The 144,179-nt window shown below is 31.0% G+C and overlaps 12 protein-coding genes, 2 long non-coding RNA genes and 2 pseudogenes across 26 annotated transcripts in view; 5 read left to right on the forward strand and 11 right to left on the reverse strand.

Annotated features, from left to right (window-relative positions):
- The first annotated feature begins 2,263 nt into the window (after positions 1-2,263).
- Positions 2,264-6,607, forward strand: LOC114376167 (annotated as a pseudogene).
- A 6,266-nt stretch (positions 6,608-12,873) lies between these two features.
- Positions 12,874-15,368, reverse strand: LOC114373821 (protein SRG1-like). The gene is made up of 4 exons (XM_028331363.1): positions 15,039-15,368; positions 14,599-14,846; positions 14,049-14,373; positions 12,874-13,369 (listed from the first exon to the last, which is right to left on the reverse strand). The coding sequence occupies exons 1-4, from the start codon at positions 15,294-15,296 to the stop codon at positions 13,127-13,129; spliced, it is 1,074 nt and encodes a 357-aa protein (XP_028187164.1). The 5' UTR covers positions 15,297-15,368; the 3' UTR covers positions 12,874-13,126.
- A 2,983-nt stretch (positions 15,369-18,351) lies between these two features.
- Positions 18,352-23,089, reverse strand: LOC114375125. 2 transcript variants are annotated; one of them, XR_003658716.1, is made up of 4 exons: positions 22,493-23,089; positions 22,009-22,098; positions 19,819-21,227; positions 18,352-19,628 (listed from the first exon to the last, which is right to left on the reverse strand). It is a non-coding gene; the product is annotated as an uncharacterized LOC114375125 (long non-coding RNA). The 2 variants fall into 2 exon arrangements; XR_003658717.1 differs by having other exon boundaries at positions 22,022-22,098; positions 22,493-23,088.
- A 2,045-nt stretch (positions 23,090-25,134) lies between these two features.
- On the reverse strand, positions 25,135-32,821 carry LOC114377365 (nuclear pore complex protein NUP98A-like). Its single transcript, XM_028335841.1, has 12 exons — positions 32,448-32,821; positions 31,916-32,200; positions 30,990-31,652; positions 30,652-30,876; positions 29,945-30,543; positions 28,855-28,942; positions 28,689-28,749; positions 27,352-27,493; positions 27,063-27,179; positions 26,786-26,960; positions 26,323-26,388; positions 25,135-26,107 (listed from the first exon to the last, which is right to left on the reverse strand). The coding sequence occupies exons 1-12, from the start codon at positions 32,461-32,463 to the stop codon at positions 25,428-25,430; spliced, it is 3,117 nt and encodes a 1,038-aa protein (XP_028191642.1). The 5' UTR covers positions 32,464-32,821; the 3' UTR covers positions 25,135-25,427.
- Positions 32,822-36,917: 4,096 nt separating this feature from the next.
- On the reverse strand, positions 36,918-42,189 carry LOC114373637 (protein NEOXANTHIN-DEFICIENT 1). Its single transcript, XM_028331143.1, has 11 exons — positions 42,026-42,189; positions 41,728-41,797; positions 41,555-41,638; positions 40,837-40,900; positions 40,637-40,683; positions 39,435-39,489; positions 38,974-39,012; positions 38,523-38,697; positions 37,731-37,794; positions 37,580-37,636; positions 36,918-37,287 (listed from the first exon to the last, which is right to left on the reverse strand). Exons 2-11 carry the CDS (start codon positions 41,790-41,792, stop codon positions 37,023-37,025), a joined length of 915 nt encoding a protein of 304 aa, XP_028186944.1. The 5' UTR covers positions 41,793-41,797; positions 42,026-42,189; the 3' UTR covers positions 36,918-37,022.
- A 2,472-nt stretch (positions 42,190-44,661) lies between these two features.
- On the reverse strand, positions 44,662-45,291 carry LOC114374363 (annotated as a pseudogene).
- A 2,645-nt stretch (positions 45,292-47,936) lies between these two features.
- On the reverse strand, positions 47,937-52,947 carry LOC114374576 (probable sodium/metabolite cotransporter BASS1, chloroplastic). 2 transcript variants are annotated; one of them, XM_028332238.1, is made up of 7 exons: positions 52,316-52,947; positions 50,512-50,605; positions 50,400-50,433; positions 50,252-50,306; positions 49,583-49,666; positions 49,207-49,359; positions 47,937-48,223 (listed from the first exon to the last, which is right to left on the reverse strand). In XM_028332238.1, exons 1-7 carry the CDS (start codon positions 52,865-52,867, stop codon positions 48,083-48,085), a joined length of 1,113 nt encoding a protein of 370 aa, XP_028188039.1. In that variant the 5' UTR covers positions 52,868-52,947; the 3' UTR covers positions 47,937-48,082. The 2 variants fall into 2 exon arrangements, with proteins under 2 accessions (XP_028188039.1, XP_028188038.1); XM_028332237.1 differs by having other exon boundaries at positions 49,207-49,494.
- A 1,146-nt stretch (positions 52,948-54,093) lies between these two features.
- On the reverse strand, positions 54,094-57,349 carry LOC114377649 (bidirectional sugar transporter SWEET2-like). 2 transcript variants are annotated; one of them, XM_028336265.1, is made up of 7 exons: positions 57,115-57,349; positions 56,980-57,016; positions 56,680-56,896; positions 56,422-56,580; positions 56,213-56,332; positions 55,953-56,090; positions 54,094-54,707 (listed from the first exon to the last, which is right to left on the reverse strand). In XM_028336265.1, the coding sequence occupies exons 1-6, from the start codon at positions 57,173-57,175 to the stop codon at positions 55,977-55,979; spliced, it is 708 nt and encodes a 235-aa protein (XP_028192066.1). In that variant the 5' UTR covers positions 57,176-57,349; the 3' UTR covers positions 54,094-54,707; positions 55,953-55,976. The 2 variants fall into 2 exon arrangements, with proteins under 2 accessions (XP_028192066.1, XP_028192067.1); XM_028336266.1 differs by having other exon boundaries at positions 54,104-54,678.
- Positions 57,350-60,829: 3,480 nt separating this feature from the next.
- LOC114374219 lies at positions 60,830-62,258 on the reverse strand. The gene is made up of 2 exons (XR_003658530.1): positions 61,931-62,258; positions 60,830-61,032 (listed from the first exon to the last, which is right to left on the reverse strand). It is a non-coding gene; the product is annotated as an uncharacterized LOC114374219 (long non-coding RNA).
- Positions 62,259-68,785: 6,527 nt separating this feature from the next.
- LOC114373751 (trifunctional UDP-glucose 4,6-dehydratase/UDP-4-keto-6-deoxy-D-glucose 3,5-epimerase/UDP-4-keto-L-rhamnose-reductase RHM1) lies at positions 68,786-72,381 on the forward strand. 2 transcript variants are annotated; one of them, XM_028331275.1, is made up of 3 exons: positions 68,786-68,921; positions 69,816-71,390; positions 71,476-72,381. In XM_028331275.1, exons 2-3 carry the CDS (start codon positions 69,828-69,830, stop codon positions 71,920-71,922), a joined length of 2,010 nt encoding a protein of 669 aa, XP_028187076.1. In that variant the 5' UTR covers positions 68,786-68,921; positions 69,816-69,827; the 3' UTR covers positions 71,923-72,381. The 2 variants fall into 2 exon arrangements, with proteins under 2 accessions (XP_028187076.1, XP_028187075.1); XM_028331274.1 differs by having other exon boundaries at positions 68,813-68,921; positions 69,819-71,390.
- Positions 72,382-73,117: 736 nt separating this feature from the next.
- LOC114375324 (alpha,alpha-trehalose-phosphate synthase [UDP-forming] 1-like) lies at positions 73,118-94,018 on the reverse strand. 5 transcript variants are annotated; one of them, XM_028333096.1, is made up of 19 exons: positions 93,543-93,837; positions 85,058-85,217; positions 84,154-84,604; positions 83,846-83,943; positions 83,341-83,729; positions 82,488-82,602; positions 82,196-82,297; positions 80,990-81,140; positions 80,559-80,647; positions 78,671-78,719; positions 77,548-77,648; positions 76,872-77,059; positions 76,299-76,416; positions 74,921-75,088; positions 74,725-74,847; positions 74,565-74,652; positions 74,353-74,483; positions 74,151-74,249; positions 73,118-73,682 (listed from the first exon to the last, which is right to left on the reverse strand). In XM_028333096.1, the coding sequence occupies exons 3-19, from the start codon at positions 84,557-84,559 to the stop codon at positions 73,296-73,298; spliced, it is 2,802 nt and encodes a 933-aa protein (XP_028188897.1). In that variant the 5' UTR covers positions 84,560-84,604; positions 85,058-85,217; positions 93,543-93,837; the 3' UTR covers positions 73,118-73,295. The 5 variants fall into 5 exon arrangements, with proteins under 5 accessions (XP_028188897.1, XP_028188898.1, XP_028188901.1 ...); XM_028333097.1 differs by lacking the exon at positions 85,058-85,217 and adding an exon at positions 92,011-92,116; XM_028333100.1 differs by lacking the exon at positions 85,058-85,217 and having other exon boundaries at positions 73,118-73,679; positions 93,543-94,018.
- Positions 94,019-111,210: 17,192 nt separating this feature from the next.
- LOC114377671 (NADH kinase-like) lies at positions 111,211-114,777 on the forward strand. 2 transcript variants are annotated; one of them, XM_028336299.1, is made up of 5 exons: positions 111,211-111,405; positions 112,373-112,618; positions 112,759-112,839; positions 113,650-113,801; positions 113,962-114,777. In XM_028336299.1, exons 1-5 carry the CDS (start codon positions 111,331-111,333, stop codon positions 114,275-114,277), a joined length of 870 nt encoding a protein of 289 aa, XP_028192100.1. In that variant the 5' UTR covers positions 111,211-111,330; the 3' UTR covers positions 114,278-114,777. The 2 variants fall into 2 exon arrangements, with proteins under 2 accessions (XP_028192100.1, XP_028192099.1); XM_028336298.1 differs by having other exon boundaries at positions 111,213-111,405; positions 113,917-114,777.
- A 2,553-nt stretch (positions 114,778-117,330) lies between these two features.
- LOC114373666 (B-box zinc finger protein 22-like) lies at positions 117,331-121,610 on the forward strand. 3 transcript variants are annotated; one of them, XM_028331176.1, is made up of 4 exons: positions 117,331-117,405; positions 117,503-117,802; positions 119,467-119,892; positions 121,004-121,610. In XM_028331176.1, the coding sequence occupies exons 2-4, from the start codon at positions 117,620-117,622 to the stop codon at positions 121,274-121,276; spliced, it is 882 nt and encodes a 293-aa protein (XP_028186977.1). In that variant the 5' UTR covers positions 117,331-117,405; positions 117,503-117,619; the 3' UTR covers positions 121,277-121,610. The 3 variants fall into 3 exon arrangements, with proteins under 3 accessions (XP_028186977.1, XP_028186978.1, XP_028186976.1); XM_028331177.1 differs by adding an exon at positions 119,998-120,104 and having other exon boundaries at positions 117,340-117,802; positions 121,004-121,181; XM_028331175.1 differs by having other exon boundaries at positions 117,347-117,802.
- A 6,557-nt stretch (positions 121,611-128,167) lies between these two features.
- LOC114376642 (protein VTE6, chloroplastic-like) lies at positions 128,168-132,900 on the reverse strand. Of its 2 annotated transcripts, none has more exons than XR_003659005.1 (5): positions 132,371-132,900; positions 131,400-131,653; positions 130,626-130,744; positions 129,102-129,206; positions 128,168-128,675 (listed from the first exon to the last, which is right to left on the reverse strand). XR_003659005.1 is itself a non-coding variant. In XM_028334846.1 (5 exons), exons 1-5 carry the CDS (start codon positions 132,827-132,829, stop codon positions 128,583-128,585), a joined length of 1,035 nt encoding a protein of 344 aa, XP_028190647.1. In that variant the 5' UTR covers positions 132,830-132,899; the 3' UTR covers positions 128,168-128,582. The 2 variants fall into 2 exon arrangements, 1 of the variants encoding a protein (XP_028190647.1); XM_028334846.1 differs by having other exon boundaries at positions 130,621-130,744; positions 132,371-132,899.
- A 2,564-nt stretch (positions 132,901-135,464) lies between these two features.
- Positions 135,465-138,008, reverse strand: LOC114373844 (geraniol 8-hydroxylase-like). Its single transcript, XM_028331392.1, has 2 exons — positions 137,098-138,008; positions 135,465-136,127 (listed from the first exon to the last, which is right to left on the reverse strand). Exons 1-2 carry the CDS (start codon positions 137,974-137,976, stop codon positions 135,549-135,551), a joined length of 1,458 nt encoding a protein of 485 aa, XP_028187193.1. The 5' UTR covers positions 137,977-138,008; the 3' UTR covers positions 135,465-135,548.
- Positions 138,009-143,747: 5,739 nt separating this feature from the next.
- Positions 143,748-144,179, forward strand: part of LOC114373337 (anaphase-promoting complex subunit 11-like) — a gene marked incomplete at its 5' end in the record, with an annotated part of 2,282 nt that continues 1,850 nt past the window's right edge. Inside the window, one exon of the mRNA XM_028330820.1 lies at positions 143,748-143,896. Coding sequence (XP_028186621.1) covers positions 143,748-143,896 — 149 coding nt within the window. The remainder of the gene's footprint in view (positions 143,897-144,179) is intronic.

Genomic DNA, 144,179 nt, shown 5'->3' on the forward strand with positions numbered 1-144,179 from the left:
AATAGTTCCAAGATAAGTTATCTATTCTCGTTTTCTTTTTCCTTTTCTAAATTATTATGTCCTCAAAGGAAATAGTATTCAGAACTAAGAATATAGAATATTATAGAATTGGACCCGCAACTTCTAGGAACTAGTGGCTACTAAGGTGTAACAATTTCTTGAAATGGCATTTTATTTTATTTATTATTTATAATTTATAATATACTCTAGTAAGAAGACAACTACAATTTATTATTACACGTGTTTACAAAATACAAAGTGAGAAGACAACTACAAATGACTGGATCTAATTAATGTTAAGATTAATAGATTGATATTATTATAACTAGCTAGTAGTACTACTTTCAACCATTTGAGTTTTGGACGGTGACTAGGTGAGTTACCTAGCAATCAGGTAACTTGCACGTGTAAATTAGTAGTATATTCTTAACTTTTTAGAAGGAACTTGATAACATACACACATAAAAGTGTAGGAGTAATTCATTGCACAATATATGGCTTTTATTTTATTTTATTTGTGTTTGTAACTTTGTCTATATAGCTGTGTTTAATTTTGAAGTCTTGGTAAGTCATTTAAAATTCATGTAAAAATATAAGTCATTTAAAAATATTAATAACTATAAATATTTAAAGTTAATGTTGATACATGTTAGTGTACTACATCCTTAGATAAAATAGTTTTTTAACATATGAATTTAATAAATGACTATTATATCTAATGAAAAAAAATCATATTACTATTTTTAATAAAATTATAGATACTATATGAAAATATTTTACAGTAAATTAATAAAATTTCAGTTCTTAAGATAATTTTATGTATTTGAATCTAATTTAAACAAATTTCCACAAGTATTATATCAAATTTATATATGTGTAAAGCATATACAGTAGAAACAAACATTATCATGAATATATGAAATAATATTTAAATTGAAGTTGTGATAATAATTTAGTATAAAACTTAAATTGAACCAAGCACAAAAACCAATCAAATATTAAATAAGCTAATTTTCAATATAAGTAATTTGTTATTTAATCATGGCTCAATTACAATATAATAAAATGAAGAGGAAATCACAATGAAACTTTCAGTATTTTGCGCGAATTACGCAATACACCCCTTTGTTTGAAAACATTTCTTTCACACCCCCTCATATAATGATGTCAAGTTAAGTTTTAGATTTAAAAGTTAAAATCCTAAATTACTCCCGATTACATAATTGCGTAGACACCTCCTATGTTTTTCAAACGTTACGCACGATGCCCTTATTGTTTTTGATCTATGCTACCATTGTTTATGAGAACACAAACTTGACTCCATGACTCTGCCATATATTTCATCAACATTACTACTCATCTTTGTGCATAGCTCTGGTAAGTGTGTCTTGTCAATGATGAAGGGTTTCATTCTTGTTGTGCTGGCACACAAGGCTCTGTTTTTGGTTTATTCATTTTGTATGTGAGGGTTTCATTTTTTTATTTTACCGATCTGGTTTAGAAGATCTGAAGAAGAAGGAACATGAATAAGAGAAAGGAAGAAAAGAAAAATAAAAAAGGAAGGTAAAACGTTCCCACTAGCCTCCGATATACGGTGGCCTTTTTTTTTAATTTAAATTTAAAAAATATCAATTGATAAATATAATTTCTAAAGTAATTATTGTTATAAAAATTCAAATCATAAAAATAAATAAAACACAATTTTCAATGTTTAGATAATACTGTAACAGCCTTTAAAAAAGAAGATAATACTGTAACTGTAACAGCCTTTCAAATTTCAATAAATAACCTATTTTTATTCCTCAATTTATATACTACGCGTGAGGTTATTATATTATACAGTTATTATACTTTCATTTCTTTAGACAGAAAAAGACGAATAAACAAATAAATATATAAATATATAATAGAATATTTTGATTTTTGACCCACTTCATTCTCAATTGTCCTTCTCTGCGTCTTTGGATCTCTCTCTCTGCGTCTCCTCTGAGCTCAGATCCTCTGCTGTGGAGCCTTTCTGCCTCCGCTACACCCCCAATTTCTTCTCCTTCTCGCTTAGGGTTTTCATCTCCATTTCCGAAACCGGTTAACCGGTTCAATTTTTTCTGTTTTCGTGCTGAATTTTGAAGTCGCAGCTCGATCTTCGATCTGGGGTTTCGGGTGAAGTGACCGACACGGTAGGTAGCCGGTGACGTTGCTTTGTGTTGGATCTGTTCCCAGAAAAAAAAGGAAGGAGCAAAGAAAGAAAGGAAGAAAGAAGAAGATGCAGCAAGATCAGCTCAAGAAGGTTGTTTCTTTCTCCATGATTGCCCCTTTTGTCTGCAAAGTCTGTTACGGTGCTGTGAGATGACTTGGCACACGGAGGTGTTGAAAAAATTGAAACTTGGAAACTGGGGTGGCAGGAAATGGAAAATTAAAAACATAAATTTTGTTGAAAAAAATGGATTGTGATGAGGCGTTTGTTGTAAAAAAAATTTCTCTTTTTCGTTTTATTCTGGTTTCTAGATGTGAAGTAGAGGTTTTTCTTTTTTTGCGGTTGGTGGATCTTGTGTGGTTTTGGTTTGGAGGGTTCAATTTTGAATGAGCATCACTGTTGGATTGGTTTTGTTGATTAATGGTGGATCTTGTGACTGAATCTTGTTCAGTATTTATAAGAAATTTTACATCTTTTGGAGTCCATTTGAGTTTTTGTATAATTATCATTTTATTCAATGACGGAGTCTTGTTTGAAGTGAAACTTGTGGAGTAATAGTTGTCAAATTGCATTGTGTCTTGCTTTGTATATCTGAATGATTTTATTAAGTAAGTATATGTACTATGGTTTGATTTGGTTCCTTTATAAATGTTTTCCTGTTGATTCTGATTATTTTCAATTGGTGGCTATGAGTTGTATTGAGTATGAGATTTTGAGGGATTTATTAATGCGCAGGATATTAAGGAGGTAGAGTTTTTCACTGAGTACGGGGATGCCAACAGATACAAGATTCTTGAAGTGGTTGGGAAGGGTAGCTATGGAGTTGTTTGTTCTGCAATTGATACACACACTGGAGGAAAGGTTGCAATAAAGAAGATTCATGATATTTTTGAACATATCTCTGATGCCATCAGAATCCTCAGGGAAGTCAAGTTGCTAAGACTTTTAAGACACCCTGATATTGTTGAGATTAAGCGGATCGTGTTGCCGCCTTCAAAGAGGGAGTTTAAAGATATTTATGTAGTCTTTGAGCTCATGGAGTCTGATCTCCATCAGGTCATTAAAGCTAATGACGACTTGACTCGCGAACACTATCAGTTTTTTCTTTATCAGATGCTACGTGCATTGAAGTATATGCATACAGGTCTTTTACCTTTCATTTTTTGGCCTTGATATGCAGTGTTGTTACACTGTTGTGTTTTCCTAAATTTTTGCACTGAATTGCTTCTAAATGATCTTTATGTGTGGTTGCAGCTAATGTATATCACAGAGACCTTAAGCCCAAGAATATACTGGCAAATGCAAACTGCAAACTCAAAGTTTGTGACTTTGGATTGGCAAGAGTTGCATTCAGTGATGCCCCAACAACAACTTTTTGGACGGTACTTTTTTTTTTTTTAAAGTTGAGCATTTGGAAGTTGTGACTGTTTCTGTATTTTTAATATTTAATTAATTATTAGTAGCATTGGAGTTTTTCATTTTTTCTTTTGGTGCATATTGCAGGATTATGTTGCTACAAGATGGTACAGAGCCCCAGAACTATGTGGCTCCTTCTTTTCAAAGGTATAGTTTGGCTATCTATCTGCTATGGAGACATCTGTTATTTTTAGTTACAAGCTACATTGTTGACATTACTATTGAGATGTGCGTTCAAATAAATACGAATTTTCTGGACATCATCGTTGCATATCATAATCTTAGTTTAATTGGCCTTGATTCAAGGGTGATTCCCCTGTAAATTTTTATCTAAAGGAGAAAAGTCTAACTGCATTTTGTGGTTTGAGAGTATGCTAGAGCTATGGAGTTGAGTATCATGTTCATGTTGGTGTCTAGCATGAAATATAAAGGTTGAGTAATTGTTGATGATGGGAAATTTGGTTGATTTTTCCAAGAGAACTTTTTTAGGACGGCCCCACTCCTGAAACCTATGTAGGCATGTGGAGGAAATTAGACTTTGGCAGCTGCTGGGTATAGAATGGTTTGAAAGTTCACACAATTTGACGTTAGCAATATTTATTGTTTATCTTTTATTCTCCCAGAAAGGAGAAATTAGAAATGTAGTTTGCTTGCCTGACTTGTAAAGATGTTGCCGTTATTTCTGTAAGAAATGCATTGTGTTTTATAGTAAACAGTAATGCCTAGATTATAATAATTCTTGTTCAGGGAGGACTATTGATCTCTCCTGGAAGTTGATTTTATCTGTCCTTCAGGTAACCGTGTCAGTTTGTCTGTTTCTCTGAAGTGGTTTTGTTGGGATGTGTAATTACCCTTCTCTTTTAGTATTCCGATTTTGTTGCAATCTTGTTTGCAGTACACACCAGCAATTGATGTATGGAGCATTGGATGCATTTTTGCAGAGGTGTTGACAGGAAAACCACTGTTTCCTGGTAAAAGTGTCGTGCATCAATTAGATTTGATTACTGATCTTCTCGGGACACCATCACCTGAAACTATTGCAGGAGTATGGACCACTATTTCATTTTTGTTTATCTTTCACTTGATGTTATACTTGTGTGCCTGTTAATGCTGTTTCTTTCATGAAAAACTACTTTAGAAGTATTCAGGAATTAATTTCATTTGAATTTATGCAGGTTCGAAATGACAAGGCAAGGAAGTACTTGATGGAAATGCGGAAGAAATCTCCTGTGCCATTTGAACAGAAATTTCAGAATGCAGATCCATTGGCACTTCGCCTATTACAAAGGCTTTTAGCATTTGATCCAAAGGATCGACCAACTGCTCAAGAGGTATCTGTTTATTTATGATTTCACTTTCATATAGTGTCCCATTTAAGGAGTATCTAGTGAAGTATATTACAGGATCTCTGTATTGAAAGTTATAATTTTTTATTCAATATAAATCTGAAATGAAACCATTCTGCATGTTTATTGGCAGGCACTGGCTGATCCCTTCTTTAAGGGTTTGTCCAAAGTTGAGAGAGAACCTTCTTGTCAGCCAATTTCAAAATTAGAATTTGAGTTTGAGAGGAGACGAGTGACAAAAGATGATGTTAGGGAACTAATATATCGGGAAATACTGGAATATCATCCCCAGTTGCTTAAAGATTACATGAATGGAACTGAAGGCACTCACTTCCTTTACCCTAGGTTGAACCGTAATTCCTGTTTCTTTTTTTACTGATGTAACATAAATACCCATATTATGTATACATTATATGCAATGCTTATCATTTACGGAAATATGTCTCTTGCAGTGCAGTAGATCAATTCAGAAAGCACTTTGCTTATCTTGAGGAAAATCATGGTAAAAGTGGCCCAGTGATTCCTCCAGAAAGGAAGCATGTCTCCCTTCCAAGGTAAGACTAACTTGCACTAACCATGGAATGCTTTCTAATTACGATATTTAATTTCTGGCTATTAATGTTGGTTCATATGTCAAGTTTGTTGCTTTATTTTTAAGTAAATATTTTCTGATGGATTTGTTATATATATTATATATAATAATTTCCTTTTAATTTTTGAAGGTCCATTGTTCACTCTAGTACAATTCCTCCTAGTTCACAACCATCTTTTACTTCATACGAGAACAAGCAAATGGCATTAGAGGCATCAAAGGTTTCGAGATCAGTAGAATCAAATTCCAGAAGTCAATTAAGGAGCTCGCGACCTCCGCCAAGAGTGCCAGCAGGTATAAACTATATAATAAATGTGGTGCTAACCTTAACTCTTAATAAAATTAGAATTTAGAATCAAGAATAGAGTAGGACAACAAAAAAGAAACAAAAATGATTAACACTAGCTCAGGAAAGCTCATAAATCCATATGGTACGTACTATTAGCTGAATTTGATCTAGGTGCTAATGGTTTTCTTTCCTTGCCACAGCCAAAGCAGGTCGAATCACAGGGCCAGTTTTGCACTATGACAATGGGAGAACCATAAAAGACGCTTATGACCAAAGGGTCGCTTCCTCAATTCGTCTCTCCACATTGTTTCCATAGAGTGCAGCAACCCACTAACATAAAAACTACCTCAGAAACATATAAGGGTATTTCACAACAAGACAAACATCCACTCCCATCCCAGCAGTGTAGCATGCAGGGGAAGAGCGATCACTTAAATGATCCTGTTGCTTCCATTGATGCGAAACTGCTGCAGGCACAATCTCAATTTGGTGCTGTCGATGCTGCTGCAGTAGCTGTTGCTGCTCACAGGCATTCAGGGGCCTTTCAGTATGGATTGTCATAGGTTGTGAGGTTTTAGAGAGATGCATACAATAAATATGCATGCTTTATGTAATTGCCTGGGGTTGGAAGGAAGGAAGGAAGGAAGTTGATCAAATTTAAGACGGGTTTAGGTCTGGTAAGGCTTTTCCACTTTTGCATTCAGATTACCATCCTTGTAATTATATGTACATCATTTAATTGATTAATAAAAAAATGATTGTTTCTCTCCTTTTTGGTGCAAATATTTTCTGAGGAAAAAAAATTGAAATTGTAAATAAAGTTCTATCTTGACAATGTTTGGTCAATAAAATTTGACAACGGAGTTTTAATAAGTTATTGCCTTCTGCACAATCTTGTGCTGTAAACGAGATAACATGACAAATTGACAATGCATACCAGAAATTGTAAAACCATGACAAGTTATAAAGCAACTGATTTTTCAAACGCATGTTGTTTCGTAATGGTACCCTCCCGAAAATCTTGTTGTAGCATCTGATCCCATATCGAGCATAAGCCATGAATATTTAGATGTCTTCATCAACACATGGCGGAAGACTCAGCTTTCTTTACCCACTTCATTGTCTAAAACAAGTCACAAAATAATAAGAGGTGTCGTTCATGTGAGCAACTACTATTGCAGCATCAACATTGAAGTCTTATGACCAATAAAATCTTCCCCTCATGATCACTCTTGCCTTTTGATACACTTTATCTACATTGAAGGCATATTCATACACCCTTTCCTTTTACAAAGCAAAGAAAATCGGGTGATTGAGGAAATGACTTTGCTTTGAAGCCAATTTTTAGCATTCTGCAGTTAAGGTTTCATTGTTGTCTCCTTTGAGCATTATCTAAAATCTCACATTTTTGTTGACTTCTTGACAAGCGTATCAAGTTGTACAAGGAGTATTAACATGGTAAGAGTATAGATTCCACAAGGACTTTGATTGTACTTTGAGTTATATATATCTAATGTTTAAACAATTTGTGATTCAAATCGAATCTTGTTTATTGATTAACTATAAATATCACTACAAAGCAAGGAACATGAAAGGTTAAGAAAATAAATGCTCAGAGTTGTGAAATGGCGTTGTGATGAGTTAAGGAATGTGTTGGGGGCTCCGCGTACCAAAACTACTCTTTGATGTAATTATAATTGATTTTTCTTTTTTTTAACATGAATATGATTATTATAGACACCTTCTAACATACTCTAACCATGATTTCTTACATGAGAGAGCCTAAATCATCTAATATTGCTTTTAATCCCTTAAAAGTTATATTAAATAATTTGCATTATTTATATCAAAATTAATTGTCACAAAATTTATTATTTAAATTTACATGCGTGTTAAATATGCATTAGAAAATTTTAGTGTTATTTATAGCAACATTATATATTTTATAATGCATTAGCTGAGTTTATTAGAGCGCTAACAACCTAAAAGTCATAGGTTCAAGTTTTGTTTGGGTCATTAATTTTAAATTAATTTGACACAAATATTTTTCAAAAAAATAGGGTTTATGGAAGGGCAATTTTGGAAAAATGAAAAATTGCTGGTTGCACCTAGCAACACCCTATCAACAAACGTGAAGGGCAAGAGGGTTGGGTTTGTGACCTGTGTCGCAAAGCAAGCAATGAGAGCTACGATCAAACTCAGACCTGCGTCAGCCATGGTGGTGGTGGAGGCGGTGGTTTCGATGGATACAACTACGGTGGCGGTGGATATGGTGGTGGGTGGGGCGGCGAACGTTGATGCCGATGACAGACAGAGCAAGAGGTCGAGGGGCGACGACGAGAACGGAGGGTCCAAGAAGGATCACGACAGAGATGGAGAGAGAGGCCGTGATCGCGAACGCTCCTCTGATCGTCACAGGAGCGAGAGCGAGAGAGACAAAGAGAGAAAAAAATAGGATTGTGATCGATGAAGGGAGATGGGAAGCAGCTATGGGAGGTGGAGTTGGCATAATGGTCTGAGTGGTTGCCACTGCGATGGAGATCGAAGGAGGGGGCATGGGGCTTGCTGTTGGCAGAGAGGTGGGAAGCAGCCATGGGAAGCGGAGTCGATATGGGTGCTGGAGTGAGGGTAGCAAGGCGATCCAAGATGGCGTTAAGCTTGTTGTTCAAAGCGCATTGGGTGAGGCAGTTCACCGCTTCCTCTAGGCATTCAATGGTGCTCAGACACATATTAAGCTTCGACATGTTGACTGTGCCCAGGTCAGGTCGGACCAATTGATAAGGTAAGGTTTCTAATTCTACTGTTAAAAGGGATAGAGATAATATTTTTTATTGCTCATTTATATCATTTCATGGTGATTACATAGTATAAAGGAAGATACTTATAATCTCCTCTAACATAATTATAACAAACTCTTCCTAAACTCTCCCTGAACTATTATCCATATCTATCTATTATTGTTAAAAGACAAATAAAGGATAGTGAACCTAAGAGTGCACAACTCTATTGGCCCATAATAATATTCGTAACAGTATATTTCTCCAACCACGTTGTTCAACTATTCACGTAGCTATACAAAATGAACTGAGTTGTTTCTCTACATTATTTAAAAAGGTTTTGTTGGTCAAAGAATAAAAGTAAAAGTAAAATAAGGTTAAATTATATATTTAGTTAATGCAAATCTGTATTATCTCCTAAATAACAGTACACGTAGTCTACATTAATTCCGTCAGTAATTTTAGAGTAATGGTGCACTACACACATTACTCATATATAAACTAATTTAGGTCATCAATCTATATTTTCTACTGTGCACATATCACACTTATAATTAGTGGAGATATTTATTTTCTTACTAATTTTAAGAACTTCAATTGTGATGCTCTATTGTCAAGACATCTCTGTAAGACTTTCCTTCAAGTTTACGAGCATAAAAATTCTTAAAGTATTCATTTACTCAGATTCTTTTGAATTGTGCTGGTGTTTGTTTAGTGATCAAGCTTGGCCAAGGACCTATCACACCATCTTGTCTTGGACTATAGAATGTTGCAATTGAAATCCTTTCCTTCTCAGAGTTCACCGTTGCTCGGTGTTCAATACTTCGATATGTCCCACTACTAACAATCTGTCATGTAAAACATACGAACAAGAAAAATTAGAAGTAAATGTCATTTGGGATAGACCACCTAGAAAAGAAAAAGAAATCATATATAAGAATATAAGTAAAAATTTTACATAGGTCTATTGAAAGTTTAAGACACCACGAGAGGTAGTCTTGATCTAACTTTTTTTAGCTTATATTCTCTACTACAAGTGCTAAACATAATATTAAATTAAAAAACTTTTGAAAACATAAAAGTAACTTTTTTTAATACATTTAAGTCTAAAAAACAAATTTTTATGAAAAACAATTAGAAGAGTTTCTAAATTTTAAAAAATACTTCCGTCAAAAATAAATTAATAAATTTTTGGAAAGATGTCCCCGACATTAACAACAAAGGCGTTAGGCAAGGGCCTAACAGGGACCCACATGCCATTCTTCCTTATCTGCAGCGCTTTTACTTCATTGGCTTGTAAAATGATAGTGAGAGCTACTGCATCTGAATGATTTGAGTCCAATTACCTTTTCTGGTTGAGGAGATGGGGGTAATAATTCATCCTCATCATTTGTATCCCATCTTCAAATAATTCTCTTATTTCCATTTCTTCTATATTCAAAGCTTTTCTCATATGGCCAATAGTAGCCATGGCTATATTTTTCATTTTGTTAGTAAAGTTCTAGAGTGTCTCTACATCATGACAAAAAGCAATTATTGAATAAGCATGCAAAAGCTCTTTGAGATATGAAAATGTAAATATAAACACACACACGTGTCATATATATAGTGTAGTTGATGAAGTTGATAATCAATTAATCATTATCCGTAGTATCTCACACAAGCCTCCAAAGATGCAACAAAAACTTCAGTTAAATTAAGTGAGGCAACATAACTGGCCAGAAACAGAGAGAAAAAGAGAAAGCTCAACGAAACTAAAAAGCAGCCACATTAAAATCAACGTTTTGATATAAGCTTTGATTTTAAAAGTTGAACTCAAAATAATCTAAAGGAGAATTTAAATAAATCACAAATTAAGTAAAAATCTGGCAAGACCTATTATCTCATCTCATGCACAAGAGGGCCACATCAACAAATGCTCATTCCACTTACAATTAATAACATGAAACGTTTTAAAAACAAGTTGCTATATAAAACGTAAAATAAAGCATGTTTAGGCAATGTGGGATTCTTGTTTTTTGAAACATCTTTAAAATACAACATATATATAGAAATATAATAGAACCTGAGAGGAAGAGGGAGTTGTGGAAATAAGTGAGGCATTCTCGATTGTGTTGGAAGAGTGGTGATATGGAACAAATCACCCCAATCAAGTTTCTGATCTTCACTCACAACAAACGCCTGTCCAAATCCTTCCATATGCTCTGGAGTTTGCCAAAACTTTTTCTTCTCTGACATTGGGAGGTTGAAGAAGTCTTGACTCTCCAACTTTATTTTCTCCACAGCAAGGATGAGCTAACACCATTGTTTATCAGCTACAAAGGGGATTAACAACTAAATCAATTAGTAGGGGTGACAAATCAATCCATTTAAATGGATTGGATCAATCCAATCATTTAATTTTATGGATGATTAACGATTTATTCACTATTTTTCAAAATTTAATAAATGTATAATCAATACTCAATGGATTCAAATTAATTCAACATACCGTTTTTCATATTTGAATTTTAAATATAGTTTTAACTTTTAAGTGAATATATATATATATATATATATATATATATATATATATATATATATATATATATATATAGTACAGAATCAAACAGAAAGATGTGTTAAAATTATAAAGAAATTGAAGGATAAAGAGAGAAAAGAGATCTGGAAGAATCCCCATTAATTCTTTGCATGCAAGGAGAAGCTTGGCCAAGTCAAAACTACAAGATTCCACAGAGAGCAGGCTCTGCATGTCAATAATTGGAATCACAAGGATACTAATAGATTCTTCAGATAAGACCACAATGTCTTCATTTTGAGGCTGAATGCATCTTTGAGGAACACTAGACAAATTTTGTTTAGGCAACTCTTGAACTGATGGTACCAAAAGTAAAGTCCCTAATGGGTTGAAGAACTCTTCCATGGTCTTAATTTTCCTTAACTTAATTACTACATGTTTTACCACGTACGACTGAACTAATAAATTGCAATTCCATATTGGGTGAGACCACCTTTTTCCCACGTAGTTTACTTCCATAATTTGTTTGTTTTTTTTAAGCGAATATCTTTGCTCCATCTTGTAGTTTTGAAATAATTGATTAGATATTATCATAAATAGCAAATTTGTGCACATGATGACGGTGAGTGCGACCGGGACAGGACCTGGGCCAATTGATTCAATTCTATCCACATCTTACTCGGATAAGTAACATTTGCTTAGTTAATTATTATAAAAAAAAAATTTTAATCCAAAATTTAATGTAGTTATATTTTAATAACTTTAACATTAAAGTATATTTTATGTAAAATTCTTAAATTTATATAACATTATGGAACTTACAAATTATTTAAATAATCATGGATTTTAAATGCTTTAAGACTCTTTTAACTTGACTTTTACATTAGTTATATTTTTACTCTTAATTACTTTACAATATTCTTAATTAATTTACTATAAATGTTATAACAAATAAGATAAATTCATTCTCTCTCCTATAAGTATTTTAGAGAAGAATATTAACATACATTAATTAATTATATAACAAATAATTAATCAAGTGAAAGAGTAAGATGATGAATCCCAATAATTTTAAGAGTAATTTTGAAAAAAAATAGTATAAATTTCTAAATTTTTTAATATTATTAATTAAATTAACCTATTTTCTTAAAAAGTAAAAATTAATTTAAAAAATCTTATCTTTAGGAATGAATATAAATATATTTTATTGCATATAAAATATTACATGCAAACGAACAATTTAGTTTACTTTTAATGTTTTGATAAGTTGAAATTAAGAATTGAAACACTTTTGAAAAAGCTAACAAAATTAAGTCAATGCCAAAAAAATTAAAAACTCTTTTTTCCTCACATTAAAGTTATTTTGTTGGAGCCGTCGGCCATCCAAATAACCCTTAAATCATGGAGTCCAATACCCTCACTGTAATCTTTTTTAATTTCTTTGTTATTTGATTAATCTTTTAAAGATTTGATGTGATATATTAAATTTTAATTTAAAATTTTAAATATTTTAACTTAAATCGTTTATTATTTTGAATTTTGATCTGATGGTTGTTATTAATTATTCTTACACGAAAAAATATTTTAACATGAATTGTGATATATATACCTTGATCCGATGATTGTTATTTACAAAAATTTAATTTTTTTTTACTTTATAATAGTGCATTTAAATAAATAATTTAATATATTGAATACTCATTCAACATGCTTTATAAGAAAAATTATACTATACATTTAATCATGAATTTATTAAAAATAAATTTTCAACAAGTTATACAAACTTATTAGAAAAAAGTTTAAAAAGAGTTTAGGTGATCCCCAATTTATTTTTACATATATAGGTTCAAACAGACTCTCTAAACTCTTCTACACACTACCAATGCCCTAACATATGGAAATAACAACCAAGCAATGGCACACGAGGATACAATTAACAAAGTATAATGACACTAATTTTAATGCATGGATTGAAGTGATCTTGAACAGTGATGCTATATTCTCATGACTTCTATGTAGGCCTTTCCATCGAGTTTGCGAGAAAATAAGCCCTTGAAGTAGTCCTTTACTCCTATGCTTTTGAATCGTGGTGGTGTTTGTTCAGTGATCAAGCTTGGTGCAGGACCTACCACACCATCTGAACTTGGACTATAGAATGTTGCAAATGAAAGTCTTTCTTTTTCGCCATTTACTGTTGCCCGATGCTCAATGCTTCGGTATATACCATTAGTTATAATCTATCATGCAAAACGTGCAAAATAGTAAACATTCAAGTGAGTTACATATGATGAATTGAAATTTGGTCAAGTTTATCTCAAATTATATTTTGTTGAATTCCCTTAGTACAATCATGAATATAGTTTGACAATATTCTACATAAATATGAATAATATATACATCTAAATTTTGAAATATTAATTAAGTAAAAATTTCTTCTTCTTGGTGTACATAATTGTTTTTGTTGTACAGAACGCCCAATAATTAAGTGAGCAACCAAAAAACGCCTAATTAAGTGCTTGTGACAAAGATATTCATTATCTTATCTCCATTTCTTTCTATTTCTCACTTTTGAAGAAGATTTTCGTTTTTATTTATCTCTCATTTTAATTTTAAGATAATATTATTAAAATGTTAAATAAAGAGAGAGAGACGTAATAAATAATAATAATAATAATAATAATAATAATAATAATGTATAAATGTATAAATAATTAATGAAAAAAAGATTTAAAAAATAAAGACAAGAAAATATTTTTAATATAAATAAAATATTAATAAGTTTCTTATCTGTCTACTGTGTTCTTAAACAATAAATAAAAGGAAACAGAAAGTTGACTCGTGCAAATATATTTAATAAGAGACAAGTCTTCATAAAGCAGTTGAAAATATTAAATGCAAGATATGAATTGATATTACCTCTAATATGTCACCAACATTGACAATGAAAGCATTAATCAAGGGTTTAACCGGAACCCACAAGCCATCTTTCCTTATCTGAAGACCTTCAACTTCATTGAGTTGTAGAAGAATAGCGAGTCCAATTCCGTCTGAATGAGGAGTGAGGCCAATAACCTTCTCTGGTTCAGGGCATGGAGGGTAATAGTTCATCCTCATTAGTTGTATTCCATCTTCAAATAATTCTCTTATTTCCCTTTCTTGAATCTTCAAAGCTTTTCCCATAAGGCCTATAATAACTATGGCTAGATCTTTTATTTCCTGTGAGTAAGCCTCTAGAGTGTCTCTGCTTGACAAACAAACTCAATATATGAAATATATATATTTTTTTTTATTTGTAGGAATCAAAAATAAATATAAAAAAAATTTAAAAAAAAATATGTATTTTATTCAATCAAATGAATTAGACCGACCTCTTGATAAACTCCATAAGATATGAGTATATAGTCTATGCAAACATAAACGTACAATTAAACATAACATACAAACAAATAAGGTAGAGAGAGAGAACCTGAAAGGAAGAGGGAGTTGTGGAAATAAGTGGGGCATTCTAGAGTGTTTTGGAAGGGTGGTCATATAGTAAAGGTCTGCCCAATCAAGTTTTTGGTCTTCACTCACAACAAATGCTTGTCCAAATCCCTCCATATGCTGTGGAGTTTGCCAAAACTTTTTCTTCTCTGACATTGGAAGGTTGAAGAAATCCTGAGTCTCCAACCTTACTTTCTCCACCAAGGAAGAGTTAACTCCATGGTTAACCAGCTATAACAAGATTAAAAATTAAATTAATTGATAACTATTGGTTCAAGATCACATTATTATTTATGTGAGACAATGAGTTATAATTATTATTTTTTATATACCTCTAAAGTCTAGAATCCAGAAACCAACAGAAATTAAGACGAGTATTATACATTTAAGAATTAATTTGAATGATAAAGAAATAAAATAGACCTGGAAGAATCCCCATTCTTTGCACGCCAGGTGAAGCTTATCCAATTCTGAACTCCCAGATTCTACAGAAAGCAATCTGTGCATGTCAATAACTGGAATCTCAAGGGTACTATGATCTTCTTCAGAGATGAGCACCATGTCTTGATGTTGAGGCTGAATGTATCTTTGTGGAACAGTAGTCAAATTCTCTTTAGCCAACTCTAGCACTGATGGTACCAAAAGAGAAGTCCCTGATGGGTTCTTGTTGATCTCTTCCATAGCAACTCTTCTTTCTTCCCCTCCGAAGTCCTAACTTGCTTGTGCCACATGAAAGAGGGGAACTGATTTATAAACATTACAAAATATAGTTTCTTTTAATTCTGAATTATATTATACTATAAATATAAATAAAATAACTGTACATAGTATAGTTTTGTAATGTTTAAATAAATATAGACTAGACATCTTGAGTTAACGAGAGAAAAATATGATACTGTCAGCAGTTAGGTTGTAAAAGTTTTTTATTCTTCTTTTTTTTGTCCGTAGTGGAAAAAGTGGGTTGAAAAGGAATAAAAGGATTTAAAACTTTGTTTAGATAAAGCGTAACCAAAAAAGCAAGAAGAAATGAAATATAAGAGATAAAAATAAAATAAATATATATATATTTTGGAAAAAGTACAAATAATAAATGAAAAATAAAAAAATACTTTTAATTATTTATATAGCTAAAAAGATAACTAAAAGAAACAAATAATTTGAATAATTGTTGTTGTTGTTATTTTTAAACTTTCCAAAAAAAAAAACTAAAAAATATTAATTTACCTGTGACACCTTATACTAATTCTTCGTGAATTTGGGATACAACTTAAGTGTCTAATTTTTAAAATAAAATAAAAATGTCTATTTACCTCATAAAGATTATTATTATTATTATTATTATTATTATTATTATTATTATTATTATTATTATTATTATTATTATTATTATTATTATTATTATTGTTATTATTATTTCATTGTTTGTGACTATATCTAATTACATCATTGCTTTAACATATCAATTTGTTATAATAGTCATTATTGAAAAATATTTTAAGTAAAAGGATTAATTAAATTGATATCTTAACCTTTAAAATTCTTAGGAGATAAACTGGGACAACTTGAAGTCCTATTATTCTCAAAATAAAAATATTTTAACTATTAAAATTAAGTTTCATTTTGAAAAAAAAAAAAAGAACTAATAATATAATAATGATGAAATCTCCCAGAAAGAAAAGAGCTCATATGTCAAATTGTAAAAATATTTAATCAAAAAAAATAAAAATAAAATATTTGTTTATTAAAATCATGCACACTATTTAATCATGACTTACATGCATGTGTATTTAATTTTAAAATTTTAATATTATAAAATTAAGACGTGTATAGATTATGACTATATTCTATATATCAACCAATAATAGATTAATTTGTAGGCGATGACTATCCCAAAGCCATGGCACGATGTTGAATTTTTTTTTTTGCATTCTTTTGGATTCTTCTAGTCATTTTTTGCTAGCTAGTTAATTGAAAATTTGATGCTTAATGTCTAATAAATTGAAAGACACTGTACATGATTCCACTTAGTTTATAAAATAATTTTGGCAGAGCAATTATGCTAGAAAGTCTTGGTTAGCAGACCCACCGGCCAGTTTCAATAATTTATAGATAATCTTGAGGAATTCTGCATTATTATGACTTTTGAGCGAGTGATGCTAGCATAATTTTGTGCAGGAATTAATTGCCATATTCAACGGTGAAAGTTGAAACTTAACTGCATCAATTTGCCTTTGTACTTAGGCTACAAGTCAAATAATCGCACTTGTCGTCTTGGGTTATTCTATTTTTTTTTTCTCTTTTTTGTACTCACATGTTTTTTTTTTAGGAATTTAAAATAATGTAAGATAATTTATAATAATTCATGTATTATTTTCAACCAATTGAATTAGATTTCATTCATTCACATGTGTTATTCTTGATTCTACTTTAACACAGTGGTATATCGTATATAAATTTTGATTGATATTTCAAAATGTTTGGTTCTAATTTTGTTTTGATGCTTTAATTTGACCATTCAGTGGGAATTAAGGGACGGTGATGGTTTCCATCAAATTAACAAAAGTCAGATTACATGTCCTGGTTTCCGTTCATATATGTTGTGATAATACGATTCACGTCTTTGAAAAAAAAAATGATTTTGCAAAATATCAAATTTCGTTTAGTTCTTGGCTTCTTTTGGTTTATCATCTCTATATTTTTCAAACCTTTTTTTTTTCATCAATCTTCATTACAAAAAATTACTTACGTGACTTCTTTTGATATTGTCACATAAGTACGTAATTTTATAACGTGGCACATGGGCATGTATTTAATAAAGTCACATAAGAGTTTTTATAACTGAAAGATAAAAAAAATGAAATATTTAGACATTATACAAATCATAAAACAAAAATAAAAAAATTACAGAAACTAAAAGCAAAATTTGATAAGAGACAATCTCTCTCTCTCTCTCTCTATATATATATATATATATTCAAATTTAAAATAAAATTATAGAAATTTCTGTAATATATAAAAGACAAAAAAAAACATTTTTTTAAATATTGAAAATATTTAATGAATTGTAGTTGAAACTTACAACATTTTTTTTAAGGATGGTTGAAACATACAACATTTTAAATCTTGCATTATCATAAAAAAAATTAATCCCTCCAGTTAAATCATGAATAGTAGTTTATGATGATATAAATGAAAGTCAAACTATTAAAAATTGAATTAGAATATAATGATAATGTAAATATTTTGTAAACTGACATTTTATTGATTGTTATAATAATTATTAAAAATAAAATTAAGCACAATCAACCACATGTTGGGGTGGATGCTGGGTGGACAAACACAGTGGTAATAATATCACTACTCTAATGGAATATGTTAAATTGATTTCTTGGGTCTACAATAGTACAATGTTGGGTCTTAATTCTATACATGGGTGTCAAATTAATTATTTGTGTAACACTTTGGGGTTAGACATGATAACTGGGGGTCGGATTTTGCTTATCCCATTCTTGTCTCCGACTCTCTATTTCCCTCTTCCTTCATCCTCGAAATCCAATGGAGATGTAAATTTACTTTCCATCCCGTCCCTGATGGGGTCGGATTTTTCTCATCCTGTCCTACTTATAAAATTCTATAAAAAAAAATTTAATTTTCATAGAATGAAAAATATAATTTTAAATAACAACCATAACATATTTTTAGATTGTATATGATAACATAAAATTCAATCCAACACTAGTAAAAAATTCAATACAATAGTTTTATATTTTAATGTGTTAGATATATGTAATGATATTTTTTAAAATTAATTATTAGCAGGGTTTGGCTCAGATATTAATAATCACGTCCCAGATTCCAACCCTAATTTTGGCTATCGAGACAAATTTAAACCCGACCTCGGCTCTCATCAATTCAGATTTTCTTCATCAAAATCAGGATGAGTCCCAAATACATTCCGGTTCGGACTCCATTATCATGCCTATTTGGGATTTTCAATAAATTAGTGACAGTATTACTAGGACGAATACATGCAGGATGTTGGCTACTTTTTGAATTCTCATGATGTCTAGGTAAGACTTTCCATCAAGTTTACAAGCAAATAGGCGTGGTTGGCGTGACTGGGGAGTTAGTGAAATCGATCAGTACGGAAGGGGTTGTGGCGGGACAAGTGGTGGATATAGATTCGGAGGGCATGCCATATTTCCTTATCTGAAGCCCTTCTACTTCACTAGCTGCATCTGAATGGGAAGTGAGGCCAAAAACCTTCTCTGGTTGAGGACATGGTGGGTAATAGTTCATCCTCATAGTCTGCATACGATCTTTAAAAACTCTATCATTTCTGTTTCTTCCATCTTTAGAGCTTTTCCCATTTGTTCAACAACAACCATGGCTAGATTTTTAAGTTCCTGTGAGTAGAGTTCTAAGGTGTTCCTGAGTTACAAAGAGAAGTGACTCTAGCATGGCATGCAAGCTCTTTGAAATGAAAAAATAAAATAAAATAAACTTTTCATAAGTTGAAATTAGTCTTAGATTTTGGATTAGTAAATATAAGAGAGTTTCTAACAATTAGTTATGCTTATATTAATTTTAACTAATGCAAAAAAACTTGTTTTTAGAATTTCATTTTTTATTATTTTATATTATAAATGCTTACTTAGAAGTTTATTCAGAGAGTATCTACATATGAGGTCTGATCAGTGATTACACTTACTTAAGAAAGAGAGAGAGAGAGAAGAGAAAAAAAAAAAAAAAAAGGGAAGATAACCTGAATAAAAGAGTGAGCTTTGGAAATAAGTGGGGCATTCTCAAATGTTTTGGAAGAGTGGTCATAAAAAAAAGGTCAGCCCAATCAAGTTGATGCTCTTCACTAACAACAAATGCTTGTCCAAAACCCTCCATATGTTGTGGACTCTGCCAAAACTTTTTCTTCTCTGACATCGGAAGGTTGAAGAAATCTTGAATCTCCTACTTCACTTTCTCCACCAAGGAAGAGCTAACCCCATGGTTTATCAGCTAGAAATGGATATCAACATTTAACAGCTAGATCAATTCACAATTCAAAATTTACAAATTTAGCATGTACAAATATAGTTTCAACTCTTAAGTGATTTCTTTTATATATCTACAATTTCTAATTCCAGAATCAAACAAAAAGATGTGTTACTTCTATAAATAAATTGGGGGATAAAGAGAGAAAAGAGACCTGGAAGAATCCCCATTGTTTGCATGCAAGGTGAAGCTTGGTCAATTTAGAACTACAAGATTCCACAGAGAGCAGGCTCTGCATGTCAATAATTGGAATCACAAGGATACTATTATATTATTCAGATAAGACCACAATGTCTTCATTTTGAGGCTGAATGTATCTTTGAGGAACACTAGACAAATTCTGTTTAGCCAACTCTTGAACTGATGATACCAAAAGTGAAGTTCCTGATAGGTTCTTGATGGTCTCTTCCATGGCTAAAGTCTTCATTTTCGTCCTATGTTGTTCTCAATGTTAACAACTGACTACTCTCCTCTGCTTTCCCTCACCCTAACCTTTCCTCTCACATGAAAGATGGGAAGTGTTTTATAACAGCAATCATACATAAGCACATCATGCATCTATGGGTATTGATTTTAGACATTTCATTTTTTGTAAGATAAATGTTAGTATTTCATTCTCTATAACATTTTTGTGGGTTATGAATACATTTTTTATTATTGACTAAACCTTTTGAAACGCAAGTTGTGAAAGGTTGATATCTTAAGACTCTTAAAATAAAATAAATAATCAACTATTAAAATTGTGTTTTTATAATTTGATTAAAAATAAATTAATAATAATGATGAGATTTTCTGTAGAGAAAGGATTAATCAGATGTGACATGTTACTGATCTTAAAGTTTTAGAATAGAGATTGTGACAACTTAATAATATCTTAGGAATTAAACTCCTTTTTAGTAATGGATCTTATCCATAGGAAAGAGAAAAATACAATAAATGTCTGACACTCAGTTATTATTTTTTTCCCTTACGAGAAAACACACACCCATTATTTTATTTTTTTTCTTACTGAAAAAATTTAGTGACAGGAAACAATATGAATCCCATATCTTAGAACACTTTTTTGAGACAAATATTTAAAGAAAATAATTACTTTAACGAATTTTTTTACACATTTATTAATTCTATTTTATTATGTATGGGCTGTGATTGCTCAAAAATCATAAATTTTCTCTTCCAAAAAAAACACAAATTAAGTAATGCATAATATTTCAAAAGAATTATGTCACCATGAGCTCATAATTACATCAAAAGATTCGGAGATAAGAATGACAATTCTACTCAACCTTGTAAGTGTCTAAAAAAATATCTGCAATAGGTAGGGTAAATACTCATCTATGAGGATGGGGTTGGAACTTGACTGCAAATTTTAATGAGTATTGATAAAGGTAACAAAATGCGTTGATCATGTATGTTGAGCTAGTCCAAATTCGATTCTTTTGAACCTTGCCGGACCTATCACCCCATCATGTTTTGACGTGTGGAATGTTGCAATTGAAATCCTTTCTTTTGCAGAGTTCACTATTGATGGTCAACACTTCGGTATATTCCATTACTTATAATCTGCCATGTAAAACAATGCAATCAAAACCAAAATCAACCAGGGGTCCCGAGTTAATTAACTTGGATCAAGTTTAATTAATTTTATCTACTGATTTTGTACTTTGTAGTATGACCATAGTTTAATTCATGTGACACCAGCAGTCAGAATCAATATAAATTATATACAGTGAGATTGGTTAACGTATACCCTTATCTTAAGGTATGTTATCAAGTTACACTTAATTTAAATATATTTTAAGATAATTCAAGTTTAAACTTGTTAATATAGTTTTCAAATAAATTATATGAATGACTTGTTGATTCAAGCTAACAAAGTCTTCTTATTTATATTTAATTTTAAACAAGATTACAATTTTAAAATAATAAAGAATTACATTGCCTTAGGTAAGCTTGAATTTGGAAGCGAAAACTGAATTTTCATCTAATTGGTGACATCCAATTACTATGTCGATTGAGCAACCACAATTCAAACGTCTGATTGCTTCTGACCTAGAGTTATGTTATGTGTGTCCTTTTAACTAAATTAAAGCCATACGTACTCAACATACTCAATTATGTAGTATTATTGAAATTTTAGAAATTTTTTTAAGTCATACTCCTTTTAGTCTCAAATATAAATAACAAAAAGGCTTTTATTTTTTGTAAATATAAACAAATACTAATTACATATGTCTTATTTAATCAGATTATATCTAAAATATTCTTAATTTCATAAGGCCCAAGATTTTTTTATATTTGATATCAAATTTCAATGAAACGAAAATTTAAAAATACTAATTACATATGTCTCTGACATTGGAAGGTTGAAGAAATCCTGAATCTCCAACTTTACTTTCTCCACCAAGGAAGAGCTAACACCAGGGTTTATCAGCTACAATGGATATTAACAACTAAATCAAATCAAAATTCAAAATTTCAAATTTAACATATACATATGGACAGAACTTAAATGCAGTTTCTTTTAAGTATTTTTGGTATTGTTCTCTTGTGAGAATTAGAATTTTATTTTGATAACTCATGTTACTATTTAATTCAAACTTTTACTACGAAAACTACTTTTATATTAAATTCCAATTCTGATTAGAGAACAATACGAAAAATACTTGAGAAACTATATCTAAATTTTCTCTAATACATATATAATTTTAGCTTTTAAATGATTCGACTGATTTTTATCATGTATCTACAATTTCAAGAGTCCAGAATCAAACAGACAGTTGTGTTAGAGTTACAAAGAAATTGAAGGATAAAGAGAGAAAAGAGACCTGGAAGAATCCCCATTCTCTGCAAGCAGGGTGAAGCTTATCCAATTCTGAACTCCCAGATTCCACAGATAACAAACCTCTGCATGTCAATAACTGGAATCTCAAGGCTACTATTAGCTTCTTCAGAGATGAGAACCATGTCTTGATGTTGAGGCTGAATGTATCTTTGTGGAACATTAGACAAATTCTCTTTAGCCAACTCTTGCACTGATGATACAAAAAGTGAAGTCCCTGATAGGTTCTTAGTGATCTCTCTGTCCTATGTTTTTTTCTCAAAACAACAATTCGAGTCTTGCTCTTGTTCTCCCCACACCAATCCCAAAATGATTAAATACAGACCCAAAGTTATCTCAATTTAGCAGGATTGATACATTATGTAAAATGGCATTGGTCTGTGAGGACTTTTGGGCACTGACTTGGAAAGTTGGAATATTTTTTAGCACAATATGTTAAGGAATGGGTCTTAAATTTGACACTTGTTTGCTGTGATTAAAAAACGACACCAAATTGTCGACTCGATAGAGAAAAGTAAAATTTGTTAGACCGGATATCCACGATCACTTTGTAGATTTATTTTTCGTCAATATGTAATTTTTTCCACTCGCGTGATTGTTATGTAAATTGTTAAACATCAAGTGTATGGCTTGCGTATTTGAGCAGCATATGCCACAACATGCCTGTAAAAGTAAGTTATTAGTGGTTTGTATTTCTTCATCAATGACTTCCTTTTTTTATTGTAACAACTTAATTTTCTATCCCGAGGGGTCGAACTTAATCAGATATCTCGATTTAATCTTGGATATGCAATTACATGAAGAAATTTTTTTACTGTTGTTCATCACAAATTTATTCTGTTCCAACAAGATTATCTCCAATAAAAATACATCTGACCTAAAAAAAAAAAAACTAACTTAGTTTCCTTGTATTTTTATTTATTTTTTGGCTGAGAGTACCATCAGGGTGAAATTCATGAAGTATTTTGGATGTATTGAAGGTTTAGGTTGTCCATGGTGCCATCACTTTTATATATTCTTTATTATATTTATGAATTTGCCATCATACTTTCCGTATGGCGTACACGCCAGTGAGCCATAAAATTGACAAAATGAGACAGAAAGGGTGCGAAGCAGCAGCACGAGCGTCGCTGGATTCTCTGCTCCTGTCGTCGAAGCTAATGCAATATATTTTCTTAGACCAAAGAGACTAATGTAATATATCTTCCTGTTATCAAATGAAAAAAACAAAATAAAGAAAGAAAAGTAAATCCATAGTATATAAAAAGAAAATAGATGGAGATTGTATATACTTCTTTTTTCCGATACTCCATACCTCCTTTTTCTTAAGTACTAAATAGTGCCATAAACTTTAATTTTTTTCTTACAATTTTCTTAATAAAATTTAAGACGGATTATTTTAAAAGATTTACCACAAAAATTAAGATATTATTCGATCTCTCACTCGAGAATCTTACAGATATAAAAGTTTCTATTAGTATTTTTAAAAAAGAGAGAGATTAAATTATATTCTCTTCCTTTACAAAAATAATTATCCATTTTCTATTTTTTTTTTTTAATTATACTTCTCTCTATTAGAGATTAATATGTATTATCAGTGAAGATATACTAGAATAATGGTCAAAAATGTGGATCAGTTATCAGTAAGACTTTCTTCAAATTTAATAAGATATCTTAATTTGAGTCATAAATATGTAGTTATATAAAATATTTAAAGAGACAACTTTACTTTCCTAATCTAACTCTCAACTTGAACAAATATGAATATTTAAGATATTGTTTTATCTTCTGAAAAAATATTGTTTTATCCATTAAATTTTAAAATTGATAATATGACATTCAAAATTAATTATTGGTAATCTTGCTGGTTGTAGAAAAGAGAAAAGCATTTTTAGAATGCTTTTTCATAATTATGTATTTTTTTAGGTTAAACTATCGTATTTATTTTCGTTCAAAATGATCCTTTATTTAAAAAAATCAATTTTGTCATTTATATGTTTAAAATCAATTTTTAAAAATTTATTTTGATATCTTATCTTATTTCTATTTAAATATATCTCCAAAATGATACCTTATTTAAAAGTTCACTTTTATAGACTAAAGGTATCCTTTATGCAAAACAATTTTGCTCGAGTTAAATATTTATTGCCCAATTGATTGAATAGAATACCTGATGATATAAACTTCCTTTTTCTATCTTCGATATCCTATAGATAAAAAATAAAAATAAAAATAAAACAAATTACAGCAACACTCTTAGTACAATGGCTTTTGAACTTCATTTATAATCTTTATTTTACATTTTAACATTTCAAGTCCGATAAGATAAAACCGCTCAAAATCAGTTATTAGTAATCATGAAGAGGTAAATTAATCGTAAAAAGCCTTTATGTTAAATTCAATAGCGGAATAGCCTATGTTGGGAAATAGTTTACAAGATATTATTCCTGCTTTTTAAATACACAAAACATGTTATTTTATTTAAAATTTATTCGAAAGGTTAAATTCAATTCTGAATTCTGATATTACATTCTGCAAAAGAAATTCTAAATACTTAAGCAAACCAAACACATTTTGACTGAACTCTTAATCAACTTATTGAAATAAAAAAAATCATATCAAACATCATAATTCAAAAAAATAAAAGTTGAAATAACCGTAACAGCTATGCGAATCAAAATTTAAGTACGTAAAAAAATGATACTAGGAAACCCATATTTGAACATCCCCAACCGTAAGATCTATCAAATATCCCCAAAGCAAGATAAGAACCACATCAACAACATTGGCCCAAGCTATATCCACACAATACAGTGACAATTTACAGGAAAAAAACAAATACATTTTAAAGCAGAACATTGGTTCTGAAACTATCAAATTTACTGTGGTCTTCCACTGTATCAAAACCAGACGGACCAACCTTAGTTGTCATCATTTATCCAACTGTTTTCATCTTCTACTAGCTTGTAGATGCTGAAATGGCTGACCCTGATCTTCCACTCTCCTTTAGTGGGATCATATGATAAAAATTCAGCACCTTGGTCCTCAGCCTTTCTCTTGAGCATCTCCTTGTATTTCTCAATCTTCGGTCCTTCTGTATACTGATGGCCAGTTTTTTTGTCGAAACATTTTATGTTGAGTAGTGTCACCTCAGCAGGCTTATTCAGCCCTTGTCCAACAGGAGGTTTCTTTAAATCATCCATGTATACAATCACCTCCCGGTTGTTAAACTGAATGAGGGACTCAAGATCGAGCCGTCGCACGTCCGTCTCACCCAAGAATCTGATGCTGCCATAACCTTGCCTTCCAACCACGAAGTCCTTAACATGACTGCAGAATCCTGGTTCAGCTCTTTCCTTGGCCGCCAGTTCATGTATACGAGGCAGTGTGTAGTAATCAGATCGCCGTAGTTTTGGCATTAGTGCCTCAACATCAGCTCCATGTTCATAGACAATGGCAGCCTCACCAGCTCTGTGACCACTGAGTGTCTTGTACACGTCCGCCTTTTGTAGAGAATGATCTTCATTGCTCCCATTGGATGTTGGCTTTGTCGTTATAGGCTGAGCTTGCTCCTTGACAACACCATTTTCTACAGCACTCTCTGGAATCATTTGCAGAAATTATGGCACAGGAATTTGTGGGAGTAGTGAGGGGGCATTTTAATGACCCATCATTTATAAATTAGTTTAATCACAATGATTGGATAATAATTGCATTACCATTAACATCACAACAACCAAAGTTCAATAAATTCAAAAAAACACTATTGAAGAAGATCAATAAACTAAATACTTGAAATTCATAAGGAACACATACTCTCTTTATCTTTATCCTGTGAAGTGGTTCTATCAGGTGTTACAGATGCATCTTTCGAGATATTTCCTGAACATGGCATTTGAAAGGAAAAAAAGGGCATGTTTGTCAGCACATTTTATGGTAAAAGGTTTTTTTAATTAAAAAATATATTAAAAAAAATGAAGATAGTTAGATAACTTCATTAAGAAAAACAAAGGTTAAGAGTAGCTTTTGAATATACATACACATGTGCATGCGCATAAAGTAATTTATGGAAGTACTTCTAACTACAGTTGTAGGATTTAGACACTATTCATCCAGGTTTTCAAAAACAAATTGAATACTCTATTCCATCATAGCAAACACTGGAACACGAATCTTTGGATGGCACACATTAACCAATGTACTGAATGAATACTCTATTCCTAACACTCGAGTGGGAGTAGGATAGAACACAAAATACAATCAATATAAAAGATATTACCATTCTCATTCACTGGGATGGATCTATCCTTAAATGTTGATGGCTTCTCGGAAACCTTTCCTGGCCATTGCTCCATGGGACAAATTATCAACGCCCTTGGATTTTCCCTAGGAATGAACAGAGCATCAGCCTTGGGTGTCGTTGGAGTATCCTCATCATCACTGAAGAATGCAACCTGCAAGAGAACAAGGTAGTTAAGGCATACCATATTTAGCTCCATGAAAGATCATGTCACTAGAAACCTAGATTGATCATATATAGAGCTACAAATACTCACCTTTGGACCATCATTCTTAGAATGATATTTCCTGACAGGAAGCCTTATTCGTCTTTGAGAGAGATGCCGAGATGTCAATAAAGAGGATATTCTAACAGGAGCAGGTTTGTCTAGAGCCTGAAATGAGGTGTCATATTGAAGCCATTAGCTTTATTGAAACTCAAACTACTCAAACGTTGCTGATAGTTTGGATGGACAAAATATTAAATAATTTCTGTCTTGAGTTTAAACAAAACCAGGATAAAAATCAACAAAATCAAAAGTTAAAACCAAGAGAGAGAGCATTTACAGGCATGCTAGAGATTCCATATTGAATTGAAGGAGTGGTTCCAACTCGACCAATTGACATCTGAGGCAACGCAGGAAGTGTTCCAAATGGATTTGTATTCGGAACTGCTTGTACAGCCACTGAACTCTGGGGGGTAGAAGACCTGTCAAACAAAAAGAAATCCAAAATAATTATAAAAAAAACAATGCAATCTCCAATCTCATTAAAAAAAATACATATTAAAACAAATACACAACTCGGCCCAAATAACAATTCACGTATGATACTCCTAGAAACATATCCAAGGAGTATCCTCCAATTTTTTCTTATTGACTGATGTTTGGGGTACAGCTTCCAAACTTTCAATAGGATTAAAATTACATACAACTCTATCCTTTCCTTTGTATCCTTAAAGCTATAGTGAATAGTAGACATTTATTATAGAGCCAAGACTTCTCTCAAATAATATGCAAACTCATTTAAAAAAAGGCTAAAATGACCATTTTAGTCCTTTATCTTATTTATTTTGATCAAAATGATTATTTATCTTTTAAAAAGTTCAATTTGGTCCTCTATCTCATTTAAAAGGTTAAAACGATCCTTTATCCTTTAAAAGGTTTCACTTTGGTGTCTCATCTTATTCAAATGGTTCAAAATGGTCCTTCTACTATTTAAATATATTCAAAATGGTCCTTTATCTGAGTATTTTTTTGAAGGACAATTTTGAAACTTTTAATAAGGTACCAAAGTAAACTTTTTAAAAGATAAAGGACCATTTTGAGGCTTTTAAATAAGATAAAGGACTAAAGTGGACAAAATAAATAAGATAAAAGACTAAAATGGTTATTTAGCGTTTAAAAACAAAAAATATTAAAACAAATACACAAATCGGCTCAAATAACAATACACATATGATACTCCTAGATGCATATCCAAGGAGTATCCTCCAATTTTTTTCTTTTATTGACTGATGTTTGGGATACAGCTCCCATAATTTCAATAGGGATTAAAATTACATACAACTCTATCTTTTAGATTGTATCCTTAAAGCTATAGTAAATAGTAGACATTTATATAGAGCCAAGACGTCTATACAAGGAGTACTTGTTACTTCTCATGATTGACCACTATGATTTATGTTAAGTATTTTTTCTTAAACTCATGTCTTCGTATTTAGGTCATATATCATATCTTGAATATTTAAGAATTTCCTGTATCCATGCCACATTAATACCTGTGTCGTATTAATTATATGGGGGCTTCATGTATCAAAAGTCACAGTCCCTTGGTCACCCCCAAAAGGTAAATTGTAAAACAATTTGAACTAAATGCAAGACTTAAAAATAATTGTAACTTACACGAGTCCAAAATTATTCTGACCAAATATGCCTGGAGTGCCACCGAAGCTGCTTGCACCAACTATTTAAGACCGTATAATAAAACAGTCATTCAAAACATTAATCCTTCAACCATTGCATGAAACAAAACAAATAGTACAAGCATTATATAATATATTGAACTGACCAGGTTGTGTCTGACCAAAGTTGCTAAAGCCAAAAGCACCACTCGACTGAGCAGGTTGTGCAGGTTGAAAAGGTGTTGAAATGGATGGCTGCAGGTATAAAAGTCAAACAAAAGTATCAGAAAGTCAAAATGCAGTTCAAACTTGAGCTTTTATTATCTCACAGTGGAAATCCACTATACATGCATACATAATACAAAGGAAACTTGAAAATGGACAAAAATATGCTAAGCTTAAGCACAAATATCCCAAGGTAAATTAGTTATTTTAAAGGATCTTCATTTTTGCTCTGTAAATTCACATATCAATAGCACAAATAAATTCAAAGATGGTGCAATATGCTCCTCGTACTGAAATAAACAATGCTCTATGCCAGATCTACAGGTGTAAGTAAATCAATCAAGTTGAAATATCCTCACAACTGAAGTTTGTTTGAGAATTGCAGTATATGAAAAATTCCAACAACCAACTCTCCCAAATGCTTTGGCTGCAAGGTAGAGAGACCTTGGAATGGTTTTATATCTAACACATACCCTACAGAAAGAAAGTTTGAACCACACATGCCGAATTGTGCTGAAACTTAATTTTTATCAGAAGAATGGAGTAACTAGAGATTGAGTTCCTAAAATCTTGATCATAGAGACTTCAATACCTTATTAAGTTTTAATTCTCACAAAAGCACAAGCTGTTGGGCAGTGACACCAGTATGGTTTTATATCTAACACCAACAATATTTGATTTGCTTAGGGTTCAAATAACTTGTTTGATGTTTAAATAGTATAGTCATATTTCGTACAGCCACTAGTTGAGAGATGGTTTTACCCTTTTACTGCAATTTTATTTTTTAATGGAGCACAATCGAGTTGACAGATCTATATAGCCAACCTTCCTAATGAGATAAGGCTTTATTTTAGTTGCTGTACTACTCATCATTTATATGCAATATTTATAGAATACTTTCATAATGTTCAATAAGTTTGTAAAGTATAAAGCTCAAATATGACTCCAATTTATCTTGGCTCAAACAAATAGTGATTTAAAAGAAAAATAGATTGTATGTGAAAAACATCAAATTCAAATGAAACTACGTACCGCTGTTTGACCAAAACCTGTCAGATTATTAGAAGTGAGAGGTGCACTTGATGAGAAAATACTTCCAACAAGCCCAGAAGAAGGTGAACTGAACAGGCTTGATTGACTAAAAGAAGGTGTAGTAGTCTGTCCAAAGGGGGAGGTATTCTGCCCAAAAGCTGAACCTGTCTGTCCACCTGTAGGGGCTGCAGAACTAAATAATGGAGATGACTGTGTGTTGCCAAAAATGCTATTGCCAAATGGTGAAGATGTAGCCTGAGCAGGAGCAGTATTAAACAGGGATGGAGATTGCCCAAAGCCGGGTGTTGAAGAAGAGTTAGCTCCAAATGGAGATGGCGATGAGCCAAAAAGAGAAGGTGCTGCTGCTGACGTTGAAGAACCAAAAGCTGATGAACTGAAGGCAGGAGCAGCCGAAGTTCCAAATCCAGAAGAAAAAGGTGAACTCTTTTGCGCAAAAGGGTTAGAATTAGGTGCTGTGCTAGAGAAAGGATTGGCTGATGATTGACCAAACACTGGTGAAGGAGAAAAGGCATTTGTCTGTGTTGTAGACGAACCAAAGCCTGTCAAACCAGTTGATTGCGTAGAGGGAAGTGATCCACCTAAATTTGAATTATATAATAGATTAGGTTAAGATCATCATACCACAATGAAAGCCAGAAGAATTATCAAATTATTTATAATTTATAAAAAAAATAAAAACAAAAAACCTTTATCTCCCAATTGATAGTCCTCCCATCTTAGTTCCTCATGACTTTTGTCTTTGTAAATAGGCATGGCAGATATGGACTCCAATTTTGCAGTCTGTCCAGAGGTACCACTATCTGCTTCAGTTGTTGCTGTGTAACTAGCTACTCTACTTCCACCCCGTTGTTGACCTCCAAAACCTGACTGCCCACCAGTATTTCCAAAAGTTGATGTCGGAGTTTGGGATCCTGCAAGAAAAAATATGCAATGACTTTCAACTACATTTGCACAAGATACTCCAGTTCCTTGTATCCTGAAAATAGAATATCACAGTCAAAATTCTAATGATTCTTGAACTCACCAAACGCTGAACTCTGACCTCCAAAGGGTGAGGCTGTACTCCCAAATGGGCTGCTGTTACCAAATGCAGAAGATGATTGACCAAAAGCTTGAGGAGTGGATCCAAAACTGAATGCTGGGGTACTAGAGGCCCCAAAAGCAGGAGTACTAGTAGCCCCAAATGGACTGCTTGAAGTGCCAAAAGCAGATGTACTTGATGAACCAAACATAGGGTTACTCGAAGCCCCAAATGCTCCCCCACTACCAAATACAGGAGTACTTGACACCCCAAATGCACTCCCTGTGCTACCAAAAGCTGGAGTTGAGGTTGAACCAAATGCAGGGGCACTGGTTGCACCGAATGCAGGACTGCTTGTAGCACCAAAAGCAGGGGTGCTAGTTGCACCAAATGAGGGGGTGCTTGTAGCACCAAATGCAGGAGTGCTCGTTGCACCAAACGCAGGGGTGCTCGTTGCACCAAATGCAGGAGTGCTTGTAGCACCAAATGCTGGGTTGCTTGTCGCACCAAATGCAGGCTGAGACGATGCACCAAAAGGTGTTGAGGAACCAAATATGCTGCTTCCAAAAGCTGGTTGTGATGGCTGAGCAGCACCAAATGGAGTTGTTTGAGTAGGAGTAGATCCAAAGCCTCCAAAAGCAGGCTTCTGACCAAAAACTGAAGATCCTAGAAAGCAAGAGAATCAATTCTCAGATTTAATTACAAAACTGTCAGATAACATAATGAATAAAGGAAGACAGCGAGTCAAATGATACTACTAATAATCACTATAGATGTATAAAACTCAGGAATTCAATAAATCCGTTGTTAAGCTGTGTGATTTTCGGCATTCAAAGAGAAAAACAATGACAATCTAATGAATAAACTAGAAAAACAACTAGCAGTAAATGAAATGAAATATGGATTCCTTCAATTCCATGCATACATACCACCAAACGACGACGAGGAACTACCAAAAGCAGGAGTTGAAGATGACACAAAAGCGGGTTGTGAACTACCGAAAGCCGGTGATGACGAAGCACCGAATGGAGAAGACGGTTGAGCTGTTCCAAACACCCCCGTGGAAGTACCTCCAAATATGGAACCGCCGGTTTGCGAACCAAATGGAGCTGTACTACCAAATGGCTTAGGGGCAAAAGGATTATTGCTACTCGAATTGGTCTGTCCGAAAACCGATTGAGAGCCGAAAGGGCTCGACGACGACTGCCCAAAAGCTGTTGAGAGAGTAATTTTCATTTATTAATGCTTTGTGGAAGCATCCAATAATCAAATAAACATCGCCCTCACCCTCACACACTTAATAACAACAAAAGCAGCAAAGAATAATAGCAATACTAAACAATCATTCTCCAACTTCAACAAAGGGACCACGATACTTGAATAAATATGCAATTAGCCTAATAAGAAAGCAAATTAACGCTCGAACAGCATAATAGAACAGAAGAGGAGGCAAAAACTTACGGTTCGAACCAAACATCGTTCCTCACAGGCAAGGTAGTAAAAATCAGGATCTGAATCGCAAAATCGAATGATTCTGCGATTTTGCGACCTAGATCAGGAGCAGGATCTTATTTTCGCGAGTCGCTCGCTCTGCGAAAGAGGAAGAAAAAAGAGGCTAGGTTCGACGGCTCTGTTAGGTGAAAGAAACCCTAATTTATACGGACCCTTCTCTCTCTCTCTCTCTCTCTGTTTTGTGTCTTTCCGGCGAGGCGACGCAAAATAAGGAGGAGAGGAGGCGACTGTTGATCGGAGAAGAAGAAGCTAAGCTAAGAAGGGTTTTCCTTTTTTTTGTGTGTCGAAACGTGAGTGTTTTTGGATGAGAACGGTTTGGGCCTACACCTAAATGGGCCCAGTCTTATATAGTGTAAACGATAACAATTTTATATAAATAGAAACCACGCGTAGCTTAAAAATTCAGCTGATAAATAAACTAGGTTTTATTTTTATATTTATATAGCAAAAGCAAAGATTATTGGAGGGATGTTTTCTTTCTTTATTTACCAGTTGAGTCAGCTTTAATTTTGATATATTAATTGATAATTAATGTTTGAAAAAATAGAAGTTGATTGGTTTTATTAAGGTTATTGGAGGGATATTTTCTTTTTCTATTTTACACTTTTTGATATATTAATTAATAATTAATGTTCATTTTTAAAAACTAGAAGTTGCTCGGTTTTCGATTTGTTTTTTTTTAAGGTGACACACTATTTTTATATAAATATAAACGACGCGTAGCTTAAAAATTAAGCAGATACACAAACAAGGTTTTATTTTATATAATATAACGAAGGTTATTGGATGGATATTTTCTTTTTTTATTTATTTTCTTGTCAAGTCAGCTTTTGATACATTTAATTAATTGATGTTCACGTTGAAAAATATAAATTGTTTGGTTTTTCATTTATTTTTTTAAAAAGTGACAAAGTATTTGTTATAAATTCTTTTTTGGATCACATTAAAATAACTTAATATGATATAATTTATTCATTTTAATATAATAAAATAAGAGTTTAATATCTATGCAGTGTAAAATAATTTTAACTATTATTCAATCACAAATCATCTTTTAATTAATTTAAGATAATTATTTTAAAAATCAACAAATTTATCATATATAATGGATTATGATTAAATGATTGTATAAAACTTTTTAAAAAATGAATAATTATTTTTCCTATTTTTCTCATAAAAACTTTTTATGCATGATTTTTTTCTCATAAACTAAAGCACTTCTTTTTTAGAACTGGATAATTGTTTATCCTATTTTCTTTTATCCTCAAAATATATAATTTTATCATTATTTAATATTTTTTAAATTTTTAAAACATCATTTAGTAAAATTTTCTAATATATTTTTTAAATGAGTGAAAGTATATTTATAATCTTTTGTTTTGGGAGTTTTTCCTCTAATAATTTAGTTTTTCTAAATATGTTTTCTTTTCTTGAGGATGAAAAATTGAGTTGATTGTCTGAAACAAATGATCCTATTTTTATTTTTATTTATTTGTTAGTACATTGATTTCATGATATTCTTCTTCTAATTAGAAACAAATATCTTCATGTTCGATTTGGTTAGAGTATTGGGAGGAAGATTCTTTGTCATATTTCTCTTTGAATGTTTATACCAATATAAATTATTAATATATTCTTCAATTGAACAAGGTTTAAAGATTGATTTTTTTTATTTAGCCTACAAAATCTTGCTATATGACTTGACTTTCTACAATTGTAACATATTATTGGTTTTTTTGGAAACACTTGCATCTATTGCAAGTTTTTATTTTATTTCTTGTTTAAAGCCTTCTAGGTGAAACATTTAGGCTAACCCTAGAACCATCTTGATAAAATGAACTTACATATAATTAGGATAAATGTTGGATTGAAACAAGTTTTTAAAATTCAAAAGTTCTAAATGAATGAACAAATTAATCAATTATCTAACAGTATAATTGGTTATCTCGAAGTGCCTCTATTTTAAAATTTAATACATGATTGTTGCTTGATTTTGTTGCGATGGAAATATGATTCTTTTATGCATAATACAATAAAATTATGATTCTATTATGTTTATTCTTTTTTTAAAATCTATTTGATGAAAAAATAAATATCTAATGTGTATAAATCCATGCAATGTGGATCATTGATAAGTTAGGGAAAATCTAGATTGTTACTTTTTTGCTTTAGAGAACAATCATATTGATGATGATCTAACAAGAATAGTACCTTTGTAAAGCTCAATGCAATCTAAGTTGTATATTTAATCAATGCAATCGTAATTGTTGTTTTTTGTTAAACATAATACAAATATAGATAGATATTTTAATATGATCTCTAAAAATAATTACTTCAATTAGGTACACTATATATGTGTGTGTGTGTGTGTGTATATATATATATATATATATATATATATATATATTCAAATATGATATCTAAAGATAATTACTTTAATTAGATGCCTAAAGATAGTTATCCTTAATTAAGCTCACTACGGTCATTATGATATTCATCACGGTCGTTATCGAAATCCTGAAACTAAAGCTTAAGATGTTATGAAATGATGAGGATCCTCATGATTGACATGACCTTCCTAGTTGATCATGACCATTATCAAGTGAAAATAATATCAGATCTTCATGAAATTATGCATTTTTTAACTTTTTTACTTGATTAAATGATTATACTTCTGCAAGGTAAAAACTAATGTCCAAACATGAGTTATGTCAAGAAAATACATGAAATAGTATGAAAACTCACATAAAATATCACTCAAATTATGATTTATCAACAATGTGATAATTGACTCACAAGTGAACAATACATCATTCAATATAAAACATCAATGGTGGTTTAAGACAACTTTATCCATTGGGTTCATATTCACCATATTGCTTGAAAGATGGAGACAATCCTTGTTTTTGTGTATTACAATGGTAACATGAAATCAACTTCTGATGGATATTGTTTGAATGTTCTAATGATCCTAAATTCATTAGAATAGGTAAGGACATATCACTTGTTGCTTTAAGAAAAAACAATTACATATTCTATCTAAGATAACAAAATATTACTTGACATTCATTACTGTCAACATGTATATGTGTACATGCATCAAGCTCTTGTCAACAAATATTATATTGTCAAGCAAGTGTAATAGATACGCCTTGGCAACCCATACATAGGACCCAAAATCAACATAGTTGTCACACAACTCCTCTAACCAAGCCAGAGCTACCTCGGGTCTTGTTGAAATCGCAACATCTACTTCCTGGTTCGTCATAATGTGAAGCTTAGACCTCCACAATGCTTTAATATGCTCATTGTTAAAGGTTGTTGTGGAATGAGTGGGGAGCGTGCATGTGATAGGAAAATGTAATAGAGAAGACACATCATCAAGGATGATAGTCATCTCTCTAACTGACAGGTGGAAGAAGAATGTCTCCTCATATCATCTCTCGAGAAGGCATTTACTATGCCTTTATTCGCAGACTTATACCGCGCCTTACAAAGGCCCTTAAGGCCTGACGCATCCACGAATGCCTTCATCTACGCCTGGGTAGGGTAAGACATCATCATACCATCGTGGTTAATAGCTTAAGCTCTACTTGAGGCTTATGGATCCAAACATGGCCGGCTACATGGTTCTTTCATTTAATTGTCTTGACCAAGGTCTTACTAAAGTTCAAATTCATTACCTAGAATTAATAAATTTCTTCTTGATTAATCATTAATTCTACAAGTCTTTAATCAATGTTCATTCAACTAATACCTAAAGCATTACGTGTCCAAAATTAAAATACAATAAATATCTTATTAATTACTATAATAATCTCAGATCAAGAAAAACTATTAAGTTTCTTCCTAAGAATTTTCTATTGACGGCTTAAGGTAATGTTAACCATTATAAATTTTCAATTGAGTTAGTTTAATGATCACATTTTCATGTATATCATCTATATATGTAATTTAATAAATAAGATCTATTAATTTTTATTTAACAAAAAATATTATATATATATTGATCTATCTTAATTTTTTTTCGAAAGGTAAAACGAATGTATTTAGTAAAGTAAAACTCAGTTTTAGCACAAGTGCAGAAACCAAGCCAAAGTACAAATATCAGAGTGCAAAAACCGCAGCTTAAAATCTGAGTAAACAAAAGAAAACAGCCTATACATAAAGAATTGTATTCGTGAAATGCAGACTTCTCTTGTGGCTTCCTGCTTCAAAATATTTCTGAACTTCAAACCAATCAACAATCCAAAAAATTTCGTACCAGGAAAATGTATACAATCAAGTCATCATTATTACCCAAAACAAATGATTAAGAATAATTTGAATTAAAATTATAAATGACTTATTTTTGATTATCGTAATCTTTATTATGATAACAAATAATTTTAACCAACTCAAATAAACTACTTTATAATAGAATATGATAATATAACTCTACTGATACTTCATTATTAGAACTGGAACTGATTACATGATGGATTAAGTATTCAGCATACACACTTATCCCCTAACAAATATTGCCTATGGAACAGAACTAACTGTAGTTTCTAAAGAATTTGAGCATTGGGAAAGCACAAGGGGAGCTTCAACCTGCATCAACATTTGATTAAACTTGAGCGCTAATATGGGTTTTGATAACATCACACAAGTGCTGAAATTCTGTGCATCATTTTCGTGATCTTTAGCTACATGGCTGCTGCTTCCATAATCTTCTAATGACAGTTCAGTGTCATCATTTGTTGAAGGGAATGCTCCTGAAACCTTCAAGGGCTTCAATGCTTGCACCCTATTCAATATTTAGATTGATAAGATACTTTAGACTACTGTCAGGCTCATATGTCAAAAAACATAATATTGATTAATTTCTTTGTGCCTTTTAAGTTTAAAAGAAAGAGTAAATCGTGTATCCAAAGTAAAGGGTTTTTATACTGTCATGTAATCATAAACTATCATATATAATAAGTTTGTTGATTTTTTTATGATAATTATCTTAAAAGTCATACTAACATAATTTCTTATTCTTATTAATTGATAGTAAAAAAATTTTACACTTAAAATATATAAGATTAAATTCTAACCTGCATTCAATCTGGCAAGAGTATTTGAGGAGGTTAGGATTATACTCTGTAGCTCCACTACAAATTTGGAACAATTTGTGATCGTTAGTAATGGAAAACTGAAGACTTTGGTACCATATTGTGGACATAATGGCTTCTTGCACTAATTTACCTAAAACTTGGAAGTGACATTCTCGTTGTTGGGCCCATCCAGTGGCCAATGCCCAAAGCAGACACTGCAATCAACATGTTTGTCATCAGTAAAGCATTGTACTCTTGTAGTGTCAATTATAATTAAAGAGGGCAAACTACAGAAAAAAAAAAATAGCAACATTTATGGAGCAGAGCAATTTATTCTCTAACATGTTATTGTCAGCACAAATAACTTTATTGCAAGCGTTTTGAATAATTCTATATGCAGAATTACAGCCTGTGATGGAAATGTTTGTTGATTAGTGGTCCCAAGTTAGTATATACTTTGACTGTTCTAAAGTGAGTAAGGGTAAGTTAGTTGACAAGAAAGTCAACCACACGCATGATTTGTTAAAAAACTTCGTACCCCATTGCCCAGAGACTCTTCGTTATGCGAAGGTATGGGGGAGGGATGTTGTACGCAGCCTTACCCTTGCATATGCAAAGAGGCTGTTTCCGGATTCGAACCCATGACCAACAAGTCACCAAGGCACAACTTTACCGCTCACCAAGACACGCATGATTTGTTATTGTATTAAATTTTGTTTTTCTCATCAATGACTAAAAAATTACTTACTTTAGTCTTTAAAATGAATTGTTCACTTTAGAGGTGTCAAATCTTTGTATACTTTGGCTTTTCTAAAGTAAAGCCAAAGAAAGTAACTACATTGATAAGAAAATCAACAACTAATATACCAAACACATTTTCAAGTAATATTAATGTAGGAAACTTATGGAGGATAGTGGAATCAAATAAAAAAAATTCACTCACCAGGACTGGTGAGACTGATATTAATATTACAAGTGTCTTCTGCATCAAGACATTTGATTTTGGTTACTTGAACATTCAGGGGATCCTTTGGAGTAGAGTACTTGGCACCAATTCCAATCCGATTAAGAAATCCACTCTTTATCTCCCTCTGTTGTCTTGAGATTGCTGTAATTGTCTTTTTCAAGAATGAACAAAAATCAATATACGAATGCCCAAAATGGCCTAGACTTTCAAAATTCCCATGTTTTCTCGTTATACTGGTTATAGTACTGTATCAAGTAATAGTATTATGCACCAAGATTGTGGTCTAAAGTCTAAACTTAAGGCTTTTGATTAAATACTCATAACTCGCATACAAAATCATAACTCATAGGTTCAGTTTCCATAATTACGAGCAATATATGAAGCTAAAAGATTGAACTACAATGATGCAATAGGTCAAAGCAATAACCTTGGAAAACCTAGCCATCTGACTTGGAAGTCCCACCTCCTGAAAAAAAAATTACAGCAATGACAAATTAATACTATAATAAAATGGTACATTTTGAGGGTAAAATCTAGGGTAACAGAACACAACAATTCATTCCATTCCATTCTAACCACATGCCAAAATAATAGATGTAAGGTCCTATTACAATCACATGTATGAAAATAATTTATTTGGTAGGAAAATTTGTATTTGAATTTAAACGTATACAAAATTCTCTTATTTGGAAATAGTCACACATTGCAAGAGGGATTAGTATCTGACCGAGTGAATTAGAAGAACACCCATGATCTCTCACCGAGTAAAAAAAAATTCATCTTCCATGAGTTATTTTGCAGAAGAGATGAAACTTAATTCTCCTCTTCTAGGATAAGGTAAAACTAATTCAGCAATTTTATAAACGTTATTTATGCATTTTCTCCTACCTTTCTTCCGTGATAACAGGCCTCATCGTTGTTCACGTACACCCTCGTTGCCCATCTTTGGAAAACGAGAAAAAAAATCATTTTAAGAACATCTTTATATATCAAAAAGGAAAAAAAATATTAATGCAAAATCATTTATGGTAACTAAATTTAATTCTTCACAAGCTGCAGTGAGTTAATCTTATGCAAGCAAGAATTTGGACTAATAAATAATTCCAAAAAGAAAAATGTCATATGCTTATAAAAACCATAAAGAATAAGACACGGCTTCGAGTCTACTGAATCACCTCAACAGGTATTACGACATGATTGATGGCTAGTGGAAATATAATGTATAAATATTTTATGTACTCATGCAAGCGTCCACTTTTTATTATAAAGTATTATGAACTTTAATGTGCTATATATTATACTTTGGTTAGAGAAGTATATTAACATAGAAGAGATTCTTTATACCTTTAACTTCTTGATAATATTAAATATTTTTTTGTAATAAATTGAATATTATAATTTTTTTTATAATGAACATTCTGAACAAGGCATGAATCTTACTTACCTCACCACATAAGCTATCCATGTTTTGATTGGACCAGTAGAATTAAAACAGATATAAGAACTAATTAAAAACATGGAGGCTGAACAAGGTTTAATTAGTTCTTATATCTGTTTTAACTTTTTGTTTTAGTTCTTATAATTAAAAACTCTAGATTTTAATTTTTATACGAGCAAATTTTCACACTGTCTAAAAACTAATAATTGAAATTAAATTACAATTTTTTTTAACATTTATAAAAAAAAATATAAAAAAAAATGTTTATATAAAAACTAAAACGTAAAGTTTTTTATATAGAAACTAAAATGAAAAATTGACCTAAATATAAAAACCAAATCATCAATTAAACATGTAATCAATATAACGTGCTACTATATAGGCTTGTTTGGAGGTTATCCAACAATACAAGTCAGACCAATTTTGATTGGCCAACTAGTAGGTAGTACCAAGCATCACATGCAAAAAAACTACAACCCTACACTCTGGTAAACATATTTTGAAAAAAAAAAATTCTGACTTTGGAACTAGAACCATGCACGTTCCATTTCAGTGCTATTCAGCCTATTATTTTCCATATTTTATTAAATTATGGAAGAATGAAAAAGTTTCAGTGATATAGTCAAAGAATTATTAGTAAATGAGAACATACGCGCAGGATGTTGGGCGGTTCCATACAAGTCCTGCAATTACAACAAGCTGCTACCCATCACAAAGTTATAAGGTCAGCAACAAATTGCATCAATCAAAAACAACAATGTCTTCAAATTTTCTGGAATCCGCAATTTGCAAAAATATAATTTAAAAAAAAAACATCTGAAGCAAAAGTTGAGAGTAAAAATATAACAGAACCTCATCAAAGACACCAACTGGACTGTCCTCATAACTTGCTAGAAAGAAACCACCAAGAGTGTATCTGTATCAGAAATGACAAGTTTCAAAAATAATTTTTTTATATTACCATAGACAAAACTTAGATGTAGTTCCTTCAGTGTTTCTGGCACTAATCTTCAATCAGAATTAAAATTTCATCTCAATAAACTATGTTAACTTTTTTACAAATCTTTATCATCTACGTGAAACTCTAATTCTAATCAGTACCAAAAGTATCTACCAAACTTGTTGTAAGTTTTGTCCTATTTTAACCACCTTCCTCCCACTCTATACTCTTCAGCCTCATGAAGGGAATTCTTTCATTTTAGAACTGAAAATATTTTATTTGTAAATGAAATAGTTTGCAAATCCTATCAAAGTGATGGAACTTACAAGTCATCAAATAATACACACAAAGTAGTATAAAAAAAATTGAATTCTTGAAATAATTCCAACCAAACAATTTTCACTCATTATTTCATTTATATATGAAATGAACTGTTTCTGTTTGAAGGCAAGATAATATGGTTAAAGTAGGACACAAAAGATCACTTTCCTTTTTAACCGCACAAACTAATCTTAGGGGCAATTAATTAAAAAACTAATCGGTAATGAAATTTATTCTCCATTTTCTAGATACCCTTGTAAAGAACACCAAAAAAAGACACCCTTCTAAACCAAGTACAAGTATACTTGCCCAAAAGCTTCAACCAATTTGAATTCTTTTGGAATGTAAGCTCGAGCTTTCTCTGCCTTCACAAGATGGAGTTGATACCAGGCACTGATAAACCCAGAAACAGAACTAGTTAGCTAAATCCCCACTCTCAGTGAGCAAAAATAGTAACTAAATAGAAGATTCATTACACTTGCCTGCCTCTAAATACCCATGGAGGCTTGCCATACCCAGATGAAGCTTTTGCCTCTACAGCTTCCATAAACTCTGAAAATAATAAATTAGCAACCAAAATTGAACATAGAGGCTCAAATTTGTCAGAAACAGATTATCATTTGTGCTAATTGATTATCACAGTTTCAGTGAAAAGTGTTGATAAACTAATTATTAGATTCACAGAACCAATAACACAATATTACAAATATAAACCGTGATTCTGTTTTGCAATATCAGAGAAACTAATGAATGCATTAATATCAGGAGACCAGAGCTTACATGATTGAGTTTGGTGGCCGTAGAAATGAATGAAAGAAGCAAAAGGGAAGTTGTGGCTATGGATTTAACCCCCAACGAAGGGAGAAAGTGAAGATGGAATCAGTGGAAATTAATATGATGAGAGAAGAAGAGGTAAGGTTTGGTACAAAAACTGAAATATGCGGAAATGAATGGATAAACAACCAAAACACATCATCCTCCGTGTCCTTTTCTATGGACATAAACTTACACATGGACAACGTTTGGCGCCAACACAAGTGAAAAAAACACGTTCCCTTGACCGTGACGTGTCTTCATGGGGTAACATTTTTGTTTGTTTGTTTAGTAAAGGTGTTTTTAACTATACTACTTTAAGAAATTAATTTCTGTTGACGTAAGGATGGTTAAAGTAATTTTGATTTCTTTTTTTAAAAACTAATAATATTTGATTAAAATTATAAATTAAGGCATAATTTATAAATTGAATTTTTATATTATTAATTCGTTTTTCCACAGTAATGGATATTTTCTTTATTTTTTGAAAATGTAAGAAATAAAAAATCAGATTTACTCCCACACTCAAATAAAAATCAGATTTTAATATATATATATATATATATATATATATATTAAAATACAAGAATTTAGTCTTTTCTTACTAACTTTGTCAATGATTGTGCTCAAGTGGTAAACTCCCAAAATTTTTCATGTAAAATCTTCATTTATGCATATCAGACATGTTTTGTGAGTTTTAAACTACAAAAAAATTGCATCTTAGGCTGTCACAAATTTTGAGAGTTTGCTAGGTTAACACTTTTTATTGGCAAAGTTAGTGACAAGAGACGAGATTCATATATTTGTAAAAATGAAATGAAAAAATAACACATTTTTTTTTTTATAAAAAACACAATAAATTTAAATTTTTAATTTTGATTTTAATGTTAACCCAATTTATAATAAGTCTCTAAATATGTAGCTTGTATATTGATTTGAATTGATTATTTGTATAACAATATCACAATATTTATTTGTTTCCTTCTGGGAAGTCTCTAGCTAGGTTGCTTGTATATTGATTTGATTGGATAATTGAGAGAGTACCGCATTCATTATTGGAGCAACTTGCCAAAATGTACGACGACTAGCATTTATTTCTATTTCTTTTTGACGACTTCTTTTTTGCTTTTTCTTGACCTATAAGGCAATGATATAAATCGATGACTGGATCCACATAAAGTAATGTACCTAGATTTTTTTTTTTATCGTAGCAGCATTTTTGCGCCTCTAGTTTGCTACCAGAATCTAAGGAAGATCGAATTTGTGCCATTCATCTATGACGTAATCAATTTATTATGCATGTCATACCACTTAACAAAGAAGAACTAAGGAATTTCAACTTTACCATCATCTCTCCCACTGATTTTGCAACGCCAACACAGTATACAATTAATTAAAATTGTAAAATATATTGAATAATATAAAAATAAATATATTTTTCTAAAAAATTATTTTAATATTATGTTAAGTTTTTAATCAATTCTATTTATAAATAATGTATTTTTACATATTCAATTTTAACTTATTTTAAATAAAGTAACATTCTTTTTAAACTTTCTTAAAAACGGAGGGTTTTTTTTCACACAAACAGAGGTTGAATTATATTTTCTATTTTTCGTTTAAAATGACAAAATCTTTACAGACCTTTAATTTAAAAATTAAGAAATAATAAGATAGTAAGATAGTACAGACTTAGTCAATTAAGTTAGTTAGAGAGAGACTATTTTTATAAACTTCAATTTCAAGTTTTTTTTTTCCAAAATGTCTTTTTAGACACCAAAACTCAAGGAATTGAAAAGAAAAAGAAAATAAATAAACTATTTCACAAGTACTCTCGAAGATGCACATTAAATTATGTGCAAGAAACTAAGGAATTTCAACTTTACTATCACCTCTCATACCACTTAATTTGTGAAACTTTCACATAATTCATTTTGCTACTATTTATGCTTTTGTTTCTCAAATAAAACTGAAACTTTGTGAAACTTGCCACCACAAGAAAACATGCAATTAGTGTCGCCCAAAAGCAGACTCTAAAAGTCAAAAGCCGACTCTAAGGCCTTGGAGATGCGTCGCCTTCGCTTGGAGTTATAATTTTTTTTCCTAGTGTCGGGACTTTGGTTATTTTATTTTTAAATATTTTTCTCTCTGTCAGCTCTGTTTTTCATCTATTAAATAGATCTTATTATATCTACTCCTATCTGTTGGAAATGAATAACAAACTCACAATTTGTATTACAATTATCAATGTCATACATATAACAAATGGCAAAAACAATTATCAAAGAAACTAAGCTATTTCACCCAATTATACTTTTGACCAGGAACTTTCACTTTCACACCTATATATATATGTTTTGCAAATGATGAGTTTAGACACACGTGCAGTGAGTTTTGAATGAAATCATAAAACTATATATAAATATATAAATACAACGTAACTTTATCCTATAAATTACACACAACAATTTGGAGCTTTATACTATAATTAAGAAAAAGAAATCAAAGAGACATGCATGCATCTTTCCTTTGGTCCTATCAATATGAACCTACAGTAGCTCCTGTTATTTCCCAACTGTTACAAGAACAGAAATTTGAAACACACACAAACTAAACTGATTAGTCACACATATATACTATGCTTTCTCAAACACAACTGGGAGTACATTACCATCCAAGGCCAACAAAATCTTCCCATTCTCACGCTAACCACCAACAATGCCACTGTCAAACCTACACAAAGGACACTCATATGTAGGACACCAACCTATATAATATGTACCATTGATTGGTGTCTTGGTAATTCTAAGGTAATCATCACTGCCTGATGCAGCAATGAGCCTCCTTCCACTCTGACTATCCTTCTCAGCCAAATTCCAATTTGTGCCCTGCACACATATTGAGGCAGCTGAGAATGTCACCTTGAATTCCCTATTCACCTTCACAACATCATCTTCTTCAGCAAAAGGGGTGAAGAAAATGGGTAATCCCTCTTCTGCATCAGAATTCTCTTGACCTACATATAGAGGGCATGGATTATTGTTTCTGCTTAATAAAGTGGCGCGGCCTCCAACGTCAGCTATGGCGGGTTTGATGCAGTAATCTTTGCCAGCTCAAGAGGGTGGCCTTGTGTGTCTAGGACTGGGGTCATTATCAGATTGTGCTGATGCTGATGTTGCAATTACAAGCCACACCATAAGGCTAAGGCTTGCACCAATTGATCACATTGACATGGTTTATGTATATTATAACTAACTATAACTTCACTTGCAATATAGAAACTTTTAACAATGTGTGTTTGTTAGGAAACAAGTCCTTATCCTGCAACGCACCATGGAAGGTGGTCACCAACGTCCCAAATGCAAGAGCCACCCACCCCGGCATTTGGTGGATTACGTCTAACGGAATCATGAGCTGGCAAGCCCTCATTGGAAGATAGAGATCGTGCTGTCTGCTGTTTGCTCCTTACCTCATTCGTGCACCATTTTTGTTATGATATTCCATTATTGTCTGTTACTCCCCCATGCACCCTCGTTGTATTCATCCCTGAGCTAGCTATAAATAAGTGAAATAGCAGAAAATTAATACAAGTTACTTCTTTATCTTTCTCTCTTATGGGGGTTCCTAGCCCTCGAAGCTAGTCTGTTCTTTCCCCCCTTGTGCTTGGTTCGTAACAGTGTTGCTGTGTGTTTTGTGTTTTAGCAATGGGGAGGTATTTATAGGATATATATGGTATGAGGTAGGTGGCATTGGCAAGCATGTCTTGGAGATAGATTAGTTTTGGATTGATGAATAAAAGTCTAACATGACTTATCCAAAAGCATTGCTTGTACCGGCAAAATTTCTATCGAGGGTGAGACGACTATGGTGTTTGGAAGGTTAAAATATAATAAATGAATTGTTTTTACATTTTTTTAAGCATTTCATGATTTCTAGTTTAGGTATATATGGCAATGCTACCAAATGCAGCGTGTCGAGGGTAGGGTTTACTCTCTTTTGGTAGGAAAGTGGAAAAAAACCAAAAAATCAAATCAAATAAAAAAAATCTAAAATTATGAGTTGTGTCTTGACCAAATTAAAGTATAGAAACAACTCTCTTCTTACAAAGGTTAATTTTATAAGATTGAGTTAGATATAAATTCAAATTTTGATATGGTATCAAAACTTATCTTGAGATGATTATTATTAAAACTTATTTAGTACATTGTGGGTTATATGATGTCATATATGTAAGAATTTTTGTCATTTTTTATTTTAGTGGTAGAACTTAATTTGAGTTCTTGGATTTTACTTGTATAAACAAAAAACAATAAAATCTTTCTTTTAAGTAAGAATAGTAAGTAAGAATAGTAGTACATACAGTGGATCGAAAAGAGTTCTTGAACTCAAGAAATTCTCTTAAAAATGCTCTTAGATATGTTGTGTCACCCACTATTGGATTGTTATTGGACCATCTATAAATGTCCAGTTTTACAAACTTCATATTCCAAATATTTAATCCTCAACATAAGAAAGGTGTTAGAGATGTCACATTAACTAGTGGCATGATCAAATTAAAGTATAAGAAAAATGGAACAGCTTTGATCTTACAAACCATTTTTACATGGTTGAGTTATGTTCAAACACAATACAAACTTCATGCTTGAGATATTCAATCCTCAATGTGAGGAGTGCCAGTTAAAATCTTAATTATATCAACTAATAATATGATCAAATTAAAGTGTATTTACATGTATATATATATATATATATATATATATATATATATATATATATATAAAAGTGGAAGACAACTCTAACCTTATTAATAACTTTAATAAAAATGATAATATCTCGAGGGTCATTTATCATTTGCATATGCAGTGTTAGTTGTCAGATATGTATTTGATTGTTATGTGTTATCCATGTCACACTCCATCCATCATTGTCATCTGGCCATCGCCATAAGCCGTACATGGTACCAACCCATAGTAATCCCCTCGTCACCAATTTTCGTTGACCCGTCTCAATCGTCAATGTCAAATGGCTTGCCCCTAGCCCTCATTCAACTACACTGATCATTTAGGGACATTGTGAGTATTTACATTCTTAGACAAAAAGGATGTGTTTTCTTGTATGAATTTTTGTCTTACTCCTCTTGTTTACACGTGTCGCTATGTATCTATATATGCATGTAATGTATCCTTCATATGGATGCTTAACAACTAGAAGATGACCACAAGCACCTATATATAATGTGAGGTGACTTTTGGAATTTCGAATTCATTAGAGCAAACCCAAGTTTTAGATTCCCTATTGTTTGTTTATATTATGACTTATGAGATCTTCCTCTTTATCAGAATCTTGATGGGCGATGCAAGTAACACCGGCCTATTTGATGTGGTCACGCATCATGTATACAATTCAAAGAATAAGAGAGGAGTTCCATATAGAAAACACTCATTGATTGAAATGATAAAAGATGCAATGAAAGTATATATGTAGGTGCTCTTTATATAGAGCTCGCTTATCTCTAATCATCAAATATTAAACTTTGATGATGAGCAAATGCATCCGAAAGGTCCACTTAAAAACTAATTCATAAGAAATGGTCTACCTAGCTATATAAACACTTATCATGTTCATGAATTATCCGATGTAAGACTATTCTTAACAATGGTTGTATTATTTATCTATACATGTGTGATTCATGGATTTAACAATTCAATTTTATGTTAACATACCCGTGTTATCACTTTACAGTCACGTCAACATCTTTCTTAGTTAAAATACTGAACGTCAAATTGTTAGATGAATTAAAAGTATATAACTTTAAAACATGGAAACTAAAATCTTTGAAATTTTCAAAATCAAAATTATCACCAAAAACATAATGAAGTCTGATGATGTAAATAATAGCAACCAGTTTCATTTATTATTATAATTGTTAGTAAATTGTAGATAAAAAAATAAGAACAAAATATCAGGGTACAATTTCTAGTTATTAGCAAAGGCTCATACAAGTAGATATTTTCACTCCTTCATTTAAACAGGCACAATGCGTCTCCAAATTCCTGCAAGGATACTACCAATGATTGACTGATTCACAATTGCAAGAGCACCAGGTACTGCACTTAGGGGATCTCCAAAGTGCTTCGTAGCCAGAACAATCTGGAGAACACAGTTCTGCAAAATCCCATGGAATAACTGGTAAATTTACGTGGAATTGAACCAATGATCACAAATGAGTTGTAAAAAGCTGTTAATGTTTAGTCCCAAAAATTTGGAACAAATATGTTTTTGATTTTCTAACTTGAAAAAAAAATTATTTTAGTTCCTCAAATTTCAAAAATATATTTTTAATCTCTAGAAATAAAAAAGATGTGGATTCAAATTTCTTTTATAAAAAACTAATAAATTAATAATTAATATTGATGTTTAAAAACTTGGAGATGAAGGATGTTAACAAAATTGATGAAACGTACTACCATTTGACACATGTTCACTTCCAAATGACACATCATCATTTTAGTTAACGTGGTCGGGCTCCCAGGACTAAAACATATTTTTTGAAATATGAAAACTATATATTTTTTTTAATTTGAAAGACCAAAAACAGATTTATCCCAAATTTCAAGTACTAAAAATATAATTTATTCTATTTAAAAATTTAATTGTTTAATGAATATAATAAATATTTTTAGTAAAATTATATTTTTTATATTTTTAATCAATCTCTATAGACAGACATTTAAAAAGGACAAAATTTAACCATAATATTGTAAGTACTTTCAATACTATTTTTTAATCAAACCATTAGTTGCTTGATAATTTGAGTTTCTTACTAAAATAAATTTTTAATTTTAATTAAAAATAATATTAAAAGCACTTAAAATGCTTTAAGTAAGTTGGCTCCAGAAAAAATAACTTATAAAAGGCTAGGTTAACATTTGTGGTTGAGTAAAACTGATTTTGATAAAATTAAGAATAGAGATTCTTGGACATCGATCTCTACTCTGGTTATTGGTTAACACTTAGAGAAAAAGAGAAGAGAAAAAATTGTAAGTATAATAGCTAATACGATGTAATAATTAAGAAAAGGGAAAATAATAAGTACGAATAAGGTATTTTGAGTGATAAAGTAATTCAAAAAGGGGCACTAACTTTACCTTCATGCCAACCTGGGAGGATATGGTTCGTGACGATGACACATCTAACCTAAGCAATCTTGCAAATAGGTAACCAAAGAAAAACCCAGAAGCCTGAAGAAGGAAGGTGGCTAAAATCACTTGTCCACCAGATGCAAGGATTGCTGAAGAACTCTGGCCAATAGCATTTCCACACAAAATTGCCACAGTTATTACAGCTATGGGTGGCATCAATGGAGACACAAATTTAACAATAGGTTGGAAAAACTGGTTCAGAAATGCACCAGCCAACACAGGAACAAGCACAACCTGTTGAGAGATATTGCATGGAGAGAGGGAGTAACAATTACAACAAATCAGAAGCAGAGACAACATTAACCTGAGAAACAAAGCTTACTTGCAATGTTGAAATCAATAAGCCTGGTGCGTCCACTGCTACATATTTACCAGCAAGTTTTGCTGTCAGTAAAGGAGTCATTATCTGCAATAATGTGAGAAAAATAATATCTAAAGCACATTATTTTTGCAACTTTTAGAAGAACCAATAAAAAGAATAACATTATTAGAGACAAAAATATATATAAGCTAAGAATCATTTTTTTTTTATTGAGCTAAGAATGATTTTTGATTTAGCACTTCATGTATGGAATCTATAGATTATGCATACACTAAATTATTTTTGACAAAACAAGCAATAATATTCTATTTTAAGCCTTTCACAATACCATATGGAAGGCCAAAAGGCTGTGAAAGAGAAAAAATGTCACTGCCATAGTTCAAACCTGAGCACATGAAACCATTAAACTAATTGATTGTATTGTATCGTTGTAATGCCTCCCAGTACTGAGAAATTCTTTGGTAATTCTGGACTATCACGTGCTCCTGATCTCAACAAATTTCCACATGATAGATATTAAGTTTTTTAATTTAAGAAAAAGCAATCACTAACATTTGATTACGTGTTATTTAAAGATTAAAGATTAGTCCTGAGTATCACATTTTGTCATTAATTGCACATCAAATAGGGAATCCAAAGACAAGACTCAACTCAAAACGTGGTACCAACCATGGCAGATATGGTGCTTGCAGTTGTCATTATCACAGAAAGCGCCACATTTGCACTAGCAAAACAAAAAGCTCATCAGATCACCTAGTTTATCAAGTCAATTAAAAGCATTAATTGGAATAACAGTTCTGAGGGTCATTATATATACCGTGCAAGATAAGTTATAATGTTACTAGCTGTGCCTGCAACCAGACATAGACTATTTAAAATATAAGTGCAGAGTGGAGAGAAAATTGAGACCACAAAATTAAAATTCATACCTCCTGGACAGCACCCGAGTAATATTAAACCTGCTGCAGAATGTGATGGAAGATTTAGGAGTTTGCTTATAAGAAATCCAGATAGTGGCATCACCTGAAAATTGTCAGCAATTCACACAAACAAAACAAGGATACCTCATCAGGGCAAACTGTTAGAACTGTAGGAAAAAGGCAAACAAAATACCCATTTTGTAAAAGAAATCATTATATTGGCTTCATTTTTTTTTCAAATAACTAGATTGTGTACCCACGTATTTTAAATATGAATTTGCTATCTTTTCAATATTATTTTGAACATTTTTTAATAATATCCAGTTTTTTTTAACAATATCATACTTGAAATATTTAAACAACAATTTTTTATAATTATTTTTTTATATATTACTTTAATTTTGTACTTTTCATTTAAATAAATAATTACAATTTTTTAATAGACTTTATTTGATTATTGTTAATACATCATATATTAATTTAAATATTATTTGAGATGATATAATGTTGTTCCAACTTGATTTTAAATTCGAATTGGGTATTTACTTGAATAAGAATTAAATATGGAGAAGGAAAATTTTGTCTCTTAAAGAAACAATTTTATTATTCATAGTAATTCTATCTAATTCAAATAGTATTGCTTCTAGGAGGATGACACCTATAGGCTCTATCAAAATTGAGTTAAATCTATGTATGGTGGTGTATGTGGATACTTAACAGTGTTTGCAATTTAGCTTGATTTGATTTTTAGATAAAAATAATATGAATTAAACATAAAATTAATACATGATTTGGTTTGATATAAATATATATTAAATTATACTTTTTATTCTCCTAATTTCTTAAATTTATGATTTTGATCCCTCTAAATTTTAATTGTAGCATTTGGTCTCCCTAATCTTATTAATTGATATTTTGATCCTTCTGTTAAATTATTAACAAATAATTCTGATTAATTGAGTTATTAAATTAATTATAAATTAATCAAAATCATTAATTATTAAAAATTAAATAAAAAATTATTAATTATAATTTTTCACAATATTGTGCTTCTCCTCAAACACCTCTTTTACATTTCCTTGTCGCATGCGACTCCACCGACAATAACATCATATTAAGGTTAATAATCTTTTATTAAAGTTTTTAATAATTAATAATTTTTATTTAATTTATAATTAATTTAATATCTCTAATAATCATAATTATTAGTTAATAATTTATAGGAAGAACAAAACCATAAATTTATAAAATTATAAAATCAAATGTTACAATTAAAATTTAAAGAAACTAAAATCATGAATTTAGAAAATTATAAGAATCAAAATTATAATTTAACCTTAAGTATACCATCAAATCACAACCATCTTTTATAATTTGGTTTGCTCCAATTTTTTATTCTTTTAAATTTACTTATATAACTTTTAAAATTATTTTTAATTTCACAACTAACAAAATAAAACATAATTTAATAAGTAATAACCAAATGAGTCATAGTCAACACTTAGAAATGACATTTATATAACTACATTACAAATTTCTTATAAAAAAATTACATTACAAACTCTTTTTTTGGGGAATTACATTACAAACTATTCATAATCAATTAGTCATATACTATCAATGTTTTTTTAGAGCTTACTATCAATGTTATAAACTTATATTATATTGCCAAATTATTCAACACATAGAATCACATGCTAGTATTATCAAAAGTTTAAAATATTACTAGTTTACTACATAATACTCCATAAAATAGCATAAAGTAATAAACCATACAAATTCCAAATAACCACCACAGTGCAAGGACACTAACCGAATACTGGATGAGAAAACCAGAGAGGACTTCCTTAGGCATAGCAAGAACCCCACGAAGATCATCAAGAGTGAGAGTCATACCCATACCCAGCATGATGATGTTGAGACCCATGATGCTCAACTTGGGAGTGACCCAATTGAAGTAACTTGGTTTCATCAACCCCAAAACAGACGCAATTGTGACCCACAATGGAAATCCCGTCGAAAGGACCTCACCGGCCAGCACAAGCCATTCCCCAACACTCCTACCTTCATTTGCGCTGTACTCGTTCGAAGAAATGCCGCACCGAAGTGGAGCAACATTGGAACCGGAGACTCTTGGTGATTTTGATGCAAAAAGGTTTGGCAGTGGTTGAGGTTGAGAATTGCATCTGAGTGTGATCCTATAAGTTGATTTGATTTGAGTTGAAGTAAAGTGGTTGGGTTTGGGGGTAATGGTTTTTGGAACAGAGTTTGTTGTTGGAACAAAGTTAGTGTGTGAGTGTGATTGCACTCTGACAACTCCTCCATATACGTACATATGAGGAAAGAACGCAATTGATGATTGCATTTTCTACAATCTCTGTTTGTTCTACAACCCCCAGAGAAAGAAGACAACAGACCAGCTATGATATATGAATGAAAACTAGAAAATCAAAATGTTTTTCTTTTTTTGTCGTTAATGTTATTTAATTTTTGTTTTATCCTTTGACTTTTTTAAACATTTTTATTATGTGAATCAAGAAAAGGATAAAAAATAAACAGAGAGAGAAATAAAGATAGTTTAATAGCGTTAAATATGATATTAATTATTTTAAACTCAAATAATAGAACTGATAAGAACATGTAACTTTTGATGGGTCTTTGTAATTTAATATGTATTCAATTTTTAAATAGTTCATTTATATTTATTATTATTGTAACCGAGCCATTTCAAACATTTCATTCTTAAATATTATATTTTCATTGTAGAAAGAGTACATAAAACAATAATTTATCATGAAAAGTAATATATTATTTTTTTTAAAATTTATAATAAAATATTTTTATATAATGCTTTTTATCCTAACTTTCTGATTCATATCCTTAACTTTAATATATTAATGACTTCTGTCCTATTATTTGGTTATAAGGTATTTATTTTTACTTATGTATCTTGAATTAAAGTTGGAGACCCAATAATAATAATAATGAATTACATCTCAAATTATAGTCACCTTAGTCATGTAATAATTAATTGATAAAAAAAAACCTCTTTTAAATTATGTTTATTTAATTTTCTTTTATATGAAGGAGGGATCCACTTAATTCAAAAGTAATTCTTTTTAAAATTATTTCTCATCATCATTATTCATCTTCTTAAAATTTAATGGTTATAATAAATAATTAATCTTAACTAAATATTGAGAATCACCCTAGAGGAGATGCATCCCTCCCCTCTCTATATAAGTACAACTGAATTTCTTAATTCTTTTATGATTTTATTGTTACATAATTAAGATAAATATGATATAATAAAAAATAATGTTGATTAAATTTAGAGATATGGAGTCACTTGTAAGACTTATTTAGTAAAAATATTAACGTTGGTGAGTTGAAAAGAAAACTTAATTAAATTATAAAAAGTAATAACAAGTATGATGAAATGATAGGACAGTCATTTAATGTGTAAAAAAAATGTGTTGGGTTGGAGATGGCGTAAAATAAGTAATGAAGAACCACCTTGGCACTCAAATAGGATAGTGAAATTCATTTTTTAGCATATAGATTGGCTCTTCCTATCTACGGCATCAAATAAAGCAGCTAATGAAAAAGGGAGATAATGACTCAATATTTATTTGGTGATCAACATCAGACTATAATAAATAATATATGCCACTCAAATAATGTGTACATATTTGTCTGTAAACATCTGATGAACTTGGAAATGGCCTCACTGCAAGAGAAGCCAGCCTAGAGCACCACCAACGACTGCAGGAGAGGTGCGATGTGCCTTTCTTGAAATAGTCCCATTTCGGAGCATGGTTCACCTTCTCAAGGCTTGCATAAATATACAGACCATAGTTAATCCTGCATATTGTGTGCTGTATTCAACGTACCACAAACTGCATACCGTGTTCTCTTTAAAGAAAGTCTAGTAATAATAATGTAAAAACTGGCCATCTGTACCTACAACTACAAGTACCACGTACCAGTACTTGTACCAGATATATGGTAACTATGATATAGACAATTTCAAGTTATTCATTATCACAACTTCTGGTCTCTCTCAAAGATGCAACGGTAATTGCTCTCCTATAAATTGAATCAAACAGACAGGGTTGTTGCCAACTCCAGTTTCAGACCACATCTAGCAGCAAAAGGTCATTTCTAACTCTGATTCTGTTTTGTGCAGGAACAAGAAGTTGTCACTGTAAGAATAGTCTCAAAGATTAATGAAGTTTGCCTTTTCTTATTAGCATTAACAGATAGACATTGAGATTTTAGATGCAATGTTGATTTACAAAATTGCAGGTTTGTCCTTGCTCCATGACAACATATTTCCAGTTCAAACGTTCAATAGTAATAATTCTTTCTATAATGGATGAACCATTCCTTCTCCTTTTTTATTACATTAAATGACATTTTGTTACAAAATAGTAAATACAGCTTTCAGACAGTCAAAACCAGAAGAAGTGAAGCCACAAAGAGAAAAGTAAAGAACACACAAGTTAGTAGGTCAGCTGAAATATATGGAAACACATACAACATGGATTTTGCTTGAAGTCAACTAGCATGTTGTCTGGTAGGAAAACATCCATACAAATTAAAACTATTGTTGTATACGGCCTCTCTTCAATCACATAATTTTAACTGGATAATTCTCGCTCGCATGCAATTCAACTATAAGTTATAGATTATCAACTTAGATACCAAGCTCAAGAATACTCTTTATGTAAAAGTCACAATCAGGCCGCTGTAGAACAGATGGCCAGAAGGCCACCATCTTCAGGGGTTGCCTGTGAGATTTACCAACTACTGAACCCATCCCCACATATACACAATGGAAAAAGTTTTAACTATGTGGTTATTAATCTCTCCTTATACCTGAGGTAGGTTTTAATTAATGCTTTAAAATGGAAAGGAAATGACTGTTTTCATTTTTCTCAATTGCGACTAAACTTACTATTATGCTTAAATGATCTATTGTTCAAAAAAACTGATGTTGATGGGCAAAATTTTGAGTACATAGGTACCAGAAGAGATTGAATATCTGCAATATGAAGTTAAAGGAATTTTGATGACACTAGTAGCATGGTTTCAACTATTAGGGATCAAGGAAGAAATTAACATCACCCTCTGCTGCAAGGATTTTATCCACTAGTTTCATGAAAAGCATTTTTTCTTACCTAGTAACAAGAAGACAAAAGGAAACCACATAAATGAAACTAAAAAGATCGTGAATGGGAGGGAACCAATCATAAACTCTGATTTACTAAACACCAAAAGGAATATGCTACATCATTGCTTTTCTTATTTGGAATAAAATACTTTATCTATAAAATCCATATATTGATATAGTAGGAAAACTCTCATACATTGAGCATGAATTCTCATAAAAAATGCCCATGGCAAAGACCAGAAATCTTAACCAAATATTACATATTTGCTTTTACCTCCAGTCTTTTCAGCAGAACTGATCATGCATATGACACTATCAAAGGTTCTCTGGAGTTCACTCTAGATTTACCCTCGAAATAGAAGTATAATATCAACTGTATCAATCCCAATATGGTTCCTATCCCATTTGGCACCTACAAATCAAGCAAAGATGTCAAACTTATACTTCAAATATAAGCCAGCAAATGAACATGTCAAACTAACATGGGTATTTCAAGAATAAATACATAAAGAAAGGACTTGGAAGGAAGCTTACATAAATAAAGGCATCATCGTTGAATAATCCATAAAGTAAGAAAGAGGTGCTCATTAGGAAGGTGGAAAGTGAGAGATAAAACGGCATGAATTCAACACTCTTTGTCTGAATGACCAATTTCTGAGAAATATAGGTAATGTAAGCAAATTCACCCCACAAACAGATAATGCTCATATTATAGATGGATATGAAGGAAACAACACACTCACAATTATAAACAATGGAGAGGCAAACATTGAAATGAGAGAGGCACAGCTCAAGAATCCCACAAAGAACCGCCGCATTATAATGTCATCTATTTGCAAGCTTCCAACTAATATGATTGCAAATATGCCAAGAACTGCCAGCGATAATCCAATCATTCTCACCTATCCGATGGCAGTTTAAAATACAACATGTTAGGAACTGATCACTGAACTTTGGCCTATATCAACAAAATAAGCTTCCAATAGTATCAGAAAGTTGACCTTTTTTGCTTTCTCAGCATACATCAGGAAGATGATTATGTACACAAATTGAAAGACAGCTCCAATTGAATTAACAGTTGTAACCAACAAATTATCAGCAGATATCAGAGGTGTGCCATACCACATGCAGATCAAGCAGTTTAGAAGGGAATAAATATATGGCAACCCTGAGAACATCTCTGTTGACCCATTTCTGATAATCCTCCTAAATGTGGGTCTAGATTTCAAAACAGAACAAGAGTCACACAACGAACACAAATAAACAACAAATTCTTCAAAATCCATAATAATGAAACTTACATGGGAGACACAAACAACCCAAAAGCAAAGACATTTCCTGCAAATAAGTAAATTAATATAGTGAAATGTGATTAATTAATCAACTAAGAAAAGTGGGTCATTTTTATTTTTTTTGGTTTATCAAAGAGAAAGTACCTGCAACTCCAGCTGCATCCTTGGCAACTTTACAAATGGAAAATGCAGCAAAGAGAGCCATTTTCAAACACCAATTCCAGACACAAACAACTTTAACTAAATTAAACTTAAGTACCAAACCCTCAGTTATTCAATTTATATTATATTATCCACTTTGTAAAAAAATTTGAGATATGCCCCTGTGGTCTGTGCTTCCTCCCACCAAGTTCCCCTCTTTCTCACCCTTTATAATCAAAGTATGAAATATGAATAATGCTAACCTCATATATTATATCATATATACTGTATTTATTTATTTATTTATAAGGGGTTGTAACAAAGGAGTTCACAAATAAAATAAAATGACTTTGGAGCCACGAAAAAGAAACCAATTAGCATTTGGGATTTGAGTACGTCCACATATTAGAGTGTAAGTTGTTGAATTTTATGAGAGCGTGCGTGTTTTTGGAACACAGCTGAGCTGTTAGGATTAGGACGAAGGGCACCCTCGTCAATGTACTCTCCTTCGAACTGAATTGACATTTTTTTTAAAAAATATGAATTTTTATTTTATTTGATTTTAGTGTTTTTATAAATTTAAAATTAATAAACTATTTTTTATAAATGATCTATCTATCTACTATGAGACAAGAAACGTGCCACATATCAATTTTTTTTTGCAACTTTTTCTCTTTCTTCCTTTACATATTTTTCTTTTTATATTTTTCCTTTCTTTTTCTTTATGTTTTTGTTCATAAATTTTTTTTATAAATATAAAAATTAATATTCATTTCTGTATAATAACTATATTAATATTTTTTTAAAATTATATTTATAACTAATTATTAAATATACTTTATTATTCAATTACAAATTTCTATATAGTTATTTTTTATTATTTTAAAATTATTTTTTATGCCAATAAATATATTCTTTCTTATGTCACCAATTATATATTTCCAAATATGATATAATACATTTTAAAAAATCCTCTCATTTTTTTACATATTTCCTTTATGCTTCCATTTATGTTTTTCCTTTCTTTTTTCTTATTATGTTTCTTTCTTTCTTTTATTTTTTTTATGTTTTTCTTCATTTTTTTTCTAATGGAAAAGTATAAAACATAGTTTGTGAATTTTTTTAACTATTACTATAACCTTTCTTAATTATTTAAAATACATTACACTGACATTTTTTTTTATTTACCTAAGAAACACATACATTGGGTCATTGGGGGTTGCTATAAACGTTAGAAATATAAGGTATTACGTATAGTTTCAAGAAATTATAGAAGATGTTCATGCTATTTTTTATTTTAAAAAATATAAAATATTTTTTTAATATTAAAAAGTGGTAAGATGAAGAGATAACTTTAATATTATCGGTGTGTCTACAATATGTTAGAGTTGTCACTAAAGATTCATCCAGAAGACTATCGTATAAGCCTAAATTACAAACAAGTTTATTTAGTGGTAGCTATTTTAGTTAGCCCGTGGTACCAAATTGAGGAAGGTTGTCACTAAGTTTGAGATTTCAGTAATGTAAGACAAATTCAATCTGTGTAATTTGTGCTCATGAGAGGGATGAGAGTCATGTATAAGGGATAATGATAACATATAAACATTTTTTTTTCTTCATAAAAAAGGTTATTTCGGAGCAAGCTTCCACAAATCCTTGATTCTAAATGTATTCTTTGACATGGTAATTAAAATGTGACACTAATTAAAAATAAAATTCTAAATTACTCCAAGTGCGGACCAAAGGGTTGCGTTTACGCTTTTCCATCAAATTCATTTAAAGAGTTAACACGTAATTTCGGGATATGGTTGCTTCCACCACTAAATTAGTAAATTTCTCAAGAGAGGATAGACCATAGACGCACATAAAGCATAGTTTTTGGGTGAATCTTAGACATCTTCAGCTGAAAGTTAGAAACTAATCAATCTATTTAAAATGATATTTAGGAATCAAATTTTTAACCACGTACGTAAAAAAACATTATTATCTATGTAGCACATAATGTTGATATTTCATCACTTAATTGATGGGGCTTTCAAATGCAAAGATAGACTAATATAACTGGCTGTCCAGATTTACAGTTTGAAAAGAACAAGCAAATCAGAACTTTGGACCCAGCAATATAGTATATAAATAATTTGGGACTTTGCTTTATGTTTGGGACCGTAGTTTTCAAGGAATCATCATGGAAACATAATTCCAGGTAAGTGGAGACCACCATGATGTGTGCTTCAAATTTTTAGAAGCTATGGAGAAGGGACATAGAACATGAATCCTATATAAGTGGAATTTCAGTTGATGTAATATGGTTTTAATTATTACCAGATCTTGTTGCGAAATTATGACGGGAGGAAACTTAAAAATAAGTAAAAATAAATAAACATGATAATTTTATAATTGTCACCAGTTGTATTTAATAGGAGAAAATTGGTGATACACCCCTAATTTTAAAAAATTAAGCAAGGGATTGGAGTCAAAATGGCACCCACTTTTGGGTTTTTATCACATTTCTCATTAGTTTATGAGTATCCTAGAACATAAACCTGCAGGAAAATTTAGAATTCATTCCTCATATAACTTCTAAGAGATAAGATAGCACAAAATATTTAAAAAGAAAGTCCATACCAATCCAAAAAGAAAAGATATAGATAAACTTTAATGTTATAAAGTTTTTTGTTTTGCCTATCTGCACAATGAAAAAAAAGAGGCAAATTTAAAATCACCTTATACTATCAAGCGCACTTGAACTACATAAGCATTAAGTGTGCAGTAAGGTAATATAAAATACATAAGGATCAATCTTTAATGAAGCTCAAACGTGTACTAACTTGGAAATCACGCTTGACCAAATGCTATTTGCAATAACAATCTCCCAAGTGGACATTGATCTTGGAAATCAATTATTTAAACAGAAGAACTTATATGAAAAATATGATCTGAAATGCTTTTACCTTTAACAATGCAATTTGATCTTTTGGAATGAATTTCTTGGTTAGTGGCCGGAGATCTTTAGTGTTTGATCAAAAATGCTTTTACCTTTAACAATGCAATTTGTTGTGAATGTATGCATATATTCCTCGTACATGATTACATTTTATTCAATACATTTTGTGTTGATTGGTTCACAGCTGTCATGAATAGATTCAAATATTCAATAAGTTCATTGTTAACTAACTCACTAAATCAAGGTCAGTTAAGTTTTATAGTTTAAGGAAGCGATGAAATTTCACCTTTCTTTTGTTTCCTTCAGTCATTTGAGCTACAAATAGTACAGAATTACACTCAAAAAGAAAATGCTGGTCAGGGCTTCTAGAAATAGAAATCCTACTAGAGGACAATAATGAAAGTCAGATGGACAAATTATCTAGTTTTTAAAACAAACCATAACTTTCCATTTCTTTTTTCTGCATTCTCTTTAACTTCTATTTATCTTAATCTTGAATTTTTTTATTGTACACATGCAGTAATTGGGACAGGCTTTGCATTGAACATGCTCTTCAACATTGATCCTCTTAGCATTACAGCAATATGGGGTAGTTTACCATATTCCATTTATATCATGAAAAAACTATGTGGTTGTCATTGAATGTTATATTAGGGTACTATCTATATAAAAACATCATTGTCACAATATTATAAATGTCACAGTATTAAGGAGATCAAATGAAAGGACAAAGACCCCCAGAAAGAAAGAGTAAAAAAGCATAAAACAACAATCAAAGCCATATCCCTACTGTTATTCTTAACACAACAAACTCACAGGAAGGAAACGAATACTAATGTCTAAGGAACTTGGCAACATGCTCTAATGCCTAACAAGATAGGGATCAATGTCATTGGCTCATTGCAACATAATTGGACAAGGAATTGATGCAGATGATTCCCTCCTATTCCTAAAATGAGCTCCAGAGGCATCTTTTTCTACAAGAGACAAACCAATAATCACCAAAACCATACACATATGTCACGATCAAGGAAGTAGGAACAACATATATAAACACAAATAAGAACAGTAGCAATACATAATCAAAAGTAGGCTTTTAGAACCTCTCTAAATTAAATTAAAACTCCTGCTATTTATTGGAATATGAGGCGCAGTACCAAAATCACAATATTTCAATTTAGTTAAAGAGATTTATATAATAACTTCCAGTATTAAACGTTTTTCTTTTTTAGATCACATTTGCCAGTACACAGTTTAACAAAAGAGACTTTGCTGCTTGAATTCTTTCAAAAGAAGCCATTCAAAAAATTTGTTGCAAGATGATGACCAATTACATGTGTCCAAAGTAGGACTTCATAGTTCTCTAACACAAAGAAAGGATAAATATTCATCTGATGTTAAGAAATAACATGCTCACTCAACCTTTACTCAAGACCATTACACTAATGTAGAGACTAAATCCTATTTGTATGCATGCTGAACTACTGTGGTATGTGACAAACAAGTTGACTTGATCAATGTATTTAGACAAATCATCTTCATCTATCTTGGTTCCAAGAGAAATTCGTCTTTTGTTTTCAAAGGCTAATGATATGATTGAACTGTGTAAAAAAAAGAAGAAAAAAAAAAGAGAATTTTGAAACTGAACATGCTGGGAAATATGATATTTAACTGCATTTTACCTTTTAGATTATTTTGATCACTTCATTCTATTCTAAGGAATTATCAACTATTGCTCCCATATGTAGCCATGAATTACTTCGATAAATTCTTAATCAAAGAAACTGTCAAAGTAGTTCTGTTATGAAGCAGCTCATAGACAGCACAGACCAAGACAAGGAATTATCAGACAAAGAGAGCACCAGGCCACAATACCTGAAGGATTTCATAACTAACTCTGACAAGGGTTGCTGAGCTAGGGAATATCCTGTCTGCTATAGAGGCATCTTTCTGTTAGGATAATCCCACAATCCGTTAGTGCTAGCATCTGCAGAAGAAATAGCATTTCATTGCCTATAAATAACGAACTCATGTAATGCAAATTCATGCAGAAATAAAATCTCATTCTCTCTTATCTTCTCTTTCTGGAGGAGTCCTGGGCCTCGAATACCAGTCCATAACAAGTTCATTGCTACATACAGAAGAATAGTGGACAAAAAAATTCACTAGAGACAGGGTGGCCTAGTTGTGGGAACCAGAAGAGTGATTCACGCACACTTTTGAACCTAAAATATTATGTGCACATTGCACTGCCAACTTTCTTAATTGTTTTCTCTTTACGAATCAATAAAAATGGGTTTTATCTTTCTATTTCAGGAATTGTTATTCTCACCCCACAATTGCTATACTCACCCACCCATGTGGGTGACTTTTTCATTATTCCAAAAATGGCCTTCCCAGAAAATTATGCTTTTGTTGCACAACATATACAATGGAATCTTGGTTCGATTACACTATTTTTTTTCACCCCCAAAGTACACAATAAAATCCTGATTTCATTATGTTATCCAGAATGGAATGATGATTTCATCCTATTATACACAAAGAGAATTTGATTTTGTTGTGTGTGCGCTTTTTTTAATTTAATTTTTAAAAGATATTTGACAACAAAATATCTAATGTTCGATATTGTAATTACTATCATGTGAACAGTTAATGCTTATAGATCGTTGATATTGTAGGACAAATATGGATTGTTGTTTTTCCTACTTCATAGAACAGCCATATTAATAATAGTTTAACCATATATTTTTTCGATGCAATCTAAATTATATATTTATTCGGTGTAGTCTTAATCAAACATAATAAATATTTTTTTAATTCTAAGAAAAACACAACCAAAACAGGATTTCCCTGTTTTTTTTTTTAATATTGAATCTCTTCATTAATTGAAATCTCATTTAAGATAATAGAATTGAAATTTTAACTTGGTTCATCTGTTCATGTTGAAAGCACAACATTGTTGGTTTACTAGAAAAGAACCCACAACTAATATTTAATTATAAGTTTTCTACAAATAAAAAATTATTTATTGTTGGAATTGATGTAGAAAATATATTTTCAATAAAAGAACGCAGATCAAAATATATTTAGACTCGAAGCAAATTTTTACCATCAATAGATAAATTTACCAAATGTTAGTAAAAGGAAAAACATCCATTTCAACATATAAACCAAAACTTGAAAAAACTCATTATATGATTTACGCAACTCAAACTTAGTTCGAAGGGATTCTCCAAGTTATCTATCAATACTCTGTCCATATATAGATATGTGGCTTATGTGAGATTTTAACATGGCTCTTTTATGCTCAACTTTAAATGTCACTTGTGTTTGAAATATGTTCTTTTCTATAATTTATATTTCTAAATTTAATAGAACATTGGTTGATTAATATCTTGACTCGAATATTTATTTTGTTGTAAGAGTTTAATATTTATGTATTGACAATATAAAATAATTTTACATGTTCATTCAATCACAGATTATTATTTAAATTATTTTAAGATAATTATTTTCAAAGTTAACAAACTTACCATATATGGTAGATTGTAATTAAATAATTATGTAAAAAAATTTATACTATGTATATAACCGTTTTTCTCTTGTTGTAAAGTGTATTTGAACAGTTGTTAGGATGAACTTTAAGAGGTTAAAATATATTTTCAAAATTAAATGGGTAAAATATTATATAGGATATAGTTGATATTTATTTTATTATTTGTTAACTCATTGACAAATGCATCAATTCGTCTAAGTAGTATTTTAAAACGGTAAGATCGAGTATCATTTCTGCAAAATTTTTGTTTGTACTCAAACTATTGTATATCCAATTTGTGTGCAATTAATGAATGAATTTAAGGAATGCGAATTGAGTCATTTTGTTTGTAAATTAGACAATTATGTGATTTTAAACTAAGACTGAGAGAAGAAAACAAATACTGAGAATGACGAAGAAATATGAATGCATGAGTATTATGTTGGGGGCTTCCTATCGAGACTTCTCTTGACGTAAATTAATTAATTTATCTCTATTTAATAGTACTTTAGTTATCACGATTAAAGTACTCTAACCGTGATTCCTCACATGAGATAGCCTAATTTCCTTAGTTTCCTTCTTAATCCCTCAAGAACTAAACTAGTTGAATTGCATGATTAATAAAGATATACAATTCAGCTAAACCACCTCACATTATCCCTAGCGATGAAGCATTTTAGATGTTCTTCCTAGTTCTAAGGATTAACCACATTTTCCAATGCTTAAACTCTAACATAGCATATAAATTGATGATCAAACCAAATACATGGAAATAAACACAGAAAGAGACAATGAAACTAGTAATAATATTAAATAGATAGTGAAAGTCTTTACATTAAGAGAGTTTAGTGGGAAGCTCCCCAACAATGGGTTGTTTAGCCCTTCATGATTATGAAGGGCTTAACTATACAAAAAAGGTGTAAAAGATGAAGGGACAAGGAATGAAGATGAATCAGTGGAAAATGATTGACTCTCAATGGTTGTCTTCTTCTTCTAACTCAAGCTCTAGGGCTTTCTTCTTCTTCGCCCATTCGCATGACTTCAAATTCTCTAAGCTGCTTCTTTGCACTAAGCGAAAACCTTTCCGCTAAGTGCGAATCTTTAAGTTTCAACTTCTCTTTCTATCCCTTATTTGTATTTCTACAAAATAAATTAACCATCATAATAGTATGAATTGGCAGTTTAAGGTACCTACTGCACAAAAATTTAGAAAATGCCTAAATTCCAATGTTTCACACAAAAAGAAAGAATAAAAAAAAATATTATTAATTCTTATATGTTTTAATTACATAATCTACTTATGCACATCAGTTATCATTGTTATTATTATAAATAATGAGATGTTAATACCTAAATAGATAGTATATATCTAATTATTAGCATTAATTATGATATATAAATATATTCTTTTACGAGGAAATCAATCAATAAAAAATAAATAAAATTTATATTATTTCCCTTTTATCCTCTTTATTGCTTTGATTAGAGAAATTAGAGTAGCCTATAATTTACTTTGTATCAATAGTAGTATAACTTATAATTTATTGAATTCATGATGAATGAAATCATTATAATGTTTATGTGTGGATAAAGTATAAACCAATATATAAAATGATATGAGTTCCCTTACCGTAAAAAGAAAAAAGAGAGTAAGTTTTCTCTTCATTTTCTTGATAATCTCTTCACTTTATAAATATGTGTCTTGATACCCATGAAAGCAAATCATTGAGACAATTGCTTAATTTCTATGAATAATAATAAAAAATCCTATTCTTATTATAGCGGCACACACATACACACGTGTGTGTTAGTAATACAATTCTCTATTAGGGCCTTAAAACTTTACTAGTGCCCTTTAATTGTTTTTTAAAATATATAATAGAATTATTGTTTATAAAACATAATTAAATCAATTGAATATTCCTTTTAGTTTTACTTCTACTCAGTTATAGTTTTAAATTATATTCAAACAGAACACTCAGTTTGGAAATATTTCTAATAAAAAACTGTGCAAATTATAATTGTTGAACGAAATAGAACAAGTTGAACGAATTTGAACCACAAATTGTACCTAATCACTTACTGGGAAGTTGTCTTTCCACAGATGATAGGCCTGTTTCCAAATTCCATTAAGGCAGTAACTCTATTTTAGGGAAAAAGTCTGCATCAGTCTTAATTGCAGCCAGAGGCCCACAGCTTGCACACTTCTTTTTTTTATAGTTAAGAGTACCTCCTATTGAGTGTGGGATCTTATCTCTTCTAATTATCTAAACATAAGAGTGAAAGGTAGATCTCTCAAGTCTCAACTAGGTTTGTTCCATTTGAATCCTAACTTATTTTTAAGAGGAAAGAATTTTTACCACTCACGATAACCTGAATTAGTCACAGACTCATAGCTTGCTTCCAACTCATTGTGTGTGACTGTTTTTTTTAATCCTTTAAAATATTAAATTTTATTTAAAGAACTGATATTTTTTTAACAAATTACAATGATTAGATAATTTTGATGTAAAGTTACAAGATTCAATTTGGAGAAGGTAACTTCTGGAAAAAAAAAAACTTTGGAGAAGGTAAAATACGTACTAAACATACACTTCATAATGATCAGTATCGAATCATAGGATAAAAGTATTGGTTAATAAGTATTTATAGTCCCTTAAGAATAATTGACAACTTTCAATCTTTTAATAATTTTCTCATAGCGTTCATAGTTTTTATAAATTTTTATTTTATTTTTAGTCTCTTATTTATTTTATATTAGAGACCATTTTGAGCAATAAAAAAATTAAAAATGAACAATTATTTTTAGAGAAACTAAAAATGTTGATAAAAATTAATATAAAACTAAAAATTAGTTTTTAAGACTAAATATTGAAATCTGAAAAAGTTAAGAGACTACAAATTTAATTAATCCTAAAAAAATATCAGCAATTGTAATATATACTTTTTAAAAAATATTTTATTTTAGTTATTTTTTAAAAATAGTATTAAAGATTAATATAAACCAGAAAAACTTTTTTTTTTACTTTTACTTATTTAAAAATTTACCTTAAATGCTTAAAATTTTTATGCTATAAAGTTAATAAATACTTTTAACATTGACAATGTGTCTTGCAAATATAATTCTTTATTTATAATTTATAATTATATCTCATGAATTCACTAATTGAATTGACTCGACATCACGTTGTATTGTCATTGCTAAATGCTAATTCAACAATTATACAAAAATAATAAGGATAAAAAAAGTGATACATAAATAATATCTGATGGAGTAGGTACAATAGTCACCATAATTATATTTATATTGTTCAGTTCATCCAATGAGCATTCCTCCATCTGTCGGTGGGCCAATGAGATGCTGCCAGAGCAACGTTTCACATGCTCTTCATATCATTATTCCATCGCATTCCTTTACTATGAATTACTACTTAAAATCTAATCTAATTTTATATTAAAAATCTTAATATATACAATACACATTTTCTTACATCAAATCTGTATAATACACATTAGAAATTGAGATTCTTACTATTTTTTTCACTCTAATTTACAATTTCAATGTTATCTCTTGCCTCCTTTGGTGTCAGTTTCAAATTACCTGATAACTAACCAAGACACTTGTTTTTAAATCATTTCAATTTATTTTTCTTTTATATATTTTATCTATCTATTTGATATTCTTGACCATGCACATGCTAAAATATTAGTAACAAAGAAAATGAAATATCTCAAAATTTTTCATAAAAAAATAGAGGTTAGATAGAACATGAGAGGAATTATAAAAAGTAATGGATAGTTTTAGTGGTAGTTCGAGAACAATTGGAGGGTAAAAAGTCTAGACATAATATGGAGATAAAAAAGAAGTATTCACTTATATTCTCTTCTGTCTTCGTTTTTTATTACATGTGGTTTAAGCTTGTAGTGTAAGTACTAAGACATATTATAAATTTTTTGAATTTCAAAGAAAATAATAGGTAATTTTTTAATTAATAACTCATTTAATTTTTTGATATACTACTCCACTAAGTATTAATTAATGGTAGTCTTAAAAAAATATTTATGCAATATTGATTTTATAAAACAACATATATTTTGGAATAATTTTTTTTAAATGTCATAAATCTGGAAAGGAATGAGAATATTGTTATAAATTTTATCATGTGCATTTCATAGGATAAGTATTTAATTTTATTTAATCAAAATTTATAATAACCAAATGTTTCTAATATTAAAATTATATTTTATATTCATAATAAACAATTTAAATTGTAATTTTTAAAACTATTGATAAGCATTTTGATAAATTTGTAATAAAAATATTTCTAATATTTACATTATATTTTATATTTATAATAAACAATTTAAATTGTAATTTTTTAAAACTATTGATAAGCTTTTTGATACAACTATTGAAATTTAATTTACTTTGTGTTTGTCAAGGTCGATTTTGGGGTGCAGCGATAACCATTTTGTTCTAAAGTAATTTGGTGGAATTGATTTGGGTGAAGGTTAGTCCCACATTTAAAAATATTATATTTGATAAAAGTAAAAATACTCATTTACATTTGTGACCTTCTTTTGTCCTTTTTATCAATAAATTTGATCCCACGTTTAATAAAAAAAAACAGATATTAATACAAATATATCAGTAAAGATGAGTAAGTTTGAAAATACTATTTTTGATAAAAGTAAAAATGTGCATTTACTACTACTATAAAAAAGTATTAAAAAATGTAAAACAATTAACTCAAACCTTGAAAAGGACATATATCAATGCAAACTTAAATGTTGAACTTAATGTATAAGAAAAATCTTATGAATTTAAAAATTAGACACATTTATATTCCTTAGCTTTTTTCTAACAACCAGTCACATAGTCAAAGGGAGATCGTCAGCTAATTCCTTAAAATTAAAATCGATGGAGAACTATTTGCAATTAATTATCAATAAATTTTTGAATTTTTTTTTTCCAAACAAAAGAAATTATGGTGCCACGATTATAACAAACTGGTGCCACAATCATGTGATAAATCACATGGGAATTTAATTAAAAAATTAAATGAAGAATGGGTCCCACGTAAATTTGGGAGGGTATTTTCGCCACTTGAAATGATCCTCTGGCTCCCCTTAACTGTCTCAGACTCGTAGTTGATCAAATATTCATACATAAAAACCGCGTCTATATATATATATATATATAGAAAGTGTGTAGAGTCCAAATCTAAATCTGGGAACCACCATTTTCCATTTCTTCTGTGTCTGAAAAACCTTTCTTTCTTGTCTTCGTCTTTTCTCCCTCTTCTCTGCTTCACCGCTTGCCAATTCGTAAGTTGTTCTCTCCACTCATACTCATTCCTCTGTTTTTCTTTGTTTCTATCTGTTGTTGTGGATGATGATCTGGGTGCTACCCCATTTGGTGTTTCTTAATTTTGATGTGGAAAGTTTTGAAATTTGGACTAATGGGTGGTTTTTGTGATCTGGGTGTTGCTCCTTTTTGTTGAATCTGTGATGATTGTGTGGATATTTTTGTTTGGTGATTGTGTTGTGTCGTGATCCTCGTGATCGTTTCAGCGGAAGCTTGTGATATAATCAGATCTGTGCTGGATTTGTGATTCTGAAGCTACGGTAATTGATTCTGTGCAAAATTCATTGCATTTCGTAGTGTTTGTGTGGAATCTGAGTCATCGTTTTTATTTTTTTTCATTTATCTCTTTCTAAACATTATTTATGTATTTGTTTGTTTGCTTGTGTTTTCTAACTAATGTAGATATTCCTTTGTTTGTTTTTCCTGGATGTTGATGTAATCACTGCAGAATGATATATCATGGATTGGTTTTTACAGTTTTCATCTTAACTAACTGGATCAAGAAAATATGTAGCTATAGTTTGTGGATCATTTACCTGCAGATGGACAATTTCCTCATGATTTATTTAATCGTGCACACAAAGCAGGGAGGTTTCAAATTATCACCTCCTGCAGTGCTGCACCCTATCCCAATCCTCTGTCATAGTTGCTTGATTTCCTCATATTATACTTATGAACTTCTTATGCGGAAGTTGGCTTTCCTTTAATATAGTAATGGACTTTTCTGTGTATGATAAGATGACAATTGTTGTAGTATGCTATGTTGTTTTATTTTGATTTTTTATTTTATTTTTTTGGTGAATGTGTTGTGATTCTGATTTGTATATTGGGACTTTCCTTTATTTTTATTGTAGAAGGCTCTTGACATGGCTACGCATACGCCAAAAAATATCCTCATTACTGGAGCTGCTGGATTCATCGCATCTCATGTTGCGAACCGGCTTATTCGGAATTATCCCCAGTACAAAATTGTTGTTCTTGACAAGCTTGATTACTGTTCAAATCTGAAGAATCTCATTCCTTCAAAATCATCTCCTAACTTCAAGTTTGTGAAGGGGGATATTGGAAGTGCTGATCTTGTCAACTACCTTCTCATCACTGAGTCCATTGACACAATAATGCACTTTGCTGCTCAAACCCATGTTGACAACTCCTTTGGCAACAGCTTTGAGTTCACCAAGAACAACATTTATGGTACTCATGTCCTATTAGAAGCCTGCAAGGTAACTGGCCAGATCAAGAGGTTCATCCATGTGAGCACTGATGAGGTCTACGGAGAGACAGATGAAGATGCTGTTGTTGGAAACCATGAGGCTTCTCAGTTACTCCCCACGAATCCATACTCTGCAACAAAAGCTGGGGCAGAAATGCTTGTCATGGCATATGGCAGGTCGTATGGGTTACCTGTGATCACGACTCGTGGGAACAATGTTTATGGGCCCAATCAGTTCCCTGAGAAGTTAATTCCAAAGTTCATTCTCCTGGCTATGCAAGGCAAGCCTCTTCCAATCCACGGGGATGGTTCTAATGTGAGGAGTTATTTGTATTGTGAAGATGTTGCAGAAGCTTTTGAACTTATCCTTCACAAGGGAGAGGTCGGGCATGTTTACAATATTGGTACTAAGAAGGAAAGGAGGGTTATTGATGTTGCCAAAGATATGTGCAGGCTTTTTAAGATGGACCCAGAGACTAGTATAAAATTTGTGGAGAACAGACCATTTAATGACCAGAGATACTTTCTTGATGATGAAAAGCTTAAGATCTTGGGTTGGTCTGAGAGGACCACTTGGGAAGAGGGCTTGAAGAAAACCATGGACTGGTATATCAACAATCCTGATTGGTGGGGTGATGTCAGTGGTGCATTGCTTCCTCATCCAAGGATGCTGATGATGCCTGGTGGATTGGAGAGACATTTTGATGGATCTGATGAAGAAAAACCTGCATCATATGTCTCAACTAATACTCGAATGGTGGTTCCAACATCCAAGAATGTTAACTCCTCTCAGAAACCTGCTCTCAAGTTCTTGATCTATGGCAGAACAGGTTGGATTGGGGGTTTGCTGGGGAAGTTGTGTGAAAAGCAAGGAATTCCCTATGAATATGGAAAAGGACGCCTGGAGGACCGATCATCACTTGTGGCTGATATTCAGAATGTGAAGCCAACACACATTTTTAATGCAGCTGGAGTAACTGGCAGACCCAATGTCGATTGGTGTGAATCTCATAAGACGGAAACCATTCGCACCAACGTTGCTGGGACTTTAACATTGGCTGATGTCAGCAGAGAGCATGGACTCTTGATGATAAATTATGCTACTGGGTGCATATTTGAGTATGATGCAGCTCATCCAGAGGGTTCTGGCATTGGCTTTAAGGAGGAAGACAGACCCAACTTCTTTGGTTCTTTCTATTCCAAAACTAAGGCTATGGTAAGCTTACTTACATGCTATTGCTTTATTCCCTTCCATTATGATTATAATTATATCTTATAATTTGGATGTTAATTTTTATCAGGTTGAGGAGCTCTTAAAAGAATATGACAATGTGTGCACCCTCAGGGTTCGCATGCCAATTTCATCTGACTTGAGCAATCCACGCAATTTCATCACCAAGATTTCTCGTTATAACAAAGTGGTCAACATTCCAAACAGCATGACCATTTTGGATGAACTTCTGCCTATTTCAATTGAGATGGCAAAGCGAAACTTGAGGGGCATCTGGAACTTCACAAATCCTGGGGCCGTGAGCCACAATGAGATTCTTGAGATGTACAGGGATTACATCGATCCAAGCTTCAAGTGGGCTAACTTCAATCTTGAAGAGCAAGCCAAGGTGATAATTGCTGCACGGAGCAACAACGAGATGGATGCATCCAAACTGAAGAACGAGTTCCCTGAGCTTCTTTCCATCAAGGAATCACTGATCAAGTATGTCTTTGAGCCAAACAAGAAAACTGCTTAAATATATTAAAGCGGTTTCATGTTTTAGACATCACAGATTATGCATTTTTGTTGCGGGCTACATAGATCACTCATTATTTCATTGTTATTTTGTTGGGTTTTGATAAGAACCATACTACAAAAGCTAGCCATGTAGTTCTTGTTCTCTTAGCTATAAGCGATTCCTGTTTCAGCATATTTCCATTATATTACCGTGTTTAGAGGGTGACAAGTATTATAACTGGGCCAGATATGGTTCCTAAGTTAACATTTCTGTAGCTTTATTCTAGTTTGTAGTGTCCTTTGTTAAGAGCAGCCTTAGATAGGGTTTTGTTACCTAAAAGCTTTTGCATCCTGGAAGACATGTATTCTTTTATTGCTCATATATTATATCCTTTTTGTGGGGTATGCAGTTATGCATGTATCGTATTTGCATTGTATATTATGCAGTGAAATGGATACTACTGAAATATTCATTTAATTTCCTTTTGTTAGAGTACAAAAATATTGTTGTATAGCTCTTGACGTGGAAAATGCTAAGTATTTGGATTGGGAATGAAACAAAGTAAAATTAATACACGACAAGGTCTTGGGAAGAGAAATAGACAAAGACACGAGCAAGTAGGATAATGTCATGATTAAGGACTTTGTGCCTAGTTACGTGACATCTGAAAAATCTGAGGTGGTGGTGGTACATTATTATCATTTAACAAGTTTAATTATCTTAACAATCGTATGATATTAAATTTATCAAAAGATGTGATAATGTATTATTAAACATTAATGTAAAACTTATACAGATATTAAATTAAAATTAAATTCCGAATGAATTGGATAATGATAAGATGGAGGATTTGAAAAAAAATATTTAATGTAGTTATTACTTTAATGATATAACCTAAAAAATGGATAATATACTTTGTTATGCATATTTAGATAAAATTTTCTTAAATATATGATATTTATTTCTAATAGTAATCAAATTAAATTTTATAAAAATTATTATTTTTAGTTGAAATAGAATTAATAACAATACAAGTTAATCTTTTAATGGTAATTGAATTAATTATAATACTAATTTTCGTTTTAATAATTAATTATGATACTATAAAGAATAACTTACATCATAATAATTGCAGTACAAAAATAAAAAACTTACATCATAATTAACTCGATTACTGATTGATGTTAAAAAGAATAAGTTATATCATAACTAATTTAAAAAAAAATATTTTTACGATAATTAATTTGATTATTATATCGTCTAAAAAGGTTAGGATGTGAAGTTATGATTATGGGGTACCCCCGTAGAATAAAAGCAAATCGTGTACAAGAGAGTAAATTTGGCAAGTTGCAATGTTGGCAATATAGGGAATTTCTGAAGCTGGGTAAGTCTCAGACATTGGCTAGTTCCTTGAGAAATGCAACAACTTCATCTGGTGATCCAAGCGTATACCGAGCATTGGTCTGTGTTCGTCCAACGGCACACGAGAAGTAATTCTCCTTCTTCAGGTCAAGGACATTCCAAGATATCTTTTCGGGAGCCAGCCGACGTGGCCCGCGGCAGACATGATTGTTTCTTTTCTTCTCATTATTTGACACAGGGCGTTGTCCCTTTTTTTGGGATGACGACTTTGCTGCTCCATTTCTACTTGCTGGGTTCTTCAATGACGATACCCTCTCAACTGGAAACTTTACTCCTTCTGTTCCCTTGCTTCTTTGAAGACCCACACCTATTGAAGGTAGCTCTGGCTCAAAAAAGGCGTATATATCTTCATCCTGCTGCAACTGTTAGTGTTAAATTCAAGAACCAAACATAGCAATAGCAACAGAGATCAAGAATACTCCTTCAAAAACATCTACACTATAAGCATCACTGATTCTTAATGTTATCTCAAGTGTAGCCTAATTAGCAAATTGGCGGCAAGTGTAAAATACTCTATGCTTTCGTACTTCAGGAAAGGTTTGAATTTTAACCCAGAATTTTCACTAAATTTTAGAGCTTCCACTTTTTCCATTTTATCACAAGTTTTGTGCAGTATAGAGCATTATTAAGGCTTACTGAGGTAAAAGTTAAATCATATGCTAACTAGTCTTGCTTGCTATGGAAACAAATTACAATTGACAATTGTCGCATATGAAAGCATGCTCAAAAGAACATCAAAGCAAACACAACTTCTCATTAGACCAACAAGATAATAAAAGTAATTCACAAAACAGCAACAAATATCAAATGAAGATTTAATTCACCTTTGTCAGAAAATGTCCTATACACAGAACGTAATCAATTGGTGTTGTCATGAATTTACTGTGGACTATCTCACCTAGAATGCGGTCAATAGCTGCTCCCTGATTAAATTAAATAAAAGATAAGTGTATATATTTCAAATCACTATGAAAATTTTCAGGTGAAAACAGAACTGAGAAAAATCAACTATTAACAAGACATTACCTTTGTAACATTAGCAGCTCGCACCTCAACAGATCGGCTCCCTTGAACAACGTCAACAGATGCATTAGAAATTGGACCTGTCCAGAGATGCTGCAGCATGTCCCTCGCTTGCAATCTTCCAAACTCAGCATCTATATCATGGTGACAGGATCAGTAACTGGAAAGACAGCAGGCAAAACAAAAAATAGTCTCCCTAAACACAAATCAAGCACCTGCATGTCTGTAACTCCATACAAGTGAAGCTTCCCTTTCTTCAAAATATGATCGAGGTGTTCTGTCAGTGAAGTAATCAAAAACATGCTGCAAGCATAGGATCATCAATGTAAGTCAATATTGTGAAGGAGAAAAGCAATAAAAACATCAAATAAGCACCTTCACACTGTCAACCCATTCCATATTCAGTTGCTCTGGCATTGTTGTCATCCATTCTCCCTTTGAAGGGTTTAAAAACATCCCATTCTCTGCTGCCAGCCAGATGTCATATTCTTTGAAGTTCTGTAATAGCGATAAGTTAAAATTGGATCAAGTAGTTCAAAAAGAAGGAAGTAATAAATGTACCAAGAATTACTTCATCTAGAACTGCTCTACCACTTCCACTAAGCACAACAACTGTGGTCTTTGGGTCACTGCATAATTCTGCCAAGGGCAGTTTCAGTTCTGGATGCACAGTGAGTTCCCTTTCTTTAAACCGATCACCTTCTCTCTCAACTGGTTCAGTTAAAGTTCCATTGAAACCCTGCAGTGTGTATCACCAATGTGAAGGGAAAATGTTAAAAATTATGACAAATGATAGAGTTCATGATTTAATATTAGTGAAACATTGAAAAATAATAAATAATAAAATATATTGAAGTATTTGAATGGAAAAGTTTTTATTTAGGGGTTTTTAAAATAATGGAAACACAACTTTGGCATTAGATTCATTACTCTGATGAAGTCTAAAAATATCTTGCATAAACACACTTAACATGACACTCAATATTTTGATAATATAGATCCCATGGTCAACCAGTCTTTCAGAAACACACTTAATATGGCATTCATTCATCTCTTAATTTCTCTTGATTCCCCAACTACTTTTACATCTTAAAATGGTGTTGTATTTGTTCACAACTTCTTGTACTGAGATACTACAACCATTATCTTCACTCATTAGGCATCTTGTTCATCTTCTACAAACAACCACATTGTGCCAAGTCTATTACGAATTTTTAGACAATAAGAATTGGGCAGGTCAAGAAAAAAAAAATTGTCAGGTTCTTGCAAATTTCCTTATTAGACTCTCCTGAGATAAAACTGTTCCATGTCTGATAACTTTTGTCATCTTCAAGCTAAATTTATCCACATTTTACAACGGAGTTATTTTTTTATCAGTGTTATCAATGGTGGATGGAATAATATGGTGGAAGGCCAAAATTGCGCCATATAAACACGACATTGCAGCCTATGGTACCACCTTTCACAAATAGCCTATGGCAGTTGGCAAAAAATCTGCCACACCATTCCGCCATGCCCTGTCATTTAACATGGTTTTTTTATAATATGTGGTCATTTTATTAAATACTTTGAGTTTGCTTTGGTTCAAAAGACAGAGGAAGAACATGCAGTTTGTTTGATTTCAGGAGAAAATGGCTTAATTTACTAATAATGTTTCCCCTTTTCAACGGATGACTCATTCCAGTAAGTAATACACTTCAGATATAGTCTCCATTACAACCTTCCTAGTTTTCATCTAAGAACTAAGTCTGTTTCACTTTCAACATACCTGTCATCTAAGACCATTTATAAAACAAATTAGTGTTTTTCTGTCTTTCTAAAGTAGCTAGGCCTAGTAGGGGAACATTCAGACAAGTACTAAAATACTTGGAGAAGAGATAAAGGTTTAAAAGGGTTCCTTAAAGATTAGTATTCAAAGAAGTTATAAGCTTCATGATAAGACAGCATACCAAAATAAGCAACCGATTATTTGACTGCAAATAACGTTCAACTGCAGTCTCTGTTGGGAGCCGTGGTGGAACTTGTTTTGTCCTTATCTGTGCCTCGACAACAGTATCATTTAGTTCACTGCACATATGAAAAGATAAGAATCTATATTAAAAATACAAGCAGAAGATCTACTTCTTAAGAACACGTTTTGGTTCATAATCATAATCAGGTATCTACATGTCTTTCTACTATTCCTAAAATTACAGCATCACAAGTAAATAACCATCATATTTGAGTATAATTCTATCTACATGGTTTTATAGATTTCCCACAACCAACATAAGTCTTAAGATACAATCAAAATGATGAATATAATTAATTAGTCAAATCAAGCAAAAAACTTCCAGTAATGTTTAAAAAAAAGAAAGAAAAACAACTCCAGGATGGTTCAGAGACACAAGACAAAATTTTGAATCAGTATATATGAAATAAACAGGCTGTAATAAGATACATCACCTTCAGTATAAATCACAAAGTTGAAAGTTCTAATGTATAAGACCAGATATCAGGAATATTACTATGTAAATGTATACCTTACAAAAGTTTCTGCCCATTCCTGAGCAGTGTGAGTTTTTACATGTTCATAGTTATGCTTATGTCTCTTCTCTCGTTCTGCCGATGGCATATTCAGAGCCTTGGCAATTGCAGTAGCAACTTCTGTGATGTTCCAAGGGTTGACCAGAATAGCCCCAGCACCAAGTGACTGTGCAGCACCAGCAAACTACAAGAAGAATCCCAAATGTTAGATCAAGAGGATACTTGTCTATTTAAAACAATTGAGAATCATCCAGCTGAATATAGATATCTAGTTAAAAGGAAGAAATATGCAAAAACTACATTGAACAAATCATAGGCATTGAGAGCCTTCTATAAAAAAGAACTCTATAATCTTGACAAGAATAAAGAGATGAAACATTGTATCTAATTTGTCCAAATTACTTCAAATGGCTAAAAGTTTAAGATAAGTGCAGAGAATACTAATAAGTATATAAGACCAGATTTTGGGAATACTAATATGTTTATAAGGAGGGTGGGTTGTTTCAGGCAACAGATTCATGAACTTTTGTACGATGATAACCTGACAGACTGTAGGAGGAAAGTTCCAACTACTACCTGTTGAATCTTTTCTTTCTTAATTATTCAAAATTTACAAAGCCTGAATTGAGAAATTAAAAGTAGACAGATACACTATGAAGTTTCAGTAATTACTTCGCTGAGAATGAGAACCCCTTTCTTTTTATCTTGGCAGGCCACAAATTCATAACTTACAAGATTCATTCCATCCCTCAAAGATGTGACAAGTGCTACATCTGAGTAAGAAACAGGGAGAATGTACACACTATTAGCAGAAAGTTTACAATAAAATAAATGAATATCATCAACAAACAAACTTAATCCTTCAACAACAATTGAGAATACAGGGAAATATGTAATAAATTGGGGTTTAATAAACTTAGGGCGGTGCTCAAGACTTATTTGGTATACTTTCATCTTTTCTCAATATATATTGTCCTAAAATATAATATTTTAAACCTATCTTCATTTCACACAATGTTGAAAAAGCTTTTATATTTATCTACAGGGTGTATACACAAAAAAAATTAAAAAATACTAGCGGCCAGTGAAAGCGGTCAAAGCATATTTTTGGTTGTAAATGTGGTGTATGTGTGACTTGAGTTTTTTAAGAAAGATAGCTTCCATTTTGTTATATTTCTCTTTGATGGTTATTTCCATAAACAACTTTTCCACAGTCAGCAAACAGGGCACAAAACACCAGAAATTACTGAAATTTTATAAATTTTACAAAACGAAATGAGCACAACTATACGTCATTAAGTGAAGAGAAAACAACACAACTCAGAAAAGAACATGATTAATTAAAAAATGCATTCAGGCTGTGATCAAGCAAGTAGAATATTAGAGATGCTTCACATAGGAGATAAAATTTTAAAAGACATGTACAAGCCATGATATAAGTGCTAGTGCAACCATTAGCAAATGAAGCATCATAAAGCAGTTTCTAACACTTCATACAGCATACATGTAGGGGGGAAAAGACAGAAAAATGTAAATAACATTTGCAATGAAGAGCTTAAGAGGAAAGGTGACATCCTATATATGACATTAAGAATCATGTCCAAAAGAACACTGAAACAAGCACACTCCATTTTAGATAAATAAGTATGCATTTACAAGCACAAGCTGACTATTCACACATGCATGAAGCTATCTTTGCACATGCTGACTATTGATTAATGGCAAGTTGACATCAGAAGCTACTCCCTGGACTTCGTTAAAAAGGAAAGGAAATCTAAAAGCACAAAAAGTGTACCCGTAACAGCATACAAAGCACATAGTGCATGAAAATCAAGAGAGCGATCCTGCAATCATAGCAAACTCATTAAGCTGTAGTATTTTAATGTGATTAATAATTAATAAAGGATGCAGGTTGATCATCAGATAAGCATAAAATATGTCAAATTTTATTTACATTTGATGTCATGACTTTCTAATATTCAAAGCACATAGCTATGAATTCGGGTGTAAATGAATTGAGTTATTCTTGGACTATTTTTGACTTGGTAAATGCTAAATCAAACTTATTTGTTTAACTAAAAAACACAAGTAAAATTGAAATTCAAGCTTAACATTAAAAGTTCTCTCACTCTCTCTCTCTCTCTCTCTCTCTCTCTCTCTCTATATATATATATATATATATATATATTCAACAACAAAAACTGTAATTTTAGATAATAAGTTATTTATTGTGTTACTCGGTAAATTGTATTTCTATCTAGAGTATTGTAATTTTATTTATTACTATCTACTACTTATCTAACTCTAGTATTGAAAGAGTCTTTTACTCTCTTATCTTCTAGTCTGGCATAAAAATGTCTACTAAATATAGAACTAATAAACTTTTAAAACATTAGAGGAGATGTTCATTGTCAAATAAAGGAAAAGAAAATAACCAAAAACCAAAAACAAACTAAACAAGTGAAACTCAAACTTCATATCTGTAAACAAGTCAAGCCTAATCTTTAGATTTGGCTCTTATAATGGCAAGAGACAAGCTTGAGCAAGTGCTCAACTTGCATCAACTTGTTACACCCTTTTCTATGAATTAAACCTCTATCCTTGGTCCTTGTTAGCTTCATACATCAACTGTGTAAAGTCCACAATATAAACAGGGAAGAAAAATTTAATTTAATTGAATTCAAATTTTATTCAATAAAGAGAAAAAGACAACTTTGCAATCAGTCCTGTTGTCAATAGCTGATTATTAATCCATTTGAATCAATTTCTCATGTTTTACAGTTAAAAATTAGACACCACATTAAATGAAAGTACATATACACCATATTCATATCTAAAAGATACCATTATCCTAATTTATAAAGGTATGGTTGCGAGTATAGAAACCAAGAGAATATGATACAAGTCACTGTGTCTGAAGAATTTTAGGATAAAAACAAAAAACAACTAAAAGTATATTTACACACACAAAATTAGTGTAAAAATACGTTAATATGCTTCATATACTAAGAACAAATATGCAACAAACTTAAATGCTTTAAAGGAGTTAAAAAATGTTTGCCTGGTTACCATGATCAACCAAAATAATATTAAAAAGAGCACCCATGGAGGGTTTCTGGTACAAATCTACAGATACATACCCAACACAGATAGAGTATAGGTACAATTGAAAATTTTAATTATGTTCATAGCTGTTATATTGCATAAAAAAGAAGCCCAAAAGCATAATTTTGACATATGCACTTTTCACTCATTGAAAGTACAAAAATCAGCATTCTTTCAATTCAAAGCTGTCTGTCAGTTAAGTAATTTATACAGTTGCACTTGCACCAATCAGCAAGTTGATTTGACATAGCTTAATATCTTTAGAGTTCAGACCAACCTGAAATTCATCTCTACTCATTTTCAGTTTTGCAACTTATGCAAACTCAACAAAGGTTTGTTTGTACCAATAGTTTGACCTGGGCACATCAAATGAACCCAGGATAAAGTCGAACATAAAAAAAGGACCCACAGTTCATATGTTGTCTCAAACATTTTTTTTATTTGCAACCATTACTGCTCAAATAGATAATCTAACAAGATATAATATATACAGAAAAGATAAATATTGAATTGTATGTGACAAGTGTATCAGCATTGATATAATGGATCATCAGATGATCACTGTCTTAAGAACGCACCAGGTGATGTATGGGAACAGTAGTCAGTTCTCCAAATCTGCCATTGATGCGACCAACAATTTCATGGACCTGGCTAGTAAGCTTTTGATCTGTAAATATGCAAGAAATAAATAAAAGAAAAAAGAAAAAAATTATGGGCAAGTGATGGCTGCTGAAGATATAAAATTATTCTTGGGCTGTTGGGCATCCACCTAAACTACTTAATATTTTTTGTAAAGTTGGTCACAACCAATTAGGCATATTCCCACAGGAAAACTATCCCAAACTGTCCACTGTCGAATCTCTACCTAATAGATTTTCCTTTTCATATAAACAGAAAATTTATCTTCCAATTCTTGAAACAACTTTAATACACACACACACATATACTATTTTCCTTACTACCCTAAGGATGGAACAAGGAAAAAAATGAAATAATATAAGTAGCATACACTCAGGAACATCTGTTCTTGTCGGCACAGCAATTTGAAGCAGAACAACTTTATCACGCCAATCACGATTCTCTTCCAAAAATTTTTCAAATGCTAGAATTTTTTGAGGGATTCCTTTAATCATATCAAGGCGATCAACACCTAACATTACCTGTAAAGCCAGGAAAAAAAGGTTAAGTGCTAGTCAAATTGTATAGAACCAAATTAAAGTAACACTTGGCTCTAAGAGCGGGCCAAAAGAGAATGTCATGACATGTCAAGCCAAACAAATACAATTTTATAACAAAGTCACTCCTATATTAATGCTCAGTTACTGGAAGAATGCAACATATTTTTCATAAATAAAGATTTAAAAATAATAAAAAGGACAGAAATCCTTATTAATATCACCCCTGATAGCATGGAAAATAGTTGTATGTAATACAAATGATAGTAAAGTGTATTTGTTTATTTTATACTAAATTTGTTTGAATGACAATGTTAAAAAAGAAAATTGAGAGTATGTAATACATCTTTGTTGGAAGTGTGAGAAGCAACTACATATTCACTTTCATTGTATATGTGAACTCAAACTTATATATACAAAGCCTTTATTAATTTTCTTTCTCACAGGATAGTTTTTCTTCCTTCAAACTCATATCTTAAGTAATTTTATATAAACCCAATGGAGTAAGGGGGGGCTAGGACCAATGATTGCCCTCCCTTGAATCCATCATTGTATCCAACCTCACCTATTGAAATAAGGCTGGGTTTTAGTTATACTTATATTAACATGAGAAAAACACAACAGGAAACTAGTCATTGCAAACCCTGCAAATGGAGGTTCTAACTGGTAAAAAGTATGTGTATAACGAAAGGACTCTGAGATGAAGTTGCATTTCCCATGATTCTATGAGAATAAATTATAAGGATGGTGGTTCTTTGTGGCCACTGGCCAGCAATATGCCCCTAGAAGCCTTTTTCTGTTTCCTTTCTATCTAATTTATTTCAAATGATAACAATGTACTCCAGTGCAAATCACCTAATTCCATATCTATAATTAATAGTATTTAATTTCTCCCAAATTTTCATTACTCTATATAATCTTTAATTGATAATAGAAAAAAAATTCAGGGACAATCTCAATTAATAGGACCTAGATGAACAATACAATATAAGATGTAAGTATAACCAAAAAAAGCAGTTAATACAAAGTGAAAGATGCACCTTTCTTCCTTTAAATCTCTCTTGTAATTCTTTGATGTGTTCCTTCACTTGAGGAAGGTCAAGCGCACGTATGAATCGTTCTGAGTCTATACCTATTGGAAACTGACATACAGGGGTAAAAGAAGTAAATAAGTAGTTCTAATTTAAAGCTCATCATGTTAATTGGTTAAATATAGAGAAGAATCATTCAAATCAAAATGTTTTATGGAAGTTTGTTATAAAAATTTTAATAACTAATTTTCAATTTACATATGAAGCATGAGCATTAATGATGAATTTCGTGAGCACATACTGCTGCAACTCGAGTCAGCTTCCCCTGATTCTCAACCCCTTCAGGTGTGCCCTCAAGTCCAAGAATGCGTGTACATGCACTAACAAAATGTCGTGCATAGTCGTAGGTGTGAAAACTACTCAACAAAAGTTACACTTATCCAAGTCAGCAGAAATGGCAACATAAGAAAATGAAAATGATTAAACTGGAAAATACAACATATAGCATAAAAGGAATCACAAAGTTAGAGCCTAAGAAATGAGAAGTGTGTCAAATAAAACTGGAAATTGTCATAGAGGCAGTATACTGTCATTTCAACATAATTATTGGGGCATTATTACCAATGTATATTCACTATTCCACCTTGACTTCAACTAGTTTAAAATCAAACCAGGCCCCATCAAACTGTTTCAAATCACATGTTTTGCATTACTCTAACCAACGGTTTGACCTCAAAAAGGAAACTACCAACATTTCAACTGCAGTTATTAGGTTTATCCCCCATTGATTAGTAAGAAAGGAAATTAATAATGAAACTATGCTGTAGAATTTCACAATAACTCCATGGCTCATGGAAGTTCATGTTTCAAGTTAGGTAGGTGGTTGACTGCCCCCTCATTCATAACTAGTGGTTTATTGTCCCAACAGTGAATTCAGCACATGCAAAAATTCTTACTTATTGCCAAATAAGCATATAGCCATACACTCTAGGAGTTTTATGCACAATTCCCCATGCCAAAACCATCAAGGGGCCACATGAAACAATCTTATTGCAAAAGCATGCTGCATGCCCATATCAAACTCATTCTTTTAAGTGACAAAAATTAAACAAATAAAAAAAAAATCTTAAATAAAGGAGCAAACTGCAATTTACCCAACCAAATCAGCTGCAAGAACAGCATGCAAGAGCTCTGAGCGAGATGGCAATGTCCTGTGAATTTCAGAAGATGGAAACGGGGTATGCAGAAACCAGCCAACTTTCATTTTGCGGTTATAATTCTTTAAGCATTGTGGAAGAAACATAAGATGGTAATCATGGCACCAAACAACATCACCCTCTTCATAGTGTTTGTTTACAACAGCAGCAAACATTTGATTTGCTTTCTGATATGCTTCAAACTGAGATTGGAAACTCCGGGTGGTAGCAAGGCGGTCTTCTTGTGGAAGTCCAAGGTAATGAAAAAGGGGCCACAGAATGTTGTTGCAATAGCCATTGTAATATTGATGAACAATCTCTTCATCAAGAAATACTGGAATGCACCTCTGCGACACAGGTAACAAGCAAGAGAAAGATTAAAATAAGTAAAATCTACTGATGAAACAGCACAATAGTAAATGCAAAAGTTATTTCTAACATTGTAATGGAGAAACTGAAGTACCTTTTCGGCCAAAGCTTTTGTAAGTGCCTTTTGTCCAATCTCATCGGGCACATTGACCCCAGCCCAACCTATCCACCTCACCTCAAACTCCTTCACACCTTTGTTTAAAGAACTGGTGGTGTTATTCTTTGTAAATTAGGGGACCAAGTTCATCCCAAAAATGAAATAATTGTATACTTTCGAACCCACTTTCTAAATCCAATTATAGTTTTAAATCATATGGAAATTTCAGAGCAGATACATTATACCCTGAAAATGATAAAACTAAAAAGGTAAAGGCACAGAACAAGTACTATATGGTCACATACCTAAGAGAGCGCTCACCAGGCCACCAGCACTTATCTCCAAAGACCACAAATCCTCGCCTTTCCTTATTGCTGAGACTGGCAGCCTATTGGCCACCACCAAAAGCCGTTGTCTGAAAGGTCTCCCATCTTCCCTTGCGCCCCGTGCTGCTGCTGCTGCTGCTGCCACTCCTTCCAGGTATCGTTCAAAGGGAGCAGCAGAGTTACTATTATCTTCTCTTAAGCGCAGGTTATGCTCAGAATATTCACTAACCACATTACTAATATTATTACTATCAGGAGATGCCTTGCTGCTTTTTCTTAGCTCTCTTCCTCTCATAAGTCGTACATGACGATCCGGAACCGGAAAACTATTAGAATTACCATTGCACTTGTTCCCGGGCTTATGGTCACTCTGGAATCCAACCATTGGCGTTGAATATCAATATCGTAGTAAGTAGCCAAACTTCCTCCCCTGCATTTTGTTTGCAAATATCAAAATGACAAAACATCCCCAATTCAGCCTCTAATAAAAGTATAACAGTAGTGAAAGAAATTAAGAATCTAATTACTGAAAATTAAAATGAATTATAGACTATAAGGAGAAAACAGAATTCACGAAATTACAGAAGGCAACAAGAAGGGGTCAACAGGGTGGCCTGTTGAGTTGGAAATTATTTTCACATTCACTAGTTTATATATGCAAATGGGAATTACCGGAATCTCTGGGGTTGGTACATTCATGGAAATGGAATACAAACAAAGCAGAGAAATGGGAACAGAGGAGGATGTCGAAATACCGTGTAGTTTTTTTGATAAAAAAAAAAAAAACAAATATATTGCCCGAATGGTAGTAGTATATCGAAAAAAGTCGAGAAGTAAGAGCTGTCCATCTGATGCGAAAACTTAATAGAATAGTGAAAATTACAGGAACAAGTTCAAAAGGCCAGCTAAGGAGACGCCTCGGAAATCAGCGGACGCTGAAAGCAAACAGACAATTCTGGCTTAGTGTGTCAATTTCCAGCTGGGTTACTTAGGGGCAAAGGGCTTATAAGTCAGACAATGCGGGTACGTAGAGAGTGGGCAATCTGCAGAATCAAATGGTAAAGAAATAACAAAGTGAGAGAAGAAATAAAAGAGAAAGTGGTATAATCCTCGTGTAAGCTTTATAAGGCACATATAGCCTCACGGCCATGCAGGTGACACCCAAGATTGTGTTGAAAACAGAAAGAAAATATTTTACTTAGAAAAGTAGATAAATTACCCAACAAACAGAAAGAAAATACTTCACTCGGAAAAATGGATAAATTCCTCACCGTGAAAATGATCCTAGAACCAACCCCTTAACCTCCAACCCCATCACACTTACGTGTATTCTGGCCTTTTTTATATCCTCTTTAAAGAATAAATCACACTCACACTTGCAAGTTAATGAACATTAATGACAATTTTAATTATTATTTTTTAATTAATAATATTTTTTTAAAAGAAAATATTAATGATATGTTATTGTACTTTTTTTAGTAGATAATTATTATTATTTTTTAAAATACAGTATCTTCATTTTAAGAAATGTAAAATCATTTTCCTTATCTGTAAAAAAAATAGGATGATTTTTTTGTTAGATGATGATTAAGTTAGGGTATTGATTATTATCCACCCCAAAATGGAATGTTTGGGATTGATTGAGGAGGAAAGAAGAGAGTTGGGGAGAGAAGAGGATAAAGAGAGAAAATGTCAAATGTAATAATGATGTGACAGAAAAAAGAAAATAGATGAAAAAAAAATAAAGTGGAAAAGAAAGTACAATTATAATTATTCATATATTAATAAAAAAATGTATTTAGACTGTGATTGTGCAATAAAATTCTATGGGTTTATTAAACAAACTTATTCTCCATTAAGTAGAAAAAAAAGCTTAATTGATATTTTTTTATTATGATATTGATCTGAAATAATTTATGTCGATAGTGCTGATTAATTTTTGTTAAAAGCTTAATTGACATGTATTTCTATGTAAATATTTATTATTATTAATTAATTAAAAATCATATTTAAGATGACTTTAAAATAATTATTATAAAAATTAATAAATTTATCCTACATAATAATAATGTTATAAAATAGTTATTTAAAAAAATATAGACTTCCAAACATCTAAACTAAATTCAAGATATCTACTAGGTTGGGCTAGTGCGGGAAGGATTGTGATAGTATACATGAATTTATAGGGTCAAATCTCAATATGACTGATCTACACCAAATAAAATTCTAGAAAAAAAAGTTAATATTCACTTTATGTTGTTATATTTTTTGTTTGGTAAAGTGAGAATTGTGAGAAAATAGGAAAGAAAGAAAAGAAATAGATGAAAAATGAAAAGGTGAGATTGGTTGTATGAAAATAAGTGGAAAGAAATATAAAAAGGTGTATTGAAATGCACAATAATGGATAAGGGGAAACACATATTACATATTTTATGATTTTTTTTCTGGTCAAAACCATCATAAATTACACATCACAAATAAAAAATTTACAAGATGTTTAAAACAGCCCCAAGCATATAATAATCGATTTTCACAAAAGGATTTTTTTTCTCTTTTGTATTTTTTCTTTCATTATTTTTCTTTTTCTTAAACCAAACCCCTCAAAATTCACTTTATTTCTTACCTATATTATTCATCTCTTTCTCTCTTTCCTATTAACATTCACTCTATTTCTTACCTCTTCTTTGCTTATTAAACAGACCCAAAATGAATTTCAGGTTCCTGTAGGGGTTTTTATTTATTAAAAAGAAAAAGAATACGTCAAACCTCCTCCCTCTTTTTTTGACATACCAAAATCTTAGAACAAAGAAAAATATATATTCTAATTTTCTTTTAATAAACTAAATATAATAAATTAAAACTGTTACTACGTTACTACTATTTACCAACAAGTCATGCCAGCACATGAAAAACGACTGACATACGTCAGTTAATACTAATAATCACCAATGGTACATAAACATAGTATCCGTCAAAGCGGAATTTTAAAAGGGTTTTATAAATATTTTTGGGTATATGAAGAGTATACTCCGGCTGAAGGTTAAAAATAATCTTTGACAAAATTTTAGGGAAAGATACATGTAACATCAATATGTGACCATGCATACACCATAAAAATCAAAGTAAAGAAGTATCACAGAAAAACATTATATAATTGATTGAATAATGTGCAAACAAAAGTGGTGCTCTATTTATAAAACTTATTAAAAATGGTATTAACCAATTTCAATTAACACATATATGAATTTGAACTTCTAATTATATGTTTGAGCTAGAGAAAGTTATTTATTAATCATATTCCACTATGTTGGTTTGTATATACTAGAAATATAATCTTAACAATTTTTTCCCCTGTCCTTTTCTCAGCATTCTTGTACTTTTTTCTAATAACAAAACTACGACAGAATTATGTGTTACGAGAAAATTTAAATGAGTAGAAACCGTGGTCCGTGGATGGCTAAAGAATTTGAAACAAGAGAAATTAAATATGCAAATTCAATAATTTTAAGTACAAACTTGAATTACAAAATAATAAAAACTTTAAAAATGTTCAAAATCCTATAAATTAAATATTTTTGTTTTTTGCAGTTGTAAATCTTTAACCAATTTAACTAGTTTATTCAACTATATTATTCTTTTATTAAAAATAAACCTTGAAATTTTGGCAATTACTTGTTAATTAATATTTTAACGTGCAATATAACTGCATAAGACTCAAATATCTGATTGGTAAAAAAAAAAAAAAAAAGACTCAAATATCTTAACTAGCTGTAACAAGAATTGTTTTGAGGGGAGACACGTTCCACGATAAGGTCAGGAAGATGTCACAAGCATAACGGGAACTATGTACACCGACCAATAAATAGTTACCAACATGCACATTTAATTTAAGTCTGTACCTTTTTTATATAAAAGTATGAATGAATTTGTATTTCAGATAAACAAAAAGTGAATTTATATAGTCATATCAAATCAGACATATTATTAAAAATGCATGTATATCCAACAAAAAGGTGAGCATGTTCCAGAAAGGAAGAGCCTCCAGGAACAAATATCTTTTTTTCTAGGGGAAGACTCAACCAATGTTCATCATAATAAGTGAAACCGACCGCCAAACGATATTAGTTTTTAATACTTAATGCAACATTGTCTTATACTAAGCTAGTGTAAATATTAGAGCTATACTAATCCAAGAGAAATAAAATTAGAATCTTAACAAAACAACGAACCCGAAAACCACGATAACAAACCATATTACATTTTTTTTTTTGAGAAATACATATTACATGTTTAACAAAAAAAAAACATATTACATGTGACAAAAAGGGCGAAAAAGGTCCACTGGTTCAGGGAAAAACGACAAAAGTAGTAATAATTAACAGAAAGATTTGCAGGGCTATCAATTTTTTCTCTCCTAATGAAGGCAAAGGGAGTTCGCATTATTAAATTGCCGTAGCCAGATACGTGAAATCAAACTTTCAAAAGGAATGGTCACCCGTAAAAGCTATACATGGTGACCAGGGAATTCCAATAAACCACTGATTTTTGTCATAGATATATGCAGGTAGGGTAGGCACCACAAATTTTATGGCCCCATACAAAAGACATGTAGACAGCATGGCCGAAGATCTCATCACCCAGTGAGATCATTATCTCGACAATCTAATATGGGGCTAATGGGCAATACATACTAGCTAGGTTACTAGTAATTCCTGGGACGACAAGTTTGATGGTCGGATCGATATAAGTGCGTTCGGATGCACCTCTTATTGAATGATGTTCAACCAAACAATTAAAGTACTCTTGCTATAAAAATCCTCTAAAGTGAAAAAACAAATTTGAGATTCTCAAGTGTTAAAATCTCTGTCAATTCTTTTAAATCTCTACTCTATAATAAAAATATATTATATTAATAAAATTTATTAAAGGGTCAGAATTTCATCCAATGATAATTTCACAAAATGGATGGATTCCTACTATTCCATCTTATTATCGTCTTTTTTGTCACATAATTTATAGCTATCACTTTCTTTACTTTTTCTTTTTTCATCCTATTTTACTCTCTTCACCCTCAACTACGATTCACCTTAAAATCGGGTGAGCCTTTATTAGATATTTCCAAATTAAGTGATATACATGCTTCGAATCGGAATGTGTAAAACACAGAATGTTGAATACATCAATGTCCTTGTATCAATTCCCCCTAGCAACTGTAGCATTCTCACTTTCAAACAAAATAACAAAAACATATCTACTAATATGTTTATATGTATCCCAAATTGTAGAAAGGATGCGTCAAGACCCGAACAATAGGGTATATCTTTCTAGTAAAAATTAAAAAAACAAGCCGTCTTAAGCATTTCCTTTTTTGGTAAGAACCGTATAAAGCACTTTAACAAGCTTAACACAAGTACACTTTTGTCGTGGAAACTGGAAAGGACATTTCAGGATGGAAAAACCGTTCTAATTCCATATATATTTTGGATATTAACCCAACCAAGCTACGGTACAGCTTTTTTTCAAGAGAATTTCAGGAATTAAGCTTCCCTCGGTCAATGAATATAATGAGAAAGAATGAGCTGACGAAATAGGAATGCGACTGCATTCTATCCTCGGGAAAAGTTGACTTGACTTCCTTATGAACATGATAATTAGTCGAAGCATCTGAGTTTAAATGACAGTTTTTAGCACAACAGTCGAACACAGAAAGTTGCACGTATGATGACCAACACCAAGAAAGAGAAAGTTCTTCCTTTCCTTTTTTGAAAAGAAAAATATTTCAAGGTTAGTACTTAGACACCTCAAGAAGAGCGGGAGGAAAAAAAATGTCAACGCATTGTTTATACTGTTCAAGGTATTCCAAAATCAAAACTCTTGGTAAATACTTCCTTTATCTTATAACCTCACTGAGTCATGATAAATGTATGTCACATTTTGCAGTGGATTGAAATGGAAAGAAAAGAGGAACAGAACTATCTATTGTGAAGCATTCAATCCTCAAATGATTCACATGAATACAATAATAAAAAAGAAATTCACATTCTCTTTTGAAAATTATTTATTTTACTATTACTATTATTATTATACATAAAAATGTCACACTTTAACTATGTCCCAATTTTACCGTAAAAAAAAAACTATGTCCCAATTTGAATAAGAAGCAGATAATGGATGTTGAAATATATTTTATCTCATTTATGATTTAAAATAAAGTGATAAAAATCATACGCATTATCCTTTTATGTCCTTTTGTGAGAAAGGTATTTATTATATAATAAAAATTTGTGAACTCAAATGCTGAAATGAAATTATTATTAATAATTAATTATTTTTATTCCTTAATAAATTCATAAAATTTCTATTTGATTCCTTAATTCTTTTATTTTTTTTAAATGTTTTACCAAAATATTTCCATATTAAACTCGTAATATTTTTTAAAAAATAAAAAATAAAAAATATATAAAATTAATAATTAAAAAAAAACAAAAAAAAACTAAGTGAGACTTTTTTATGAGAAAAAATATTAAAAATAAATAAATAAATGCTAATATTAGGAGAATCATACCCAATATGAAATGATTTTTTTTAAAAAAAAAGTGAAATGAAATATTTAAAACGTTTGTAAAACATATTTAAATATGTGTATGTAAAAACATACGTTTAGTCCACAGTTGTGCATAATTAATAGTTATGAAAAGATTACTCATATAATAAAATTATACAACTTGTATAATATTGTTTTTTATATTTTTTTCTTCAGATGGAACATTTTATTTCACATTTTTCTTTTACTTTTGTTTTGCTTTATTTATATATAAAATTTTTTCTCAATTTTACAAAACTCATCTCTTTCTTTCTTTTTCTCAAATTTAATCCTTTCAATATTTTAATCGTGTAATTTTTTACATTGGTTAAATAAAATTCAATATTCAATAGAAATACTTATGTCACAGTGAAGATGATACTATCACGTTAGTATTTTATTAAATATTAAATATTAAATATTAGTTGACAGAAGGAGAAAATATAACGAGGAAAAAATAAGGTGGGGTAAAAAATGAAAAAAGTGAGAACAAAAATACTAATAGCCTAAAAAAAGTTGTATAAAGTTTGTATGAAAATACTGTTGATTGTTACACCAGCTCATGTCCTTTTCATGAGTCTACAGGCTATAGTGCTATACCTCACCCCGCAGCTCCTGGACCAAGAGATACTAAGCTGGTACATTAATTCATCAGTTATACTTTTTCTTCTGAGCCAGTGGCAGTCAACTTGCTTGTGTCTATACTCTCAGTACAGATCTAAAAGATCCATTGATAATTGACTCTCAAGATTTTTATTCTCTCTAGCAGTATGGTTCACCATCATGCCCTATTAATTATCAAAGCGAATATGAATTGGAACGAATGGAACAGCCTTTTTGGTACGGTGGGTAAAGAAAACTCAGCAGAGCATAATAACGAAAACTAAGCCCCCGGTGGAAGCCAAAATCAAACGGAACAGTTCATCTCTACGTAGTACGTACCATCTCTCCAATAGTAATTAGTAAGCTGAAGGGGGAGGAACTAAAATCCAGAGGCCCAGTAAAATTTATCCATATCTCAGTACCAAGCACACGAAGCTTAGCACTCCAATAAGTATGACCATTTTCCCCTCCAATGATAGCTTGCATATCTAAGCTTCCTGATTTGACTACTAAAACTTTGAGGATGACTAACCTCATCCTAACCTTTATCGATCACCTAAGTTGAATTCTTATTCTTATATTATAAGACTTTAGCCTCTAATGACGAGGATGAAGCTGAATTACTGTATTAAAACCATTAAGCTACTAACCAGGGTTTTATAAAGAGCTGCGACTGTAATTTCGACAGTAATGTGAAGATTTTTTCATGCAACCACAATAATTGCCACTGCATCAACAGTATTTGTCTATAATTTCCTGTAATATAAAAAAATGAAAGGAAACAATAACCATAATTTAAAATCTTGTTACTAGATGTTTGGATTAAAGTTTATAAATTTAAATTTGGATTAAACTCAAGTTTGTAATCCTAAGTCATACTTCTCAAAAATTAAGTTTTTAGACAAAGTTTTATTCTCAAACATATTCTTGGAGAATAACCAAACATACTCTTATAATGATTTTACTCTCAAGCATACTTTTAGAACAAGCAAAAATCCAAACATTCCTAAGTATTTTCTATAAAAGCATTCCCATTACCATAAACAATAGACAGGCAGATTATGCATGGTCACATATGATTTGACCAGGCAGTGTGTTGAACCTCGAGAGAAAACTACTTGTAACTAATCTATATCTTAAATAGAAAACGGAAGAAACCTCAACTATAACTTTTTCAGGGTCCATCATTCCTGGCATCCACAAACTGCACCACATGGGTGCCCTGAGTGAGTCACATGTGCTGCTCGATCTACAGAGAAATTACAAGAGCCATCATCTTTTTTAACTTAAAAGCTTATCCTCAGCATCATAATAATATGGTGTTTGCTTCTTCTTTTTTTCTCTTTCCAAGTTCCCATTCCATCCTTCACAGGACAGCCAAAACAAGTTTTGGAAACAAGCTTCACAGAGTAAACTGAGAAAAGGTCTCAAAGGGCATTTCCAGGAACAAGTGGGCGAATTTTCGCGGATACGAACGCTCAGAGGCCAAAGAAGCAAACTAACAAACACCCTTGGGGACCACAAACCCTCTACGTGACGTCATTTTTGGTACTCCTTCTTCCAATATCTACCAAAAATATCTACCCGGAGAAGCTCGTGTAAACACAATTTCGACGCAATTTGACAATAAGTGAATAAACTGAGTTCTGGATTTTTCATCCTTCACTTCGCAGAAGCTTAAATAACGCGTCAACGATGTTTCTGATTCTAATTGGAAAATTCACATTTCTGTTCGAATTTATCACATTTCTAGAAGTGATAATGACGCATGGGAGAAGTTAAATTCATGAAATTAAAAAAGAAAAAGAAACTAGAATTTTCTAGCTCAGAGCATGAAAATTGCGTTTCAATGAACCGAGAAAATCAAACTGAAGAACGCTTGCAAATAAAATAGAGATACGGCAAACAAACAGAGGTCGTTTTCGTTTATGTTTTCTCTCTTTCCTTTTCGATTTTCGTTAAATTTTCACGGCAACCGAACAGAAACTTCTCTTGCTAGTTCAGAATTCATTCAAGTCAAACAGAAAACCAAAGCAAGATCATCACACAAAAAATTAAAAAGAAAATTAAGAAACGCAACAATCTCTAGCACTTCGACGGATCTAACTCTCTGATTCAAACACCGCCCAATAATATCACACAAACAGAGATATACAGCGAGAGAGAGGGAGAGGAATCTGACCTGAATGACGCCAAGTTCTAGAAAGTACGAACACTTCTGCGTTGAAGTGAGGACGGAAGAGGTTCAGCAATTTGCGGAGAGGGAGAGAGAGAGAGAGAGAGAGAGAGGAGAGGTTTGTTTTTGAGGTTTCTTCTGAAAGAGGAATAGAGAAACGGAAGGGTTTTAAATAGAAAAGTAGAGAGAGAGAGAGCGCATTTAGTAGCAGACATGGCATGGTCACGAACGCATTTCTTTTGGCAGGGGCAGAGAGGTGTGGGTGGGGGGGCGAAGGAGTAGAGAGTAACCCTGCTTTGTTCCTGCCCAATCACTTGGAGGGAATTTGTTCTGCTTTTTATTGTTTTTTAAAAGTTTAAATTTCCTTTTTCTTAATCATAATGTAATTACAATATTGTTATTTAATTTAACACACACCTACGGCTGTGACATCTGGTTTTAGAAAGAATGGTCGATAGAAAGAAGGATAAAGATGGATGAACACCACCCATGTGTTATTAAACACCTTAAAAGAGAAAAGTGTAAGTATAATATGTGTGACATGATTTGATAGGAAGAGAGATACAATAAAATAGAAAAGTGTAAATGTGACAAATAATATAATCTTCATTTGGGATGTATTTTTAATACATGTTCATCTTAAATTTTCACCTCCAAATTTCAAAAATAAATGAGCTTTCAATTGGAATGGATCGAAGTGCATTTGATGTAAAGCTATGAAATTCAATCGAGTTAGTGATCTAGTTGAGGTAATGGATCAATAGTCCAACTGGTGGATCAGTAATTAATCCGGTTTGACTTGATATATATTAAAAAATTTAAAATTATATATGTATCTATTATATATAAGTATATAACTAACATTATTTGATTAGGAAAAATTCATTCATATTCCAAAATCTAAAATGACAATTGAAATATTAAAGTTGATAACACAAATCCACAAAATAATAATTTAATAATACAATTACGCAAGTCCTGGGTTTTTTTGGAGCATTTTTTCAAGCGAAATGGATTTTAAAAATCAATCGGTATTGCCAAGTTTACCTCAAATGAATTGGGTTATCCCGAGTCATATGCATAATTGGTCCAATAATTAAACTGAGCTGATTATGCCACCGGATCCCAATTGTCGAATCAAATTTTTTGACCTATAGTTTGATGTGTATCTAAATACATGAAAAATGTGACACAACAAAGAGAAGTCTAACGATATGTTTGTTTGTACGTCAATTATGTGATTCTTACCTCTGGGTAAATACTATTAGGTTTAGTTTTATGTGACTTCTATTCTTTGTATGTGACTTTTATGTCTCAAACATTTTTCCAAACATGCAGTGAGATTTTAATATTTATTCACCAAGGCATGGACATTTAGTGTCTAACCATGTTTTAAATAACTTAGTTGACACTTGGTTTGAATGTTTTTTCTTTTCATTTTTAAATAAAACAGAAATATGAATGAAAATATGTTTCATTTAAATTTAGAAAGCATATTTTTTTGAAAATATTTTAAAAAACATGCCCAATTGAAAACAACAAATGAACCTTTTCAGTCTTTTATTTTAAAATAAAAACACACGAGCATCTTAAAGTATTTTCTTGTTGATATATTTTCTAAATATTAAAAATTTTAAAATAAAAATTATTTTGAGAAAATAAAAATAGAAAACAAAACGTCACCTAAGCATACTCACAGAAAGCAAAAAATTATAAAGTGCCAACATGGAAAATAAAAAATAATAATGAGTGTTAATAAAATATTTAAAGTGATAGAATGTCACGTATTACTATTGTTTCAAAAACAAGCACTTTCCTCCACTCAATTTATTCTCTTTCTCTCTAGTCTACTGATTAGCTACTAGTTTGTTTAGTGTGTAAAAGAACGGCAAAAGAACAAAAAATACCAGAACTCATCCATTGGAAATTCCAAAGAGGGAGCTATGTACAATTTGTTTAGGGCATATTCTTTTGCTTTACAACTTCAGCATCCTTTATGGTGTGCCTTGGGATGCCTCATAGCCTCGTAGGGCATTGCTCTAGTTGGAAGAATGGGAATGGATCTTGAGTTATGTGTTTTTGATAAAGATTTCACTTACCAGAGGGGGTGAGATATTAATAAGCACCAAATTTGTATGTATGTATATAGTGAATGAAAATTGATGTGATAAAATAAAGTTGGTTTTCAACCACCGTTTCATTTTCTGTAATTAAATTTTTCCTCTTCTGGATCAACATCTCAGTTATTCTCAAATCTCAATGACCCAACTGAGATCTAGCTAATAAATATGAAAAATTGGGCCCAAATGCAACTTTCTGAAAGTCAATAACTAACTACTAACTGATTATTAATAACTCAATTTACAAATGCTGCGCAATCAGACAAACCCAGATCATGAAATGCATTTAGATGTATAAGTTGATTATGCTGAAACACACGTCACTTAGCGCAAGACGTGGTTCCAAACACTCTTTGTTCTTGCCGCTATTTTAGGAACTATCCAACGATATCACCATATCTTAGTTATGGGAGTGTCCATGTGTGATTATAGGCACAATCAGAAGGGATGGATATCGTTAATAGTTAGGTTAGGACCTTATGTCTTAGGGAATTAGCTTAGTGTAGCTTCTGTTATTTACTTATTTCCTTATAACAGAAGAATATAACTGAATTAGTTGGCAATTAGATAAGCTGTTAAAGCTCTACAAAGCTTGTAATTGTTTCTAATGAGAAAGGCTAATGAGAAGTTTGTAACTTCTCACACACTATCTCTTCTACCTTTGTTCATTTTTCTATTCGCTACTTTTATGGTTTTCCATAGCCATCTTTGGCTTTGCATATATAGGTGTGCTTTCATATCAGATATACTTGAAGAAGTGGGGAGCCTTGCCCCCATGTTTCTTTCCTTTTTTAAAGAAATATTAAACTTTACTTAAATAAACTTTTAATTTTTATAATTTAAAAGATTTATTTTTATAGTAATAAATTTAAAATAGTATTTCTTTAAAATATTTTTTTATTTATAATTTGATTTTTTTCCAATATATATAAATGTTTTCTTTAAAAATGAAAGTAAACATAGTAATAATTAATGTATTACTGAAACAATTATAAAAAAAAATAGTTTGGCAACAGTAAATAATGAGGCAATTGGATGAAACATCGTTGTGACAGTGAGAGAATGATAAAAACAAGTACTAGAAAAATCAAATATAAAAAAGTGAGCGTATTAGTTTTTAAAAATAAATAGATAATTATGAAAAAAATATTAAATAAAAATATTTTAAAATAGGAAATATTCTTATTTAGGTGCTAGCTAGGTAAGCTATAATGATGCTTAGAGTAGAATTTTAGAAATGTTTAAAAGTTATTAAAAATAAATTGTTGCTATATCAACGAATCTATTTTTTAGAAAAAGAAAATAACTGGTAAAAGAAACTTTCAGCTAACTGAAAGGTGTTGTGAAACAACCTAACAAAGTAGAGAAATAACAAAAACAACTCTATACAAATTTGATTTTACTATCATAGGAGTGCTTTAAATTGTATACTATTTCCAAATTGTCTCCTGTTATCTTTTAAGTTTTAACATATATATGTCGTTTTCTTCTTTCCACAAAGTTAGGATTAGGAGTGAAAAAATTTGTTACTCATAAATTTTATTCATTTAAGGTTTTTTTATACATAATAATAAAAATAATAACAAGGGATTTCTAACCCACAAACTCATTTTGACATGTCTCGTATGATCCGCCAAGAAAACGAGTTAAGGGTAACCCATTAACCTTTTTCTTAAATAAAGATTTACTAGTAACTCCATTATATATATATGGCATTTATAAAAAAATTTATCATATCTAAAATTCTTAGAAATATTTTAGATGATACTTTTTTAAAATTTGTTTAGTAGTTTTTATGAGATTTTTAGGTTGTCTCTTGTATTAATTACTTTTTTATTTATCAAAATACTGTTAAGTAATCTACAATAACTATTATAACTAATAAGATAAATGTATTCTCTTTCATGAAGATTGAATAATATGACTAACAAAAATTAATTAATTAGGTAAAAAATAATTAGAAAAGGGTATCTCAATAATATGATTAACAAATTTAATGGTGCAAACTAAATTAACTAATTTTTTTATAAGTGTTAATTAATTAAAAGTGTGTTATATTCAGGTGTAGATCTAGAGATGGTAGATAATGTTTGTATGCATGCATTTTTTAATTATTCTTTTAAAATATTTTTTTTTCTTTTATGAATTATGTTATAATGGGTAAACCCCCTAATTTGCCAAGCAAGTACAGAGTGTCAAAGTGAACAACTTGACTCACTAGGGTTTACACACCATAAGTTGCTCAAAAAGTTATAAGTCAACCCGATTCAACTTACTTTATTGATGAGTCTAAAATTAAAGTATACAACCTGACTCAATTCATAATTAATTCTTGGTAATTAAGAATTAAGGATACATACAACTTAACTCAGCTCATAATTTGATTTATGGTAATTAAAAATTAAGGAAGTCCACATATAATAAGTCCGTAGTTGAGGGAATATGAATGTAACTTACTCTAAAAAAATTATTCAAAATGTAAAAAAAATTAATGAAAACTTATCTTGAAAAATTCTTCATTTTTACAATAATTACTTTTTTACATCTATAATAATTACTTTTAAAACCATTATAAATATTATTTAATTAGTTGATCATATAAAAATTTTCACATCAAACTTAAACTCATAAATCAATATATATGAAGGGATGTCTTCTCATCCCTAGCCATTTCAAACTAAACTTGTCCCAATAGAAATTGTGGGAAATTGGGAAACTTGGTCAGCGTGTGACTATTCTCATAAACAAGAGAAAGAAAACAAAAATTATTGGGGGGAAAGAGGAAATTATCTGTGTTTGCAGGAAGTTCAAGAACCTAGTATACAAATCCCAAATGAATGTCGAGAGAAATAAATTTTTGTTTAGTCACATGCTACAAAATAATCGTAAGTGAAACAGGGTGAAGGACAAACGTACAATCCATTACACTAAAAAGATCATGTGTTATAATGAGATGGGGATACATTCAAAAAGGTGCTAGACCCACAAAGCGAGCAAAAGAAATCACCTCTAAAGAAAGAAAAAAACACAAAGTTTACCAAGTTGTCAAAAAAGTCTGAATCTTAAAACATGTTTGGATTATTGTCTCCAAATTATATTTGACTTAAACAATTTTTTTTTTGTTTTATTCAAGTTCTGATTTATATTAAACACAACTCAATTATAAATTTATTAAAAATATATTTATTTATAAAAGTTTCAAAAATAAATTATAAATTTATAATTCTTAATATTACTAAATGATTTTTTATACATAATAATGCAAACTAAAATAACTAATACTTCATAATTTTAAAAATAAAACAAATATTTTTAAATTTTAAAAACTAAGTCACTCAATACTCGTACTTGTAACTTTAAAAATTAATTTAATATAAGATTTAATTTTCACATACTTTTAATATGAAATTTTTTATTTTATCGACTAATTAGACATTATCTTATATATGACTTCTGATTTGTATTTGAATTATAGTAATATATTTTAAAATAAGAGATTCACAAAAGTGTGATGCAGGATATTAGTAACTTAAAATTTTAATTTAAACATATCACATGAGTTTGATTCTTGGTTATATGAATAGAACAATAGGTGGGAAATAGAATTTATCTCTTAAATGTTAATATACTTTTTTGAAAAATTAGTCTCATGAAGATATTTTATTTTCAGCAAAAAAAAAATATTTTAACTAAAAGTAAACGACGCGCGTATTGATAATATAAATTATTTGTACATTGTAATTTACTTACAAATTATGATGTGTAACAAATTTGTTAATTTTTAATAAATTAACAATCTAAAAAATACAAAAAAAAAACAATTTAAAGGACAACTTACGTACATACAAATCATTGTGAATTGTATGTATTATTCTTCAATTAACATTCAAGTTTCATCTTAATAATCTCCCTAGTGTGTGTTTGATTTATTGTTTGCACACATCTTAAGTTCATGGAAGGAGAAAACTTGTGAGAACAAGCTAGAATTGAGTTGAATGTCCGTTCGAGCGTGTTTCTAGCTGAAATAGAAACTAGTAATGTCTTATTATGCAAATTAGCATGTAAAAGCCTAATTCCAAATAAAAAATAACAAAAATGAACACCTTTTGTCGAAAATAAAAGTGTTTAATGAAAGCAAAGTTTGTAGAGAAGCTTTTGAGGATGAGGAGGAGGGTTGTGCAGCATTGAGGAGGTGAGGTGTCTGGAATCCACTTGGATTTGCAGGAGGATCTTTATTCATGGGATTTGAAAATGCTCCTCCAACTTGAGAGCTTGTCTAGTTGTGTATGGTGGAGCTAGCTTTTAAGGGAAAAAGCAAAGGGATACGCCATATCGCAACGATGTGATTGCCCTTAGCCTTTCCCCCTCGCATTTCTCAATTCCCTCTCTGCCTTTACATCTCATTATGGCCTTTCAAACTCTTTGTTCGCCCCTCACGTGAGGTCACCAGCCCCTCCACTTTTTCGTGTCTCCTACTACTTTCTCAATTCTCCTTCCCTATTACTATCTACATATAGCATATTATATAATTAATTAATCCACAATCAAGAAACTTTACGTTTTCTTATGTATGACTAGCGTTTCTTCAGACCAATTAATTTACTTAGTGCCACTTCTGTTTCATAACTTTAGCCATGCATAAAGTATAAATTTGACTCTAACTTTTATTTTGATTCTTGCTTAGGAATGTGTTTTCAATACAGTGCATGTTTCGCTTTCTATTTTTAAAAGCCCTAAAGCACGATTTGAATATCTTATCTTTTAGGGGTTTTGTCTAAACCATAATTTAAAGATTCTAACAACAACAACAAAAAAACTACACCCATCAATGGTAAAAAGTTATGAGTTTAAAGAAAATCATTTTATAATAATACATATTAGGTCGTGTGCTTTACAACTTTTATTTTATTAAAAACAGAAAGGTGATGTTGTTTTTATTTTTTCTCATCTTTACCTAAAATGAACTTTGAGTCAAAAGCCAAAAGAGTTTGCACCATTTTTTTAAATTTGTGCGTGGTTAAATGGGAACTTGTGTGGCTCATAGTTTATGACTTTACCGACTACTTTGGATTATTAAAAAAAATAAAGAAGAGACTAAAGACAAAAAATTATATATATATATATATATATATATATATATATATATAGTTTAGTTGAAAATAAAATAAAAAAATTAACCTTTATAAATACAAATTCAAATAATAATCTTCCTTTTTATTCTTTTCTGTTTCTTCATGAGATGTTAAAATTGATCAATTTCATTTATTTTTGGATTAGCTCGTCATAGATGGATCAAAAAGAGTTAGTCTAACCTAACTTACTTTGTGGTAAGCTAAAAAAAAAATTAACTCAACTCAACCTATCACAAGTTAATGGGTTAAATAAATTGACTTATCTAAAAAATCAGATAAAAAATTACTTTTTCACTTTTTCCATCAACTAATAATGTAGAATCTTGACGTTTTTAGTAGCACATTCATATTTTCTTTCTTGCTCAAATTTTCAAACTCTCATTCTCAAGTTCAAAGATGTCTTATAGAAAAGATAATCAAACTGACAACCATCAATCTTCCTCTCTTATATATGGATGACTTCAATCTACGTTTTCTTATTATGCATCTCTTATTTTAATTTGTTCGGATCTTCCTTTCTTATTTTTGTTTTCATTCTTTTTTTTGTTTGTTTTTCATCGGTGTTTTCTTATTTTGCATCCCAACATTATTACTTCATGAGATAATGTTATTTCTTTCTCTTGTTATCTTTATCTTTTAATGTTTTCAAACCCCAACATCATTATCTCTTCTTGTAGGTGGCGCGCTGAAGTAATGTTCGAAGCTAGGTTCATGAAAAATATAGTTCTCAAATTAAGACATATGGAAGTAATGTTAGAACATTCTTCTTAAATTGTTTATTTCCACATACACAATGAATAACACATGAACCTTATATTTTCTAGTTATCACGGGCTACATGTAGAAAATTTCCTACACCTTGTTTAATTTTCAATAAATTTTATAAAAACATCAACTCCTATATTAGTTTTGTTTTTATGATAAGGAAATTTTACACATTCAGGTTAGTCATTGTAATAGGGATGTGCAAAAACAAAAGAGTAAAAACAATATCAAAGTTTCATGATGTAAAAATAATACTTGCACAAGCATAAATGTATCTTACATAAAGGATCAATTATATTCTCAAATAATTAATTTTGTAAAACTATATAAGCATTTAAGATTAAATTAAATGAAAGATAGTTGTGATTAATTGTTCAATTTAGTAAATAAGAATAAAAAATAAAATAATTGATGTGAAAACAGTTATAATAAACCACCTAGGATTGTGATTTTATACTTACTTTAATTTTTTCCAATTCTAACTCTAACAAAACCCCAAATAATGTCAATTACAAGTATTTCCAAATTCAATTATTAATCTTTGGTCATGATTTAATAACGTTCTTTGTCCTAATCAATACTCAACCGATCATACAAATATCGTATTAGATCAAACGATTAAAATCAAAACAAGGGAAATCAATTAATTAATTTATTGGAATTTTTGATAACCAATCATGCAAGTTACCTAGAAATAATCTTTTCCTAGGTCAATCAATTACACGCATATGATCAGTATCCTATAATATATTAAAGTTTGGAGTGTTCAATTCCAAATCAACAATAAAGAATAAAAAAGAAATTTAATTAACTACAAAACATTGAATGTTTCATTAAAATAAAAAAAATGCAAAAATATTTTTTAGTCATCTTAGAAAGTTTGACTTTTTCACGACGATTATTTTATAACCGTCATTAAAAATCTCAACTTTTAATATAAAGACAATTTGTAACCATCGTTAAATGTCCCAATCAACCGTCGTTAAATGCTTATTTTGTAATAGTGACTACATCATAATTCCGAATTAGAAAAAACTAATCCCTCTTGGTTATGGTAAAACTAAAAATCCCAATAAAAAAATACGTACATACCAAAGAGAAGACTAAATTAACAGTATAAAAGAACAAAATTGAGGATCGAAGATTATAGAGACTGAAAATACAATTAAGTTATTTTTAAAAATTTTAAGACTTATTTTTCCTCAAATTAAATACAAAGGACACACCAAACACGCATGAATGCATCGCAATGATACACTAGAAAATGTCTCGCCAAAAATTGATTTGGTTGGCATGGGTGGTGCTAGTAATGTTGTGGACTAAAAGAGCAAGAAAAACCAAGTTGAGCTGAGTCGTACCCAAAGGGGAGACGACACTATGATGAGAGACCTTGATTTGAGGCGCAGGATAGATTATATTCCATATTCCATGCACGTAGTGTAGTGATTCTTTCAGCTTTGTTTTGGATTCTCTGACGTACTCAAGATTCATGCAATCGATGCAGATATACATTTATCAATAATCTTCGCTTCATTGCTAATCCAATTCATTCTGCCCTTCCATGCCCAACAATCCTACTTTATCCTATATGTCTACATGCTTATGATATTATTCTTGCATTGCTGACCAATGTCGACCAATGTGTTTTATTTATTATTATTATTAATATAAAATTATAGCACGATATATTTTTTATGAACAATTTTCCTAATTTTTAAACGAATAAATGTTATATATGATTTCTATATTTAAAATATTAAATATATTTATTTTTTTAATTGATATTTTTATAAATTATTCAAATGATTATTAATTAAAATAATATTATAAACGAATAAAATCATTTCACACTTACGAACGTAGCGTTGGTAATATTAATATACATAGTTCTTTTTTGTGTGTGAATAATATAGTTTTTGTTTGTTTGAAAACATTTAACAAAACCTATGGCTATTAATTATTTTAAGGTTAAATATGTTTTATCCCTATAAAATTTTATATTTCTGATTTTAATCTCTATTAAAGATTTTGTCCATTTATAGTACATCTCTTACTCATTTTTAGTCCATTGTTTATTTTAACACCCGAAGAGTATATTGATGATGAAAAATAAACAAGACTAGAAATGAGCATTTTTTTTTTACAGAATCTATAATAAATAAAATAATTTTTTTTATAGGAATAGAAAACAATTCAACCCATAAATTATATTTTAAACCTCTCTTAAAAATTTATAAAAAAATATTTAAAAATGAATTAGTAAATATGTTTTTATTTTTTGTACATGTATTTTTTTATAAACGTGTTTTATATTTTTATTTTGATACAGTTAAAAAAAATGTGTTTTTAATCTCCTTGATACTCATTCTACTGATAATGTAACCAATAAAATGTTACATCACCATCTCTATAAATTTAATTTAAATATAGTTTTAATATATGTAAATGTTACTCTCTTTATTTCTAATTATAAGATTCTTTTAACTAATTTAATTTTTTTTTAAATAATTAGTTTAGTTAATCATGTTAAATATGTTAATTATTTGTACTATCATTCCAAAATTATAATTTTTTTTATCTATCTATACACTTAATTGTTTCTCATTAATATTTGAAAAGAAAATAATTAAGGATAAGAAGGATAATGCATCTAGAAATTAGAAAGTAATTTTAAAAAAAACAAATTTATAAAAAAATCTTATAATAAAGGATAAAAAGAATATATCATTTTAATTTTAATTTTGGTTGTAGTCCTTACAAATATTTTTATTTAATTTACTTTTGACATTTTTTTCAAAAATATTTTTAATTTTATTGTTCATAATAATTTATTAAATAATAATGTGACAAATAGAATGACATACGATCACTATTACATCATTAAAACATTGTTCACCTCATCTTTAGTTTCATGTGACACCATATTTTTATGTTTTATCATTCTCATGCCCATCACCCTTCCTACTCCACTCCTTTTTCTTTAGCTTCATCTTCTTCTTCCAACCCATCATCACTCAAACCACCACTCCCAAGCATCTTAAATATATTGTTGGAACAAAAGCCTCTAATATTATTAAGCATGGTTACCATGATCTAAAATACACATAAATACAAGATTTGACTGTAGTTAATTTGTTTTACTTAAATTACGTTCATTCATCTGATCAATATTTTGTTCAAAGTAATACAAGCAATTGTAGCTCAAAAGCTTTGAAGGAGTTCAAATGATTCAAAATGGTTGAAGAAATTTGATAAGTATCGACATCGATTAAAAGAAATCATGAACAACACTTTTGACACAAAAATAGACGCAAACAAGACAACTATTCGGATAAAAAGTCAGTATATATATATATATATATATATATATATTCATCAGAATGGAAACTTCACTTATTTAGTCGACAAAGTACAAAAAAATACTCGGAAACAACTTACTTATATGTCTGATAATTAACAATAATCTACTTGCAAGGAAATTACAATTTTACGTTGCATTAAATGAGCTTAAATTCAAATTAAAAGCTTTCTTCGTTGGAAATTAAATCTCCCTTCAATTGTGGCGTGATTGGAATGAGTATATATCCTTTCCAGTATTGGACAATTTCAGTTGGAGAGATGCGCACAATTAGGAGTGAAGTGCAATAAAAAAGATTATCATTTTATTGTTTCGTATGATATTTTTTTAATGATAGGGTAGTGATAATACAACATTTTATTAATCACTTTATCACTTAACAAATTACCATTAATGGTAGAAACTAAAAATGCATATTTTTAAAGTTGAAATAATTAAAATCAAACAAAATATTTACAAGCATTAAAATAAAAAACATATATATTTACAAGAACTCAATATATTTAAACAAATTAAAGTTATATATAGTACATATGACATAAAAATGATAAATATTTTATTTATTACACAATGTCTAATTTTCGAATCAAAGGTGTGAACACAATCACACATGCATGACTAATGTGATTTGTTGTGAACATTCAATGTGGTGTGATTTATATGACACTGTTGTATATAATTTCACGACTAATATCATGAGATTAAAATCAACCAACCAACTTGTGAATATCATTTATGTAAAGTTAATCCTGATGCAGGTTGACTTTGGGGATGTAGGGATGACAAAATGGGACATGCCGACCTGTTGACTCTCTATTAATTGGGTAGGGTGGGGTGGGGTTCTCGGCCCACCAACTCAGTGTGTCTGTCCCACCAAACTTGCTAGCATGTCAATCTGCTTGTTCTTGATATTAGTTTGTTTAAAATAATAGTTATTAGTTATATTATAATTATAATATATGAGTATTAAAAAAATAAAAAAAGGATAGGGACTTTAGTTTAGGGTTTAAGTTATAATAGAAAAAAGACACTTTGTTTTTGATTTGGGCATTTGACTACTTAATTGGTAGGCTGTGTTGTGATTTAGTTATTTGGTAGACTTATTATTAAAGATTATTGGTATTTTGTGTGATTTAAATACTTTATGTTACTTTCTTTTTTTTCTTGTTTGCTGAGAGGAAAATGAAACTTAATTATTCACAGTTAAAAATCTACATGTATATGTATCATATTTTCTTTTAAAGGATGGGTTAAGATGTTTAATCCATCAAACTTAAGCGGGTTAGACGGTCTCACTCCATTTTTGGTGCGTCAACGGTAAGGCAGACCAAGACAGAACATACCAACTCATTTTGTTATCCCTAATGAGATGGTCTTGTTGTAGTTGTCCCACCCTCACAACTTGTGAGATAATGAAGATTGAATAATGATAGATTTATATATCAACCAAATTCCAAAACACCATTAATGAATAGATTATCATTAACAATAAGGACTAATATATATATATATATATATATATATATATATATATATATATATATATATATATGTCAATAAGAGTTAAATTATACTTAAATTAAAATATTTTTAAAAAACTAAAACAAAATTAATATTAATTTGCAAAGACTAAAATATATTTTAAATAAGTGAATAATTCAATCATGCATATATCATCAAAAGCAATATTGTTACTCAGAAATTTCAACTGATGGTTTGTTTTATAATATGAGTATATGATATAACCTAGTATTTATTAGAACCGAAAAAATTAATCATGCTAACTTAAAATTATATCATTATTTCAAAGATAAAAATAAAAAGAGATAGCTGTGGACATTATTTTTTTCTTTCAAAAAATTGAGATTCATGTTTTTTCATATGTTTAGTGGACTGTTTACTTAAAAAAAAAAACAGAAAGTGTTTTTAATTAAAATATATATCTAAAAAATTACAATAATTATGTAATTTTTCAAAGAAAAATAAAAATATTCAAAAAAATTATTTTAGTAGTTTTCTGAAAATTTTAAAAAAACAACTTTCAAGAAAATCTGAAAGGGAATTATATCAGACATTTTTGTTCTAGAAGTTCAGATTTAAGACATATTAGGTGTAAAGTAGAAATTAGGTAAAACAAGGCATCATGTAGAATGTTATACAAAATTCAAGATAGTGTGATCATGATAAAAAAACTAGCCATTAATTTGAAAAACAGACACAAGGTTGAGGGTGGTGGAGATGGATAGATCGACGAAAGTCAACAATGAGAATCATCATTCTTAACCAAAGTAATTAATAGGGATTTTAGGAATGTTCTGTTGCTGCTTGAAGTGACAGGAACCCTTACCAGAACTTTAGGTCTTCCTCACCAACAAACAAGATCGTACAATACCAATTGACCATAGCGCGTTTTGGTAGTTTTACGTCGAAATAAAATTTTCATTTTATGCTAATTAATATCTTTTTTTGTATAAATCGTTGTTGATATATTTAATATTTGTTTGTATATTATAATAAAATATAAGAGATTGATAGAATGAAACTCCTCTCTTATTTGAGACGCCATAAATATAAATATGTTTTTAAGGAATCTTTAAATTTGATTGAGCTAGCTTTATTTATCTTAAACTGAAAAAAAAACCCTTTAATTTTTATAATAAAAAATAATTTTGTTTCATAAGTTTGATTATGCAAATAATTATATTCAACATCTAATGAATGAAATAATATAATTGGATACAAATAAGATTATTTTACAAGTACTTCAAAGCTAAAACCATTTATTTCTATGAATCAAAAGAGGCATGCCTAATTGTTAAAAATAATAAGAAAAAGTAATTATAAATTGTGTTCAATTCAAGTATTAAGAGTAGTTTAATTGTTTAATCAATGCAGTGGTTTTCACTTTTCACATGCAGTAGGTCTTAGTCAATCAATGTACTGATCTAAAGAGAAATTTTCCTTTGTTGATTTTTTCATTAATTACAAAAATGTTTTTTTAACAACAAAAAACCTACTTAACACCTATTAAGAAAGATATAAAGATATAAATATAATGAGTAGTATATGATAAAAAAAAAACAGCTAAAATAAATAGTGTTCAAGATTTTTTTTTTTTAATGACCACAACATTGTGGAGTATCCATTAATTTTAATATTATTAAAAAATTTAACTTATCACCTTTAATTGAGTCTCTCTTTCTATGCCATTTATATTTTTTTTACCATAGAATTTTCAAACTCGGAGGTTTGCTTAAAGAAACCAAACAATTTTACTAGAAACATTGAAAAAGTACACCACTATCATAATGGACCTTCCATATGTTAGGCATCTGGATAAGGTTCGAGTCGAGCCTTGAACAAAATTATGGTACGTAGTCGATTAGTCGTAGACAAGAGTTGAACAGTGAACATAAGAAGCAGATAGAGAAACAAAAGAGAGACTGGTAACCAAATCACGTCATGTATTTAGGGTCATTTTTTAATTTTTCTTCAAAGTTAGCAGTCACCTAGCCTCTAACTTTGTTCAGAATATCCTTGACAAATGGGATCCTAATATGTGATTAGTTTGTTTGATTTTTTTTTTTTAAAAAGTATATGGATACTAATCGTTTTCCATTCAATCTTGCCACCGTTTTCTGGTAACAGTTAGTTTCATGGTAGCCAAATGTGACCTTTATTCTCCGCTATTTCTTGTTATCACCTACTTCACTGCACAAACCCTTTTTGACAATTTGGCTGAAATGTTCTTCTAGTTGAAAGGGATGATTTAGATTTTGGATGAAACCACAGCTCAATGGCAACTTGAAAGTAAGACACAAAAAACCAAACTTAATCAGAATTGTACCCCTTAATTTATGTTTTGTCACTTAAATATGTTTTCAAGGGAGCTTCAATTTTCTACCTTAAAAAAAAGAGTTTTAATTCTCTTTATACGATACTATGTCAAAAGCAGATTTTTCATGAGCTTAACTCAATGCTATAAAATCAATTTATAAGATGAGGATTACTTTCACTTATATAATTTATTTTGATACTGTCTTTATTCGATGTAGGACTTCACCATGTTTTATCATCACAAAATTCTTATGTAGACATGAATGCTTAATAATATTATTGAAAAATCAATAGCTTAATTATATTGAAGTGCTGGTGAACTTGGATTCATTTATTCTAAAAGATAACTTTTGAAAAAACTTTAAAAAAATCATTTCTTTCTTTCAATTGATTCCTAACCATAGCTTATGTATTTCTTTAATTTATACATTTCTTACCATACTGTGCATTATTCCTTTTTCTGATATTATTAGGAAGTCTTAATCACTTGTACCATTACATACAAGTCGAACATTATTATTTGTACATTATTCTCTTTTATCGTTCTTACATTAATATAGAGAATCACATACTTGACCAGACACAAACCTTTTTTTCTAAATAAAGGAGGTATAATAAAAAGATTGCAAAAAAAAATCGAGTGCAAAGCATCATTTTTCCATAAAAGTCTGTGCAGTGTATCCTATTTCAAAAGCTCTATAGTCCTGTCATATAACCATTTAGTACTATGAGGCCATTTCATTCTGATAATTTTCACACGGGCCTACCAGCCACAAATCAATAATCTTTAGGTATGGAGCAGAAACTGGGAAGTACTAAAAAGATGTCGAGTGGGAGCATAATTATAGTTTCTTGAGGGAAGAGTGACATGAATAATGGAATGCTTCAGGATACAGTACAACAGTTAATTGTGATTCCCTTTATTCTATTTTAGTTAAAATTGACCAATGATTATGGTCCTAAAAATGCGCGTGATGCATATCAATTAAGAATGAATATATAGAAGCGCATAACAACACCTTATATTACATGTGTGTTTGGAAATTGACTATAAGATAATAGATCACGTCAATTATGTTACTAAACTCTTAAAAAAAAAGTTATGTTACTAAACGTGGATTTTATTTCTCCCATTGAACAAGAAAAATGATGTCGTGAGACCAAACATGTTATACAAATAAATGAGTCTCGATGCAACTTTTTGGTATGTTTGGTGCTGGGTAATTAAATGCATATGGCATTCAATATTGAGAGTAAGGGAGAAAAGAAAAAGAAAGGGTTGAAAGACAAAAGTAGGAGTGAAAATAACTAAGCTATCTCAGCCCAAAGGTTGCATCAATTCAAATCACGTTGAAGTTAAAATTCAAGTTTAGGATTTTAAAGATACACTCGTGCACAATGAATCATACATCATCTTGAGTGGTCTTCGACATTATGCTGAGAAATCTAAGTCCCTATTTTCTTTCTCCCACACATAATTCTTCTCTTCTTATTAAAGACAATACAGAGGATATTTATGTGCAACACTTCATAATTTTTTTCTTAAAAAAATGTCATGTTGATGCCTAAAAAAATGTCGTGTTGATGTAAAAATTTATAAAATATTTTTAAATCTTATAAATTCATAAAATTCTCTTAAATATTTAAAATTCTTATTCTTATGATATAAATTTATTAAATCCCAATCACAAAATATTGTAATATCTTTTGAAAAATAATTTTTAAGTCATAACAATACACCCCTTTAATTTAAGTAATGAATAAATTATAAAAATGAAATATAAACTATTAAAATTAAGGAAATAAAATTATATAAAAATATTAAGCATATTCAATACACAAAGTAATATGCTAAAGCATACTTTTAGTACTTTATCTGTTAAAATTCAATTTGATGTTTATTTTAAAATATTCAATTTAGTCATTTTAAAAAAAAAATAGTTTTTTCTGAAATCATTATCATTTTTATTTTATTTTTGAGGCAAATCCTTTTTTGATTTGAAACATTAAATTTGCTCAATATTAAGACTCATGTATTATAAATTTAATAAAACAAATTTCACATCTCCAATAGATAAATAAAAAGGTTTAACATTGTATCTCCAAATAAAAGGTAATCATTATTTTAAAAAAACAAATTGAATCTAAATGAAAAGATAAATAAATAGAAGTATATTTTTTTTATGAAACTTGTTTGATATTAAGATTTATGTATGATAAATCTAATGAGATAGGTTTTTATATATCAAATAAATAAATAAAAAGTTTTAGAATTGTATCTTAAAATAAAATAAAATAAAAAATCATTATTTCAAAAGAATCAAATTGAAAGGAATTTTGCATTTTTTTTCGTGAAAATCACACTTTTTATAGTTTAATTCAAAAATTTGTATTCTGTTTTAGTCCAAGTAATAAAATAAAAATATAATATATGTTTTTTTTTTTGTTGAGAAAAAAAGATCTTTATGCATAACTAACGAGGTAACGAGCAAAGGTGTAGTGCTAGTTTGTATGTTCCTGCGATTGCAATTTTCAAGTTGCCGACGTTTTGAGGAGAATCAAAAGAGCAAAAGCAAAGGCAAATGATCCTAAAGAGACTGTTACTGCTACTAAAACCCTTAAGTGTATCTTCACCACCTTCCCACATCAACCCTCAGGTAATGCCTTCTTCTCATCATCGGATGCTTCATCCACCATGTTCCTTTTCGGCTTTCGAATTCTTGGTTACCCACTTCCCGTGATGGGTTTGTTTGCGTTTTTGAGTCTTCTTATAGGAGACCATGGTTGAAGCCTGAAGGGTTTCTGCACTTTCCCTTGTGCACACATATTGCTTGATGAAATGCCTATGTGGGGAGTTGGTGTGGATGTGCTTGTGGGAATGTGAAATGGGTTGTGGTGGGAAATGTAAAGATCAAACATTTTTATTTATCTTTGCAGATACATTGTCATTTCCCTCCTGCCCACCTGCCCACCTGCGTCTCTACTGAGTAAAGCTTTAGTTCAATGCTCAATGCTTGTTTATGTGTTTGTTTGTATCGGTAAAACATGGGGTAGTAATTTCTTATGAATGAACTAGAATCATGAAAATAACTGTGTGTGTGTGTGGTTGTGCACGTGCGTGTGAAGGATATCAGGTGATAGTGCGCTCTCATCAGACGAGCTAATGTTGACTATATAACTAGCCATACATGAATGGTCAAGATTAGCTCTTCTAAATTGCTATGTGTGTGTATGTTAGAAGAAAAGGATAAGAATATGAGGAGTCCTAGGAACACACTCTCTAACACCCTTCTTCAAACACATTCTCTCTAATTGGTTAGAATTTATTGAAAACTACAACATCAGGAGAGAGAACCATTAAATATGATGTGAGACCCACAAAATTGTCATTTTCAATAAATTTCATCCAATAAGAAAGAGTGTGTCAAAGAACATGTTGCTAGCATTTCTCCAAGAATATAGTATACTACTAAACTGATTTTTATGCTTTGATTCCTACTTGATGTGTTAGTTAATAAGGGGTTTTTCCAGGGTTTGGGGCTTGCATGTTTACTTGGATGTTTGGTATAATTGTAGTTCTTACTAGTGTTATTTGAAATTTGAATGCTGTTGGAAAAATTGCAGATCTTAGAGTTCTTGGAGAATAGGAGAAAGGTGCACCATGATGCAATAAACTTTTGTCAAGCCATTCTGCAAAAAAAGTCAATTGAATGGAAAGCTGTGCACCGTAACAATTTGTCACAGCCCATCAATGATGTTGACCTAGTTGTTACAGTTGGTGGTGATGGAACTCTTCTGCAGGCCAGCCATTTAATGGATGACAAAATTCCTGTTCTTGGAGTGAATTCTGACCCTACACAGATTGATGAGGTATATATACATGTAGTTTTGGTTTTAATATTGATATATTAGCTTCATTGTTCAAATATTTTATTTGATCATCATTTGGATTATGCTGATAAATAACCAACCTGACCAGGCCTATTTTGATCATATTTCATTTGCAATAGGTGGAAGAGTTCGGCAGTGAGTTTGATGCTCACAGAAGCACGGGCCATCTTTGTGCTGCTACTGTTGAAAACTTTGAACAAGTGAGATTAATTCTTTTCTGCCTGTGGAGGAAATACTAACAGTAATGATTTTTTTCTTCCTTGCTACTCCTTCAGGTGTGGCAGTAAGCATGTGTTGAATGAAAGTTTGAATATGCAGTAACTTGAAATGTTAAAATTTGATGACACTATTGTTAATTTATCATAATGATGAACCAGTAATTACTCCTGTGAAACCAATTTAATCCTTATATTGTGACTTACCTGTCAAAGCCAGTTTAGCATGGAATAGAGATAGGACTGATTTGAGAGGTTCAGAATGTACTTCTAATCAATGGTGAGAAATGAGAAAACCTTCATAGATGTGTATCCAGCATCCATTTCCCTCCTTTATAAATACTTTTTTGGCTACTCAACTTTGATGCAGGTTTCAATTTTGTTACAAAACTTACAATTTGATACCAAGGTAGTCCATAAGTTGATGAGCTGCAAGCCTGCAGCACAAGTGATATCTTTTGAATGGGAATCTCTTCATAAAATAAAAGTTATCAAATTTCAAATTTGTATGTCCTAAAACATACAATTTTTTGTTTCCCCAATATGATAACATGATATATGCAAATTAAGGGATTTTCTCTCTGTCTCTACACATGAATTTTATGCCGAGCATTCTCCTACAGTCCTACTTATATGGGGAATTGAAAAGTGAAAATGGGACAAAGTGTAATAAATAAAATATAGACAAAACTTGTGACTTGTGTTAAAATTAGGAATTAGAAATTATTTTTATCTTTAGATTTTGTTGCTTTCAGTATAATGTTTCTTCTATCTAGTTTTTAAAATCTTTTTCAGGTTTTAGACAGTATACTTGAAGGTCAAATTGTTCCTTCTGAGCTAACGAGGATCATGATGTCTGTGAATGGACTAGACTTGTCAACATATGCTCTCAATGATATCTTAATTGCGCATCCATATCCTGCTTCAGTTTCTAGGTTCTCCTTCAGGTAAGAGCTTCACTATGAGAAATTAAAAAAAAAAACCCTTCAACTCATACATCTTATTTCCATATCAGTTCATTAATTTTCAGAAAAGAAGCCAATTAAGCATGTATTTTTGCAGAATCAAAGAGGGTGACCAGCCATGTTCTCCTCTTGTGAACTGCAGATCAAGTGGTCTAAGAGTTTCAACAGCCACTGGTTCAACTGCTGCAATGCAATCAGCAGGTGGATTTCCAATGCCCATTTTATCTCAGGATCTCCAATACATGTTAAGAGAACCTATTTCACTGGGGGCAACCTCAAACTATATGCATGGGTTGATCAAACGTAACCAGACAATAGTGGCCACATGGACTTGTAGAAAAGGTGTGATATATATTGATGGTTCTCATGTCAATTATACTTTCAAAGATGGGGATATCATTGCCATATCTTCCAAAGCACCAGTTCTGAAAGTTCTCTTGCCTCATAAGTTTTTATAGAGATGTCAAGTAAATTTCACAGCATATCGTCATTGGGAGAATATGCAAATTTGGTTGGAGGAGTAGTCTGTTGTAATGAAAAATATAAGGCCACATGAGCTGACATGGCTGTAAGCTTGCAGTGTTCCATTCCTTCTTTAAGGCTTGAGCTACAAATGCAATTCAGAATCTCATGCATTAATATCCAGGCCATAAATTCGAAGCTGACTAGACTTTAAAATTGAGGAGCATAAAGATTCCAATGTACGTATCACTCAAGCTCTAAGGGGAGTATATTTCATAATGGAAAGAAAATTCTGTGGTTCACAGATAGCCAGGGCATTTTGCTACTTAGTGCATCTCATCTTTTATCCTTTATAATGAATGAGAGCTTTGCTATATCCCTTTTATTAAAGTTAAAAACAGGCCCATGTAGAACATGCTATTGTATTTTGGTGCTAATAGCTAGCTGTAAAGAATGTTCTTGCAATGGAGAATTACATGACCAAATGTGCCAGTCACCTACCAATCCTGCAACTGCCTAATGATTTGGTAACTTACATAATACTTACAGATTAACATTTTTTATGCCTTTCAAAGGCTGATATAGGAGTACATCATAATCCCAACCATAAGGCATTGGAATTATCAATGTCAATGCAATCTTTGCCCCTATTTTGCAATGAAGTGTAAACTGAGATGTGCGAGCGTGTTTGGATTGGACTGGATTTGGTTTGTTACATCATGTTCAATAAACACAGCCTAGGAGCTTTAATGTAATGTGTCTTTATTTGGACCATGTTGATAATATGACAGATCACCGTTGTGTTTTTTCCAAAGTTTTTTTACGTAAAATCTTATACCTCATCAATGAAATGACTATTCAGCCAAAGATTCATATTATATATACAGCTCAAAATTGTGGTAAAACTGTGTATTAAGCCTTATTAAGTAGCCAGCAATTTATCGCCAAAAAAGAAAAAAGTTGCCAGCAATTTCTGTTGTAATTTTTTTTATGATTTAATAATTAGCATACACATTGATTGACATCACTCCGTTGCCATAATGGATGTAGAAAACGAACCGAGACATTATGATCTGTGGGCCTATGACAGTAAATGAGACTACTAAGCCGAGGTAGATGGGTCTATGTTTCAGCCTAAAATTAGTCCTGGGATATAGGGACTTTTAAGGCCTAGTTTTATGGGAAAAAATGGTGCATAGTTTAAGCTGACCAGATAACCGAAAAGAAACAGCTTGATCACAAAGCCTAAAAGCATTTCTTTATGTGCCTCTTTTTTTAAAATAAAAAAACTTGCCCCCCCTCCCCCTTCTTCTCTTTTCTTTTGATCTTCTATTCAATTTTCTCATTTTATTATAAAATAAAATATCATAAAAAATTACATGTAATGGTCCCTTAGCTTGTATTTTGTAAAGTGGAAATCAAATAAATGAAAGTGTGGAAAATGAATGAAAAGAAATGAAAGAGAGTAAAAAAAAAAAAGTGAAAAGTAAGATTGTTTAGTTTAGATGAAAGAAAATGGAAAAAAGATTAAATATTTGAAGTGAAGTAGGTAGGTAAGAAAAGAAAAAAATCATTTTACCCCAACTAACAAATAGTATTTATTTTGTTTTTTTATACGAAAACTTTTTAAAAAATAAAAAGCCAGGCATAATCGATTAAGTGCCTTTGTAAACAACTGATTTTGTTTAACAAAGTTTGTGAAGAGAGCTCCAGGAGAAGACAAAGATCACGGTTTGAAAATAAAATAAAATAAAACAAAGCTCATGGGTGAACAGTTGATGCCACCAGAGTTGCGAGCATATGAGAAATAAAGGAGTGATTGTTTTGTAATCAAGGAAATATATTGTCGATTTCTCCGATTTAGTGAGTCCCACGAATTTTTTAAGTGTGTGTGGAAAAAAAAATCAACATGGATCGCCATTCTCTCTCCACATTCATTTGAAGTAATAAGAAACAACTTCTCGATCATTGAAGCTTTGGACGTAGTTTTTGTAGCGGATGTGGTGTGTAAAGCCATTCCAAACGTGATTTTATTTTTTCATCTCTAATTCATTCCAATTAAACAACAATGAAAACCAACTTTCATCTCATTTCAATCGTCTTTCACTTTCAACTCAAACAAACATAATGTTAAATCAAAAGTTACTGATATAACTGGTTTGATTCTTGAGTTTTTCAATCAAAATTCGGGATTTAATCCCAAAGTTTGAAAATAAAATCATAACTAAAGGTATCAAATGGTTAGATAGGAGAAAATTATTTAGATATCAAAAATTATTTAGATATCAAATGGTTAGAAAAAAAAATACATGTTAATGACACTCAACTTTTCAAGAAACATTCGATTAAACTATCTTCTTTTTGTGGTACAAAACAAGTTTAGTTCCATTTAACTATCAAAAACATTGAATATTCACTATCAATGTAACAAAATATCCCACTCTTGCCTCAACCCACTCCACCCATTGAGATCCCAAGCTTTGAACTTCAATTTCTTTCCCTCCCTTTCGCCTAAAACAATGGTGTATCTCTTCTTGTGCTTCAAAATATCTCCACTCATGCCAGAACCAATAATCTTCGTCCCCTTCCTCCTTTTGCTTAAACAATGGGGTCTCACTTCACGCCTTGCAAGCTCCCCCAAAACTCCCATTCCATTTTCTCAGGGTACAACGGGACATGACACAACCCTATACCCCTCTCATTTTGTTCACATGAATGCAAACATTTGCCAAAATTAGTGGATGTGTATCCTCCACCGGTTAGCACAAATATAAAGCTCAAAAGTCCTCAGATAGGAAAAAAAAAGAAGAAAAAATATCCAAAACTATATCCAAAAAATTTCAGCCAAAAATTTCACTATTGTAAAAATAAAAAATATAAAAAATCCTAGATTTTTGTTCTTTTTAAGATTTTGATTTCTTACAGTAACATTACTGAAGCCAGCACAGGCGGTCTCCTCTGCCACGACACTACCCGTTTGCTGCCACGTGTACATGAACCTCGTGGCCGCAAAAAATATCCTTCATTTTTTTCTCTTTATTTCTTTCACTTCTTAAACCCTGTTCCTCGTCTTCGTGGTGCGCCAAACCTCTTCTTCTCTTTCTTTACCCTCTCTCAATTCCAAGTGGGGTTTATCTTTTTTTTTTTTTTCTCTCTCTCTCTCTCTCCAAAAGTGTTAAAATTTTAACTTTGGTTTGCCTTAATTTGATTGTTTTATGTAGAGTAGAGGGTAGAGTTAGAGACCCTTTTGGAAGAGGAGGTGGCTTTTGAGGGAAAGGAGGGAACTTTTAGTGTGGGAGGGTGGAAACTGGAATTGGGTTTGGTTGGGGGTAAAGAGAATGAAGATTCAGTGTAACGTGTGTGAGGCTGCGGAGGCCAAGGTTCTGTGTTGTGCTGACGAGGCTGCGCTGTGTTGGGAGTGTGATGAGAAGGTTCATGCGGCTAACAAGCTTGCCAGCAAGCACCAGAGAGTGCCTCTTTCTACCTCTTCCTCTCATATGCCCAAATGTGACATTTGTCAGGTGTGTTGCTTTTGTGGTTTTTTTTTATTATTACTCTGTTTTTAGTTTGGTGGGGTTGTGTAGAAGGGAGATTTTCTGCTCTTTGGAATCAATTAGACGTGCTAAATATGTGGGAAAGGGTGCTGGGAAGTGGGAAGTTTGATCATGAATAGTGTTGGGATTATTGAGGATTGGAATAACTTTTTCTGCTGATTTTGCAATCAATATGTGATACTATTGCTCGTTATTTAGCTCAGTGATATCAGCTCGTGAGGTTTAGTGAAAAATATATTCTTCCAGGTTTTGTTAATGTTTTATTTTCCTTTCAAATTTGATTGAATTGAATATAAATGGTATCCATCAAATTAAGGGTCAGTTTGGTGCTTAGGATGGGAAAATAAAAAAGAAGTTATCATATCTTATTTTAATGTATTGTTTGGTGAGTTGTTTGAATAGGACAAGCTTAACTTCTTTACATATCATATCCTATTCATTAGTTTAAAAGTTTTCCTAGAAGGGAGTTGGTTTAGGAATAAAGAGGATAGGATAGAGAAAATTTTCTCCTTTTACCCCACCTCATATTACACAACTCTTTGTTACACCATCACTAACACTACTGCTGTCACAACTATTGTTGCCACTTTGATCACTACCACCACCACTATCACTAGATTCACTACCATTGCTATTGTTGCCACTTTGATCACTACCACCACCACTATCACTAGATTCACTACCATTGCTATGTAGGCTGCGATCACTGTTACTATCACCATTACTACAGCAATAACAACCTCGACAACCGCTTTCACAACCATAACATTGATCATCACTGGCCCCACCACCACCATTGTGACTGCAATCAGTGCTGTCATTGTCACAACCATCATCACCACCATTGCCGCAATCAATGTTGCCACAGCCACCATCATTACCACCCCTGTTATTGTTGCCATCACTACCATTGACATCATCATCATTACCACTATCACCAATCTCACCACTACCATTACTTTTTATAAGAGTAATTTTTTCATTTAAATAAAAATTATATTACTATTTCGTAGATTATGTATTGTGCATCAAATCTGGAAACAAGCCTCTTTGCATATGCAAGGGTAAGGCTGCGTACAACATCCCTCCCCCATACCTTCGCATAGCGAAGAGCCTCCGGGCAATGGGGTACGAAGTTTTATGTATTGTGCATCAAACACATGATAGAGTTAGAGCTTTTCCTGGCCATATCCTTTGCTATTCTTATCCTGTTCTCTTATCTTGTCCACCCTTAGCCTATTTTGACCATCAAACCAGTGCTAATTTCATTGGAGAACATTAACATTGAATATAATTGAAGTCTTGATGAAAGATGATCTAAAAAATGAGTTCCTTTTTTTATTGATATTTTACATTTTTAGGATTTATAATAACTTCTGTTTGTATTGTTATAAAGCATTCCTTGTATTTATTTAAGGTCATCAAAGGTTTGAAAATGTTCTGTTCTCATTTTTGCTTTTATTGTTATAGGAAATATTTGACTTATACATGAAATTTGAAATATCTCTGTTAGTGAAACCATTGTCAGCATTTAATCACATCCTTCTTATTTTATTATTTGTACTGGTTCAGTTTAAATTTTTTATTTTGGATCATCTTGTGATGATGGTAAAGTCTTCTACTCTTCACAGGAAGCATTAGGCTATTTTTTCTGTCTAGAAGATCGGGCTCTGCTCTGCAGAAAATGTGATGTGGCAATACACACTGCAAATGCTTATGTCTCTGGTCATCAGAGGTTTCTTCTCACTGGTGTAAGAGTAGGCCTTGAAGCTATAGACCCTGGTGCTTCCTTAACTTCTTTGAAGTCAGATTCTGGGGAGAAAGTTTCAGATACAAAGTCTTCTTCTGTCTCTAGAAAGGTTTCCACAGTGCCCCAGCCATCAAATTACAATGAAGTGCTACCCATTGAAGTTGGAGGAGTAGGGGAGTTTCCACCAGCCAAGGTGTCTTTTGGTGGTGGTTCTACAGATGGAAATATCTCACAGTGGACTATTGATGAATTTATTGGCTTAAACGAGTTCAGTCAGCATTATGATTACATGGAAGGATCATCAAGGGTATGTTCATATTTGTTGAAATATTCCCTCTTAGGCAAGTATCCCCTGATCATTGGTTTTGTAGAGTTTCTATCATTTAATGCTTTATTTTTTTTACTGGGTTAGTATTCCAGAGTTCAGATTCATCTTTTGTCAGAGATTGCAGGCTGTATGGTAGTGCCCCCTCACTCATGCACACACACACACACACCCACATACCAGAGAAAGGACAGGTATGGGGACGATCCTGTCTTCTAAGGGTATATGCCCTGTTAACATGTTGGTCACATGACTAAACAACTGATGAATCTAGTACGGGTTTTATAAATATGTTGAATATTTGTGGTCAGAAAAGGTGTTACATGAGTAGATTCCAAAGTTCAAAAAGTGGAATTTGACAGATTGGTTGATTGAAGTGCTTGTGCTTGGTTTCTTTCTCTCCCTTATTTGTAAGCCCATTTTACCAAACTAAATATTGCAAGCTGTGAAGATTAATAAATCAAAACTTTAATGGTGTCAATGAATTATGTTTCTAGGACGTTAGGGAATTATCATTCTCAATGGTGATCCATGATCTAGAAACAATAGTCCTCTTGCATTTGAGTGCTTAAAAAACATGATCTTATTTGGATGAGAATGGAAAGGAGTTATTGTACATAACTTACTGACATATTTGTTAAAAAAAACACTTACTGACAGACACTTGTCAAAGGCAGTTTTATTTTTTTTTTTTTTTTATTCAACATTCAAATTATTCAAAACTTTTCTTTCCTTGTGACTATTCTTATTCAACAACAACAGCCTTATCTTATTAGATGAGGTTAGCTACATGAACCACACAACGTTGTTCCGCTCGGTTATTGGCGTTGTGACTATTCTTATTTAATTGATTATTTTTACATTTCTTGTGTGTTTGTTTGCTCACCATCTACAGATAAATAGGCAAATTACTATAGGCATACATCATATCCACCTCTATATTTTTGCCTAAATCAGTGTCCATGTTTATTTGTGTTTGACATTTTAAACATATTTTCATCAACTTTCCATGTAACATACAGTCTTCTCTCTATGGTTGTATGATACTGTAATTTTCTTTTTCACCTCTTCCTTTTCTGATGCATATGTGCAGGCCGATGGTGGTAAGCTTGGGGATTCTGATTCTCCTGTTTTAAAGTCTGGTGAAGAGGATATGGAGGAGGAGGATGACTATTTGGAACGTGTTCCAGATTCGTCGTGGACAGTTCCTCAGATCCCTTCCCCACCTACTGCTTCTGGGTTATGCTGGCCAAAAGACCCTCAATATTCATCTGATAGTGTTCTGTTTGTTCCTGACATAAGCTTCTCTCTCATTCAACAATCTCAGATTAGTAGTATTTGTTTGAGACGCTGGAGGCAGCTTTAATTTGTTTACTCTTTGCTAATAACTTAGAGGCATTGATTATTCCTTTTATTTTTGGTATGATTATAAGTTCTCTCATGTTGCAGTGGAAGTTTCATTTGATTAGTTACATTTTCTATTCTTGGCTGTCTCAGTTTCTTCTAGGGAGTAATCAAACTCTCTACATGTCATTGGAAATTTTCCTAGCAAAGCAGCAACAAATAATGGGAGTTTAGAAGGCTTTTACTATTAAGTTTGGTTTTGTAACATTATCATTTCCGCTCTAGGATCCTATGTAGATGCATCATCTATTGGATTATAATAGTGATATGATTCAATATTGGATTGTTTGTGTCAAGAGTTTTGTTCCTTCACAATTATTTATCCTGTCTAATTCTATGCCAACTTGTTTCTTACAATGCCTTGGTGTGTGTTTGATTTTATGTCGAATCATTTAAAGTTACATTAAGAGACTAATTAACATGATTTTAGATAGATGTTTACATGCTTGATTTTACATTAAATTTTTTTATTGAGTTTATAATTGAGTTAAGATAACTTTAGGTAATTTTTGTATTAGATAAATTAAATTTATGTTGAATTTTACTATTAATTTGTTTTTAAGGATAAAAACATCCAGTCATATAATTCAATTTTAACTAGTACTAATTTTCTAAAAATAATTTAATTCAAAATTAATTTTGTAAACATTCATTTAAAAACACCAAGGGTATGGCTAAAAGCATGGAGTTTCTTGAGAGATATTATTAACTCAAAGCCAAGAATGATTAAAGAGATTAAATTTTATACATTGTTATTGTAATTTTTTTACATTAATAATTAATTAAAAAATATTTTTGGCATGATTTTCTAAATGATTATTATAAAAATTTGCATTCCTTAATTACATAATAATTTATGATTAAATGACATTATAATAGATTTTAATTAAACAATAATAATCTTTTCAAAATAATAATAATAGTTTATTATTTACCTAGAGTATTTTCATTACTGGATGACGGACAATATGAAAACAGGCAGAAATCCTAATAAAACAAGTAACAATGGTTGAGTTTGTGTCAAATTAATGTGGATGACAATGACACCACTCGTTTGCCAAATCTAACCACAAGAATTTTTGTACTATAAAAAGGATTTCTTGAATATGATTCCACCAAAAGGAAAATATATTTGCTGAAAAAGTTAATCGTGGTTAACTAATCCAGATTTTACTTTGCTAAAAATGTGAGAGTAAGCTAAAAGGTTTTCTGATAATTTTGGTGACTTTAGTGCTATACATGGAATGTGCTTTGCATAGGTCTGAATTATATGATTTTCTTTGTTTGCCATTGATAAAGTTTGAGAAAGACTTAAGGTTAAGTTAGATGAGAACTTACGACTCATCATTTGTGGAAAGTGATGCCTTGTCTGTTAGCCACTCACTCGATTATAAACCTCTTTTGATTTCTGATTGCACCTTGCTAGTGAGAAAGATAACTCAAGTTTGTCTCCAGGACTCCAAAGTGCCCAACTACATGATGAATTTGACTTTTGGATTACTTTATTTTGAAGAAATAACTATTCTGATAATTTTTAGGCTATATTATTTTTTTCTCTGCTTTTTATTTAATTTATTCAACTTCTTCCTTTTATTATTAAAAAAATTAATTGAGTCAATATTGTCATTTTTATCTAATTGACATTTACGGCCTTAACCGACAAAAAATATGAAATTTACATATATTCTAAGAGTTAACGTTGTTAGTGTCTGACGGAAGTGATAATATTAATTGACTCGATTATGAAAACTAAGAGTCCAAATTGATTTTTTTAATAATAATTAATAAAATAATCAAATTGAATAAGTTAAATAAAAAATGAACCAAAAGAATAATTTAACTTTACCTATAAACTATATATTGAAAAAAAAAAGAGAAATTATAATTTTTTTTCCTGAAACGTTTGTGTTATATTTCTATTTATTTTATAAACTGTACTTTCCTTCATTGATAGATAAAATGTGTTAAATATTTTAATTCAATTAATACAATTAAATTTCTTAATAATAATAAATAATTATGAAAAAAAACCTCTGAGGCATTTTTCATACAATTTTTGTTGTCAATGGTAGACAATTTTAAACAACTTATTATGGGAATAAATTCTCTCATAAACATGATAAGTAGTGTCCATTAATTTATAATTTTAGAAAATGAAATGAAATTTCAAATGTACTGTTGATTTTAAAATTTTTATTTTATATCTTTTTAAGAGATAAATTAAAGTTAATAATGGAGGTTCAAGATTAGCTAACAATGATATTGAGAATTATAGTAAGATATATAAACTAAAGTGCAACACAATATACCAAAAAAAAAAAGTGCAACACAATCGTAATTTAACTTTCAAGGAAAAATAATATAACTTAAAATTAGAAGAAGAGGTAACGTAATTAAATATTTTTAAAGAAAAAGGGTATACTCTAAAAAAAATATTCGTTTTGAAAAATAAGCTTAAATAATCACCACGACCAAGTGGAAAAATTATCCTTTTCTTTCTTTGCATTACTATTTGGTATTGTGATCCATGTGAAATAGCAAAAAGAAAAAACAAACAAAAAGCCTAATCAAAGATCTGAAATTGAATGTGCAATGGGTGAATCTCAGTCTACAGGACCTACAAGAACGATATTCCTGGGAATAATTAGAGCAACTCCATTAATATGATAACGTTATTTCACCTAAAAAATATCCCTTAGATAATAAATGCTGATACTTGACACCCTACATGTCGTAGGACAAAATAATCCTTAACAGTATGAGTTATAGTTGCAACCATACATAAATGAGTATTTTTTGCCCCATATTCTTATATATTCATATATCGAGTGGTTGAGAATGAAACACCAAGACAAATACAGTGCTAAGCAGCTGTAGTCTACAAGTCATATTCCGCATGTGTGGAGCAAAAAGTGACTAATCATGCAAACATCATTGTGTCTTAAATCTGATTTGCATGCATGTTGAATTGCTTGACCAATTATTTAAATCCTTTCATTTTATTATTAAAAACTAAATATTTTTATAGTTAATATAAATATGGTTAAAAAGATTTTACCCCAATTTCATTATTAATTTTAGTCTAATAGTCCTTATTAATTTGTTTTTTAATCTTTATTATCACTTATATATATATATATATATATAATCAAGTCACACCAACAATTCTGTCAAGTTTTTTCACACTAACAATAATTTTAGAGTTTAATTTCTATATATAATCAATGCAAAAAAGAATTATACTACAAATCAATCATAAATTATTATGAATTAATTAAATTTTTAATCCCTAAATTCTTTTTGATAACTTTTAATCCTTCATTAAATTTATTAGTATTTTTAGTCTTTTGTTTGTTTATTTTTGTTCAAAATTAATCTCAAATATAAAATAAAGGAGAACATAAGAATGGGAAAACATGAATTAATCTTGAACATTAAAAATAAATGAAAAACTAAAAATACTAACGAAGAATTAATAAAAGACTAAAAGTTATGAATTTCAAGCTACTAAAAATCAGAATTTAAAAAAAATTAAAGAAGTAAAAACTTAATTAACCAATTCATTATTAATGGGTATGACTATCAAGACAATTGTTACAACAAACAAACTTATTTTATATTAAGGTTTATGATTGAATAATAATAATATAAAAATTCTTTACAGCGTTAGCATACATACTTTCTACTATAATTTTAACATAATAATAGTATATTTTGAGATAACATGTAATACATATAAATGCATGGCATTATAAGTAATATTAAAGATAATTTTTTAACTTTATAAACACAAAAATATAAAAAATAACAATGAAAGAATTCTGATCAAACTTATATAACTACATTTATCTAAACTAAAAATATTTTTTTCCTTAAAAAGAGCTGGAATGCAGTATTGTTGTTTGCATATTTGGAATATTGAAATTCGAAAGCGAGAGGTGACATTTTGAACACATGCACCTGGAGGTCATAAAATCTTGATCATTTTTTATGGTCGTGCACAAATATTGATCATAAACATATGGATATGCTGAGTAGATCAGTTTCATATCCATAATCAATAATATATAAGATTCCTCGACAAAGACAAATCCAATGATGATGGACCTTACTAAGGCGACGTAATATCTAACAACTTGTGTGTGAAAATTGTACTTCCATTCAGATATTGGAGCTTAAAAATCCGTGGCTAAATTTTATAAAAGACATCTTAGCCTAACGAATAGGAATGGAAATGAGTCGAATTGTTTATCAAAGGTCTATGACTTAATCAATTTAAGGCTTGACTTGATTTGTTTATTATAAAAGTTAAACTCAAACTTTTTAAAGAGGTTGTTAGATAAAAATATCAAGTCAAACTATAAAAAAACTTGTTAATCTTAACAAGTCAGCTTGTTTAAGTAATAATAATAATAAGAATAATAATAACTATTATCTATACCATTTTTATGACATTATGAATGACAGGATGAAGAAGTGACATAAGGTGGTTAGAGAGTTCACTTGCAAGTGGACAATTTTCAAAAAGAAAAATAAAGTTAAAAGGATAATGCAATCAGATTAATATTTCCAAAGAAAAAAATGTTTTGTAAAGATATTTTTAGACAATTTAAATATTTTTATTTGGCTATATTAGTATAAATCATCTCTAATCCATATATTTTTTAATATTATGTTCTTTTTTTATTTTCTTTTGATATACTTTGTATTTTAATAACTTGAATTCAATATGATTTTGTTTATCAATTATTTTTGGATTTGTACATTACTTATACGAAATTTTATAAGTTTCTTTTTTTGATTAATATTTCACTAGGTTTTAAAACAATTAATTGGTTAAAGACGTCTTTAAGCAGACTTTTAAATAGACTCGTAGGTCAAACTAGACTTTTATGTAAGTCGAGCCTTTTAAAAAAAACAAATAATGAGCCAAACAAGCCTTACATATCCAACTCAAGTCGAACTCAAACCTAATAAAACTTAGCTTGACTTGACTTGCCTCATTTCCACCTCTACCAAAGAATGTATTTTTTTTACGGATAGAACTTTATGATTGCTGCCGAAAAAATATTGCCCTTTTTTTATATAACCCCTTAACTAGATTCGTGTAAAAAAAAAAAACTAGATTGGATATAAATGATTTTCATTCTAGAAGAATATATCTACTACTATACAATAGTATTAAATTAGAAACTAAAAATTACCAAAAACATCACGAAATGAGCTTAAAGATTAATTCTTCTAATTCGAAATTAACATTAAATAATTAATTCACAGTAGATTAAGGGAAAACTATTCTTAACTAAATTTAATATCCGTGAGTTGCAAAAATTTATTTGAATACAAAAAAAATATAAAAAACTTAAATAACAATTTCGTCCTATAGAATATCTTATTTTTGGTGTCAATTTAAACCTGGTAATTTTGTTCGACAATTAACTGTTTTATGCATATCATACACATGGTTGGATATGAGCACATCATATCTATAGCACTAGCTTATACTTGAGTAGTACCATGTTCTGAGGTTCTCTTGAATGGATACTCGTTTTGATTTTCCGTAAAAATTAATCATTAATTCCCAGAACTTACGAACTACATAATCCAGAAGATGTGAATTAACCATTAATTTTTACTCAAGTAATCTAGAATATGCATTTTTACAATTTGGAACGAACAATTCATAACCAAAATTTATATTCTGTATTACCTAATACGGAATTAATTGTTAATTCTTCGAATTAGGTAATCCATAATAGGATTCTCAATTATTTTTTTTTAGCATTCTAGATCACCTAATCAATCCAAAATGTAGGAATGATACCTACGGATCATGTGATCCAGAAAACAACACACATTCCAGGGTTGGAAGGGGTTTAACATACAAACCAACGAAAGGGAAGATTTAGAATCTGTGCTTCGAAGGCAATTGGTTGGCTATGGAAGGGGTTGGTGGCCGTCTATTCTTGCGACGGTCTCCGGTGCCTCTTATCTCAGCTTCCTCTGTCGGTGGCTATGGAAGAGGGTGCAAAGGAACGTGAAGGGTATTTTAGGGATTTAGAAAACAATAAATTTAACAGAGGTGTAGTTAGAAAAATACGAGTTGCAAGAAGCAATGGCCTGCAACTTGTCATGTTACTATGATTGCAATTCTTTCTCACTTTCTAGTTTCAAGTTGGTTCTTTTTGTCTAGATATTGATTTTAATAAAATTTAAAAACTGCCACAAATTGAGAAAAACACCTTAATTTTCAGCGGTAAAAGGCTGCTATAATTTTAAAAAAGGACTAAATTAAAAGAAATATAATTAAAATGAAGCATAAGGATGATCACATCAAAACAAGAGAAATTTGAAGGACCAAAAAATTGATTTTACTTCCTTTTTGTGGCTTTAAACAAAATTGTGAAAATAAAATGTTTGGTTTATGTTCCTTGAAGACAAAAATCTTGCCTGGGAATTTTGTACTAAAATTTACCACTTATCTTTTGTAGAAAATTTGAAACATAAATCACTTCATTATAAACTCCATTTTAATCAAAATTAATTTCACAAATTAAAAATCATTTGAATGTAATTTACAACCATTTTGAGTTTTGACAAAAACATTGATCCTTCTACGTTGGAGCATGCATTTAAAATATCTGGGTCAAGGCCAGGAACAAAGAAAAATCAATATCTAAAATTAACAAAACAAGAATGAAAGTATGACCAATATCTTCAACTATTCTTTCAATGACTGTATTTCAGTGAGTGCATGCATTTAAAAATACGGATCAAGGCCAGAAACAAAGACCCCTCCCCCCCAATCTTACCCTCCCAACAGCCAGAAAATAAAAGGGACAAACAAGAACGATAGACAGAAATGCTTGGTTGAAACTGTTCTAGATCAAGAAGAAGAAGTTCACATCTACATTTTGAAAGAACCACTACTTCCCATACAAGAGTTGAATCATGGCTACAGCTTACTGAGTTTTGTGGTTTCCATTGCCACACCTTTGTAACAACCAACATGGTTTGGGTATGATCAGAAGGACGGGTTTCTAGCCATTTTAAATTTGCAGATGAATCTTGTGTCAGAGAAGGCTGCTTCTCATATGGCACTCAAACATCCAGGAGTATAAATATCCAAGTCAGTTTTCAATGACAAATAAACGAATAATCATTTTATCCAAACTGCTCCATTGTTCAAATCCGTGCCCTAGATAAGCACTTATCAAGATGGTCACTATGTTAATATGATTGAGCTCCTCGAAAACCCTGCATCAAGTTTAGGAACCCCAGATCTGGAGTGCTTGCTGCATGAAGACTGCTATGATACTGCCCATTGATATGTTGATGACATTGACTGCATCATTGTTAAGCTGCAGAAAACAGTAAAGTAACCATAAATAACTAGTGGAGTACATCTAGATACTTGCTACCAGATATACATATTAAGCTGGTGAAACAAATCTCAGCGTAAAAATGAAATCCAGCTTTGAGCATTACTAATCCATAGTAACTCATGTAGATCGGTATCATGTATGTGTATACATACTAGCCAAGCTCGTTTCACCAAAAAAAAATAATACTAGCTGAGCTCAAGTATTCACTTTGAATTTGCCAAATCTCTCAAATTGTTTAGAATTTAGACCAACATTTGATCTCTAAGGAAAATTGGCATTTAAGAACTTATTTTTGAACCGTCTTGGATAATAAAACTTGAAGTACAGAACTTAAGTAGGCAAGATCAGACAGATTTATAACAGTTCTGAAAATGAAGTATCACACTGCTTTTATGAACCAACCCATTTAAATCCTTCCTTCTCTTGAAGTGCAGCACCAATTATGCTCTCACCAAGATTAGCAATCTGAGCAGCTAGTACACATATAATTGCTTCATGTGAACCAACCTGTTCAATAATAAAAATATAAAGCAAGTCAGAAGCACAATTGCACAAATTAAGTTCATAAACTCCTAAGCAACTGACCTTAAAGTAGTAACTACATGTGTAAGGATTATTCTTCACTGACATTGCAGTTGAGGTGATTTAAATAAAAGAGGAGAAATACAGTTGGGAAGGGTGTCATCTGTTGATAAGTTTCATAATCCGAAAAAGAGGGATATTTCTACATTGACTTTTATTTAAGCATTTTATGGGAACCACTATTCTTAATCTCTGCATAGTTTGGAAAAATGGGAGACAAGTTGTGTTCCATGAACTTGTAGAACCTATCATGTTCGGATGCATAACTTGCATTAAATGTTTAAATTTCAGTTTTTAGTTTTCACCCTATGTTAAAGTTCTGACTCCACAACACAAGAAGGCATTCACATAGTTCTATGCATATAGAAATCATATATATTCTATGCCTCACAAAACCAAAACAGGGAAATGCAATATTATTGAACTCCTTTGTTTCTTCCCAATCTTTTCCATAACACCAAACTCCTTTGATTTTGTTCACTATGAAACCAAACCAAGGCATATTTACAACAGTCAAGTGTTTCTGAGGAATCAACTTCAGATCTAACAGCTTAACTATGTTTATGTTATATGTCAAATGAATCTCATCTGATTAGTTCAGAGTTAGCAGACAAGGAATGAATAAAATATTCTAAGGATGTAGATTCTAGATTGGCAATGTAAGCTAAATTTCAGGAAAAGAAGCACCTCAGCTCTTCAGCTTGGTTGTACAAGATACTTATTTCTGCATATCTATACCACATTCATTATGAGATGCTCATACAAACTGTACTTTCCAGCCATTTATAAGAGCAAATTAATTTATTAGCACCAACAAGTAACAATTACTCTTCCTGGACATTCTTAACAGAAACACTACATAGAAAAAAATAGCAAAGCTAGGGAATAGACTTCCCAAAAAAATCGCAAATACCATTTAGGACTGAAACCAATCCACCTTCCTCTCTTATGCAAGCATTTCTGAGAAAAACAACTAACTTATCTCTAGATCACAAACTAACCACTTACCACAATTTTGAATATTCGTTCACAGATCATTCAACTGATTTTATTATTTAATTTCAAGGGATGAGCTTAATGTTTTGTTATTTAAAAGCCGTTTCGGGGTAATGGGATGATCATAATAACGCCTGAAACAGTGATCATAATAAGCCTTGAAGCTTATTGGTTTTTCCATATAGCATTTATTAATTGTAGACTAGCAAGTTTGATTGGGATTATTTTTGAGGAAATGATCTTTTTTTTTCTTCTTTCAGAAACTCCTACAAAACTGCAAGAGAAAAACATATCATATTCAAAATAAGCATAGATGTGTACAAAGTCAAAATTAGCGAAGTACCTCACCGATGAGAAAACTGACAAATGCTAGAACTATGGATGCTAAAATCCCTGCCAAGGTTCCTTCAACACTAACAGCCCCTTCTGTGCCTCTTGGGACTACCTTGAATGTTGTAACAAGGTACCTGGATATTATGCCAGACAGCCAGAGGAATTTTAGAACTGAAATGTTGAAAAAACATAAAGTGAAATATGTACATCTTTTGGAAGAAGAACATAGATCTCAAGTTACCAGGAATGATGAGAAACTGCTATAATAATTTCAGACCAAAAATAATATTGGCAATCAAGTAAAATGTACAACAAGCAAATATTATACAAGGTTATGTGATGCATTGAATTCACAAGGCAATAGATATTGCCTGCCTAATCCATGCACTGCCACAAATGGAGTGGTATCCCTTAGTTTCCAGTTGCAAATTTATCAACCAAAATTACAAAATAGCTTAAAAATATCTGCATCAACACAGAATTATGATTTCTTCAAGGGCTTCCATCAGTTCACGGAACAGAACATCAACAGGGAACAGGGGACAGGGGAGGGATGGGGTTCCAAGGTTTTGAAAAACAGTCTGCAATTGCAATTTCAACTGCAATGTCATGGTTTCCGGGGTCTGTGATCTTATCATGACCACTGTTGTGGCCACATCAGCTGCAATTTTCATTTAAAAACTTGGGGGTTCTAGAAAAGCCAACAAGTAAAAATTTGTGACAATGCTTCATAAATAGATGTTCATAACAACATAACAAACAATATTCACACCAGAGTTCACCACTCACGTTGTTTTGCCATATGCCTTCCCAATCTCACTTGAGACAGTGTCACTCAACTTAGTGCAGAAACTGGCAACAAATCCAAGTCTCCAAAGCCGAGAAAATGCCTCTCCCCCAACACCAAAAATCGTGAGGAAAGCACAAATGCAACCAGCAGCACTGGATCCAATAACACTGCCCGGACCCCTTCTTCCTCTTTTTTTCTCAGCAACCCCCTGAGCCACTTTCTGTGCCATTTTGACCTTTGTAGCAGCAGTACCCTAACAAACCCCAAACAAATCAAATCCAAAGAACACAGCCTCGAACCCAGAAGCAAAAACAAGGGAAATTCTCACAACCCATTTTCAGAATTGCATAGAACTCCATGAATAACCAATCCTTCTCTCAAAATTTATCACTTTCCCCATAATCAAAATCTAGAAAAATCTCCACACCCATTTTCAGAATTGCACATAACTCCAAGCAAAACCATTTTCCCCTCAATTAATCTCCCCCAAATAAAGTCAAACAGAAAATTTGATCTCCCGCACCCATTTTCAGAACTCAACATACAACCAAATTTGATCTTCAATCCATAGTTGTCAATTTCAAACAACACAAATTCTCAACCCCAGACACAAAAACAAGGAAAATCCCCCACACCCATTTTCACAACTCAACGAATAACCAAATTTGATCTCAACATCCGTCAATTTCAATGACCACAAATTCCCCACCCCGGAATAAAAAACCCACACTCCTCCCCAAAAAAACCCAACTTTCCACTAAAAAACCACCACTTTCAACGAATAACTAAATTTGATCTGCTCATTTCTCACTTCCAAAGACCACAAATTCCCAACCCCCAGAATAAAAATTCGAGCAAACCCGCACACCCATTTCCCAAACTCCAAACCACTCCCCAAAAAACCCAACTTTACACTAAAAAAAAAAACACTTTCTAAACAAGCTCAGTAACAAAGAAAAACTGAACTCACAATAACAAAGTACGTGGCAACAAGGAAGAACCCAGAAGGCCCAAAAGCGCGCCAAGTGAGCGTTCCGAGCAGAAACGCAGCACCGATCCCGGAAAGAGACAACCCGCTGACCAAAATCGGAGACCCCAAGAAAAAGATCAGCGCGTTGCTGAGAAGCGCGGACTGCCACGTAGCGGGGGACGATTGGACGAGGGCCAGTGCCCCTCCAACGGCATCTTGGATGCGCGAGGCGTGCATGGTGCGAGGGAAGAGAGGGCGAGGGTTGAAAGAAGTGGGTTTTGGAGAGAGAGAGGAAAGGGGAAATGGGTGGAAAGAAGAGGGAGAAGAAAGGGAAGGGAGTGAGAAAGTGTGAAGAGTTGAAAAAGCCATAAATTTGAAGGCGGAGGGGTGGCGTGAATGCGAAGGGGAAGGGAGACTGGAAAGTGGGAGAGGGTTACTCCATGATGTTGCGGATTCCATGGGATGGGTAAGTGTTGCTCAGTGTCACCTTCACTGCAACACCTAAAATCATGGTGGCAATCAATACAATATTCATCTCATTTGTGAATCCAGCAAAATACTAATGCTGTAATTTTTAAAAAGGTTTAATTACTTTTTTATCATTAATTTTTTAATATTTTGTAAATTTTACTTTTAATTTTTTGAATTAGCACATTTTATCCACAATTAAATTTGCAAATTTGACTTCAGTTATTTTTCATTAATAAACACAAAAATTAAGGATAAATTTTGCTAAAAATAAAAAATTAAATGTAAAATTTGTAAAAAAAATAAAAAATCAAAGGTAAAAAATACAATTAAGCCTTTTAAAAACTATTAGAATTTGTTTAGAAATTCTGGGTGTTATAAAAAATTAATGCATGTTTCTATTTGCGTTTGAGTTGCGGTAACACACGTTTAGAGACTCCTCCACATTATCCTGAATTAGAGTATTGAAATTGTAATTTTAAATTTGGATTTTGATATTGTTTTCACGTCTTTAGTTAAGAGTAAAATATGGATAATAATTATAACGGATAATTCTGAGTAATGATAGATGGAGATGTATATATTTTAATATGTTTCCTTATCATAAAACATTTTAAAAATCAGATATTAAATGTTTTCTGTTCCAACAATTTTGGTGTCTTTTGTTAAATATTTTGATGATATGATATTAAAGGATAACATTAATATGATGACATGACACTAGTGTGATAGATGACATGCATAAATATAATGATATTTTGGTGTCATGGTATAATATGACATGCAAAAATAGGACAAAAAATCATTAATATGTTAAAAATGGAATTTTAATTACTTTATCTTTTGTTGAGTCCAAAACCCCTTATGTTTTATTTATGGCAATTCTTTTGAAGGTAAATCATAAACTTTGGGAGTAAAAGTCTACCAATGAGTTTCCTCGAGTGCATTGAGAAAGACATGTTAAGTAGAGAACAACTTTTGAAGTGAACTCAAGAATAATGTAAGTTACTTACAAAACTGACAGACTTGAATCAAGAAAGGTCTTAAAAGAATTCAGAATATCCAAGGCTACTGAGATGAACTCCTTAAGTTCATTACATGAAGAAGAAAGTCTTAGCCATGTGAAGGAATCAATGCTCAAGAACAAGAAGAATATTGTTCTTGATATATAGAACAATTATAAGCTATCATGAAAAGGCAACATGTGCAGAATAATTCACATGTCAGAAGAACCATCTTCTGCTCAAGTGAAATTATAGAATGGAACTTCATATGATACGAAGAATTGCACAAGAAATCTAACATGAAGTACAACAAAATCGTAACACACTGAAAATGATACTTCATAAACAAAGGGGATAATTGTGAAGGAATTACCTTAAGCTCTAAAAATGCGTTTAAGATTATATTGGATTGTATTCAAAGATAAAAGAGATATCTACATTTCTTATATATATATGAAGAAGCCGTAAACTGATAAAACCTGGATCATAGATAAATATAAGATTGAAGTTGAAGACGTAGCTCTGCCAATGGACCTTCTATATATCAACAATTCCTTCAAGAGAAAAGGAAGATATTTCTACTATGGATATTCCTAAGCTTTCTTAACAAAGCAAGAAGATATACTTATCATAGACAAGTAATTAAAGATAGGGTGGGTCTTGACATTTTATAGGCTCATGACTAAATAATACATAGGGACCTTTATGAAGTATTGCAAAATATAAACATATGTTCCATTAAAAAAATAGACATATAATGTCATTAAAGATTTAAGATTATCATAATATATCTCATCCTAATTGAGCTAGAGCTACTGCAGAATGCCATAAAAAATTTCATGAATATAGTATTGAACTATATATGAAGAAAGTGTCACTATGAAAATGTGATCCACTCTCATTCCTAAAGACGATCAATATGAAAAGCAAAATATGATCCTGCACTAAATATCTTACTAGTCGCTAGGTTGAGAAGAGATTTAAAAGCGTGTAATATTGCCCTGTCCAGATTTAGTTGCATTCTACTCTACCTTTACTACCTGTATGTATTTGTTACATACACTTACCGCTGGCAGAAGGTTTTCACGGATTTGATTTGTAGGCTGAATTGAAATTATTGCAACAGGTGCAGTATAAATTTAACACAAATAATTAAAATAATATATAATTATATAATATTGGATAGATAAAAATGATATTTTATATTAAATTATTAATGATATAATATATACTGTATTTTTTTTTTTGAAGATGCAGGTATAATAGTTAACGTTGTAGTTTATAATGATCATTTCGGTAAAAAAAAAAGTTTTTAATGATCCTCATTCCTTGATTAAGTATATATAGCATCTCCATCCCCAATATAATTTAATCTAAGAAACAAGTATTAGGCTTAAAAAAAAAAGAAGCTAAGATTCGAGAATTACTCTATAAGATTAGTAAGGGGATTTTGACTATTTTATGGTTACTATCATGCTATTATACAATTCTAACAAACAATACATTTCCTTAATTTCGTTTTTCGAGATATAATAAATCAGCACAAGATGCAGCCTATAGTACTATATATCTCAATATTTAGGAAAAGAGACGTACAACAAATGTAACTAATTGTTCGGTGTATATATGAAATATGAATCCAAGAATAATAATGTGTGGTTTTATCGGCACAAATGTATCTATTAAAAATATATATATGTTACATCTTATTTGTTTATTCTAAATGGAACAGCTCGCAAGGGTTGACCCATGTCAATATCTGGGTTCACACCATTTTGAAATTTCCAATCAAAGCCATTGATTAATGATCCCAACATTAAATGCAACATTCTTATAGCTAGCGGCAAGCCAGGGCATATTCGTCGCCCACCGCCGAACGGTGTGAGTTGAAAATGTCGACCTTTGACATCAATCTCTGACCCCAAAAATCTTTCGGGTGAAAATAAATTAGGGTTTTCCCATACGCTTGGGTTTCTTCCAATGGCCCATTCATTAATTATGATTTGTGCACCCTGTGGGATGGTGTAGCCATTGATCTCCACATCTACGTTGGCTTTTCTAGGTAGCAAAAGTGGGGCACCAGGGTGCATGCGTAAGGTCTCTTTTATAATTGCACGTAAATATGGGAGTCTTGCAATGTCTGATTCCTCAATAGGGTTTCCTATTCCAATGGTTTGCTCAAGCTCCCTTTTGGCCTTTGACATTGTATCCGGGTTGTTGATTAACTCAGCCATTGCCCATTCCATCGTGTAGGAAGTTGTATCAGTTCCAGCAACAATAAGATCCTGTTACAAAATCATACTTTATATGAGAAAATTCCCCAATGGTTTGGCAATATCCTATACTCCTATAATATATACCATTACAAAAAAAAATTGTCATGTAGACATTTACCATTAAAGGCAAAAATAGCATTAGGATTACATCTTTAGTGTATATATATATATATAGTTTCTATCTGATAAAACTAAAATATTAGTATTAAAATTCAGAGTTTACATTAAAGGTATGATGTATTATACAAATAATTTAATTACTGATCATATATTAATTTTTACATCGACAAAAGTATTTACTAGTACAAACTCATAATGTCTATATCCTATGCTAACAAGGACAATCTTAAAGTTTGACAATTTTTGTATGTTAGTGAATGTTTCTTTTAGTGGAAGAGAAAATGAATACCAGATCAATTAATTGTAGTGAAAAATAATGTTGACTACCTAGCTAAAGTGATAAAGAATGATGACTAACTGTCTACATAGTCAGTGATAGAATTCCTCCTGTGAGAGCAAATATAATTTTTTTTTCATGAATTTTTAATACATGTGTGAACACATTTTTCCCCAAAAATATAGAAAATTAATGAAACTAAAGGAGAAAAAGTTAAAAACTTAAGGGTGTGTTTACTTCTATATTTATTTTCTATATTTTTATTTTTAATTACATAACTCTCATTGTTTTTAATCTGTTTCCAGCTTTCATAATTTGTAAAGGAAATAGAAAAAAACAAAAAGAAAATTTCATTCTTTTTTGTACAAATATTTAAAAATATATAGAAAACAAATTAAAAATAAAGTGACAATGTTACAATTAAAAGTAAAAGCAGAAAACATTTGTTTCATAGTGAACGGTCCTAATAAGTAACTTAAAAAAAATAGTTTGTTAAATCAACAAGAAAAAGTTGAAAAATCTATATCAATAGTAAAACAGGAGAGTGATAAAATAATTAATAAGGGAAATCAAGGAACATACAAGGAACAAATGTTTAATCTTTTTGTGGTCAATCTTTTGGCCATCCTCCTGAGAAATGTTGAGCAAGATATCTAACATGTCATCACTATTTGTGCCATCTCCAATCTCCAATCTTTTGTCAATCAATCGGTCAAAAATAGCAAACAACTTGGAAACATAAGTGGTTGCACGCCTTCTAATGCCTTGTGGATCAACCATCTTCAACATCGGGAAAAAATCCTCCAAGTTTGGCGTTGCAATTGCTCTCCCAAGATTCTCGACTATAACCTTGTACTCTTCAGTTTCACCTACAGAGTTGACAAAATCCAAAGAGAAAAAAATGTTCGACAAAAAATTAATTGAAGTCCTAAAAACCAAAGTTCCAATATCCACAGCTTCACCACTAAGGCTACTTCTATGCACATCACCAAGGAGTTCTTGGGTTTTTTTGCGTCTAAGGTTTTGGCTTGCATCAAGGGACTTGTGGGAGAACAATTGATTGTTGCATATTTTCCGAAGGTCTCGCCAAAGAGGTGAAATGGGAAGGAAGGCAACGCTGTTGTGACTATGGTTGTGAACAGATGTGGAATGTGGAATTGTTCGGTTTGAGAATAACAAATCATGGGTTTGGAACACTTCTTTGGCTATGTCCGGTGAAGAGATAACTATGGTGGTTAGTTGACCTAGCTTCAAACGCATTATGGGGCCATGAAGCCTAGCAAGCTTGGCCAATGTTTGTTTTGGCTTTTTGCCAAGTTCAACTAGATTTTCCAAAAGGGTAAGAGGTGAAGGTCCTGGTGGAAGCTTATTGTGGTTTCGTTTTCTCGTTATTGTGTTTGAGAGAACGTGTATAGTAATGCATGCCAACAAGAGAAGTATACTACTTATTACAAAATCCATCGACAAGAAAAAAAGCTTAGGGAATAAGATGTAGTGAGTTTTTGAATTTTGATGCTCATTTTGTACGGGGCAAATGGACATTTTATAGTAGCACGTATTTGAGACTGAATCAAAGTCAAAGGTATTAACAGAATCTCATCTTTATCGAAGTCACACGGGGACATAATTAATACGCAGGCATTGAAATGGCAATGGTCAATAAAATAAATAATTCTTCCGAGAACACAAAGAGAATTTACAAGTCAATTAATGGCAACAAAATTTAATTAGTTTTTTGGGTGTGTATTTCAACCAACTATATATTGGTGTTAAAATGGATTTGTTTTAGAGATGCAATTAGTAGCAAACTTTAATGACATATATCTTGTTATCTTTTTATTTTATATGGATTTTAACTAAATTTTATATATTATATTCGAGGCTCAAACTTATTTTTGTGTATTTAAATGTGCGAAAAATCATCTATTTAGTAGGAGATAATATTTGATTTCCCTCTGCATACATATATAAAATTTCTTTAAATCAATAGTACTATTACGCACCGTAAGCTGGGAGATAGTGATGATTTGTGACATGACACAAGCCAAAAACAAAACTTATTTCCATGCCTATAAATATATCACTTTTTAATTTTCTTAGTCGATGTAATATTTTTTATTTTTCTTCCTATAGGTTTTTCTTTATCACCTGTATTTTTTTTCCATTTCTAGTTCTTTATATAATAAAGATGATTTGACACTTATGGCATAACATTTTTTTGCTAAAAGTTATTCATTCGTCTTTACTTTATTTTTTTTAATCTAATAGTTCTAATTAATAACTTATTTTTTATTGTTGAATTAAAAAAATGTGAAGAGAATTACTGTAAGAGTAACTTAATCCTACTCCTTTCTTAATTTATATAAAAGTAGCTAGGTTTACACCTTCTACTAATTTGAGTATCTCGAACCTTAACATGAGAATAATTATCTTGAAATATAGTAGTTTTAACTGTCATTCTTCAACAAGAGCACTTTAAGAGCTTTTCTTCGATGATGACGTTTTTAGAGATTTTTCTTAATTTTTTTATCTTTTTTAATCTATCATTTTTCATATATTTAATTCTAACTTGTGTTTTAATTATTATTTTTTAAATAAAATTATCAATAATTAAAAATAAAATTATATTACAACATAAATTATTTATCATAAATATCTAAAATATAATTTATATGTTCTAAAATATGTATTTATTGTAATTTTTAATTATAATATAATTTATATATTTAGAAGTATTTGTATACTATAATTTTTTGTTCTATAAAACAAATATTTATTTTGTGCAATCCATAGATTAAGACACTAATTTTTAAAAAAATGGATATTTTTTATTTATATTTTCTTAAATCCTTCCCTGTAATCAACCCTACTATATATCTCTGGTCAATCCTTCCATGACTAACAGTTTTAAACGACTTAAATTCTTCCCCAGTTGTCACCCAGGCTATGCTGCGCCACCTCTACGCTGTTTCTGGTCAATCCTCGCTGGTTCTACATTACATATATGCTATTATATGTAATGTAATGTACATCAAATAACGGTCCTAAAAACCTGCAATTAAACTAGCTGGTTCTGGTCAATTTTCTTGGCTGGACTTCTTATGAAGATAAAAACAATTATAAATTCTTCAAAGGGGTAAAAAAAAATCCAAATTAAATTAGTGCTCTGTTTTTTCTCAACAAAAGAAATAATTAATGGATCTATAGAAATTAGTTTGATCCTATCTCATTTTTTTTTTAAAATCGAATTATTCATTGCCGGAATGTATAGCAGGTGTTTACTAGTGATATAAATGGATTAATTTGGTATTAAAATATCATAGTGATATATATTTTGTGTTATTATAGTACTTTTATTATAACTCAATCGTTTGTTTAGCTGCACATATTGTTATAGATATAATTTATAGATTTTATTATATCAAAAACTTTTAATATAATAAAATGTATAATAAAACCTTTTGGTTATAATATATAATAAATGCATGAATGAATTGTGCATTGATATATATGTTGTGATATATGCTGGAATATGTTTTAGAGTGTTTTATACATGAAACAAGATGCATGCTAATATATTATTTCATGTTATATATTTTTATTATAATACTGTGATTACTGTGATAAAAGTTAATGATATTATGTCTTCGGATGTAATACATTTGCATGGAGAAAATTGATGTATAAGTTATTGATGGGATTATTATGTTATATTAATAGTATATGTAAAAGTTTTATTATTATATACATATACACTATTAGAAAAATATTAGTAGTGAGGGTCAAATCCGGCACTACATAATAATTCATAATTTTAATATAGTTTTAAGAGATAAAAATATTTTAAATATATATTATCCATAAATTTAAATAAAATATTTTTTAAAAAAAATATTGATGATAAAATGCATCACTTGTTAATTGTTTAATTACAATTTCTGATGAAATTTTTTGATAGTGACTTGTACGTCACAAACATTCATGACGGAATGACAACCAATAGATAAGAATTCCTTATAAAATTTCTCACTAAATGATTAATTTCTCTTGCGACGAAATCTGTGACGGAAAAGTTTGAGAGGAAGGAAATCCATCACAGAATCTCTCATATAAAACAATATTTACTTTGTGACAAAATCTGTGAAGGGTTTATAGGCCACGAAAATATCCACTAATGTCGTAACTTTGTCTGTCACAAATTATGTTATTTGTCACGGAAGTTGTCACTATTAGCCAAGGAGATCCTTTTATCACTATGTTCCGTCACTAAATTTTTTTTCAAATAATAGAGATAATATATATCCGGATATATTATATAATTGTAATATATATTGATATATTATATATAGTACATGATAATACCAACTATTTTGAATTCTTTTTCAAACAACTAAAACAAAAATAAGATTTCGACTTGAAATGGTTTTAATTCAAGTTGTATATTGTAGACGGACTAAAACTTTTGAAAGAGATTTTATTTTATCATGTTGTTTATCATCACAATGAATTCTTTTTATGATGATACACATTATATATGTTGATATATTATCTAATTTATTTTATATATATATATATATATATATATATATATAATTTAATGACAAGAAAAGATCCTATTGTCAAGAAATATGTGGTTTGAAAATAAATTGGAGTATATAATGTAAATTATTTTAATAATTTAACACTAAAAATAGAAATTTCTACTTAAGAGTAAAGTTTGCAACAAACACAAACTAAAAAAACTCAATAAGAGAATCTAAACTTGAAAAGTAAAAAAAAAAGTTTGCTTTTCTATAAGTTTCACTCACTAAAGAGATAATAGTAGAAAATGTTCTTGATGTGAATATGTGTAAAGTTTTTGTACAATTAAAGAAAAATTCCCTTGTTGCAAGGACGCACATTTGGATATATAATTCTAATTTTTTTTATTTATGATTATTGTAATATATTTTAAATGCAAAGTAATATTTAATATTATTCCGCTGCAAGGATTAGGAACTCTTCCTTTATAACTATGAACGATATATATAACTAATTAATCGTACAAGATGCAACCTATATATGCATCTCAATATTTACGAAAATTACAACATGATTAACTAATTGTTCAGTGTGTGAATGCAATCCAAGAATAAATGTATGGTTTTATCAGCGCAAATGTACCCCTATCAAATATATGTTACATGTTTATTCCAAATGGAATAGCTCGCATGGGTTGACCCATGTCGATATCTGGGTTCACACCATTTTCAAATTTCCAATCAAAAGCGTTGATTAACGATCCCAGCATCAAATGCAACATCCTCATAGCTAGTGGCAAGCCAGGGCATATTCGTCGCCCGCCACCAAACGGTGTTAGTTGACCTTTGACATCAATTTCTAACCCCAAAAATCTCTCGGGTGAAAATAAATCAGGGTTTTCCCATATGTTTGAGTTCCTTCCAATTGCCCATTTGTTAATTACGATTTGTTCGCCCTGTGGGATAGTGTAGCCATTGATCTCCACATCTATCTTGGCTTAATTTTCGAGGTAGCAAAAGTGGGGCACTTGGGTGCATCCGCAAGGTTTCTTTCACTATTGCACTCAAATATGGGAGTCTTGCAATGTCTGATTCCTCAATAAGATTTCCTATTCCAATGGTTTCTCAAGCTCCATTTTGGCTTTTGACATTGTATCCGGGTTGTTGATTAGCTCAGCCATTGCCCATTCCATTGTGTAGGAAGTTGTATCAGTTCCTGCAACAATTAGATCCTGTTACAAAACCATAGTTTATACTTAAATGAGAAACCCACTATTGTTTGGCGATATCAGTATAACATAACATTGCAAAAAAAAAAAAAGAGTCATTTAGTATATATAGTTTTTATCTAATAAAATTAAATATTAGTATAAAAATTGAGAGTTTACATTAAGAGTATCCTGGGCTATACTAATAATTGAATTGTTTTATATATCCATATTTTACATAAAAAAAATTATTAATTAATATAATATTGTATCGTACTATAAAGTTAACTGCACACCTTCCTAATTTCTATTCAACTTCTTCCTTCATTCCGTCTTTTGTTTTGTTTTATTTAAAAGCAAAAACTATAGAGAGGCACTTCTCCTGGTAATATATACAAAGTGAATAAGTTGATTTACACTTCAATTTGAATTTAAGTATCTCAAAACTTAACCTATTTAAATAAATAAAAAATAGGTAATTTTTTTTTTATATTCTTTCTTAAATTCTTCCCATACGTCTCCTCGTATTTAAAAAATAGGTAGTATCTCCGGTCAATTCTGGCTTCCGCAGTTGACTTGTTATCCAATTATTTCCGGTGCATGAATACACATAGCTATGTAATATATATTTAAGTACGCCAAATAACTTCCCTAATAACCTGCTAGCTGGTTTATGTCAATTTTCTTAAATGGACTTCTCTTATGAAAATCAATACAATTTGTCACTGCAGAGAAAATTAATTAAATTAGTTAAAATTCAAATATAAAGCTCATTGAAAATGCTCTATGGGATTTGGTTGACCAAAATAAGTGCTTATTTTCCTCAACGAAAGAAATGAATATTTAGAAATTAGTTCGATCCCAGCTATATATATATCCTTTTTGTTTTTTTTTAAGTGAATGGTTCAACGCCGGAGTATATACTAGGTTTTATTTAACCCTTGATAAATGGATTGAGTAACCAGTCAAATATTATAACATAAAGGATTGTATGGTGGTTATAATTGTAGGATGATGTTGCTGTTTTTCTAATTGTTACCTTGATGTTGCATGGCTTCGGAACATTCTGAGGTTCAGTTGATTTAATAATATATCTTTAATTATTTACCTATAAAAATATATATATTTGCTATAGGTACATGTGTGCCCACAGTTCCTAATATTTGTTTGTTATTTTAATTTCTTTTGGATCCAAATATTTGTTTTTTGGGTTATATATATTTATTAAAGTTGTTGAGTGTGTGCTTTATCATGCAAAATGTAGTCCAGCATGAACCATTTAATATAGAAACCATTGGATATACATACTAGTAAAAGATTAAACGGTCAGGATCAGTGAACTGATACTTGTTAGAAGAACAGGGATTTACCTCTTTTTTAAATATTTTCATATTCGTCCTCGAATATGAAACCATGAATTTCACTGTTTTGCAGATCGATCCCCAAAGGACAATGGCAATAGCAAAAAGAAAAAAAAAATTGTTTGAAAACTGGCGTAAGTTAATTGACGGCGCATCATAGATTTACACTCACTCCTTCCCCATTTCAAATCTTCGTCTCCAATTCGCGCTCACATAAACCCTACCCTCAATTTCCATTCGCAATTTTTGTTGCTGCTGAGCACGGAATCGGAGATGAAAGTGAAGATCTTGCGTATCCTTCTCACAATTCCATTCTTTAATTCCTCTTTTATACTTCAATAGATGTTTGTGTCTTTTCTTCGATTTTGTATGTTTTTCAAAATTTTCATTGCAGAAAAGAAATTAAATAAAAAAAATGTTTTTCTTGACTAAGGTCTCTATCTGGGTATCTGCTGATCGTATAAACAGAGTAAGTTCTCTTTTTTATCCTCAACATAGCTTTTATGCAGTGATGAATTTGTTCTGCTCAGTTTGTCTTTCACATAATTCATTGCTGAAACTTTCTCTCGTATGTT

The sequence above is a fragment of the Glycine soja genome, chromosome 11 (genome assembly GCF_004193775.1).
Source record: "Glycine soja cultivar W05 chromosome 11, ASM419377v2, whole genome shotgun sequence".
NCBI classification, from domain to species: domain Eukaryota; kingdom Viridiplantae; phylum Streptophyta; class Magnoliopsida; order Fabales; family Fabaceae; genus Glycine; species Glycine soja.

Excerpts from the sequence above, each read along its gene's own strand:
- LOC114373637 (XM_028331143.1), bottom strand. The coding sequence starts at position 41,792 with ATGGAAGCTGTAGAGGCAAAAGCTTCATCTGGGTATGGCAAGCCTCCA. Across the intron at positions 40,901-41,554 it reads AAATTGGTTGAAGCTTTTGG|ATACACTCTTGGTGGTTTCT; the intron begins GCAAGTATACTT and ends TTTCTGATACAG. Across the intron at positions 39,013-39,434 it reads CCTGTTATCACGGAAGAAAG|GAGGTGGGACTTCCAAGTCA; the intron begins GTAGGAGAAAAT and ends TTTTTTTTTCAG.
- LOC114373821 (XM_028331363.1), bottom strand. The coding sequence starts at position 15,296 with ATGGAAGAGATCAACAAGAACCCATCAGGGACTTCTCTTTTGGTACCA. Across the intron at positions 14,847-15,038 it reads AAGAATGGGGATTCTTCCAG|CTGGTTAACCATGGAGTTAA; the intron begins GTCTATTTTATT and ends ATCTTGTTATAG. Across the intron at positions 13,370-14,048 it reads ATGTTGGTGACATATTAGAG|ATTATAACTAATGGTATATA; the intron begins GTAATATCAATT and ends TTTGCATGATAG.
- LOC114377365 (XM_028335841.1), bottom strand. Across the intron at positions 28,750-28,854 it reads CTTTGGTCAGACACAACCTG|TTGGTGCAAGCAGCTTCGGT; the intron begins GTCAGTTCAATA and ends GGTCTTAAATAG. Across the intron at positions 27,494-28,688 it reads CAGAATAATTTTGGACTCGT|GTCTTCTACCCCCCAGAGTT; the intron begins GTAAGTTACAAT and ends TTTGTTTGACAG.
- LOC114377671 (XM_028336298.1), top strand. The coding sequence starts at position 111,331 with ATGATCCTAAAGAGACTGTTACTGCTACTAAAACCCTTAAGTGTATCT. Across the intron at positions 112,619-112,758 it reads ACCCTACACAGATTGATGAG|GTGGAAGAGTTCGGCAGTGA; the intron begins GTATATATACAT and ends CATTTGCAATAG. Across the intron at positions 113,802-113,916 it reads GTTTCTAGGTTCTCCTTCAG|AATCAAAGAGGGTGACCAGC; the intron begins GTAAGAGCTTCA and ends GTATTTTTGCAG.
- LOC114376642 (XM_028334846.1), bottom strand. The coding sequence starts at position 132,829 with ATGGAATCCGCAACATCATGGAGTAACCCTCTCCCACTTTCCAGTCTC. Across the intron at positions 131,654-132,370 it reads TTGCCACGTACTTTGTTATT|GGTACTGCTGCTACAAAGGT; the intron begins GTGAGTTCAGTT and ends GGGGTTTGTTAG. Across the intron at positions 129,207-130,620 it reads TCAGTTTTCTCATCGGTGAG|GTTGGTTCACATGAAGCAAT; the intron begins GTACTTCGCTAA and ends ATTATTGAACAG.
- LOC114374576 (XM_028332237.1), bottom strand. The coding sequence starts at position 52,867 with ATGCAATCATCAATTGCGTTCTTTCCTCATATGTACGTATATGGAGGA. Across the intron at positions 50,434-50,511 it reads ACTCGGGTGCTGTCCAGGAG|GCACAGCTAGTAACATTATA; the intron begins GTATGAATTTTA and ends GTCTGGTTGCAG. Across the intron at positions 49,667-50,251 it reads CAAGCACCATATCTGCCATG|ATAATGACTCCTTTACTGAC; the intron begins GTTGGTACCACG and ends ACATTATTGCAG.
- LOC114373666 (XM_028331176.1), top strand. The coding sequence starts at position 117,620 with ATGAAGATTCAGTGTAACGTGTGTGAGGCTGCGGAGGCCAAGGTTCTG. Across the intron at positions 117,803-119,466 it reads CCAAATGTGACATTTGTCAG|GAAGCATTAGGCTATTTTTT; the intron begins GTGTGTTGCTTT and ends TACTCTTCACAG. Across the intron at positions 119,893-121,003 it reads ACATGGAAGGATCATCAAGG|GCCGATGGTGGTAAGCTTGG; the intron begins GTATGTTCATAT and ends GCATATGTGCAG.
- LOC114373751 (XM_028331275.1), top strand. The coding sequence starts at position 69,828 with ATGGCTACGCATACGCCAAAAAATATCCTCATTACTGGAGCTGCTGGA. Across the intron at positions 71,391-71,475 it reads ATTCCAAAACTAAGGCTATG|GTTGAGGAGCTCTTAAAAGA; the intron begins GTAAGCTTACTT and ends AATTTTTATCAG.
- LOC114373844 (XM_028331392.1), bottom strand. The coding sequence starts at position 137,976 with ATGGATTTTGTAATAAGTAGTATACTTCTCTTGTTGGCATGCATTACT. Across the intron at positions 136,128-137,097 it reads AGATTAAACATTTGTTCCTT|GATCTTATTGTTGCTGGAAC; the intron begins GTATGTTCCTTG and ends ATTTTGTAACAG.
- LOC114377649 (XM_028336265.1), bottom strand. The coding sequence starts at position 57,175 with ATGGCTCTCTTTGCTGCATTTTCCATTTGTAAAGTTGCCAAGGATGCA. Across the intron at positions 57,017-57,114 it reads GGATGCAGCTGGAGTTGCAG|GAAATGTCTTTGCTTTTGGG; the intron begins GTACTTTCTCTT and ends ACTTATTTGCAG. Across the intron at positions 56,091-56,212 it reads ACGATGATGCCTTTATTTAT|GTGCCAAATGGGATAGGAAC; the intron begins GTAAGCTTCCTT and ends CTTGATTTGTAG.
- LOC114375324 (XM_028333095.1), bottom strand. The coding sequence starts at position 84,559 with ATGGTTGGATTCCAGAGTGACCATAAGCCCGGGAACAAGTGCAATGGT. Across the intron at positions 80,648-80,989 it reads AAGAACAGATGTTCCTGAGT|ATCAAAAGCTTACTAGCCAG; the intron begins GTATGCTACTTA and ends GCATATTTACAG. Across the intron at positions 73,683-74,150 it reads TAGGACATTTTCTGACAAAG|CAGGATGAAGATATATACGC; the intron begins GTGAATTAAATC and ends TAACAGTTGCAG.